This window comes from Hydra viridissima, unplaced genomic scaffold, assembly GCF_058129835.1.
Source record: "Hydra viridissima isolate aposymbiotic clone 2 unplaced genomic scaffold, HvirCarnegie_v1 scaffold_16, whole genome shotgun sequence".
Classification (NCBI taxonomy): Eukaryota; Metazoa; Cnidaria; class Hydrozoa; order Anthoathecata; family Hydridae; genus Hydra; species Hydra viridissima.
In genome coordinates this window covers 1669081-1807609 of record NW_028324315.1, presented here as the reverse complement: position 1 = coordinate 1807609, position 138529 = coordinate 1669081, and the positions used below count along the sequence as shown (strand labels likewise).

The window sequence follows — 138529 nt, the reverse complement described above, 5'->3', positions numbered from 1 at the left end:
CGTTAAATGGTGTAGGATGTTTTCGTGCTTCACTAAATATTTTTATCCAGTCTTCTGGAACACTAGCACTAGACTTTGTATTTACTGGACCCATGTCCCTGTCACACTCCATATAAGAATGTCCGCGCTCAGGGAATGTTACTGTCACTGAGGTAAACCTTTTTCTATGGTGCACCATATAATCTAAAAACCGAATCAGGGTAAAGTTCTTATTCTGTCCTGAGCAGGAATCGCAGAATAGTTCAAGGTGAGAAACCTCTTCGCTGACCTTGGTTGTGATGTGGTCATACAGGAAAGAAGCCACCTCATCTGAACCTTTCCTAGCGACAGTCTCATCATAGCAGTAAAGAAAAACATCATCAGTTGATAGTTGGTGAATGTTAAATGATTGGTATGTGAGCTTTCTGTTGTAGTAAAAGTCATTGGTGGATTTGTTGGGTAGGTTGACATTTTTTTGGTAGTCAAACGTAAAGGCCTCAAGATGAGGCAAATGAATCTGGGTCAACATCATCTGTACTCTTCAGGAATACTTTATAGTGATAGCTGTGACTGTTTGCACTTTTAGGCTCTTCCTTTCGAGGTCTTTTTCGGCTAATCTCCGCGACTGTGATCAGTGAAGCAAGATAGGAATCCTGTAAAAAGAAGCAATATAAGATTATTAACGCAACCGGTCACACATCTTTGGAAACACAAGCATTTTTATAAAATTTAAAAATATATAAGCCTACCTACTTTGTTAGAATTAATAAATTTCACTGCTTTGTGCTAGGACCTACTCAGAAAGTTGAACATAATAGAATGATCGATTTTATCAAGAATTGTCTATAGATAGTTGAACATAATGGAATTATCGATTTTATAAAGAAGTTTTTTTTAATTAGATAGACGTCTAGGCTTGTTGGTATGCTGCGTTCAAATAGAACAATGAACTGTGATATTGGGTCCACCCCACTAAAAAACTAAGTTAAAAATGCCTATTAAACATACAATACCAGCCTTGGGTATCATAACACAGTAATACAACCAGATGTCTACCATGGTTATGATTCAGATGTACAGGTCTAGCTATTCTAGACCTAACTAAATTTGAATGAAAATGAGAATGAGAAACTCTTTGTCTTATTTAATCAACATGTTCATGGTGGAATAACAGGTGCATTAAAATTATGAATCTAGGTCTAGACCTAAATCTAGAGCTAGTATTATAAATAAAAAAATAGTCTAGAACTATATTTAAAGAGTTTAATTTAAAACTTAAAAGAAGAACTCACCTGAGCATCCTTTGTTGGTAATGCATTGAATGACTCGAGGAGCAAGGCTCTATTCTCTTCTTTGACTGTTTGAAAGCATTTAAGTCTTATACATTTACAGTCAGGGCCAGTTACATGACAACCTCTGTTTCTTTGCTATGTCTTTCTTACTGCCATTTTTCTTTCTCTTTTTTGGCTTGTCTGTAACAATAGGTGTAGCATCGTAGTCAGCCATTTTGTTTTAGTATAGATTCTTTGTGTACTGGTTACTCAAATGAGCTTGTGTACTGGAACTCAAATGAGCTTAATAAAAACACCCTATTTTGATCCTTATGAATTTAAAATCAAAAAAGATTTAAATTTACTTTCTATATTACACTTAAACATAAGAAGCATGCGGCAAAATTTTGAAAAGTTTAAAGAATTTCTATCTATTATAAATTACACGTTCGACGTCATATCTCTGTCAGAGACTTGGCATGATTCAGAATGTCCTCTAGAGTTGAATTCTAATTATAGTTTGGCAAATTACAAACTAATTAGCCAACCACGAGGAACAATAAAAAAGGCGGAGGCATAGGTGTTTACGTGCTCAAAAAGTATTAATTTAAAATAAAAAAGCCATTAAGTGTAGCAAATAATAATTATGAAATAATTAAATATATGAAGATCACAATGGAAATCAAAACAGCAGAGTCACATATAACGTTATTATATGGACCCTGCCTTTTCTTTCCTTGTCACTGGTGGACACTGCTATTTTTTCCATTGTATACCATATTTTCTTACTCCATTTTACCATAGACTATGTCGGTTTTTTCATTTGAAACTTGGCTTAAAAGAAGTATTTTTCAATGCTTTATTACCCAAGGGCCATAACTGAAAAATTATAAAAATGTGACTCTGCCGTTTTTTCCATTGTGGTCTTCAAATGCTAACATAAAAAATTTTAAAATAGTGTAAATAAATATGCAAATCTATATATAATAAAAAAAGTTAAATCTTAAAATCCACCAGTTTGATATGGGTTTTGGTCTTTTTTAAGAGATTTGTCATATCGACTCTTCTGTGCTTTTTGCTCGTTCTGTGTTTTTACATATGGCTAAGTATAATCGCTTTTGATTAATTTTTCTACATCCTTCTGACAAATACTTCCAGGTCTTCAATTCATTTTTTCTAAAACTAAAACACTAGCTTGTCTACCAATTAGCTTGTCTACCAATTAAAATGGGCAACTGCATCAAAAGTGCCCAATTGAAGATGTATAAGCGAGACATAATGGCCTTTTGGTATACGCTCCCATATTGTCATGTTAAAAGACTCATTGTTATTTTGGGTAAGGCCACGCAGACATTTTTTAAAAAGAATGTCACTACTTAATTCATAAATTGTCTTCAGTTTCCAAACAATAGATGTTGGTAAGCCAGGACCAGGTCTGTATGTTGAGGTATGTTTGCTTTGTCACGATTATACCAACACCAACTATCTGAACCTTCTGGACTGTGAGGAAAATGTAAATTTTCATTTTTTGATGAGCAAGATAAACTTAAATTTTGATGAACATAATAAAGTGTAGCTCTTATAGCAGATTTCAAGACGCTAGACCTCTTCTCTTGTTTTCATTTTCAGAGAGAAAAAACTTAGATGACATACATTCTGGACGTCTAAGGGTAGAAACTACAGAATTTAGTGACATACATTCTGGACATCTAAATATTTCTAAATCTATAAAACGGTATCCAGTAATTGTTTTACTAGATAACTTTGGTCTTGATGAAAAGATTTTATTTTTCTAGCACATGTTTCATCAGAATTAATAATATTATAACCAACTGGTTTCTTCATATTTACATTTACATCTTCAACACTTGTAGTAACATTTATGTTCATATCCACAACATTCGATTCCATATTTACATCCGTATCAACATTATTTACAACTGAGTTCTCTTTTACATTAAATATTTTTTTCCTTTTATTATTTTTAGTTCTTTGTTTAGAAGATTTATGATATATTAATGAGCTTTCCAGTAACTGTTTTTATACTAAATTTGTTTTGAACAATCAAAAATACAATTTATTTGATAAGATATTTTTCATATAAAAAATAGGATTTTGAACTATTTTTTAGTAAAGGTAAAAAATAGTGCCGTTGTTATGGCGGTTGTTAAGTAAACTTAAAATACTTGGGTTCAGTAAAATCAATTTTAACGAAGATCTATAGCGAATTTTCAAAAATGGTTTTCAGATTGTGAATCTAAGATAAATTTTGCACAAAACGAGAAAATAATATTTTTTTTCAAAAATTTCTAAGGGGTTTTCCAACTTAAAGAAAAAAAAGACCGAGATTACTAAAGGTCGGGAAAAAACATAAAAATTTTTGTAAAAGATCAAATGAAGCTTTCAAAACTCAGATCTCGGAGGAATACTAGCAATCATTTGTCAGAATATTGACATCTACTGTAAACGGTAATGATAGGATGAATTTAGATCTCTGCCAGTTAGAATGTCTCCTTCTTATTTATTCTTACATTTATTCTTCTCTTTCACATTCATTCTTACACATCACAACTTCGTTGTGTATTTTCCTTCTCTCAAATCAAAGATAAAAAATCTGCTAAAGTTTTTTAAGAGATCTTATACCAATAATTAATCGCGAAGCTTGAAACTTGTTTTAAACTTGAAACTTGTTTTAAACTTGAAACTTGTTTAAAAGTCTTCTGAGATAGTTCTATGATAAGAAAAGTTCGTCCATTCTTTAAAATATTTAACATCTAAGTTATCTGAAATAGGGCCCAAGTGGGATATATCTGCATCTATAGAAAACAAAAGAGTTTTAGTTAAACAACTTTGCTCGATATTTAACGCTGTAAAATTGTTAAGCTTGAATGTTTCGTTAAGTTTTGAGCAAAGAGAAACAATTTTAAAAGTCTTGCTTAAATTTGTTTTCATAGATATTTAATGATAAGGCATATAAAAAAACCTAGAGTTCGAACAAAGGACCAGCTAATTTCAAAGATTAAAAATGAATGGGAGAACATACCTGTTCAACATATCCAATACTTGTGTGAAAGTTTTTGCTGTAGAAGCTTGAACAGCTTAGCAAATAATCATACAGGTTATTAACATACTCAAGGCTTTGTTTTATCATTTTATTTTTTCGGGAGCAGTCAAATTCCGAAAGAGCTTTTACTTTAACACACGAGTAGAAACTTTTACACAACCCTGCATAACTGGTGGTAGGGGGCATTACGAATGTAAACATATAATTGGGAGCCGTCATAATTATAAGTAATTGGGGTCATTTTATTTTTTTGCGACTTGCAAAATTGAAACTGCACGGCTGTGGTCGAAAAACAACTTTAGAAACTTGACATCCTTGCCCAAATTACCTCTGGGTCTTTGGTTTCTACATTCGTTCTCAGCATTTTGATTATGTTAGTTCTCAGCACTTTAACTATGATTGTATTTCTATAAACGTTTTCTGCTTTAAAATGGTTAAAGATGAATGGTTTGTCATTGGATCAACTTTCTAAATGAATTCCAAAATTCGCTTTTTTCATATCTTTTCTGTTTTGCGGGTATTTTAAAATAATTTTGATGAAAATCAAAGGCCTGCACAAAACTTCAGCTATCATATGTTATTTTTCATCATTTTAAAAAATGCATGACAACCCTTAGTAAAAAAATATTTTAACTTACTTTAACTCAATTCATAATAAATCATTCAGGCAGTCATTGTATTTAGAAAATCATCCATAAGTAAAAAACCTTGATGGAAGGTGTCCATCCTGATAATTCAGTGTCTCTAGAAAATATTGAGTATTTTGCCCAATTATGGATGTTTGATTAAAAATTTTAACAATACAAGTTTAAAGCTATAAATTTGCATCTTTCAACAAGGAAAATAAAATGTTCGTACTTTGCTACATAATTCAGACTCAGAACGTCATTATGACGTGTTGTGACAAAAAAAATCATTTTTTTCAAGTTTATATCCATTCAATTCGGGATTAAAAAAAAAAATTCAATTAATTAAACCTTGAAAGTAGAAGAAAGCCAATTGTTCAGTTAGAGTAGAAGGAAATTGATTGGCTCAGCTCTTCATTGTTTGCAATTCACAGGTATTCAAACAAGTATTGAAATAAATTCTACACTTTCAGTTAGGAATATTTAACTTTGACACAATCTACAAGAAAATCTAACAAAACTAGTGTTTTTTGAATTTTTGGAACTGAGTGGAGTTCTAGTAAATTTCATATATTTGATCAAACTGTACATCCATTAGTTATTTTGTTACCTAAAAATGATAAAAGCCAATATTTATCTATATGGATTTCTTTTAACTTACTTTTAAAAAACTTTAAGCAAACTTTGTAAATTTTCCCTGTCTAATTAAGGTTTATGACCGTCATCTGAATGTTAGGCTTGAAGTGATCTTCTTTTTTGGAGCAGAATTGTTAACGTTTTTAATATGATGGCTTCTTTGCAATAGAATAAATCGGAAGGCTGAAAGCAGCCTTGAAAAGGCTTGAGACAATAATCGCTTTTATTAAATGAAACATTTTCGGACTTGACGTATGAAAACAGGTTTGTAGTTATTAAATTTGGTTTGAGAATCTTAATATCAATGATTAAGTGTTACGATTACGTGAACTAATTTTTTTTATTCTTTTCCTTGCCATGGACCTATAAGAGATGGACGTGCAACCTATTGTTTTACATCAAAGAGGCCGCAGAAATCAGCGAGCCATGCGAGTTTCCGACAAACTCTAAATTTTCACCCGTCAACAAAAAAATCTATTAAAATGGCTGCCCACAGTTTTAAAACAGAAACTCTGATCACGTGGTATTAGTTTAAACTTTCATAGCATTTTTTTAATAAGACTGTTCAGGATAAAGTAGCTACTTCACGCGTTGACAAATTACTAAACAACTTACACAAAGGTAAAGGAAATTAGTTGTCGGCACGAACAGATTTTTATCATTTTTCCAAGATAAACATTTGTAAATTTGTGAACTTTTTTCGTGTAAACAAAGTTCCGTCAATAATAAAATAGAGCTGTAAGGATAATTTTAAAATGAATAAAAAAAGTATAGTGAAATATAAAAAAGCTTAAATAAAATTTTTTGTCAAGATCTGGTTTCATTCAACTCCTTGGTACTTCATTCACCAGGCTTAATTTTGTGTATTTTTTGAGTATTTTTTCCGATATGTTGCCATTTTTTGCCTCGACTACTCTATAAACTCCATAATATATATTCCACTATGCATTATTTATTTATAGGTGTATTTTCTAATGGGCTTTTTTATAATTCATTTGATATAGCAAAACCTTTTAAAATATGTTCAAACTTATAATTATCTTGCAAAATGCGGCCGGATATTTCATGTTTTCGTTTTTCATATTTCATATATTATTTCATTTGTCATAAAGTGCACATAATAACCCATTGTGAAATAAAAATTAGTTTATATATAGCTAGTAAATCATGTTATGTTAAAATTAAATACTTAGTTATTCTTGCGGTTTGCCATAAATTGGCTTTGCTAAATTGTTTAAAACTGTGACAAATTATTTTTTTCTATGTTGTATTTACATTAATTTTATGTATAAGTTTTTTATCCTTAAATGTATATATTTCTGTTGTTAAACATAAAAATGGAAAATTCTATAATGTTCATAAACAAGAAGTCTACAGCAATATAATAGATGGAGTAGCTCCCTGGACATGAAACCATTGTGCTTTAGGTAGCTACAAAACTATTTGATATTTTGTATTATTTATTATATCTCTAGTTATACATAAGTAGTTAAGCAAACGATCTCAATTTCTATATTATTATCAGCGTTATTTCTTAAAATGTTAAGAATGTCTAGCTATATAAAATTAAGCTTAAAACCTGATTCTATTGCTGTTATCTTGAATAACTTTAAGGAAGTTGATGTGACTGGTAAGGCGAGACCAAACTTTTTCGACAAACCCGACAGACTTCAATATAATTTAATTTCTATTGTTTGAAACAAAAGATTTGTAACAATGCGCAATGAGCACGGTTCGCAAATAAAACAATAGGTTGCACGTCCATCTCTTATAGGTCCATGTCCTTGCTTACGGGTTGTTTGCAGGTTCTTCCAAGAGTTTATTAGCTACGTGAATATTTACAGCGATGTTGAAAAAAATGACTGAAAACAGACTTTTCAGTTTTAAACTGTAATTTATAAAGAAAGAAAGTGGTTAAATATTATTCATAAAAGGTTAGTGGTAAAATATAATTTCATAAAAGGTTTGTAGCAACAACTTTCAATGAATCCACAAATTTACATGAACTGAAACTAAAGTAAATAACTTTACTGTTATATTAAAAGTGCAAAAGAATTGTTGTATCATCTCCATATGCATCGCGTAAAGCAATAAAAAATTACAGTGATGTGTTTTTTTTTTACATTACTTTTTTTTTTCTGAAAAACGGAAATATACTTTTTAAATGGGCCGTGGAAAAGGCCGTGGAAAGGATCACGCTGAGGAAAAATTTTTATTGGTCAGAAACGTTTATTGATCAGAGCTGTAAATAAGGCAAAAACTATAAAAAAAAAATTCAAGATATTGTCCTACCACGGTTGCCAATGCATTGAATTTTGAACCGAAACTTGAAACAAGAGGAAGAAAGACAATTACGACTTCATAAGATCGAAATGTTTGACGTTTAGCAGAACAGAAAATATGTATAAAAATATATATATGTAAGACAAAATGATAATTGAAAGTGAACTACAATACAATCACTTGTGTGATAAAAAACTGATTTTATCATCACACCAAGCACTACAAATCAAGTCACAAATTTATTTAAACAGTTTACGAGTACCACAAAAGCAAGTAAGAGATATATTGCTCTAGAGTTCCACCTTGCATTATTTATGTTAGTAATATTTTAAACGTAGTAAACAGAAGTATAGCATTTTTTTTTGATAATGTTGGTTGGGATTTCCCAATCGACATAAAACCATCACATCACTTAAGGTTGTTAACTTTTATTTTCTTTTTATTATTATTTCTTAAATTTGCAGAGTTTTTACTGACTTCTTGCACAAAATTATGTAATACAATTGGAGATATTCTCTTTCCAACAAAACTAAATCCAACACATGATGTTGACATCCTATATATTATAGTATAAGAAAGCCTTTTTCTTTAGATTTTTGTCGGATCGTTATTAATTGATTTGTGTCTCAGTTTAATTACGGAATCCGTTCATTGAAAAAAGTTAATTCCTGATATATTACACAAAAATGACTAATAATATGTGATATATTTTCAAATACATTGATTTAACTGATTTTAAATTTACACTTTGTCTTAAAATCCCTTTTTGTACAAAAATATGCACAAACTTTAAAATGCTGCATAAATATAATTCTCTGAAAATATTGAAGGAAAAGTTGGTCATAGAGCAAATTAACTTAACGTAGTACTAAACTCATGCCAAAGTAACAAACCACCAATTTAAAAACTAATTTAAAAACTGGTACTTTAAGATTTTGGTCCATTTGTACAAAACTTTTGAATTTTTTTATTTAAATCCATTTAGATCCTCGACATTTAACATCTCAGCAGGAGTTTGTGCCGTTACATCCCTTAATTTAGATTTGACGAAGTGCTAAAGTGTTTATTCTCCAATTTAGCAACTGAAACAATTAAATGTACTAAATGTCCCCACCAAAGGCTAAACTAGAATCTGGAGAAATTGTGAAGAGGTGGCTGTGTGCAACTTAAGGTACCAGAATCCTCTTGTGTTGCGAATGCCACAAGGAGCGCATTCTTCAGAAATATTCATGCCACTTTTCACCAACTTGTTTTTTCTACCAATACAAAAGATATTTATTTCCCGGTCAACTTTTTTCATGCACAAAAAACACACTGATTTTTTGCAGTCCTCATGGGATTTTCCTTTGGGACCGTTTTCTACGTATAAAACGACTATTTTACACGTTTAATTACATAATTCGATCTTTTTATTTAAGTCACATGGCTTCACTTCATTGATGGCTCTTGCTACATGAATATAGAAAAGCTGTTACCAATTTAAAAACGTAAAATGACAAATGATATTTTTGATGGCTCGTGGTATTTAAACAAATGAAATTAGATGAAGTTTAAAAATAAATCAAAGCTAAATCAAACTTCTACGCGCTCAAAACGTTTTTGCTCAAAACTTTTCTAACTGATAGAACAAAAAAAAAAAAAAAAAAAAAAAAAATCACACCAGCCTCGTTTTGAAGATCAAAGATTTTGCTTGGTATTTTTTAAGTGATTTAGGGGAAAAGTGCCTTTGATGGCATAGGGCCTATAATGGCATACTGGTCATATTTCCAAAAATATTAGTTTTGGTGCATAAGTGATTAGACCAACATGTGTATATTAGTAATTCATTACTTCTAATAAAAATTCGTCCCTCTATCATAGATAATGCTTTTGTAATCAACAAACATAGATTTTTGCATGTGGTGTTGTAGTTTTAATGCCCTCATATATTTAGGATTACGATTTTATTATACATCATACAGAAGTAAAACGTTCATGCATTTCATCTGCAGGCTTTGTACATTTATTAGAATACTTATTTTAATGCTATGTGTAGAATAAGGTTGACACAGCTTGTTTTAATAAATATGGTGACTCTTTCCTATGATGGCATTCCGAGGAGTTGCCTATATAGGAAAGTCTGCAAAATGAATTGAAAAAAATGCCTGAAATAAATTTTTATGCTCATAAAAAAGGTGATCAGGCTTAGAACAAAGATAAAATACAAGAGTTTGAGAAACCAACACATTTGGAAATGAGATCTCCCCCATCAGAAGCTTCCATATGCATTGGATCTTCTGTTTCAACGAAAGGATAAGATCTAGTATACAAAAGTTGTGTCCGGTGCCTTTAGCAACCCCTAAAATTGAATTGAAAAGGGCATGAAAACGTGGAAAAACTGAACCTCTGAATACCACACCGGATATTCAAGAATTAAAAGATAAGGCAAAAGAAAAAGATAACAAAGGAAAGGAAAAATTAGTTAGAAAAACAAAAAGAAAGACGGCTATTAAAGAAAAATACTGCAATGAGAAGATTAAAGGAAGTAATAATAAAATGAATTTCGAATCTGATACAGCATTTTTGTAGTGTTATGAACTTTATTCACTGTCTTGCTCTAAAGAACCATGGGTTTGTTGTCAAAAATGCAGATCTTGGTGTCATTGTTTATGTGCAGGCATATAGAAAAGTAGAAAAAAATTTATATGTGAACTATGCTTATAGACCAAATAATTATTATTAATTTTGTTTTTTTGATAAGTTATGTTTCCATTAATAAAAAACAAAAAAAAATTCTTGTTTGTCTATTTTCTTTAAAGTGTGCCATCATAGGAGCAGTTTTTTAATGGTATAAACTTTTAAAAAAACAAAGTAGTAAAAATTCTGAGGTTGATTATTATTCTGTATGCTAGAGGGAATACACCCATGTCAAAAATTATTTTTTAAGTTTTCAGGTAATGACTCAGAGAAACGTTAAAGTTAAGTATACCATCATAGGCACCTTTCCCCTACTTTGAATTGTTTTTTTTATTTCTTCTCGTTTATTATGCTACCATGCTGCGTGATTTAGTTGTATCCTTACAGGATTGACGGTATAGTTTTTGTTTTAAATTCATTTATTATATAGGTTCAAGAAAAACTAAACAAATTATGATTCAGACCATCAAGAAGCCGTTCTAAACATGTTAATACTGCAGGGAAAAAAAATGGAGATCTTCTCAGCTAACTCAAAACCTTCAAGAAACGTTCGTAGATTGTTAGAAACGGTCGAGCACGTTCTAAGAAAGTTTTAATAACGTTTCCAACGCTCTTTGAACGTACTTGAACGTTTTGTGTTAGCTGGGTTAAAGCACACTGTAAACCAGGGGCCAATTCTATAAACAATTCGAAGTTTTTTTCGAGACAAAAAATCTTTCGTAAAAACGCAATTTTTCACGTACGAAAAAAAGTTCGTAATCTCGAAGAATTTATCGCTGTTTGTATTTTTTTCGGCCATTGCTATAAAGCATAAAACGTATACGTCACTAAAATTCACGAACTTTTTTTATCCGTAATATATAGTAGTAATATAATAGTAATTTTTATTGTAATTTTTATTTAGTAGGCCTACTTAATAAATTTTATTAGCCATTAAGTATGCTGTGCTGTCTATTCTATTTTTATGAATATTTTTACATTCTAGTATTTGGTGTTTAAAAAAACTGTGTAAAATTAAAGGAGGAACATGGATTTAATTTTTTCGGATGAAGACTTAGATTTCGAAGTTGAAGAAAATGAGCTTCGCCAACGATTGCCTCGAGAGGTTGGTGTTTAAAACATTACTTAAAATTACTATATATATACTTTTTTTAATGATTTTTTATCGAACAAAATCAGAAATCAAACTAAATAGGCGCAGAAATTATATTTTTGTTTTATTTTTCAATATCATTTTAGTTTAATGGTCGCTTTTTTAACGAAGATGTTTCTGACAACGTTTTTCGAGAGCAGTATCGAGTCCCAAGAGCTGTATTAGATTTTTTAGAAACTAGGCTTAAAGATGATTTGCAACATTATACTAAGCGAAATAAAAGCATTTCAGTACTTTTCCAAATAATGGCATTTCTTATTAAGTTGCCATTTCTGATTAAGTTGCCATTATTATTACCCTTGTTATATATCATTAGCACTGTTAGTAGTTTTCTTTACATTAGTTTATAACTATTTGTATATAAACTTGAATGTAAAATCTTTATTTAGAAATATGATTGATTGATTACATACTTATACTATAACATTTGTAAATATATATATATATATATATATATATATATATATATATATATATATATATATATATATATATATATATATATATATATATATATATAAAATATAATGTAGCAATACATATTTTTATTTAAATAGTTTGCTAATTAAAACATACTAAGCTTCCCAAGAAGAATCTCTTTGTTTTCTCTGATCTTTATTGCTAGTAACATTTTAAGTTCTTTAAACAGCATTTTATTTTTTTGTGTATTTGTGTATTATATGGGATATTTATCAACTATTTATACTTTTCTTTAGTCAAACACTATGAAAAATTTGTTTAACCAGAATTACTATCGAAAACCTTCATAAATAAGTATGGAATTTTAAATTCATGCATGCATTGTTAACGAAGCACAACAAGGAACTGAATAATCGATTAAATGCATATTTTAAGTAATTAGTTTATTATGAAGTTACCAAAATCCTTTTAAGCTTTATCTATAAAATATCTGCATAAAAACACAAACAAAGAATGTTCAATGATTTTGAAGCGCTAACGTTGTTCCAACAATGGCCGCCAAAAATCACGAAGAAAATATCTAAAATTGAGATCAAAAATCTATCTGAAGTTTTTTTTCGAAAAAACGCATTTTTTATCTGAAAAGGCGATTCCCTTGTTCGTTTATAGCATTGGATTTAAAAGCGAAGTTTTTATCTTAAAAACGGAATTTTTTGAATGTTTATAGCAATGGACTTTTTTTTTTCTTCGCTTTTTACGGTAAAAACTTCGTGTTTTACGGAAAAAACTTCGTTTTTTATGTTTATAGCATTGGCCCCAGGGGCCAATGCTATAAACAATTCGAAGTTTTTTTCGAGAAAAAAAATCTTTCGTAAAAACGCAATTTTTCACGTACGAAAAAAAGTTCGTAATCTCGAAGAATTTATCGCTATTTGTATTTTTTTCGGCCATTGCTATAAAGCATAAAACGTATACGTCACTAAAATTCACTGACTTTTTTTTATCCGTAATACGACATTGATAGCAATTTTTATTTTAATTTTTATTTAGTAGGCCTACTTAATAAACTTTATTAGTTATTAAGTAGGCTGTGCTGTCTATTCTATTTTTATAAATATTTTTACAATCTAGTATTTGGTGTTTGAAAAAACTGTGTAAAGTTAAAATAGGAACATGGATTTAATTTTTTCGGATGAAGACTTAGATTTCGAAGTTGCAGAAAATGAGCTTAAAGATTATTTGCAACATTATACTAAGCGAAATAAAAGCATTTCAGTACGTTTCCAGATAATGGTATTTCTTCATTTTATTGGCACAAATGTTTTTTTTCATGTTCTCAGAGACTGTCATGGAATCTCTACCAACACAATTTATCGTATTATACACAGTGTAGGAGAAGCTATTTTCAATGTTAGTGTATTAAGTTAATAAAACTATTGAAAGTATATATATATATATATATATATATATATATATATATATATATATATATATATATATATATATATATATATATATATATATATTACATATATATATATATATTACATATATATAAAATTGATATATACTATACATTACATCATTTTATCATTGTTAATTTTATATATTGTAATATATCTCTGCTGTTGCTACTGTTTTTGAATATAATGATTAAATTGCCATTATTATTACCCTTGTTATATATCATTAGCACTATTAGTAGTTTACTTCACATTAGTTTATAACTATTTGTGTGTAAACTTGAATGTAAAATCTTTATTTAGAAAAATACGATTGATTGATTACATACTTATATTATGTTAATATATACTATATATTACATACTTATACTATAACATTTGTAAATATATATATATATATATATATATACATACATGTAATTATACATACTTTTATTTAAATAGTTTGCTAATTAAAACATACTAAGCTTCCCAAGAAGAACCTCTTTGTTTTCTCTGATCTTTATTGCTAGTAACATTTTAGGTTCTTTAGACAGCATTTTATTTTGTTGTTTATTTGTGTATTTGTGTATTATGGCATATTTTATTTTGTTGTGTATTTGTGTATTATATGGCATATTGGTCGACTATTTATACTTTTCTTTAGTCAAACACTATGAAAAATTTGTTTAACCAAAATAACTATCGAAAACCTACATAAATAAGCATGGAATGTTAAATTCATGCATGCATTGTTAACGAAACACAACAAGGAACTGAATAATCGATTAAATGCAGATTTTAAGTAATTGCTTTATTATGGAGTTACCAAAATCCTTTTCAGTTTCGTCTATAAAATATCAACATAAAAACACAAACAAAGAATGTTCAATGATTTTGAAGCGCTAACGTTGTTCCAGCAATGGCCGCCAAAAATCACGAAGAAAATATCTAAAATTGAGATCAAAAATCTATCTGAAGTTTTTTTTCGAAAAAACGCATTTTTTATCTGAAAAGGCGATTCCCTGGTTCGTTTATAGCATTGGATTTAAAAGCGAAGTTTTTATCTTAAAAACGGAATTTTTTGAATGTTTATAGCAATGGACTTTTTTTTTCTTCGCTTTTTACGGTAAAAACTTCGTGTTTTACGGAAAAAACTTCGTTTTTTATGTTTATAGCATTGGCCCCAGTACGTAGTTTATAGCCGAAACCAGTACGAAGTCTATAGAAAAATTAGAAATGGAAAAAATTAGAAAATTGGAAAATTAAAAATTAAAAATTAGAAAACAAAAAATTAGAAATCTTCAATAAAGGTAGATACAGAAAACTGTTTTTTTATTTTGTATTAAGATCTGTATTTTACCCTCCGTTATTATTATATCAATTCACGCCGTTGCATTATTAAATGTTCTACATAACATTGAATAATATTTCAAATGTAATTTTCGAAAACTTTTATTTTATCTTGTTTAAAGAGCAAGTTCTTTGTTAAATGACTTTTTTTTTCTACAAAAAAAAAAAAAATCGATTTATTTTCATTTTAAAAATATTACAAAAATTGATTAAAAACTCTGGTTTAATTTTTCCTTTTTTTTTAACAACCTCGTATTCGTATTTAGCCTCAATTTACTAATATTTTCTAATGAGGTAAATTAGATGGCTAATCTTTTTAGACGTCATATAACTTAAGTTTAAGCTCAAAAAAAATCTTTTTTAGAAAAATTCTTTCATTTAGAAATTCTTTTTTTAAAATACCTAAACTTTTTCTTGAACGAATAAAATTTTTGAAAACTTTTCATTGCAAAAATTTGATTTCAAAAGCTCAAGATCCTATAAAAATCAGTTGATTTACTTCAACGCAAAGCCGTTATCCTAACATTTTTTCAATGCGCAAATGCTTGGTAGATGTAAAGATTTTTGCTTATGTAATTTATCAGTAGTAATCAATAATAGCTGAACTAATACCTCAACGATCTTCTTATTCATAGCATATTTATTAATGATCAAAATGACACGCTAAATGAGCTTGATGATATTAAAAGTAGCTAAATATTTTAATGAGATTTCTTTTTTTGATAGACTCATTATAACCAAACAAAAACTTATCTTTTAGTTGAAAAAATTCCCTAAAATGCATTTAAAGCGGTTGTAAATATGTTAACTCATGATTGGAAAGTATTTACTCGAGGTCTTTTGATTAATGAGTTCGTAATTGCTAATTTGAAAAAAAAAAAAAAAAAATTACAACAACCAGAGAACGAACAACTCAAGCTGAACCGATGCACAGTGACTCAGAACGATCAAAAAACGGTAAAAATTAAATAAAATTTGACATAAATCGTAAATCAATAATGTTATATATCAAAATAAAAATTTTTGGGTCAAAGATTTCAAATTTATTAATAAATCTTTTTTTTATGCGTAGCTTCGACGTGTATAACGCGCGCTTATGCGCATATACGCGCGTTTAAGGTGACTATACGCGTACAAAAATTTTTTTTTCATGTTTTAGAGTCTTCAAGACAAACACATTATCTTGATATATTACTCTACTTGATATTTTTATAAAAATAGTTTTTAAAGGAGGTTGATACATAGAGAAAAAAAAAACTGTATTTATTACATTCATTTTATTATTAACATTACAATTAATTTAATAACTTCATCTCGTTACGGTTTTCCTCAATAGCTCTTATGTTTTCTAAAAGATATGCTTGATACTTTTGGATCTGATCTTATTAGAAGGTAATGCATCTGATTCATCATTGTGTTTAACCTTGATATTTTTGCCGTGTGCTGGTGTCTAGAATTTCTTATCTGTTTATTTAAACTCTCCAGTGTATCTTCCGAATATACCCCGATTGGCAAAGGTAATTTATGTGATATGGAAGAACTATGAAGCAGCAGCTTATGTACAGTGGGAGGCATAACATACCAGTCGTACAAACTCACTATATGTTTAGCTGTTTCAGTGCAGTATAAATCTAATTCATTGATATTAATAGGATATCCACAAGATATGGTTATGAGAATATTATGCAATCTTTCAATTATATCACAATCAACTTTAGTAATTTCAGAAAAAACTTTACTATTTTTAAATACTCTTTTGGCAGTATTGCCGTCATTGGTATTTCCAAACCCAGTTTTAGGCATGTCAACATATAAGCTTAACCGTTCTCTGAAGAGTACCTGAATCTCTTTTTTTTTTAAGTCTACAGATAATTTTTCCTCAATTGTTTTTGGTTTATACTTTTTAACTTCAATTTTATAACTCAAATGAAGAATAAATTCCAAGCATTTTATCCAGCAATGCAAAGCTGAAATTCCAAACCCCAAGGCTTACTCATTCTCAGTTTTTGCTTTTAATAAATCAATATTGTTCATTTCCTTGGGTTTAGCATTGCAAACATTGCAGGATTGAGTGGATTTTGTCTCTGTAAGTGCATTAACTACTTTATTATCAAACATTGTAAGATCAACTCTATAGCTGATATTAAAGGTCACCTTTCTTCCTGCAATATCAAAAACTTTGCAAAACGTCTTTAAGGTATTTATTTGACTTTTTAGATCTGATTCTTCTTCTCTGGATAAAATCGGACTCTCTTTTTTATATTGTAGATGAAGAGGTCTACAAAAGTGACAACTTGAAGGATTTGCATTTTTCCAAATTTCGCCATCTTTTACTATGATCAATAAAGGCACAAAAGCTGTACTAAAAAGATTTTCTTCACTCTCAAGTTCTATACTTGCGATGCTTTTGTTTATAAATACTTTGGCTTGATGCTCCATCGAAACCAATCTTTCCATATAAAACTCCAAATATTTCGTTACCTTGACCACAATTAGGCATATCAATCATTTCAGTTATTCTACTCACAGTGTGATCTAACATGCTTTTAAGAGTATACTTTGCAGAAATTTCAAAAAAAATGTATATTCTCAGGATAACATTTCAATTTTTTCACCAAAATATAGTGCAAGGTAGGATAAATATGTACATTGTGTACAAGAGCTGAGTTTCTGATCATTTGATATTGTTTATCGCTGAGATCAGTGTTCATTTTTAATGCAAGAGCTTCCTCTACACTCATAATGATGGGAAAGGTTTTATCCAAAGTTTTATCAACTTTTTCTATCTTTAAAAGATTAGACATTGTTTTTTAAAAAAGAAGCTTTTTTTTTTCTCCAGCAGCATTTGCACTTTTTGCAGAAGCTAAAAATAGAGCCTCATGATGTTCAGTGGCAAGTTCTTTTATTTTTTTTTCTTTTGCTTTGCTCTCCAAGAACATTCCATTGCTTATGGGGCCTTCCAGAACCAAAATGACTATTTTTATTGTTCATAAGGTTTCTTTGAAGCCAACGATTTTCTTTTTGTATAAATGTATCATAATCTCGTCCACATTGTGTTAGTTTTCTCTTCTCCTTTGAAATAGATATAACTAAAGCAACCTTTACTTTATTTAAGTTTTCTTTGCGAATTTATTCAGTATTTTTTATTTCATTTAGTAACTCCTCCCATAATCTTAATTTATCCACTCCTAATTCACGTATATTTGGGATAAGATCTAATCTTTTCATTGTTATTGTTTTTAAGAACCATCAATATAATAAAACTAATAAATCAGAAACATTTTAAATTACATTATATATTTTTTTACTTTACACTGTTTAAAATTTTATTTTGTAATGGCTTTAACAATTGTCACATTGTTACATCCTGTAATAACACTATATTACTAAGTTAACTTTATATTACAGGAGCTACTAAAGCTGCTCAGTTGAGCTTTTTCAAACATGTTGTACTTATCAAATAATAAATACTTTCAAAAATGGCGGAAAACAAGGTTTTTAAGTGTTTATCAACATTTTTATTTCTTTAATAACTTCCAATACCGCAGGAGACCGCAGTAATCCCTTTATAATTTAAAAGTAGAAATGTTAATTAACTAGAAAAAATGTATATATTTTTGGAACTCGGTGGAACATTTTTTTAGCTGATATATAAACAGAAAAAATACAATTACTTGCGACCTTTTTTTTAGAAAAGTTTTAAATTTAAACAAAAAAATCAGACTTTTTTTTTCTTTTGAGTAAATTTGAAATATATAGAGCCAAAAGATTATCTTTAAAATAAATATACACTTTTATTTAAATTAAAAATACTCTATTTTAGTTAAATAAAAATCTCACATTTTTCAGATTTCTTTGAAAATAATATCAATTTTTTTTACTTCTTTTAACTATAAAATACAAAATAAAAGTTTTATGAAACAATTATTTATACTTTTGAAATAAAAAATTATTGCAATTTAATATTATTTAAAAAAGGGCACTTAATTTATAGAAAAGTTGTATTTTTTGCAAGCGAAATGATTTGGTTATTATGTGCCGACTAAGTGGATTTTTTTTGAGCTCTAAAAATTTTATTCAAATAAATTATTTAATTAAATTAGTATTTTTATCATTTTCTTTTTTTTGATATTAGGTCTATGTGATATTTGAATGTTCAATATTTACTTTGAAGTTTCTGAAATTGAAATTAAAACTATTCAATGGGAATATTTGTCATTTCCGCGGACAACTGGGTCTGTTAACTGTTCTCTTATATTAGAGAAATATTATTAAGATGTGACAAATATAAAATTATAGTTATATAATAAAATGTAAACAGTGCTCAAAGTGGGAAAAAAAAGGTAGCGGGATGGTTTTTAATACTTTCTAATCACCATCCCACCTATCCTAAAATTATAGATTTCGTATTTTGTTTAGATTAAATAAAGGAATAATAAATCCCTAGAGCATCCCTATAGTAAAAAAACTATATTAAAAAAACAACTTGAGATGCGTTATATTCTTAAGAGAGTGTCACCGTAAAATATTGAGTTGAGTTTCACATCAAACGTCATTAAGCAATAAAAAAACAATGGTATATTTAAACATTTTATTTTTAAACAAGTCTTTTTTTTTTTTTTTTTGTATTTACCAATTTTTAAATAATTGAAAAAAAATTCGGTCAGAATATCTCCCAAAATGTTTCACTTTCATTTATAGACTTTATTACCGGCGCTTCACAATTCCTAAAATTAGCATTGCGATGTCCTTTACCAAAAAACTTAATGACATAATCCTTTGGATCGAAATGCGTAATTGGTGGACCTACTAATGAAATGAACATTAAACTTGACACAGTTTTTATTAATAAAGAGTTTCGCAAGGAAGATGAGATTATATTCATAGTAGAAAAAGAACGCTCACATTCAGCTGTTAAAGCAATCAAGGTATTTATAGCAGTTCTCAGAGGCTGAAGATCATTAGGGGTTTTATTACAGTCACCAGTGGAAATATATTCACGAAACCCTTGGACTGCCGTAATCTCACAAATATTTAAAGTTTTTGCTAATTGTCTTATATCGTTATCTCCAAAGCATGGATCTTGGTCTGCAAACCATTGTGGCTTATCAAAAATTTGTAAATTTTTTTATTAAATTATCGTATTTTTCTTTGTTTGGATCATTTTCTTTGTCTTGTAAAGATTTATGCGCAGCTCTAGTTGTAAACATTCTAGAATCAAGATTTTCACTTAGTTTACTAAAGAATTCATTTTGATTATTTTTAGAAACTTTTCCGATCTGTAGTTTGACGCCTTTAAATTCAAACTTTTCTGCTGCAAGCTGCGTTTGTGAATAATATTCACCTGAATTATTTCTCATTGATTGAAATACATGGTATTTTAAGGTGATAAGCCGATGTGCATCAGGTAAAGAAGTTTGCCTATCTTGTAATTTTTTAGAAAGCTGTTCTAGTTCTATTAAAGCATCTAGCATTAGTCCCATGTTGAGTATGAAATTGATATCACATAATTTATTTTTAAGACCTGCATATTGGGCTCTATCTCCTCCATTACGCCTTAAATCCAATGAAGATTCATGAAAGTGTTGATACAATGCTGCATAATTATTCCAAACAGCCATCACAGATCGAGCGCTAGACGACACCCATCTAGTGCCTAGAATTCGTCCAATGGAATTTAGTTTTACACTTAAAGCCATAGCAACAGTTTCCAGTTCTTTTTTGTTTTTAGGAGATGCACTGTAATGGAATATAATTTTATCAAAAAAGCTTTTCATGTGACAAATTGGTAAGATATCGCGCACAACATCATTTATTGCTAACTCTAATCTGTGATTGCTACAATGCCATAAAATCAAATGAGGAAACTGATTCAAAAATAACTGGGCCACGCCTGCCTTTTTGCCAAGCATATTAGAAGCACCATCACATGCAAAAGACACTCAATTACGTAATAAAAAATTGTTGTCAAAACCAAAATCGTGTAAAGCACATATAAAAGAGTTTGCAATAGACGAGGCTTCTGTATTTGTTAATTCGATAAGATCAAAATAAATACTATTGACAATATTTATTTCTAGAATGTTCACTCTCAAGCAGATTGACAGAGCAGACTTTTTGCTCATTGTGGTAGATTCGTCTACCATAAACCCTACTTTACTATCGTTATGAAGAATATATTTTACAAGCTTAGTGCGCATTTCATTTGCAATGTGATAAACAATATCATGAGTGATCATGCGTGATCAGATTGTAAAATACGTTGCATGTCTAAACCATTTTCTACCTGTAATAATATTAGTTCTTTCAAATCAGAAAATGGGCGATTCCTTTTTGCAATGTGATAAACAGTGCGAAATATGCGATAGGTAGTTTCGTGCTGATTGTTCTGTATTTTTGAACTAAACATCTCTATGGTGTTTTTTTTGGACTGAGAAATAATTTTACAAGCCTTTTCGTGTGCAACTGATAGTTTATGGCTTGAAAGCTTTTTCCTCATTGATTGTTGTTTTTTTTCTTTTGTTTCGCCATATTCCTTAACGTTGCCAAGCGTCCACTCGCTAGCCAATTTTATTCCTTGAGATTTTTCGGCACCTATGATTTCATTCTATTTAAAAGTTACTTTAAGCGTGATGCACTTTATGGAAAAGGGTTTTTGTATGGGTCAAACCAAAAACCTCAGACAAAAAAAATCAGTCTATTTTGTTAAAAATGGTCAAAGAAAAAGTTTAGAAAAATAAGAAAATAAAATCAAAAATTAGAAAAATTGTATCGCGAAAACATCAAATTTGCGAAGGTGAGAAAAGCAATCGCAATTCGTGATTACAATACGTTAAATTCTAGGCCTGGATACATATAAAATCTAGTTATCATTTCATTTAAAAATCTAATGTAACATTGTTTATAAATGGCAAATTACTTTGGGTTTACAGCTTTTTAAATATAAACTTTTGTTTTACGCTTAAATTAAGTTCAATAAAAATATGAAACAATAAAATCGAGACTAAAATAATTAATACACATTAAGACTTGTATCTTTTCAAATTTTAATGTTCAATGCAAAACAAAATCCAATTCCGCAGCACAACGTCATAACTAAATGAAACAACAAACATGATCTCCAAAACTCGCTATCCGCCTTTTTAAACACCTCAAATGTCTTAGATTTTGTAACAAACGGCACATTATTCCCCTCAGTAATATTTTCTTTTGGAAACTGGGTCACGGGAATACTTTTGTTCAAAAATTGACACAGTCTTTCCCAGCCTTCGCCGACTTTGTATACCAGCAATTGGTCTTTTGGAACAAGTTGTTTGACTGTCGTTTCATGAAGTCGAATGCTATTAATCCACTTCTTTTTATCAAGAGTGTTAGACATGTTTTGCGGGAAAATTTTGTTAAAAGCTAGTTTTTCCAAGTAACGATCGAAGGTATTTTTTACTTGTTGATATTTCAATTAAACTACACGTCTTTTCAAATGATTTGAACCAAACCTCGTGATTTTCTCTCGTTGTTAATATTACTTTTGAATCAGGAAAAGCTTTAAATATTTTTTGCCAAATAACATAGGTAGGGAATGCAATGACAGCATCTACTGCTTCATACATTTCTTTCAACAAATCTTCATGCTCTTTGTCATTTAAAAGTGTAATATGGTTTTCTAAGTTGATATTATAATGAATTTCAAAGTCGTGAACGACAAAACCTAATTCAGTTAGTGCTTTAGCCATTGACTTAGTTCCAGTTTTAGAGTGTCCAACACATATAATTTTCATAATAATTATTGTTTTACAAATTTCCTTGAATTAAAAAAAAGTGATAGTTGTGATTTAAATATATAATAAGTGCAAATAAACAAAAACTGATGAATAAATTACATACCCAGCTTATGAATACAACCGCATACAAACAAATTTTAACATGCATATACAAACTTTTTTTGTAAGTGCTTGTAGAAAAAAAACAAAAAAACAGAAAGAGTCGTGCATTTGCGATTAAAATTATGTAAAATTTATCCAACAGCTTTCCGAGTTTAATAAAAATAATTATTGACGTAAAATGTAACTGATATAAATTAAAACTGATGCTTATGTTAGAAATATCTTTTAGTTAAGTATTGCGTGGGCAATTAGTGACAGAGTCAAAAGTTTGTGATTGAAATTGAGATTTCTTTTTGAATAAAGCAATAGCGCACTAATCAAATAAATTTAGAAGAAAAAAAAGACATAAAAAATGGTGACATTTAAGTATTATAAAATACAAAATTTCATACTGTAACAAAATAAATGTTAAGCTATAATTATTTTGGTCAGATTAATGACAAAAAATTCTTGATTTTATTAACAACCATATAATGATCAAAGTTCTTGTCATAAGTCTGAGCAACGTTTAACAACAATCTTACAAGGTTAAAAGAGACTTTTTTTTTAAGAGTTCATAATTGTCTCTGACGCTCAGCAACAAATGGACTTTAATTTTATACTATTGCATTGTACTAGGTATGCTGGATTTTTTTAAATTTCTTGTGGTTTGTAAAATTTCATCATTTCATTCATTCCATAGAAAGAGTTAATCCTTGAAGAAAAAGGGTAGATAATTCATCGAGTACATTACCGTTCATAAATAAAGTAAAATCTATACTGTTGCAATAACAATTAGCTAAAAAATTGAGTTTTATCTGAATTAAAAAAAATTGTCAAAATCATCTGAGAAGACTGATATTATTTTTATGCTGCATAGCTTTATTAAAACATAACAATAGCTTGTATAGGAAAACAAAAAACACAAAACGAAGTAAAACATATTTTGAACATAAAGTTTCATGTTTGTCAACAATTTGATTAACTTTTTTTTTATCATCTTCACTTCCAATAAGGCTGCGAGCAACCAATATTAGAGTTGGAAGTTACTGAAAGACAAAAGTTTATAAAGCAAGACAACATGTAACAGACGACGTAAAAAAGTTTTAAATTGTATCAATCAGGAAAACAAGACAAAAGGAGCGAATTTCAAATAGCTGATGGTCGAGAAAAAAACTAGACAAACGGATTTGAAGTTTTTAGATATAAAGAATAGTAAATTGAATAAGAAAGTGGAGAGCACGATAAAGAGATGTAACCTTAGCAGATGCTAATTTTGTAATGAATTTGATATATGGGTACTAAGATGGATTGGAAGTTAGAATTAATCTTTGAAGACGAAGGGTAGATAACTTATCGAGTACATTACCGTTCATAAATCTAGGAAGATCTAGATCCCAGCTAGCACACTTACGTTGGGCCAACGTATGTAAAACCATCGCGAACGTCGGTTTTTTTTTCCAATGCAAAACCAACGTTGACCCAATGTCATATGTTTAATGATGAAATTAATATCGACGGAACTAAAAACAACTGGAAAATTTACATTGGTCCAATGTATGTTTTTACACCGCAAAAAGTTAATTGCTTTTATGATGTAAATCCAACGTTGATCCAATGTATTTAAATTGACTTTGATTCAACCAACGTTGAATAAATTTATGTTTTTACATCGCAAAAAATTTATTGTTTTTACGATCTAAACCCAACGTTGATCCAATCATGGACCTATAAGAGATGGACGTGCAACCTATTGTTTTATTTGCGAACCATGCTCATTGCGCATTGTTACAAATCTTTTGTTTCAAACAATAGAAATTAAATTATATTGAAGTCTGTCGGGTTTGTCGAAAAAGTTTGGTCTCGCCTTACCAGTCACATCAACTTCCTTAAAGTTATTCAAGATAACAGCAATAGAATCAGGTTTTAAGCTTAATTTTATATAGCTAGACATTCTTAACATTTTAAGAAATAACGCTGATAATAATATAGAAATTGAGATCGTTTGCTTAACTACTTATGTATAACTAGAGATATAATAAATAATACAAAATATCAAATAGTTTTGTAGCTACCTAAAGCACAATGGTTTCATGTCCAGGGAGCTACTCCATCTATTATATTGCTGTAGACTTCTTGTTTATGAACATTATAGAATTTTCCATTTTTATGTTTAACAACAGAAATATATACATTTAAGGATAAAAAACTTATACATAAAATTAATGTAAATACAACATAGAAAAAAATAATTTGTCACAGTTTTAAACAATTTAGCAAAGCCAATTTATGGCAAACCGCAAGAATAACTAAGTATTTAATTTTAACATAACATGATTTACTAGCTATATATAAACTAATTTTTATTTCACAATGGGTTATTATGTGCACTTTATGACAAATGAAATAATATATGAAATATGAAAAACGAAAACATGAAATATCCGGCCGCATTTTGCAAGATAATTATAAGTTTGAACATATTTTAAAAGGTTTTGCTATATCAAATGAATTATAAAAAAGCCCATTAGAAAATACACCTATAAATAAATAATGCATAGTGGAATATATATTATGGAGTTTATAGAGTAGTCGAGGCAAAAAATGGCAACATATCGGAAAAAATACTCAAAAAATACACAAAATTAAGCCTGGTGAATGAAGTACCAAGGAGTTGAATGAAACCAGATCTTGACAAAAAATTTTATTTAAGCTTTTTTATATTTCACTATACTTTTTTTATTCATTTTAAAATTATCCTTACAGCTCTATTTTATTATTGACGGAACTTTGTTTACACGAAAAAAGTTCACAAATTTACAAATGTTTATCTTGGAAAAATGATAAAAATCTGTTCGTGCCGACAACTAATTTCCTTTACCTTTGTGTAAGTTGTTTAGTAATTTGTCAACGCGTGAAGTAGCTACTTTATCCTGAACAGTCTTATTAAAAAAATGCTATGAAAGTTTAAACTAATACCACGTGATCAGAGTTTCTGTTTTAAAACTGTGGGCAGCCATTTTAATAGATTTTTTTGTTGACGGGTGAAAATTTAGAGTTTGTCGGAAACTCGCATGGCTCGCTGATTTCTGCGGCCTCTTTGATGTAAAACAATAGGTTGCACGTCCATCTCTTATAGGTCCATGATCCAATGTAATCCCAGCTAACATAATACGTTCGAGCACGTTCGACGAACGTTAGAAACGTTCGGGCACGTTCTAAGAACGTTCCGTAAAAGTTCTTTGTGCTTATTCACCAAACTTTTTTTTAACTTCAGTCTGACGTCAGTTTGGCATAAGTTAAAACTAGGGGTGTCCCGGATAGCTTGTTTTAAATATCCGGCCGGATACCGGATAACCGGATATCTTAAAATTATCCGGCCGGATAATTTTTATTTACAAAACCTATAACAGGTACTTTTTTAAGCCAATTATTCCAAAATATCACCACGGTAAAGATTCTACAATGACAAGTTTTGTTTGGAAGCTTTTTAAAATAAATGATCCTTCTGAATCGATAGCAATTTGCATTCCATGTGGAAAGCAGATAAGCAGGGGATCTAATAATTCTGGTCAAAAATCGTTTTCTACAACTCCACTGCACAATCACGCCAAAAAGTTTCATTTAAAACTATATGAAGAGGAAAGAGAAAATAATATTGAACCTTCAGCATCTTCAATTCCACAAGAACGTTCAAAAGGTAGCATGCTAATTTTAAAGAAAATGTGTGAAATGAAAAAACAAATGTCTATTGAAGATAGTATTTCATCAAAAAAGATATGGGATATTAATAATGAAAAGTCAAAGCAAATACATAAAAAAATAGCCATGATGGTTGCTTTAGATAACCAACCATTCAGTATTACTGAAGATGATGGATTTATTGGTTTAATGGCTCATTTACAGCCTAGGTATTTAATCCCAAGCAGACATTTTTTTTCAGAGAATGCTCTTCCTCAATTGTATGATGATATAAAGAAGAAAGTTTTTAATGAAATTACAAAAGCACAGTCCATAAGTTTCACTTCTGATATTTGGACTTGTTCCTCATCTAATGAAACATTTATTTCTTTATCAGGACACTGGATAAAAAATACTTTTGAACGCAAACATGCTGTACTCTATGCTTCACATTTTCCAGAATCTCACACAGGAATAAATATAGCTGGGAAATTCATCAATATCTTAGAAAGCTGGGAAATTAATTCAAAAAGAAGACATCTTTTAGTTAAAGATGGTGCTGCAAACATGTCTCTAGGAAGTAAACTTGCTCAAATAACATCAGTTCATTGCACAATTCATTTATTACAGCTTGTGATTAAGGATGCAGTTTTATCCCAAAGATTAGTAATAGATTTGTTAGCTAAAGCACGTAGGATAGCAGGCTATTTTAATCATTCATCAAAGGCATGTACAGAATTTAAGTTATTACAACAACAACAAAATGAAACACCTCTACTTTTAGTGCATAATGTCCCCACTCGTTGGAATAGTGCATACTTAATGTTAGAACGACTTCAGAAACTTAAAAGAGCAGTTCAAATATATTTAGCTGATCATAATGAGCTGCCAACATTCACATCAAATGATTGGAAATTCATTGAAGGTCTATTGCATATTTTGAAACCTTTTTATGAACTTACTAAGTTTATGAGTTCTGATATTTGTAGTTTGTCAACAGTTGTTCCAAATATATGTACTTTACAAAGATTTTTATTAAAAGTTGATCAAAAAGATGATACAGTTCAAATAACGAAACATCTTTTAGCATCTTTAAATAAGAGATTCTTTTCTCAAGATAATCTAGATATTACAAATGATGAGAGATATGTTTTATCCACCATTATTGATCCTCGCTACAAGCTCAAATTTCTTCCTATTGATAAAAGAGAGCAAGCAAGATCAACGCTATTAGAGGCTGTAGTGAAAAATCAACGAAATAAAAATGAACTTTCACCAGAAGTTATTAATATTGCTACTTGTTCCAATAATTTTACACCAAGAGCCAAAAAAAAGAAAGTTGATTTGACAGAGAATGACTTTGATTCTTGCTTTTTAGAACTTGCGGAATATGAAGGAAATGGAGGTAAGAACTTTTTTCTGTTTGTAAGAAATTTTACAACAAACTTGTCGTTTAATAGTACTTAAAAACTAAATAAGAATATCAACTTTTATTACTATTATCAAAAACTAAATAAGAATATCAATTTTTCTTATTATTATTATCAAAATTCATTTAATCATTATTTTATTATAACATATTACTTTATATTATCGACAACAGATGTTAGTGTTATATTTATTTAATACTTCTAAAAGTTTTGTAAGTTGTTTATGAAAATTGCTTTGCCAATTTTATCTTATTTCATAAAATATAATTACAAAATTCCTATTTTGTAATTTCATTTGTAATTATTTTTCAGAAAATGATGGTCATATAAACTCAGATCAAGTCTCTCTTGTACAAGCTGCTCAAGAAGTTGATGTTTTCTTTAATCAATCTATTATAGATAAAAACAATGATGCTTTAAATTATTAGAAATATGAAGAAAAGTTTCCGCTGCAAAAAGATTTAGCCCTTAAATTATTAGCACCACCAGCATCTTCTGTATTTTCAGAGAGATTGTTTTCTGAATATGGAAATATTTATGAGAAAAAGCGATCAAGGCTGTTACCTCAACGCGGAGAAATGTTGTTGTTTATACATCATAATGCAAATAAATTTACAAATGAGTGATAAAATCTGTAGTTCTTGTGTACAGTTAGTTCTTAATTCAATTTGAATGATATTTTATTGAATCATTTTTAAAATTTAATTTAGATTAATTATTAGATTATTCAAAAAGATGAACACATTAAAGTTTGTGTTCAAGGTTCTGTCATTCTGTCAATTACCAAAGGATTTGATCATGGTTAAATTGTGTATCTTTAAGACTGCAGCAATAGCTTATATAATTTTTTTTCTTATTATTGATAAACATGAAGTATCCGGTATAACCAACCGGATAATTTTATTATCCGGCCGGATACCGGATAATATACAAATCCGGCCCGGATATCCGGCCGGATAACCTATCCGGGACACCCCTAGTTAAAACTGTAAAAGTCGTAATCACCAAATTTGCGCAGTTGCGTTTCAAAAAAACTTTCGTAAGCTTTTGCGTAAGTTCAGCACTATCGGTATTCACCAAACTGAAATGGTTTCACCAAACTTTTTAGAAACTTGCTCTGCTCAATTTTCGCAAGTAAAGTTAAGTTTGTAATGAGCTGCCTTAACTTTGGTGTAACTTTAAAATTACTAAATAATAAGAATGGCATTACATTATTATAATGCATATGTATATGATATATATATATATATATATATATATATATATATATATATATATATCATATATCATCTTTACAAAATGTTATGTTATGTGGGGATTTGTATTATACAAGTCCCTGTACAGCAATATAACATCTTATAAAGATATAATATTTTTATCAATAAATATACTTTCTTCTTCAGAAATTTTTTTTAAAAAGGTACATTAAGGGAATTATGATCATAATACTTAATAAGACCTTTTTTTTAAAAAGGTCTTATTAAGTATTATGATCATAATTCATATCTGTAGTGTAATTAATTCAATAGACTATTAATAATTCTAAGCCAACATAGAGGGCTTTATTCTTCATATAATAATATGTAACTAAAATATACAAACAGGTTAGTTTTAGTATACACATAATTAAACTCAACAAGAATAGTAATAATAATAATAAGAATCAGCACATTCTACCGTACTAAGTAAACAAAATAAGTAAATAAGTTCAAATAGTTCAAATATAGTCATCTAAATATTTAGGAGGATGCCGGGATCTTCCTGAACAACGAGGGATTGATTCTTCAATAGAAATTCCTTTAGGATTTGTCGGGGAGGAAGTAGAAAAGTTTTGAGATCTTTTCGGATGGAGAGGCTCAGATGAAAGGATTGTATCAGATTCATTGGAACTATCTTTGTAGTTTTGAGATCTTTTGGAATGGAGAGGCTTAGGTAAAGGGATTGTATCAGATTCATTGGAGTTATCTTTGTAGTTATTATTTCCATCATTATCACTGATTTCCTCAGCCATTGGTGCGAGATGTCTTGTAGCAACAGTGGTCTCACGCCCATCAGGCATTCTTACATGAGAATATTCACTATTAGCCTCTAAAAGCTCAATCTTTTCAACAAGATGTTCATATTTGCAGTGTCGAGCATGCCCTTTAAGCAATCAGGACCCGAGTTAGTTAACCATGTGGGAACAGAGTGCCCATTAGAAGAACGTCGACTGAATCCGAATAATCGTTCGTGAGGTGTAGCATTAGTAGAAGTGCAAAGTAATGAACGCATTGAATGAAGGACATCAGGTAAAACATGTTCCCAGTTCATGGTAGGTAAACTCTTTGATTTAAGAGCAAGTGAAATTCCTTTCCAAATTATGCCATTGTATCTTTCACACTGACCATTGCCCTGAGGATTATAAGGAGTAGTTCTACTTAGGTTGACACCTCGAGAGTTAAGAAAATTGCGGAGCTCTGTAAGCAATGAAGCAAGTGCCTCGATCTGAATGTATATAAGCTGGTATACCAAATAAAGTGAAAAATTGAGTTAAACATTTAATTACAGTTGAAGTAGAGATATCATGACAAGGAAATACAAAGGGAAATCTTGAATACTCACCAACAACTTTTAAAAATATTTATTGCTAGATGAAGACGGAATAGGTCCTTTAAAATCCATACTTAGTCGCTCAAAAGGTTGAGTAGCTTTTATTAAAGTGTGGTTAGAATTGCTTACATAGTATTTAGGTTTTATTTCAGCACAAATTTGACAAGAAGAAATGGTTTTTTTTACATCATCAATTGAAAAAGGCAGATTTTTAGATTTTATAAAATGATACATTCTGGTGATTCCAGAGTGGCAAACAGATTCATGTAGTTCTTTAAGAGAGGGTCGGTGAATAGTCATAGAGCAACAAGATCTAGAGAGGGCTTCAGTAACAAAATTGTTACGTCCAGGGCGATAAACTACATCATAGCTGTATGAAGAAAGTTCTATCCTCCATCTCAAAATCTTGTCATTCTTAATCTTTCCACTATTGTTATTGTCAAACATGAAAGAGACAGAGCGCTGGTCGGTGACTAAAGTAAAATGCCGACCAACAAGGTAGTGTTTCCATTTTCGAAGTGATTCAACAATAGCTTCCTCCTAACAGAAGAATGTTTTCTTTCAGTAGGTGAAAGTTTGCGAGAAAAGAATGCAACTGGTCTTCCAGCCTGATTAAGGGAAGCAGTTATGGCAAAATTGGAGGCATCTGTTTCCACCTCAAATGGTATACTTTCATCAATTGCTTGTAGAGCTGATTGAGAGATTAATTCTTTCATTTCATTGAAACATTTAATAGCTTCAGTTGACAGTGGAAAAGTAAACGCTAGAGATAAAGGATGAATCTTGTCAGAAAAATGTTTGATATATTGAGAGTAGTATGAGAACATACCAAGGACTCGACGGAGAGAAGCACTATCAGTGGGAGCAGGCATATCAATTAATGGCTTTAAGCGATCTGGATCAGGAGAAAAAGAGCCATTTTTTATAATAAAACCTAGGAAGGTTATACTCGAAGTAGACAATATAGACTTTTCTTCATTGAAGGTAAAAATTGCTTTCTTAGAAGCTTCAAGAAATTTTTCTAAATTGGAATCATGTTTATTTTTAGATGTATCACATACAAGCAAGTCATCTAGATATACAAAGGTGTCTTCTAATTTGTTTTCTTGAATAAACTTATCCATGATTCTTTGAAATTGTGCAACAGCATTAGTGAGGCCAAAAGGAATTCTCTTAAATTGGAAAAGATGTCCATTGGACTTAAAGGCAGTATAATACTTGTCACTTTCTAGGAGAGGTATTTGGTGATAAGCACTTTTTAACTCGAATGTGCTAAATAATGTATATTTTGCAACAGAGTTAACTAATTCATTGATGTTAGGTAAAGGATAAGCATCAAGTAGTGTAAAGCGATTTATTGTTTGTGAGTAATCAATGACCATGCGTTTTTTATGTCTCTCATTCCGGTAACAATACTTGTGATCGCCAAGGAGAATTACTGGGTTCAATTATATCTAGTTCCAAAAGTTTTTTAGTTTCTTGCTCAACGAATGCTTTGTCCTCAGAATTATATCGTCTAGAAGGTGAAGCAATCGGTTTACATTCTGGAGATAGAAAAGGGAAAAGAGTGCTAGCTTTCATTGTAATACTATTCAGAGAACAGATTTTTAAAGAATCTTTTTTCCACCATAATTGATATTAAGACTTTTGTGTAACTGCAGGAAATCTCTACCAAGTATGATTTGTTCACAAGAGTTGAGTATAACCAAAAGTTAATATTAGAGTACTTCATACCAAATAAAGTGAAGTTAGTTGAAACTTTACCTATAACTTGACAAGATTAAGAAGGATCAGCCATGGAAACTCTTTTATTAGAAGGGAGTATATTAAGTTTTAAAAGGTCACATAATGATTTGCTAATTAATGTGTCAGAGCTTCCAGTGTCAAGAAGAGCTTTTACCTTGACCCTAGCAATAAAGATATGAACAATAGAGTTGAGTGAGTTGATAGAAGAAGAAGTAATAGAGGCTAAATTTGGTGCATGGAAGTTAGCAGCAGCAGACGTGACAAAGTTCTTTGATGATTTGCATACTTTCTTGAAATGTCCTTTCTTACCACAATTGTTACATTCTGCGTCTCTGGCAGGACATGATTGTCGAGGGTGACGTTTACTTCCACAGAAATAACAAAGTCCACTAGGCTTAGTAGAAACTGAAGCAATCTCAGTAATACATTCAGAATGTTTATTAATTTTAGCAACATTACTACACTCTGTATATGAATACATTTCGTTATTTCTTTGGGCATTTTCCAATGATCGAGCTTGATTAAAGGCCTCAGTAAGTTTAAGAGTAGAGTTTTCTAGTAGTCGTTGGCGAATATGATGAGAGCTTAGACCACTTATAAATAAATCACGAATGTATTCTTCACAATGTTCTGAAGCAGAAACCTGTTTAAAGTTGCAATCTTTACTGAGTGTACGTAAGGCCTGCAAAAACTCATCAATAGATTCTCCAGATAATTGTTTACGTCAAGCTAACTGATGTCTGGAAAATAATTCATTTTTAGGTTTTACAAATAAGTTTTCCAAGATTTCTATAGCGTCATCAAAAGATTCAATATCAGCAATATAGTCAAACACAGTAGGAGATAAATAATTAATGAGGACATCTAGTTTATCTTTTGTTTGTATAGTTTTCATGAAGTTTGTAAAAGTTCTAAACCAGTGTAACCATTCTTTGGAAGCTGATGCAGAATTGGGATTGCTGTCAAATCGTTCGGGTCTTAGATATTTATCCATTAAAATATGAAGAATAAATTGTAGTGTAATTAATTTAATAGACTATTAATAATTCTAAGCCAACATAGAGGGCTTTATTCTTCATATAATAATATGTAACTAAAATATACAAACAGGTTAGTTTTAGTATACACATAATTAAACTCAACAAGAATAATAATAATAATAATAATAAGAATCAGCACAATATCGTTGTTTTAACAGCTTTACAAAAGTTTAGTCAAAATGGATATTCCAGTTATTCTAGCTGTACATGGTCAAGATCAAAGTTAGTGTTGCTTTAAGCAATTACTCTTATGTGGAATGACTTCAAAACCTTTATTTACCAAAAAATAATATAAGAGATATTGTCAACACTTTACACGATGATTTGTCACCAATCATATTGAGAAGCAACCCATTTTTTTCAGAAGCAAAAGTACTGATAGCACTAAGGCTTTTATCAACTGCGAGTTCTCAAGCAGTAATTGGTAAGAATTATTAGTTAATGCCAAAAAGATTAGCTACAATCTTATGATTCTTTATTGTTAAATATGCTTGTTATTAATGGATTGTTACAAATGCAACTTAAAGGTGGTGCTTTATACAGGGTTTTTATTCAACCTGGAATACCTAGCAAACCCAGAGGTAGTAAAAATCCCAGGGAAAACCTGGAAAACTTGATTTACGTTAGAAAAAAAAGAAATAAAATAAAATTTCTTTTTTCTCTATATGGAAATATGAAACTTTATTATTGTGTAGCAAAAATCAAACAAACCCTAATATTTTTAACTTAGCATAATAGATTGTCAAAAGATTAAGTTTTATACTGCACCCTCCTACTCTTCCTAAATTGTGATTTTATATTTTTGCAGACTTTTGGTAAGGTTACTGTATTTTTCAAGTTATTTAGAGTTTAACCTTGTCAAAGTTCACTTTTCTCTCAGATAACTAACTTGCTTTGTTTAATTAAAATATAGTAGTCAATATGTATATTTCGTTCACATGTTGTTTCATGTAATTTTAGGTGACACCTCTCATGGAAGCCAGTCAAGCTACAGTTACATACTTTGCCAGTTTTACAAATATTTTATTCAGCATTATCATCACCTTGTCAGATGGTATGATAGTCCAGATGAGATGGATGAAACAAAGAGAAAGTACTTTCAATCATTTTGAATTAAAGGTTTCCTTGGAGTAATAGATGGTACAATAATATAAATCAAAGGATTTACTATGGTTGATGAGCCAGCATATTTTTGCAGGTAAACTCATCATTTTAATTTAACACCTGATCATTTTGATTATATTACTTTAGGTCATTAGTCAAAAAGTGTAAAGATGCACTGCTTGGCCTACTTACAGAGGCATAGTTAACATGAGAAACTTAAAAAGCTTTTGTTTCACAGATTTATTATGTCTATGTATGTTTGCATATAATGCATGAAAGGTTCAAAAAAAATATTTCTGCTCTATTATTCTTTGTAAAAAAAAACTACTTATATTTCCTTTTTTTTTTAGGTGTTAATGCTTTTTTATGCTGTATTTTATTTCACATTATTATGTTATTATAAAGCGCTTCATGTTGTTAATAATATGTAAAAAAAAAATATTTAATTTATGAAGAGACATTTCTTCAATTTCACAAAGTGCAACATGTTTATTACAAAAGTTGAAGTTTTTTTTAATATCTTAAATACCACATCATAGTTCTTTAAAGTTTGAAAACATCAAGTTATTTAACGTAAGTGCTAAACTTAAAACAATATTTAATATAAGGTCATAGAGTTTAAGGTGAACAGTTGTTCTAACATGATGTCATTGTTTCCCAAAAAGGTTTTAGCTGCTTTCAGGATTTTCAAACATGTTAACATTTTGAAGATTTTTAACTTCTTTTTTTTAAAAAAGGATATCCTGTTTTGAACTGTCTGGTTGTCATTGATGCTGATGGAAAGTTCAGAGATGTTGTTGCAAAGTATCCTGGGTTGTGCCATGATGCCTTTATTTTTTCTAATCTGCATTTAAATAGACATTAGAATATGATCCAAATGCAGGTTTCTCAAACCAACCAAATGCGACTTGATATTTTAGAAGAGTACAAATAAAAAACTAAATTTTTGCAAATATATAGAAGTGATTGGAGTCTGAGAACAAGAATACATCATAAAGTCATCAGGGCAATGAGTTAATAAGATAGTATTAACATCAAGAATGACATTATGTTATTCTTTGTTTGTAAATGAATAACTATGTAATGATTATGTTATATATATATATATATATATATATATATATATATATATATATATATATATATATATATATATATATATATATATATATATATATATATATATATATATATATATCACATGCAGGTTCTCCCTAAATCAGTCTATGTATGTACTGAAGCCATCACCTATCCTTAAACCGGTGTGACGTAGTTGCGCTAACCAAAATATGCAATATCATTTATATATATTTATAAATATATTTGTATATATAAAATATATAATTATATAAATATATAAATAAATTAAAGATTTTTAATCTTTTCAGAAAACATATCTTGGAACTGCTGGCGGAAAGGATTGTGGCTCTACTACAAGAAATATTTTAAAGAAGATATTTAATAACAAAGTAGCAATGAAATTAAAATTTGCAGGACGGGGGGATAAGATGGGGATTAAGAGCTTGCAAATAACAGAAGCTATAAAAGGTATATAACTATGTTTTTTTATGTTTAGAGATATCAGTATATACTTTTTTCTACTTAATTATTTCATACTTTTAAGTATATAAGGCGTACTTTTAAAGATAATTATTAACTTCATTAAAGTATTAGCTTTTTTAGTCTAACTTTGTTATTGCTTTTACTTTTACTATTTGGTATTGTCTTTACTTTAAGCTGCTTTCCATCTTAACAAAGCAGTAAAATCAACCGATGCGGATATTGAAGAGGTGATAAAACAATGGTTAAGATATACATGCGATCGTGATAGCGGAAGGAGGGCGGGAAACAGGAAAAAACTAAAGAAAAAAATCCATAATGAACAAGAAAGCGATGAATTTTATGAGAGTAGTGATATATCTTAAACGGTGTTCTTCCTGTATACGTATTGCCTTTAAGCTAAATGGTTTATCTGTAGAATCTATTTAGATTGCGGCGCCAAGTATTGGCACCAAAAAGCGCCAAGTATTTGGCATTTCTATATAGAGACACAACGTCGAATCAAAATAAAATACGACGTTGATTCAACATAAAATACAAATTTGAATCAACATAAATGCAACGTTGAATCAACATAAATACAACGTTGAATAAACATAAAATACAACTTGAATAAACATACAAAACAACGTTGGATCAACATAAAATACAACGTTGAATCAACATAAAGTACAACGTTGAACAAACATAAAATACAACGTGGAATAAACATAAAATACAACGTTGAACAAACATAAAATAAAACGTTGAATCAACATAAAATACAACGGTGAATCAACATAAATACAACGTTTAATAAATATAAATACAACGTTGAAGCAACATAAAATATAACGTTGGATCAGCATAAAATACAACGTTGAATAGGCATTATATACAGCACTGCGCCAACGTAAAATTCTACACTGTACCGACTTAAAATAAATGTTTTTCCAACGTTGGATTTTTGTTGTTGGCGACGTCACATTTGTAACCATAATGATATAAAAACAACGTTGGCAACCGACGTTGGGCCAACGCTCCGCGCGACATTGTTCTAATGTTTTAACAACGTATAAGTGCTAGCTGGGATTGTTGCGATAACAACCAGCTGAAAAAAAATTGAGTTTTACCTGAGTTAAAGTTCACCAGGCATGTAGAGCCCAATTCAATTGCAGAAGTAATATCTTTTACAAACTCAAGTGTTCCCTCCGAGCAATCAGAGAGTGTTGGCTTCTTATAAAGGCAAGAATAAATTGTAGTGTCATCAGTAAACAATGCTACTTTAGATTTTCTGGGAGATTGTTATATGTAAATTAAAAAAAGTATAGAACCATTGAGAAACCCCTGATGCTTAAGGAAGTAAAGAAGTGTGCTTTCCATTGAGGACAACTTTTACATTACGATTGGTAAAAAATGATTCAATAACCTTAAAGATTACCTGATAAATCGTAAGAAGAGAGCTTATGGAAAAGATCATCATGCCAAACTATATCAAAGGCTTTAGAAATGTCAAGAGCAATAACCCAAGCCTCTCCACACTTACCTAATGCAGAATAAATCATATCAGTTATTACCGTAAACCAATCAGTAGTAGAACAAGAAGATCAAAATCCATATTGATTATCAGAAAGAAAGTTATTTGATTCAAGATGAGAGATTAAGTGTTTGTTAATTTAACACTCAAACATCTTTTTTATGATAGTAAGAAGACTAATGGGACGGTAGTTAGATGAGTCAGATCATTCTCCAGAATATTCAAAAATAGAGATAACAGAAGTGGTTTTCCAGCAAGCTGGAAAGCAAGATCTGAGAAGAACTTGTTAAATAGTTTTGAAAGTATAAACGGCAACTCCGGAGAACACTTCTGCAAGACTATAACAGGTATGTTGTCCGGACCCTAAGCTGTAGAAGAGTCTAAGCAGGAAATCACTTTAGATACAGAAGTAGGAGTAATACGAATGTCAAGCAATTGATCAACCAGTTTGTCGGCTACGTCAGGTATGATGCGCTCAGTGGAATTAATAGATGAGATTAATGAAAAGTTCTTAGCAACAATTCAGCTTTGCATTTAAGTGAGGTAACAAAATCTGAACCATGCTAGAGAGGTGGAATAACAGATTTCCCATTATTATAGACACTGTTAAAGATTCTCTATAAGTAATTGGAACCAAATTTTTGAGATTAAATATGAGATGAGTAATTTTATCGAGACACCATCTCTTGACTTAATCAAGAGCCCCAAGGTAGGGTATTTTTAAGTTGAAGTTTGTTTCTCCTAGACTTTGCTTAAAAAAGCAAACCCTACCCAGCAAACATGCTTTCAGCGGACCGTGATGCGTAAAGCCGCCGCTGCTGGCCCACTGTGATACCTAATGCGGATTGCCGCTGCTGTCTAACCGATGATAGACCGTTATCTCTATTTTGTGTTGGCTAACCGCCGTTGGCTTAAAAACCGCAAAACGCTTCGTTGTGGATATGTTTTTAAATCAGCATGCCAGCTTCGGTAAACACATGGCGATACATTATAGTTTTGCCAACACAAATCCAGAGTTGGTTTTCGGATAGCGGTAAGCTGTCATTATAACACCAAAAGCAGGCATTTCAATTGAAATGCCTGCTTTTAATGAGACTTAGATTGATCGATGTTTATATTGTGACTGTTTTATAAAATATTCACTGATTATAACTTAATAGTTTTAAAATATACGCTTAAAATTGTTATTACATTTATTTTTTATCAATAGTTTATTTAATATTTATAACTCTGATAAAATTATATACTAAGTAAAACAGTAAGCATTAAATAAATAAGATGTAAAAAAAAAATCAAATTAGTTTTTAGTCTTAAAATATAAATTATAATTTTATAATGATTCTGTATCTATACTATATATTATAAAATATTGCTATAATTATTGCTTATAAATATTAAAAGTTATATGATTTTAACATTGTTATAATCTTATAGCTATACTTATAGCTATACTTTATAATATTAAGTTTAGATACTGCTATAAAGTATAGATATAGATTCAATATATATTTATAAGACTCAAAATTAAAAAGACTAACTTATATATACATATATATATATATATATATATATATATATATATATATATATATATATATATAAATACAGTCAGTCACAAACGTTTTCGCACACCTTACAAAATAGAGAAAACACTTAATAAAAACCATTTTAAATGCAAAAAAATAATTTTATTTCAAAGTAAAAAGAATATATCGTACAAGAAATAGAAAATAATTAACTAAATAAAAATATTTATTTGTAAAACTGAAAAAGTTTAATTTTTGAATTTATAATATGTCACAAAAGTTTTCCTACATTAAAAAAAGCAAGAAAATTAAAAATTAAAAAATCTTTAGTATTTTGTTGAGCATTCATTGGCATTACACAAGTTTTAATCTTCTGTTCATCGATGACACTAATTTTTCGGTATAAGAAAACAGAATTTTATTCCATTCTTCTAGAAATATATTTTTTAGCATATTAGCATTTGTTATTCTATGTTTTTTGACTTTTCTGTTTAAATAATCCCACACATTCTCTATTTGGTTAAAGTCTGGTGATTGGGGAGAAGAATGCAGTTGTTTTGAATAATTGTAGAACAACCATGATTTTACAACATGAGCAGTGTGTTTTTGAGCTCAATCCTGTTGAAATATCCAATTACTTTTAAACTTTAATTTAGCAGCATCTGACTTCAAATTATTTTTTATAATGTCCAAATGTACCCAGCGATTTATATGTATTTTTTAATATAAACCAGCTTTAGCAAATAAAACAATTTGTATAAATTTATATAAGTTTCAATAATGAGCTTTTGGACAAAATGGCCAAGAAAAAACTGATGTCTACATCAAGTTTTCCAATGCCATTAAATAAAGAGGTATTTTTTAGTTCAGAAAATGAATAACATTTTAAAATAATATAAACATCTTCATTTACAAATTTGCTATCTTTATTTACAAATTTGTTATCTTAATTTACAAATTTGTTATCTCTATTTTGCAATATGTAATATATTTATAAATATTTAATTTTTTAAACTCACTGGAGTAAAGTATTTGTGCAATAAATATTACTGCTTTCGTGTTTTTCATATTCATTCCCTTTTACTGTAACCTCTTGTATATGAGATTGTTAATGAGAATTTAAATTGATCGTGGTATTAAATGTTACCAGTGAATAAAGTAAGATAGATTTTATTATTTTAATGTTATTTGCTTCAATGTTGTTTTTGAAGGAAATCGAAAATATAAGTTCTGGAGTCAGTCTACTATTTGAAAAATTATATACTTATTTACTAAACCATTTTATTTCATTCAACTATTTGGCTTTCTTTATATTTTTTCAAGGTATTTTCATAGTATATTATATCGTGCTATGTTTTTGCTTGTATGGTGAACACTATGTTCAATGTGCAAACAATATTTTAGTTCATCAAGTTATATTTTCATTGATGTGTTCTGTCTCAGATTCTTTCTTTTTCAGATCTGCGCTTGTGTCTTAGGCCTATGGTTTGCAAAAGGTTCACCATTACCCTTAAGATGCTGTGGGTTTCACAGTTTGATTTCCAACCTGGCATATAAGTATATCATTTTTAAATACTATTTATTTGTTAACTTCAAATTAAAATTAATGTGACAGATCCGACAAGCGCGCGAGATGGAGCGACAAAAAGCTATTCTGATTTTTCTTTGCAAAAATCCAACTCTTTAGGACTTGTTCCGGGATCAGGATTCACCAGTTTGGGGATAAAGCAACAAACAATTGCTGCGAATTTACCAGATGCGGTTACTGTTTTCACTTACTCGGATGGACCTGGAGTTCTAAGAAGATTATGGTTAGCTCTTAATGGAACCGGGACAAACGTCACTGGACAAGTCTTTCTTCGGATATTTACAGATGGAGAAATTAACGTTGGAAATTACTCAACGGTCACAGACGTGGACGGTGTGGACAGTGTTGCCCTTGCTTGTGACATACTCTTTACACCTCTCGGAGGAGGACCGGGTTACGCCAATTCTTTGCAAGGATGCAACGTTGCCAACATGAATTCCATGAGAGGATATTTTACGCTCGACATGCCTTTCAGATCAAACATTGGCATCCAATTGTATAACAAAAATGTTACTTACTGGATTCAACCTTTCATTTCTACATTCACCACACTCCCTCCTTCCTTGTCGTTTTACAAACTTTACTGCAGTACGTTCAGATACTTCAGCACCACTTACGGAAACGAATATGTTTTGCTGAACACCATAGGAAAAGGAAATGGCGTTTTTCTAAAATACATCAGAGCACACATCATCGGCGCTTCTGGAAACTGGTGGGAGTCTAGAGTCAGAATGTACGACGGTAATTTACCCCCAGGAAATGGAACCGTTCTCAGTCCATGGACGTCATACAACACAAACGATTACAACTATTTCCCAAGTTACGACAGCGGTAGCAAATGCATCTTTTCCTCGTCTGGATTGGAAGATTTTTACTTGTCCTCGTGGAACGGACAAAGTGTGACCTCGTTCAACAACAAATCGTCAGGGTTGTTATATCAATCTAACTGAACCATTGGTTCAACCACAACCATTTCCTTTTACAGAAATTTCGGAGAGTCTGACTCCATGCCAAGCGTCGCAGCGGGCAGAAGACTCGTCGTCACTCTTAACTCGGGAGACGCACAAACAGGTCAACCCGAAAGCTATTACCTTCTCCTCGGCCATGCGTTTTATTACGCATAATTCTTATGCTCGGCGCATAATTCTTTTCACTTGTGCTTTCGCAGAAGTAACAAGTGGTTTAGCTGAAGCATAAAAAATGTGACGAAAAACGTTATAAGTAAATTTCAACACAAATGAAAAATGCCGTCTCTCATTTGCGAAAATTTTTGCATTGAAGAGTTTGATCCGGATATTCAACGAAATGTCATTCACGTCTTCCTGAAAAAATAAGGTAAAATTTTGCAACGACTATGGACTAGAGAAAGGCTGTTATATAGATCGTTTCTTGAAAAGAAAAAAGTTTTTATGGATATTTATAACAAAAGCGACAAAGACGTGACGATTAAAAAAGGAGAAAGTTTATGCCTCGTAAATTTCTTTTAACCATGAAAAAGAAATTTTTATTTTTTCTTAATAAAATGGAGTATAATAGTTATAAAGAAATATGCCCAACTCTTCCAACGGCTCATGCAGATGATGGACACGTTTATCGTCTTGAAAAAATAAGCAAAATCCAAAAAGAGATGAACAACGAAAGGAAAAAAAGAGTTCATCTTAGTAAAAAGTACCACAGCGCTTTCAGAATCATATCCAATGAGGACATAGCGCTTTCAGAATCATATCCAATGCATTGCTTTAGGAACTACGGGAATTGGACTTTTAACCACCATTATTGCCAGTCCGATAGCGATTGCGTGTGAAAGTGTGGCTATTGGAATGGGTTTTTTATCCATTGTCGGACGTCAAGTGAACAAAATGATGGCGTTGAAAGTGGAAAAGCATGAAAAGATAAAAGTTTTAGCAGAGTCCAAATTGAACACCATCAGCAACCTCATTTCAAAAGCGCTCATGGATGGAAAAATAATCGATCCAGAGTTTCAATTGATTTTGGAGGAGCTTCAAAAATTTAAAACCATGGCAGAGGAGATGAGAACAAAAACTAAAAATGAAATAGACGAATTGGCTAAAGAGTCACTGATTCAAAAAGGTAGAGAAGACGCCATTCAAGCGTTTAACAATTTATTCAAAAAAAATTGATCCAAAAATAATTTCTAGCGTATTTTAAAAACCATGTCTTTTTTTAAAATACGAGACCCGAATAAAAGGGATGAAATTGTGAAAGAAATTAATGATAGAAGAAAGAGAATTTATCAAAAAAGCATCAATGACACTATTTCAGATGCTGATTTTCAGACTGATTTGAGCAAACTGTACAAGCCGCTCATTGAAAGCAACGAAAAGCTGATAAAAAGAATGGAGAGCAAAGTGACAGAACCTGTTAAAATAATTGATGAATCAGCAGAAGAGTCTATGAATTTGGGTAATATTTCGTCTAAATACTTGAGCATGTACAGCAAGGAGTCTTCCGATCGAAGAAAAAAAAGATATTTCGAAGCGAATAAAGTTGGAGTTAAAATACATATTTGAAAATTGGAAATGACAGAGGGTGGAAATGATATCACTGTTGGCGGAGAAAGTTATAAGGGGACAGAAGGTCTTTGGGATCTTGTGATGAAATCTGATCCTCCAAAAGAATATAGTCAAGTCACTGAGGAAGATTTTCAAAAATTACGGAAAGATACTTATAGACACTGGAGCTATACAGCATGGACCTACAGGGAGCAGAAAATTTAAACAGATCATTGCGCCCATTTTTGAAAAATTTAAGAGCGAAACTAGAGGTAAAAAAGGTTCAGGAGTCACCATTCTTCCCAGCAATCCAAATGCGCTCGTGCAAAAGCTTGAATTGAGCGTGGCTGCTTGTCATGCTGGAAATACAGGGTCGAGAAATGAAGCTGTGAGCATTTGTGACAAGCTGTTGAGATAAAAAGTAATTAACAAAGATCAGTATAAATCAATGATGAAGACCATCGATGGATAAAAAAATTTTTTTGCTTATCAAAAAATGATCATTTACAGAAACAGATATGTTAAGAAACACGCTGTTGGAGGAAGTGGAATAATTGACACGTTAAGAAATTTTTTAAAAAGAGCTGCTGCGTCGAGCGCTTCAAAAGCAGCATCTACGTGCAAATTAAAGCCATCTTTAATGCAAACGTTCCTGCAGACACCCAAGCCTATGCCATCGTCATTTCTGACAAATTGCTCAGAATCAAATCAGACGGAAACAGAATGAACGTTGTGTACTAGGTGCGGAGCACCCACATGAACTCTTCGAATTTATTGAAATATATTTTTAGGTCCTTAATAAAAAGGGTAAAGTATACGAAAAAGGATTTGAAAAATTTGCTTATAACGTCGAAAAGCAAAATGGGGTTGATGATGATTGCGGTTGAAAACAATCTGATCGACAAAAATGCGATGATGGAGGATGTTAAACCGATAGACTCTAAATATGAAAGGCTTCGTTTGATCCGAAACAATCCCGTAGCTGTAAAAATGACACATGCTGAAACGGGCAAAGTGATCGAAAATGGGTATCTTTACAAAGCGATGAGAGAGACGGGACATGGCAGCAACTATTTGGAGAATCGAAACGGTAAAGTGGCTGAAAATGGATTTAAGATAGAAATTCTTAAATAAAAATGTCGGTTTATCCGTTTTTTCTGGAGTGCACCAAGAGAGAGTCTGATGTAAAGAAGAAAAGGCAGCTCGAGGTTCTTGCGTTTGGAAATTCTGTTTGCGTGACTGAAAACGGGAAATTTAAATTCCTGAAATTTACAGCGATAAGGAAAGAGACAAGCTTTACGCACTTTTGTGGGTAGGCAAAGAGGATGAATATTCGCGAATGGAAAAAGAAATCAAAGAGTACAACAGAGAATGGAGCAATTTGAAAAAGGGAGAAAAGCTGAGAGCGATCGACAGACACGTTCTTCGTTTGGACTGTGATTTTGAGGAGAAGAAAAGAATTTCTGGAAAACTGAAAATGGACATGTTGTTCAATGCGCTCGACATTGCTGAAATTACAAAAATTGCTGAAAATAAAAAAAATTGAATTTGAGTTAAGTAAAAAGTTTCATACCTTAAAAAAGATGGATATGAATGAGTTTAATTTGTTGGAATAAGTTATAGAAAAAATTGAATATTGTGAACGTTTGAAAGAAAGATTAATAGAGTTGGAGGAAGAAAGATTAATAGAGTTGGAGGAAGAAGAAAGAGAGTTGGAAGAAGAAGATATAGATGAAATTAATTTTTGTGAATATTTGAAAAGAGAATTAAGAAAATTGGAAGAAAGAAGAGAGTTGGAAGAAGAAAGAAGAGAGTTGGAAGATGAAATTAATTTTTGTGAATATTTGAAAAGAGAATTAAGATAATCGGAAGAAGAAAGACAGTTGGAAGAGGAAAGAATGGAGTTAGAGGATGAAAGAAGAGAGTTGGAAGAGGAAATAATACAGTTTGAAGAGGAAAGAAGACAATTGGAATTAGCAATAAGAGAGTTGGAAGAATACGATTCGTCAGAAGAAGAATACGATTCGTCAGAAGAAGAAGACAAGTTTAGAGAGGAAAGAAGACAATTGAAAGTAGCTAGAAGAGAGTTGGAGGATGAAAGAAAAAAGTTGGAAGAAACGAAAAAATTAAAGAATAAATTAATTATTGAAATTTTTAAATCGAAAAAAAACTTTCCGTATTAAATAATTTTTTAATTCTTTTTTCAAAGAATTGAAAATTTGCTGAAATAAAAAATTGAATTTGAGTTAAATAAAATATTTCGGTATTTAAAAAGATGGAAAACGACACGAATGTAATTGACGAAACCATTGTATTTGATGAATTGGGTGATAAGTGCATAATTGAATATTCAAAAAAGTCACCTGTTGTTAAAGAGAGCTGTTCCACCTCCAAATAATTCGAAGAGTTTGCTTGAATTCTTTCGCAACGTTGAAAAACTTCCAAAAGAATATCAAGACGCTCTTTGTAAAATGCTCATAAATATGTCAAAAAAAGAAATTTGCACTATTCGAGACGCGATTAGCAGTCATTTAAGTTTTATTAATGCTGAACTTAAAAAATGCTCAAAACTGGATAAAAGATACTCTAAACTGCAGAATAAAAGAGGAAAAATTCATCATGAAGTCGTCACAATTATATCTTTTCTTGATATTTTATTTCATATAAAAAGGAACTATGAGAATGAAATATCAAAAGCACAGTTGGAGGAAATGGCATGCACCTGTAGAATTAATTTTTAATTCTTTCCGAAGAATTGAAAAAATTGAATTTGAGAAAAATAAAATATTTCAACATTAAAAAGATGATTTATAAGAAAAATGTTTTAAAAAAGTTAATGAAAGAAAATGGTGTTTCAAAAACGTTAGAAAATAAAATAACTTTGATGATGCTCGCGATTGAAAACAATCTGATTGATAAAAGCAGATTAATGGAAAATACGAAAGAAATAAAACCTGTGGGGAGACCGAGAATACACGAAAAAAAAGAAAAAAAGCCCGTCGATCCTAAATGGAAAAAACTTAAAAGCATCAGAACTAGTCCTTTCACTTTAAAAATAACCAATGTTGAAACAGGCGAAGTGACTGAATATAAATCCGCTCATAAATTAAGAAAAGCGACTGGACACTATTGGAAATACTTTGACAATAAACATGGATATAAAATAGAAGTGATTAAACCATGAAATTTAAATTTGCTGAAAATTTAAATTATTTTTTAAAAAATTGAAAATGAGTTAAAAAAAATTTTGTTTTATATAAAAAATGAGTGATAGTGTATCGAAAAAAGTTAAATCGCTAACAAAATTGCAAAGTGAAGCCAAAGACCGGGCGATAAAAGGTTATAAAAAAATGACTAGGGATGAGCTTGTTGAAGCCATAAAAAACACGAGACCTATTATTGGTATACGTCGAAGACCAATGGCTGATGTAAGACCGATTGTTCAAAGACCGGTTCCTGCTCCTCGTCCTGTTTCTAATGACTTGATTTCATTCGGACCAGCTCGCTTGCAAAATCATGTGAATAGAGCTGAACCATCGCGTCATATTATTGATGAGCGTTTTCAAGATTCATCGAGCGTCATTAGACCTAAACCGGTTCCTGCAAAAAGACCTGGTTTATTTACAAGAATTGCAACGGCTGTCTCCAACAGTTTTAACCAAATGCTTACTGCCATTGATCCATACGTTCCAGAGGCGGTGAAGAAAACAGTGGGCGATGTAAGAAATGGAGTTGAAAAAAGAATAAAGTCTCTCAAATCGATTGTATTCGGTAAACCAGTTCCAGCACCACGTCAAATTGTCCAAAAACCGGTTCCTGCTCCTCCACCAGTCAGACTGCAAATAAAGTTTAAATTGACCAATCACGCGCTGAGGCATATCACCGAACAATTTTCATATACTCCTGAAATAAACTATCAAGACGTTTCTGCCTTTTTAGACCTGGTAAAAGAGTCGGCGATAAAAGTCATGAAAATAAATACAAAAACGAACCTTGTTTTGACATGTGAAATTAAGCGTGTGAGCATTTCAACCGGACAAGAAACTACTCGAATTGTTCCTTTTCCTTCCAACTATGAAGTTATACTAGAGTCTACAAATAAAATAGAGTTTTATAACACAGCGAAAGAAGAAGTCCTGGAAAAATGGTTAATTACAGCAAAGAGGGATCAAATTGGAAAGAAGCTAAAATTTTGAAAATAGACATTAACATGATTGATTACACCCCCCTCATCGGTCCGTCATACATCGAGATTCCACCTGAACTGAAAAACAAAAAGGCAATTATCAACATGGAAAACGAAGACAATTAATGCTTTAAATGGTCTGTCACCAGAGCGCTGAATCTAGAGAATAATCATAATGAAAGAATTAGCGAAAACTTGATTCTAAAATCAGAAGAGCTGGAATAGGGAGGAATGGAATTTCCTGTCAAGCTCGATTAAATCGACAAGTTTGAAAATAACAATGAAGAAATTAGCATCAGTGTCTTTGGGTATGAAGACAAAAAACCTTACCCTTTACGAGTATCCAAATATTGCGATAGACCTAAAAGAATCGATTTGCTACTCATTTCAAACGAAGCCACTAATCATTATTGCGTGTAAGCCACTAATCATTAAAAGTTTCAGTCGATTTGCCGGTTCTTCAGTATCAAAAGGCGAAGGAAAACAATATTTTTGCAGAAATTGTATTGTCTTATGATCAGGAAAAAAAGCTTAAAAATCATCAAGTTGACTGTTATAAGCACAGCTCAGTCCGAATCGAACTTCCTAAAGAAGGAACAACCGTTCAGTTTCAAAACTATAAAAGGTCAATGAGGGCTCCGTTTGTGGTATATGCAGACTTTGAAAGTTTCATCAAACCTGTTAACACTTGCAATCCAAGCTCAAATCAATCTTACACCAAACAGTATCAAAAGCACGTTCCAAGCTCGTTCTGCTATTTCATCAAATGCTTTGACGAAACCGTTTATAAAGGAAAGCCTGTTACATACGCAGCTAAAAGCGATGATGATGACGTTGCGCAAAAATTTGTAAACATAGTCGAAAATGACCTTACCGAGATTTTCAGCAAGATTGGTTTTAAAAAAAAGATGGTTTTTAAGATTGAAGATAATAAGAATTTTGAAGCTGCAACAAAAAGTCACATTTGCGGTAAAGATCTCAAAGACGATAAAGTGCGTGATCACTGTCATTTTACTGGAAAGTATAGAGGAGATGCTCACAAAAAATGCAACTTGGATTATCAAATTCCAAAACTCATACCCATCATTTTCCACAATTTCTCTGGTTACGACAGTCAGTTGTTTATCAAGAAATTAACCGGTGGAAAATTGAAATGCATTCCCAACAACGAAGAAAAATACATGAGCTTCTCAAAAGAAATCAAAGTAAGAGAATTTATTGGTAAAGATAGTAAACCACGTGAAGTATGGAGAGAATTGCGGTTTATTGACAGCTTCAGATTCATGGGAGGTTCATTAAAAGATTTGGCAGACAACTTTGTTAAAGATTTGTGTGTTGAATGTAAATCATTAGATGCAGAGACATGCAAGGAAAACTTCCAAGATAAAAAGGGGAAGGATATAAATGTAAAAAAAATGGTAAAGATTGTGCTTATAGAAGATCTAAAAAAGGAGATAAAATGTGTAGAAACCTTAATTTAATATATAGTGGAGAAAAACGAGATTTGTTGCTAAGAAAAGGTGTTTACCGCTACGATTGGGTCAACACGATTGAAAAAAAGTTTTCAGAAACTAAATTACCTCCAATAAAGGAGTTTCATTCCAAACTCAACGACGCTGGAATAAGTCCTGAAGACTATGTTCATGGTCAAAACGTTTGGAACGAATTTGGATGTATAACATTTAAAGACTATCACGAGCTGTACAACGTCTCTGATGTGCTTATTCTAGCAGATGTATTTGAAAATTTCTGAGACGTATGCTGTCAATATCATGATCTTGACCCTCCTTGGTATTACACATCCCCTGGATTAGCTTGGGATGCGATGTTAAAAATGACTGGAGTGAAATTAGAGCTTCTAATCAATCCTGACATGCTTCTCATGGTTCAAAAAGGAATACGAGGTGGAATTAGCATGATTTCAAATCGATATGGAGCTTCAAACAACAAATACATGGGCGACTCATATGATCCTAACAAAAAGTCAACCTTCATCCAGTACTTAGACGCTAACAATCTTTACAGATGGGCCATGTGCAAAAATTTTCCCACAAAAGGTTTTAGATGGATGACCGAAGACGAACTTTTAAATTGGAAATCCATGCCGTGCGTTCTTGAAGTCGTTTTGGATTACCCTGATCACCTTCACGACGAGCACAACGATTATCCTCTAGCTCCTGAAAGAATGGTCCTTGGAAAAGTAGAAAAGCTCGTTCCAAATTTAAACAACGAAAAGAAATACATCGTCTATCACGAAAACATGAAACTGTATGAACGAATGGGATTGGTCATTACAAAAATACGCAGAGGTATCACATTTAAAGAAAAACTTTTTATGAAAATTTACATCGATCTCAACACCAATTTAAGAGCAAAAGCTAAAAACGAATTTGAAAAGGAAATCTTCAAATTCATGAGCAATTCAGTTTTTGGAAAAACCATGGAAAATATTGAAAATCATGTAGACGTCAGACTCGTCACCACAAAAAAAGAAGCTTTAAAATTATCTAAAAGACCCAATTTCGAAAGTCGCTCCATTTTCGATGAAAACTTGATCGCCGTTCACATGAAGAAAACAAAGTTGGTTTACAACAAACCCATTTATTTAGGAATGTGCATCCTGGGCATAAGCAAAATTTTAATGTTTGAACACCATTACGACTACATCAAACCAAAATACAATGATCGCGCAAAACTTCTCATGACAGATACTGACTCGCTCATTTACGAAATCGAAACAGAAGATTTTTATCAGTGGTTCCAAACCTTTTCTTACCCGTTCCCCAAATTATATATCATAATATCTCGATGGACCCCTTTGCTTTTAAAAATTATTACAAGGCGAACATTTTAATATTGTAATTTTTATTCATCAGGACAATATTCTATTCAAGGTATTTTTTAATTGAATAGACTATCTATGACCCAAAAATATTTTATCTTAGTTAATATATGATACAAAAACTGGTCAATGTGAATTCTGGCACTGCTTACCAGCAATTAATATCTGAAAATTCGGTTTAGTTTTTGATAGAGCACATCTAATAACTGCATCAATTTTAAGTCTATTTCTTTTTTTGGTTTTTATAGATAACATGGCAGAAAACCCTGCTTCGCACAAATATGATGTTGAAAAAAGAATAAGGACTTTAACTGCAATTGTTGAACACGATGGATATGAATTCCTCATTTTCAACCAGAAGTTATTTAATGGTGTTATTTTGAAGTGATCCTTAGCAGTGGTATCATTATTTCACTCTATAAATTCTTCTTGTGCTTCCTCATTCACATTTTTCACATCACAGGAAAATGGTGATATAATTACTTCACTGCTCAAAAGGTTCACATCTGGAAAATAGTTACCAAAATCATTAATCAAATTATATAGCTGACAAAGTATTTCCATCTTTATAACTTCGGGAAGCATGTTATTTCCAATAATATTTTATAACACATTCAATTTTGTATTTTAATAATCAATAATGCATAATTGAACATTTGCATCTTTTCCTTATCTTGCGATTTTAAAAAATGAAGTCTTTTAAAATTTAAGAGACAGAAAAAATACAAACGTTCCTTGTACCACTTATTGGTTTATATAACAAAGAAAGTTTCTTCTGTTAAATACCCTTCTGTGATGTGATAATTGATTTGTGTATTGTAATTGTTGAAACACTAAAGTAGCTCTTGGTTTAAATTTTTAGTACGCTTTGAGCTAATTTATTTAACCTTAGAAAAATAGTGTAGCTTTTTGATATTCAAGAGTTTTATATTGTTGTTTTTAAGAACTAAAGCCTAAGTGACATCTTATTGACAACCAAGGTTTCTTTTTTTTGTTGATAATAAATTCTTTCTTATTTAGACTTCCAGTCATTACATCAGTAGTATTTTAATGAGATCTGGAGTGCAACAACTGGTAAAATTAATTTTTAGTTACAGTTAAACAAGATGGATGAAAGAATGGAAAAGTTGCTAACTAATCTTGTATCTGATTGGAAAAAGTTTGCTTATGCCACAGGTTTTGGACAACTTGTTGTAGACTATATTGATTTGTATGAAAAAAGTGATGAATTAAAATTAAACTCATTTCTTAAAAAGCTCATTAAAAGGAATCCAACAAATTATATGACTTTAATTGAAAAATCTCTGGCAGATATTGGCAAGTTGGATATTCTAAATGAAATAAAGCTGCTGCATAAGCAATTTATTTTTCAGATACATATATATATATATATATATAAAAAGCTGTGAATACAAGTCGGTCGATATATTGGTTGATATGTAAATACCTGCATGCGTTTTTACACATTTTTTATAAAGTATAATAAAATGTAAAATAGTTATTTTACATTTTACACTCACCAGTAAATAATTCAAAAAACTTAAATTACATTTTTATTTTAGTTTTATTTTTTATTGCAGTTAGTAAAACTTTAATTACTTTTTTGTTAGTTAGCAAGTTACCTTGTAACACCAGCACTGAATTAATAATACTCCTTTTTACCAGACACAATAATGAGTACTTATTGAATTGATTGAGCATACTCTTTTTAATTTTGTAACTGATACGATTGGCTTCATTACTGATCATGATTCCACTAATAAACTGTGTTTAACTTTGTAGCAATAATTTAAAATAAAAAAAAGAAAACTTTAAAAGCTTTAAACATAACCATATTGGTTATGTAAATGTTGAAAATTAGCTACAGGTATTGAGTTAACTCATTAACTACCGCATACTCAAAAATGTCTTCTTTGTGCATAAATCAGCCACAAGTTTAGACATACAGTGTAAGGTGAGTTGTTCATGACTAAGTGATAGGAATAATCAAGATAGAAGTGTTCTAAGATAAATTTGCATACAAATTTTAAATAGGGAGGAGAATGAGGTTATGGCTATTCAAAACACGAGTTTGGTTGATGCTCAAGGCTTGATTGATTCAAGCTCAACATGATTCAAGATCAACATGATTCAAGCTCAACATGATTCAAGCTCAACATGATTCAAGCGCAACATGATTCAAGCTCAAGGCTTCTCTCTAGTGTGGATTTTGAAATACTCTTTTTTCTTTTTATATTTTGTATTATAATATATTGTGAACTAAAGTATGATATAACTCTGTTTTCTTTGTTTTAAATACATTTTGTGCTAACTTCAGTTTTCTGATTTTACAACATCCTTTATTTCCTGAGTTTATATTATTAAAGTCTAATAAATCAAAAGGAAACCTATGTAATTTGATGGTTTAATAACAAATTTTTTGAAATATTACCCAGAACCACTTTTAGGACTTCATATTTACTTATTTAATGCATCATATTATCAATTTTCTAAAAATTAGCTAGCCTGTAAAATAAAGAAACTAAAAAATTTATCTATTCACTTCCAAATTTGTATACTAACCCTTAAAAAAATGACTTTTAAATTTTGTGAACAGTTATTTAAGTGTCCAGACGACTATGGTTAAATTTTAGTATTAAAAAACTCTATGTCAATGTTTTACAATTTAAGTCCAGAGTTGTCTAAATAAAAAAAACAGAAAGGTCTTCTCAATTTCATTTAAAAAGTATTTAACTTCAATGTATTAAATATAAATGTAATTGCTGCTGAAGTTTTAGAACATATAAATGACTTTATCTAATGAATTACAAAAGATAAAAAAGCAAAGGAAACAATTTTTTATTGTTGTAATTTATGGCTATTAACTTTTAAAATATTTTTATTGTAAAGCATTTGTTATAATTGGATTTTTATTGTTATAAAGACTTCTTGCAACAATTGCTTTTTCTGATTTTCAAAAAGCATCAAGCTTAGATTTACTCACCTCAGCTGATTAACTAATATTTTGATTACTTTTACTGCACAGATATGAAGATGCAGTGTAGCCACTAACAGGGACCAAAATACCTAAAATTAAAACTGTTATGGATTCTGAAAACTTATTAGTTTGCAATAGGTCCTCAAAAATAATATTTGTAATCATACGATTATTTTTACATCAATTTAATAAAGTTCATAAAAATTTTTCAAATGACGTTTATGCAGGGAAAAATCTTATTTTTAGCTGTTTCATCTTGCAGATATCTTTTTTTCTTAAATAAGTATTTGCTACACGTGCTTGTTTTTTTTTGTCAGTTTTTATCTGTTTTTTTTTTTTGAATTGCACTGCTTTGCTTAGTCTCTTTTAAACTTTTTCTGTAATTTCAAAATAAAGATCCTTCAAGCTTTTTACCCTTTATGAGCTCCTTCCAGTCTGCAAAAAATTTTTTATTGAATTGTCTGCTGTTAAACAGATGTTGCTTGTATTTCTTAAAGCTGGTCCTTATTCTCAATTATACAATTGTGTATTTTTAAAGGAATAATATTGGCAAATGGTAAAAAGAGATAAAACGTGCACAAAGGATTTGAAGATGAAAATGCTAGAAGTTAATGATTTCTTATCAAAGGATGCTTATGCATAAATATGCTTATACAGTATTGTGAAAAAGATAGTAGCTCATAAATTTTTTTTAGAAAAATGTTTGTGTAAACAATTATAAATAATATTGAGTTTCTTTAGAACAAAACTATGTTCTTGTTTAAAATAAAGCTATTTTTTTAAATTTTAGTTTATGATGTTTAAAACAATTTTTTTTATTGGTAATCACTGGTAATTAAATTAATTTAATAATTAATTGAATATTGATAATCACTTGATGAAACTCATTTTTCGCATACATATCTTTTTTGTTTATATGTTTGGCACATGTTTCAAGTCGAAAAATTGAATACATTAGTGATTGCATAATTTATTTATTTTCTTTCAATTTATTATTGTTAACCTCTTTTGGTAAATATAAGTTTGAAGAAGATTTTTTAGTTACAATTGAATTCTCTTTGTGACTTAAACATTCTTTTGTCAGAAAAATTTTCGTTTTCAGTTCAAACGTTTTCTATTTTGATAAAAATACTTTTAAATTCTGATAAAATGCCAATTAATTACAGAAATTGTATGATAATGTTACATAAAGAAGGTTATAATGAAGTGAAAATAGCTAGGAGAAGGTATTGTTTATGGATGAGTGAAAATACTTACTATTTGAGAAGAATAGGTGTTGGTATGTGAGGCAAAGAAAGAAAGAATAACTAATGGAACCTTGTCTAACATTGAAAGTGAAACATAGTGGAGAAATATTCAAGTTTGATAATGCATATCCATTAAAAGGAGTAGGAGATATTGTTAGAACACAGGAAAAGCTACAAGAAAAAAAATGCAAAAATATTTCACAAATTCACCTATAACACTTATATTTGTCACTGCCTTCGGAACAACCACTGATTGGAGATAATTTTATCCAACAACAGGATAATGACCCAAAACACACATGTAAATTAGTAAAAAAAGATTTTTCAAATCTGGAAGCCAAAGAAGTGTTTCAAACCATGCCTTGACCCCCTCAGAGCCCAGATTCGAACATATTTGAATATGTTCGGTACTAATTAGGCAGAAAGAAAGTGAAAAGATTGCCAAGGAACTTGATTGAGCTTTGGAACATTCTGCAAGAAGAATCATATCTTATCCCCAACACATTTATTGAAAATCTTTATAATAGTATAAGAAAAAGGCTCAGCTTAATGTTACTACAAAGAAAGGAGGTCACACTAAATATCAGTTAAATCATTATCTACAATTAGAAACTCAAATATTTTTAATCAAGTTTATCTTATTTCTTATGCAATTTTAAAAAAATTATCATTTTGTAATTGTATTTTAGTTTATAAATATATATATATATATATATATATATATATATATATATATATATATATATATATATATTATGTTAGTTCATATGTTTATGTTCAAGACTCAAAATAAAAGTTCTTAATCAAAGCTTAAGAATAAAATAATCAACTTTACAGTGTAGATGAAAAATGTGTAGATAAAAGCAACAGACTCAAAACCGGTAAAATAGAAAACTTCAGTTTTTAGTAAAATGTTTCTTATTTAAAATTGCTTAAGTACTTGATCAGTTATAGTGATTGTGCTATAAAGTTAGTTAAGTAGTTACTTTTTTGTTTTCCTTTTCTTACAAAAATAAGTTTATATAAAAAATCATAAGCTTAAGTCACATTAACATAGAAATTATAAACACTTTAGAATCAACATGGAAAGAACACCAAGAAGCTTATGAAAGTCTGTTTTCATTTGTTTTCTATAAAATCTCTAAGGAAGATCTAAACACCTTGGCTTTTGTTTTGTAACATTTTTATTGTAAGAAGTTTTTTCTAAAACACTTGTATTTAGCAATTTTCTTTAGATTTTCTATTACAACGTCTTTCAATTGAATATTGTAAGCGCAAGACTTTTTTTTTTTTATCAGTTAAATGATATTATTTTATATTGTTGCATTAAGTATAGAAAAACTCTACCACCTTTTTTTGGTTAAAGTTTCTTGGATGCAAGCCTCAGTTTTAAAAACATTGATGTATAAGCTGCATTTCTCTTATTGGTTTTATTTAAAAAATTGATTAAAGAAGTTTTGTTCCATTATTCAAGTTATGTTTAAAAGGACCTTATATATTTGTTCCTCCACCCTTTGATAGCATAACCTGAGGCCAAGTCAGGCTCAAGTTTGTTGATTACATATATAGTGTGTGGCCATTACATTTGGTCCATTGGTTATTTTTTGTACATATCGTGTAAGGATATCTTCTCAAGCAAAAAGAAAAATAATGGTGTAATTTCTAAAGTATTATTTGTTAAAAAAAATTTAAACATATTGAGTATTTTTTGGTTATTATAGCAACATACTTAAAACAAACATTTTGTAAAACCACCTTTATTTGCTATAACAGCGCTGATCAGTCGTAGCATGGATGAAATTGATTTTCTTATAATTTCTGTGCAAGATCTTTTTCAGAAGATCTTGCTTGTTAATTATAATTTCTTTTCCGATTTCTCGAATCCGATCGAATTCTAATCTTCTCTAATGTTATCAATGCGGTCGCGATCTGGTCAGTTGTCTGTCCTTAAAAATACATGCATTTTTTAAAGTTTCAAATGAACTGTAACACTTTTTGCTTCTAAGCAAGTTGCACCATTTTGCTTCATTAATAACTCTTGATATTTTTTGTCCAAACTGCCATTTGGGGTAGTAACTGATACCCAAGGACTTTTTGTATTGGTCCTGTCTCATCATCCCAACCATTTTGTATTGGTCCTGTCTCATCATCCCAACCATTTTGTAGAAATGTCGTGCTCCTGACCCACAAATAATGAAGAAGATTCTTTGTTGAAGGGTTTGTTATCTTGGCTAGGCGTTAATTCATTAATCCCTCTTCTTCAGTCTTTTGAAAATGAGCTGATCTGATACAACAACACTAGTTTTATGGATAAGAATAGCCCATTTTGTGTCTGTTTTCTGTTTGATGTTCCGGATCATATGCTAAATTCTTGGAGTTGTTTTACATTTAGATGGTGTTTTCTTAGGACTCCAATATCAATCTTTTTCACTCGCATCACGGTTTGTTCAGAAACTATTACGATTTGTGCCAAGTTCATTCTCCTGCAAAGTACTTGATTGTCACTTTTGCATTATTTTCAACATGTCTTGATTTAACGAGAGCTTTTTGATGTTGAAGATTCTTGGCTTTTCTTTTTCAAATTTCCCAGTACAGATTTTTTTCTCTATACCATTTTTCCTTTCTCGTATCTACAATGATGTTATATATTGTGAGGGCGGCATTTTATAAACTATTTATTTAAGTTTATTACTTGTTTGTATTTTGATGATGAGGTAACGGATTAGGAAGACGGAGGTTCGGGCTCTAGTTTTATGTGGAAGGGTTAATAGAAGGTTGGGATCGAGGTCGAGGGTCTGGGGATTAATTGGTTAAGAACGGGTAAGGTTAAATCTTTAAAGGGTTAAGGTTGTGTTTACCATCCTCAGTATATTCTATTATACAATATATCTCAATAAGCGTTCCATTAGTGTGTAATGGTTAGCACTCTTTTATTTATAACGTTTATAAAATATAAATAATACTCTCTTACTCTTCTTGCCGTGTTTAACACTGTTTTTATCAAATACTCCTCTTTTTGGTTTTCTCTTTCTATACGATATCTCTTCTTTATTTGAAACATCTGTTTATTCTTCTTTAATCGATGATTTATATTTCTTTACTTCTTCTGATTATCAAAATTTTCTTCTTTTTCTTTCTTTTATTCGATTAAAATACTTTTTGTTTATCCCAAGACTTTTCAATCACAAAAGTTCTTTAAAATTCTTCTCAAAAAAACATTATTAAAAACTCTCATTTACTTCTTTAAAACTCCGTTTTCCTCCTCGCGTAAAATTCCTTTTTTTTGAGCTTTTATTGTTTTTGGTTGTTTTCCGTTGCAATATCTATTTTTCATTCATTTATATGGCAGGTTGATGAGCCTTCGTGTTTACGTCTTTTCCCAATTGTTTTTAACTTCTCTTCTTTCCATTTTATCACTTGCTTACATGAAAGGTTGGTGAGTCATTGTGTATAAGTCTTCTCCCGGTCGTTTATTTTAACTTTTCTTCTTTTTGCTTTATCATTTATTTACATGGCATGTTAAATTAGTCTCCGTATGAACGCTTTTTCTCAGTTTTTGATTTTTAACTTTACATACGCAGCACAACAATAAAAATTAAAAACTCGGACAAATAAAAAAAAAACGGTGAGTTAAAACAGAAATAATAATGTTTTAAAGTGTTTTATAAAAATTAACTATTTTTTATGATCACTGCTCTTTCATGGTAACATTCGTGCTATTCAAGGCACTTCTTAGATCTTTTTAGGTATTTTTTTGATACTTCAGTAGAGGTAATAGTTTTTTTTGTACATTTTTTTTTTTAACTTGGTTCTTTTCCTCTCTGACTTTTTGTTCCTCGAGTAATCGTCGTTTGACTTTCTCATTTGTAAGGAATTCTCCACTTTTTGCTTGTAGTTTCTTCCTTTTTTGTTTTTGTTGTTCTACTATTGCTGCTGTTTAGTGCAGATACATTAGGACATATGATTGACCTTGGTGTTTTTATTCTTAGAGATTTAGGGCTACAACGTTCAGGTGATTGATTGAGAAAGTCAATACCTGTTATTTTTCTTTCCATCTTTTCTTTAGTTAATGGTGAGATATCTGTACCACGAAATCCTGCCATAGCATTTGCTACAGAGAGTCTCTGACACAGTTGTTTCAATTACCCTGTAAAAGCTGTCTTATCAATATTTTTGTGTTGTGTTTCTCTTCCAAAATGTTTTAAAATTTTTCTCCACTCTTTCTTTAATGGTCTAAAGACTGCCACATCTAACGGTTGTAATGCGTGTGAGCAATTTGACGGAACAATTAAGACAAATAATTTGGATATCGTTGCCCATGGCCGCTTTTATAGTACCATATGTTAAATGACTGCCATGACTATCGTAAAAGCAAGAGTATTGGTTTTTGAACTTGGTAAAAAAAATGGTATAAAGTGCTCGACGAACCTAAACGAAGAATGTATTTACTTCTATTGAATCATTTGTACCGTCTTCATGAACAACAGAGGCTATTCAGTATAAATGCATTAATAAAAAAAGGGAAAGAAAAAAATAAAAATTATAAAATTCAAGTAAAATACCAGTTTTAAAAATAGAAAGTCTTACATTCATCCACTTTCTGTTGCCCCAAAAGCACATCCTGGTGGTCCATTTTCCATCCATTAGGAAAACAGATAACCTTCTCCCTTAAAAACAACAAATGTTGGAAGATATCTTCCATCTGCAGACACACAGAGCAGCACAGAGTATAAAGCTTAACCAGAAGAATCAGCCAGTTCATTAGCATTTTTGCTTTTTGGATGTACAAATAGTCTCTTCGTTAAGTGATTTGTTGAGAGCCCAAACTTGTGAAGGTTGTATATACTACTTGGTACAATGTTATTATAATGAATTACATCAGATAAAATGGTAAAAAATTTATCTACAACCTCTCGTGTTAAACTTTTAGCTCTTGAAAATGTTAGTATTTCAGGTTTGCGTAATCGAAGTTTATCAACATGACACTTCTTAAAAGAAATTATCCAATCTTTCGCAGGAATTCCACTTTTAAAAAGAGTTTTCATCCTTATCGTTGCGCAAAATAGTTAGGTTTGATGAAACTAATAGGCTTATAATGTTACTAACAACAACTTCGATAATATAGTTACATATCATAATATTACACATACATAGACCCACTTTTCCCCACCTGATTATATTTCAAATTTTAAACAAACCATGTGCGTTAGGGTCTTAAAGGTATAATATCTATAAAATAAAGTAACTGAACTTTCAAAATAACCATTTTTCATACGCTTATGCCTTATTTGAATATATTTTCTCTGAAGTTTAAAACCGGAGAAAAAAAAGATTTTGTTTATGTATTTAGCATCTTAGATAAAAAAGTGCCGTTTCTAACAGCATAGCTAGGTTACATTTTAAAATTAATAAGCCTAATATGTTATTACAACTTTAAACCTAAAAAATTACAACTTTAAACCTAAAACCGTTATCAATATAACATATAAATATGAATTAGACCCAGATTACTCAGTAGAACCACATTACCCCACCCTACCCTGCTTAGATAAATATGTATAAACACGAATTGTAGCATACTTCTCAAATAAATTTTTGTTTAAGGTTTGTGAAAAATTTTTATAGCGTTTTAATAAATTAAAAAAAATTACAGATATAATATGAAAAAACTGTGTTACTTTGTTTGCTGTATTCATTATTGATTACAGTTCTTGGAGGAAAAAAATTTACAAAAACCTTTTTTCGTAAAAGTTTAACAATTTATAATTCATTTCAATTCGCCACAATATTCGATTTTTGCGGCAATCAAACATCAATTTGATTGCCGCAAAAATCGAATATTGTTGCGAATTTTTATGTGAACAACTATTATGTTACAGTGGATAATATTTATGTTACAGTAGACATTTTTTTTTTATCTCATTTTATTCAAAAAAGAACGAAATGATGTAAAAAATACTTTCAAAGGAGTTTTTTTAATAAAAAAAGTTCAAATAAATTTTTATAAGTATGAAGTGTTACAGTGTAAAAGTTTTATCAGAAATAATTAATATTAAGATATAAAGGAATAGTTTTAATCAAAAACAAAAGTAGAATTTAGTTGAACAACTTTCTTATTGAAAAAAGAAATATAGACGAACATCAAAGTTGAAATAAGTCTGAAATACCTATCTTTATTTTACTAAAAGAAATAACCTTTATAAATAAAAGATCAGCATTTCAGACTTTCTAGTGATACTCTTACTATAGTTTATGAAATGTTTGAAACTTTAAATGTGATTGACGTAATATATAAAACTTTAAATGTGACAGACTTTATAGTAGAAGCTTCTTGAAGTTAGGTTTTAAATATACTTAAAGTTTCTTATAATACTGGGTTTCAGTAATTATTAGTTTGATGCTATTGTTCAATCAAATATATTCAATGATGTATTTTTTCAACAGTCCATTTCATAAGCCTTATAATGATGTATACATCATACATCATTTGAAAAGCTTATGAAACAGCCTATTTAGAAAATTGATAAAAAAGTTTCCGAAAAAGTTGGTACTTGAATTTTTATGCCTTTAATGTAAAATCATTAAAAAAATACTAAATTGCAACCAAATTTTTTATTCAAAATAATTTTAATTTATACCTTTTCAATATTTTAATATTTTTTAGTTCATGTGCTAATTACCCTGAGAAATGTGGCTGCTAACATCTGCAATCTTGAGTGCTAAATATTTTTGAAAAGTTAATGAACTTTCAATCGAAAGAATTTGTTTTCAAACAAAAATAAAGATCTTTTTTTTGATTTATCATGTAAACAAAAACAAATTTACTTTGAGGGAAAAGTAAGGTGAACTAGCTTTTGTGTTGTTCTTCAAACAAAAAAAGGAAAAGATTTTTTTACATTTCAATTTCAAGTTTTTATGGTTTTAAAGTTCTTACTGTACTTAATAGAATAATATTAAAAATTGCATTTATCTTTATCGTCACAATGATCAATTGATAAACCACAACAATTCTATTAAGTTGTTAAAAGAATTTTTTTTTTTACTTCGCAAGTATATTTTAGTGAAATAAGAAAATTTAAAAAATCAGTTTATAAAAATTTGTACAATTTTTTAAAAGAAATCAATTTTGGCTTCATTCAGTACTTGAAAAAAATGATTTAGTATTGTATCACCAGCAAATCAATAGAGTTCAATAAATAAAAGTGGAAAAGGTGGTCAAGCAACAAACGAATTTTCTTGAGCTCAAGCAGCAAAAGACAACTGATTGCAAATGTGCTATATAATCAAAAAACAGAATTTTTTGCACAAAGAACAGCACTTAACAAACGCAATTTTAGTCATGGTAAATATCTTACTATCATTATAAAAAGGCAACACGAATCATTTTTGCTTTATAACTAACCACGTTGCAAGAGAAAATTAGGTCTGAAGATGCTTTTGCATAATTTTTCGAAAAGAAAATCTCAAAAATTGATTAAAAAAATGTTCCTGATCAGAGTTTCCTTCTTATCAAGGAATCGCCAAAATAAATCATGAGCACTCACTTTTGAAAATATCTATTGAAACAAGGCCAAATATAAACTGCAGGACCTAATGGACAACACAAACAAACGGTTTGTGAAATTACCGGAAAAGAAAATTTTAAGATATTTAAAGGATAACAAAAGCGATTTAAATGCTGTAATATTAACTTGAATTTGGAAAACCAGGCCACTCAAAAAACCATCAAATTTTTTTGCTTGAAATTGTAAAATGGATTTTAGAATTTAAAAAAAGTTTTAAAAAAACATTCAATATTCAAAGTTTGGCATTTATTTTTACCTTACGAAGGATTGTTTTGTTTCGTTTTATTATGTTTTTGGTAAGAGATTTAAAACTTTAAGGTGGTAGTACACCATTAAAAAAAATCTTGTATTTCAACTTTTTTTTCGATTTTTAATAGTGCATAACATATATTATATGATTAAAATAAAAGTAAAAATTTTAAAATTTAAAAAAATTAGTTATGCGCATAATTATTGATAGACAAAAGCCTAAAAATGAATAACTGGCGACAGGGTTTTTTCAGCAACCGTAAATAAATTTGAACTGAAATTTTGGCTTGTGATCCTTTACTTATGCAATTACAACATACACTAAAAGTTTTGGATTTTGACCGAAAAAAGTCAAAATATATGCATTTTAGTCATATTTGGAAGTTTTGGTGTTATTTGAGAACACAAAATCACTCACAAAAGTAGAACACAATTAGCTGTAAACATAATTCTAGTAGAGGTTGCAAATACATGTGTTACAAACAAGTATGCCAAATTTCAGATCAAATCGGTTATCGGTTCGAAAAATATCTCCGTCGCCAGGCTATAAAACATGATTTTGAGAAAAACTCAATTTAAAAATAAAACCAAAAAAAAACTGTTCAAAACTCCCCACTTCCATAAACTGCACCTTCTAATGTTTTGTTTTGATCACAAAAGCCTTTTTGTATAGCTCTTAGTTTCTTGCGTCTTAATTTCACTATACTTGTGCATTGTTTTTCTGCTTTAGAAATGCGCTTTGAGTCATTTATAAGACAAAAGCTATGTAGATTGCAACCTACTGTTATTTTAAGCTGATCAAATAACATCTCTAAAAATTGTAGTCCATTATTAAAGTATAGGACAGCTGATGCTACTCCAACACATAAAGCAGTTCTTTCAACAAATATATCTTTGGGACACCGCTTCCAAATCAATTGGTTTAAGGATTCATTAGGATTTTGTGTTTTATCGTGCAAACACTTTTCTAAAAGAATATCACTTCCAAGATCTATAAATATTGGTTTTATAAAATCTCGAACAGCAGCAGGAATACAAATATTTTCTTTGTATGTTTTTTTTCCAGTTACTTTATCAGCCTGGAATTTGCACCAAGAATCCTTGGTGCGTAAACAAAATTGATGGCGTGTTTCATTGTCATAACTTTCAGAACAGTGAAAAAGAACAGCTGCTACACTTTTTTTCATTGCATATAAATTACCAATGTTCTGTCTGATTGCTTTGCCATAGTAATTTTGCAATGTGTTAATAACATTTTCTGTCAAACGACCTGCTCCTCCTAGTTTTTTACCATCACTTAAAATTTCTTTGGTGTTTATTTTTAAGTTTCTTAAACGCGTGCCAACTCGTTTTTGAATATGACCAATGCACTCTGCTTTTTAAATTTCTACATTATGTCCATAAGGTTTAGCAGCAACAACACTGGTATAAGAACTACTATCTCCGTCACCAAGATATGTGGTATACCTTAAATTGTTTTTCTTTTCAGAACGATGAAAAAGTTTTAAAACACCACTTGATTCCATAGCTGATGATGATCCAGTATGACTAATTTTACACTTTTGGTAATGTGATGACTGAAACTTTTCATATTCAACTGGATAAGTGTATTTTTTTAACTTCCATATTGAACATAATTTACATGTTTTTGCTTCAATTTGAAAGTCAATACATTTACCACTTTCAACTGAAATTGCAGAAACAACTCCATTATTTGAGGTAAAACCACGCTTTTGCCATGAACCATCAAAGCTACACATAATGTCTCTTGATGTTTCACCTGCAGGGATTAATTCATCAGCAGCATTTTTCATGTTCTGGTCAACTAAATTTTGATAAACATCTAACAGGTTATGTAAAGTTTTATTGTAGCTTTTTTTGTTCATAGGTGGCTTCATATTCATTATTCCACAAAATTTTTCTAATGATGATAACCCTTTACCCATTTCACGAAAAGCCACAATGACACGTGTGTTAATATCAAATGGTTTTTGTCCACTACATTTGCTTTTACTAGGCTCTTGTTGCTCAATTAAATTTTTTTTACAAAATGTAGCAGACGAAAAAAACTCAGTTTTCCAATTGCAACTGTTACAACATATTTTTAAACCAATACTTAACCCATACTTTTTGGAGGAATCAAACATTAAATAAACATTATCTTCACACAAATTCGGGCATTTCAGTAGCGATATAACGTTTTCTAATAGACTAAAGTTCATAACAAAGTTAAAATCTGTACTTTGAAAATCTTGAAAATCTCTATCAGCAATATTTAATTTTTTTGAAGAAGCAGAATGTGTAACAGATTCAACAAAAGATAAAGTTTTCGTTTCTGAAGAAGAAATCTTTGTATATCTGTTTCCACGAAATTTTGCTTTTTTATTATTGTATATTCTGTTTGATAATTGTTTTCTCTTTGATCCACCCATATTGTTTTTATTTTAAAAAGATAAGATATACTATAGCATAAATAATAAAGTTTGAATGCAGCTTGAAACAAGAAGCGAATTACGTCAATAAAGCCATTATACTAAACTAATTAGCAAGAAGTCGTTGCAGTCTACAACTTTGCAGTTAAAAGAGTTGACAAGGTAAGTATTTTATGGCTTTTTTATGGTTTAACTTGTTTCTGAAGCGCATAACAACGGAATAAACAAAGCGTTGCTAGGGAAAAAAAAAAGCAAAACATTTTATACCGATACATTATAAACAAGATTTAACATGTGAAGCTTTTTTTATTTAGTTAAATCAACTAAAAATTCGAAATCTACGATGATTATATTGGTTAAATAATAAAAGTAAAAAAAATTTTTTTTTTCACTTTTATTGGTGTACTACCACCTTAAACTGATTCTATGCGAATCTGAAAAGTTTCTTTTTTAAAGTTTTTTTTTATTGGGTTTCACATAATGGACAAACAAAAAGTATGTCGCTGTTTCTTTGTTATTAATAAGATAGTTGTAAATATAATTCTGCTAATTATACTTTTACCATTACTTTTCTCAGACGAACTTTGGTCTCAATCCTTTTTCTGTTTCCATTCTTTAAAAAAAAAAACACTTTATTCCAAGATGTTATTGCTGCTAATAACGAAAAAAATTGATTTTGTTATAAAAACTTTACTTTGCATTATTATATTTAACTTACTAAATAGAGGAGAAATGTTAGAGGACAAAGATAAGTTTAACTATGATTGGATGGTGTTTTCTCATATCGAATGAAATAATGTTTTCTCATATCCAATGAAATAAGTGGGGCAATCTTGAGCTAAGTTAGGCCGACACTCTTAGTCATGGTTCAGAAAATATTTTAGGGCCAGATAATTTACTCTTGCTGATGCTAACAGCAGTAACAGTACTCTGAGGCAATTTGGTGCCGTGGCACATAGCAATAATATATATTTATCCTCCCATTACATAACTGCTGCATAAAAAGAAAAATTGTCTAAGAGACCCCATTTTTGTATCAAAAATATCCTCAGAAATGGTTTCACGAAATTAAATCAACCATATAGTTTCAAGGTTATTATAAGGTGATACTGTATAAAACTAAGTTTCAAGAGTTACTCATGATATATATTTTTGAATGTCATAAGAGAATTGAACATTCCACATATAAGCAAAATTCAAAAGACTTGATTCTAATACATCAAATAAACCGCTTTTTAAGATATATATTGCTCATTTGTGGCTTACAGAAGGCAATATAATTTCTGAGCAAATCCGCATTCTTCGCTAACCCAATTTTGTAAGTCAGTGAAGATTGTATTTAAAAAAGAATTTCAAACGATAAATAATGAAGTGTAGAAATGCTACACCAATCCACGTTTGCTCAAAAAACTATGTGATCAATTCAAATTTTAGTTAACCATGATAACTAGAAAATTTTAAATTCACTTGTTGTTTCATCGTCTCTGTCCTGTAGCATTTGTGGTAATACACCAAAAGCTATGCGTGATTAAAGAAAAACTAAAAACGTTTGAAACCGTGTACGAAAACGGATTATTTATTTTGCATACTTGAATACGATGCTTTGAGCCACAAGCAAAAGTTAATATAATACTATAATGAAAGATATCAAATTGACTTACTAGTTGACATTCTGAAGCAATGAAATGGAACGAAAACCAATTAAAATATTCCATAACAATTTTTTCATGACAAAAATCTTTACTTTATCAGTAGTTGGATTTAATGAGGATTTAATTAAAAGTTTCATTGTTTTTTTGCAAACACTGACCAGTAGTTACGTAATTAATACTAAAGGTTTAAAAGATATGCATTAAATACAGCAAAATTTCTATAGAGCTGTAATCTTTTAAATTAAATAGTTATGGTAGTGAAAGTTGTCTGAGAATTCATGAGAGATGAGAAATAAAGACTTCAGAAATATTTGCGGGCACAAAATTGGTAAATTGAATCGCAAAAGAGCCACTGAGAAAGATAAACGTCTTACTTTTGCCCTTAGGTCCCCTCGTTTCATCAATTTAAATAGCACCATTACATCGTCAAAACCAAGAATAGCAGTTACTTTTCATTTTCGCAAACGGTTGATAATAAGAAAAAAATTTAGGAAATAGGAATTTCATTTCCCTTCTTTTTGTTTCATTAATTTCACTAATGCTTTAAATGAACAAAATGTAAGCTTTGGCCAATATAGTAGCCAGTTATTTTTGTATATATTTTGTATATATTTTTAGGAGTTTAATATTTGTCTACATTTTCATTTCTGAACATGTTGGAAGTACCACGCCTACTTCACCGAAATCCATTTTTAATAGCAAATTAACCTTGATCAATTCATTAAACAGTGCACAATTTCAGATCTCAATATCCTTTCAAATGATTTATGACTCTTTTCATGCTACATGAAGCGATTATTCTACTGTGCCCTAGTTACATCGAACTCTAAGATAAGTATTGCTCAAGGCTAACTTTTGTTCTGAGCAACTGCTAATTTTTCGTTCAGTTAGCCGAAGTCTCGTTTTCTTTTGACAAAGTACGTTTTTAAAAACTTAGTTATACGAAGATTTTAATTTGAAAATTATGGAAAGACTGTTTACTGAATACAGTCTATGTTTATTTTAAACAGTCCACTTTAAACAAAGGTATAATTAGATAGTATTTGTAACTGGAGAACGCAGTTACTTGTATTATAAATAAATAGATTCTAAGCAAGCAAATTACATCCATTATCCATTATATTTTTATGAAAGCCTGTAGTTAAGCTGCGTAAAATAATAAAACGTTTAGCGCTCTCGTTCGTTGAAACTTAAAAGCTCTTAAAGTACCTACAAAAACTAAAGTAGATAAATTTTAAAGCAGTCATTTGCTTGCTTTTTTCTTTAAAAAAAAAAGCTTTTTTGTTTATTACTTTTATTTTTTTTTATTATTAGTTTTTATTGTTAGTATTTAATGAATTTAACATTTGTAATGCTATTACTTATTTATATAAAAACATTTTACTTTATATGTTTTTACTATATTTTTTTGCGTTATGTTTTAAGATGTTGATATTTTTAGATTGTTTTGATTAATTACATATAAAAATTGTGGAATTTAGGAAACCACAATTATTGTCCTCGCTAACATTTTTTAAAAATTGTGTTGCCGGGAAAATTGCCCTTTATTTTGTCAAGTAGATGTAAGAGGAATTAATTACTTAACAAAGACAAATTAGTGTAGAAAAAACTAATTTGAATATATATATATATATATATATATATATATATATATATATATATATATATATATATATATATATATATATATATATACATATAATTGACTATAAAACTAGAAAACCGATCAAATTACACAGATATTTAGCTTTACAAATAAGTGAACTATGGTGTTGTGAAGTTTAAAATCTAATTTACTCAAAACAATAAAAATGTAGCTTGATCGTTTTTCCAGTGAGGTCTTCATATATATATATATATATATATATATATATATATATATATATATATAAGGTAAGTATGGGTATTAAGGTCCGGCGGATAATAAGGCCCACTAATCCAAAGTTAGGGGAAAAAAAAATTGTAAAACTTTTTTTCGACATTAAAATATTAAAGTTATCTGGTTTTATCACTGGCAGCAAAAAAAAATCAGCATTTCTTTACCGCGCATTCGACAAAGGTGGGCCTTAATACCCATACTTACCTTTTATATATATATATATATATATATATATATATATATATATATATATATATATATATATATGTATTTATGTATATACATTTACATATATTTATATATCATAATTTAAATATTTATGATAAATAACATAAATTAAAAAATAACTTTTACTTTTCTTTCTTATTAAGATTTTCTTTTAAGTCAAGTTTTCTTTTACGCTACTTTCAGATTGTTTTCATTTTCACCATCGTAGAGTATATTCTAATAAAAAAGCTAGTTTATTTTACGCTACTTAACTCCAGGATTACTGGAGTAGTGTTTTTAATTTACTGTCGTAAAAACCTTTCTGAGGAGTAAAAGTTATAAGATTGAAAATTTACTTCTCTGTAAAATTTTAACTTTGTAATTTATACCGTTACCATCTTACTGACATTTTTAATTTACAGTTAGTGACGTTTATTTTGCATCTTTAAGCAAATTACCTAGTAGAGATACTGAATCAAAATTAAAGAAAGCAATCTTTAAGGTATTAAATGAACATGTGAAAATTTGGTGTCAGTTTTAAATGGAGTCCGTTTTGCTCTAAGTATTAATGTGCATGTCTCAATGGGGTATGCACAACTTTTCCTATAAGTTTCTATAACCGACAACCTTTCCTTTCAATCAATGTACAGTATGCAAATTAAATCAATGGTGATAAATCCAATCCTGTATGAGATAAAGAGGTTTTTTAAAAAGCTTCAGAAATGGAAAGAGGAATTGAGGAAAAAGCAAAGACCAATGTTGTTTGTTCACAAAAGACCAAAAATTAACTGGCTTTAAACGACTACAGAAAGCATACTTAAACAGTTTGTTGGAAAAGAAAGTAAGTTAAAAACGTGTGAATTATCTTTGCAATGAGGTAATCAAGGTAAGTTTCAACGCCACCTCAAACTAACGAAACATCACTCATAAGATATTTGCAAGAAAATTGCTGAAAAACAAGGGCTCAAAAATATTTATAATGCCAGATCTTAATGGTAGTAAAGAAAATGATGCACCATTGAAAATGCAATATGCAAAGATGATAGAAATGGTTTTTTTTATGAGCAACTCGTTTTTGCTGAGAGATTTTGCTTTTCATCATGTATGTGTTTTAGAATTTTAAAAAAAAATTTAAAAAAATATTCAAGATTCAAAGGTATATCACCAAAAGTGGTAAGACCACAAACTCTATATGGGCTTCAGATGTAGAGATCCTTGTTACTGCAAATTTTATTAGAATTGACATTTGCAGTATAATTTGAATCTATGAAAAGTTATTACTACTGTAAACAAATTGTCCATCTGCTTTAATTTAAAAAACTTTGAGGGAAAAATTTTTTAAAACGTAGAAGATAGATAATATCTTTTTATTAGAAATCTGAGGATGTTTAGAACAAATTCATTTGATTTTGAAAAAGTAGTGAAGCTTTTTAATTTTAAATTGTTTCATATTGTTCTTTTCATATTAGTTAAAAGTATGGTGACAAATAATTTTCATCCGAGATTATTTGATATATTTTTTTTTTCATAATTTATTTGAATGTTTTCTTATTTAGACTATAGATTGATATATCATTAGTAATTCACAAGATCTGGTAAGCCATAATTGGTGAAATTAATTTTCAGTTACTCATAGTTGTGACAACATGAATGATAGAGTGGAAAAGTTGCTAGCAAATCTTGCATCTGATTGGAAAAAATTTGCTTTTGCCACAGGTTTTGGACATCTTGTTGTAGACTATATTGATTTGGTTGATAAAAGTGATGAATTAAAATTAAATTCATTTCTTAAAAAGCTCATTAAAAGGAATCCAACAAATTATATGACTTTAATTGAAAAATCTCTGGCAGATATTGGCAAGTTAGATATTTTAAATGAAATAAAGCTTCTGCGTAAGTAGTTTATTTAAAAAAATATATATATACATTAGGATGGGTAAAACGCCCCTTAATTTTGAAAATCAAAAGGCACTGTTTTCCATATCCAGTGCACTCTATGATCAATAAAAAGCAAAATTTAACTTCTTTGCTCAAATATTAGATCCCGCTAAACGGGCTCAAAAGTTAAATTTTTGCTCCAAAAAGTCATATTATTAGTAGTTAAACGCCCCTAATTTTTTTTTTTTTGGTTTAAGTGAATAGGAGCATTTTTGTGATCAATTAAAACAACAATTCAGCAAAATAGAGAATATTTGGACAGCTTTAACTGTTTGTAAGTTTTTTATCTTAAAATATCACCTGATACTTAATAGCTAGCTATCGGCAGCAGAAGAAATATACAATTAGGGATAGTTTTCTTTTATGTTACGCATAGTTAACACATCTTTGGCTTTAGAAAGCTTTTTATAAGTACATTAATAAATGAAAATTACAATTTTTTAAAATTTTTATTTTAAAATCATATTTCAAAAAATTTTTTTTTTTTATCAATTAACTTAACATAAGCTCATGACTTGACATAAATTTATGAAATTAGATAATTTTTTACAATTTAACAATTACATAAACACGGTAATAATTACATGATACATGTTAAATATTTTTTGACAACTCGTATTTAGTTTTGACTGAAAATTTTTGTCTATGATTTGAAATTGAAAGCATCAAATATTGCTTCAATTCCTCATCTTGGCACATGTGTGTAAAGACTTGGATAAGTTTTACTCCACTCTCAGCACAATCATTTACGACAGTTAACTTTTCTATGAGTATTTTTAGGACCCGATATCCTGAAAAATAATTCCAATCTATAAAATAAAACATATATAGGCATTTTTAAATACTTTAAAATGCTAAAAAAATTATTAAATTAAATCAATTAAAAAAAAAGTTAACTTAGAGCTAACTTGCATCCATTCTGTTTCTATTGCAGATAGACTTAGCTGTTGATTTAGAATCCAACTTTGAGGTCCAACCAGGTCCCATAACTCAGGAAATTTCGTTATGTCAATAATTGGAAAAGGTGGTTTTCCCAATATTATTCTTGTAGGTTTAGGGTAAAAAATAATATTTTGGCTATTTTTTTCCGTGTGACATTTTCTAGCGTTTCATCGCTAGACAATGTCAATATTTAGTTTTGTAAGAAACTATAAATAAAATTATTTAATGCTTTTTGATTTTCAAAAAAAAGGGGCGCTTGACCCATCCTAATATACATGGACACATTTATATATATATATATATATATATATATTAGGGTGTGACAGTTGCCCCAACTTTGTCGTATGATGCTGTTCATAGTTTTGGTATTTTATTTAGTCATAAAAATAAGATATATAATGTTTTTTTTAAGATTAATCCACAATTAAATGAGCACTGTTAAATTTAAAATACAGAATTTAGCCTAAAAATCACTATTTTCACTACGCTCTTAAGTTAAATACTATGGTGGAGCTTAGAAAATAAAAACAGTTTTTTTATATTAAATACAGCTATACAAAGTACAAGATGATATGAAAAAGTTTTTTTACATGGTGTAATAAGGTATAATTGTCTAAAGGAAATTACTTGTTTTTCTGAACTAGAAACCTTGATTTCTTATTTTGTGCACAAAATCGCTTTCGCTGATTAGGAACCCGTTGTCTATCAGATTCTATTACTTGGAGAACATCTTGAAAGTGCTTCTCATCCCTAGTTACACCTAGAAAGTCATGGCACACCTTTAAACCACACTCTGCTGCCTCATTTACTTTCTTAAGTTTGTCGACAATCAGCTTCATGTTTTGATAGTCTTCCCTATTAATCCAATCATGTGCTGGAGCATAGAGGAATTTATAGGGTATGCCAAAAATGCTAAAAAATCTGAATGAATTCGGCCCAATTAGGTCAATTAAAGAAGTACCATATTCTATTGTAGGAGGAAGATAAGGCTTGCCATATCCCCCAAAGTTAAGTCCAACTCTCTTTGTGACAGAAGTCTTTTCATAGAAAAGAATGGATTTCCTCATTTCCTTTTTAGTTTCTACTGCTACTATAGAAGTGAACAGAGCCAATGAAATCAACTCCTCAGCTAAGTATCAAGTGTGCTGACTGAATGTCATAAAAGCATTTTGAACTAGAGTTGAGTCATGCTCAGCAAATTTTACCAGGTTTTCCGCTAAAATTAAGGGTGGAATGCAAGAACCGAACTTCAAATTTGAAGTCGAACTTCAAACCTTAAGTGCGACTTGAGCGAATGCACAAAGCGAACTTCAACTCAAGTCAGACTTGAAAACCGCTTAAAATAGACCTTTTTCAAGTCTGACTTCAAACCAGACTTGAGAGAGCAAAAATTCCTTCCGAATGCAAGAACCCGACTTGAAATCTCAAGTCTGACTTGAACGGAATGCAAGAAGAGAACTTGAACTGAAGTCAGACTTGAAAAACGAGAATCTTTGAATTTTCAAGTCATTTTTTCAAGTCTGCTCCAGACCAATCTTAAAACCAAACTTGAAAAAAAAACAGACCGCCATTATCATTTTGCTGATGCGTAACAAAACTTTACTATTACTATATAACTTATTACAACCTTTGCAAGTATGAAAATGAGTTTTTAACAAGCAAAAGTAGTTACTTGGGCATATTGACCTAATTAATTTAGAAGGTTACATTTTGAAAGTATATTTTTAAATGAATTCATTACAGAAAACTGAATATTAACATTGCGAAAACGTGTGTCTTTTAAAACATCCTGTAACTCGTATGTAATGATTCAACATGTCATATTTTGATGCCATTAGAAATGTTTATTAGCTTTTTGAAATGTCGAACATCCTAGCATTATAAAAGGCTGTTGATTAAGGCACATTTTTGTGATACAGTATAAAAGTAAATTCCATTTAGTAATAAATAGTTGCAGTTATACAAAGAGGTGATACGTGTAAAAGGAGTAAAAGAGAGTTCATGAGAAGTAGTTACAATTACATGAAGTATTAAGAAAAACTTTTTTTTAAATGTTCAAAAATGAATCAGTATGAGCTGAATTTTAGAAGAAGAAGAAGAAAAAATATGCCAAGTCACATACCAAGGTTTATTATTGACAGAGCTAATCCTTTAGAAGTTTACCACGGTATAGAATTTAAAAGGTGCTACAGATTTTTCAAAAAAACCTTTTTAATATTAGCTAATGACATTATTAACAACAATGTTAACAATCGAGGGTGCCCTCTTTCAACTGTACAACAACTGGCTATTGCATTTCCGTTTTATGCTACTGGTTCATTCCAAGTGAGTAGATATTCAAGAAACGGTATCAGAAAATGGCACCTTCTTATTGTAGATTTTACATTACGTTTTTAAATAACAACATTTTATACCAACAAATGATTATAACAATAAATAAACTCTTTTAGAGAATAATAGGAGATTTGGAAGAGCTGAAACTCAACTGTTTGTCCAGTGGTTTAGAACATTTCAATTCGAATGGCTAACAAAAGATATCAGTACATAAAGTTTCCAACAGAAGCTGATTCTTTGATAATTCAGCAAAAGTGATTATAAGTTTTCATGGATATCTGATTTTGCTATTTCATACAAACTTCAAACTTTTCTTAAATAAAGAAAATATTTATATTTATCAACCATTATTTAGATTTTAACAAATTCAAGGATTCCCAGGATGTGTAGAAGCAATTAATGAACACATATTCCTATAATAATTCCTTGTGGAGAAAGCGCAGAAATTTATCGAAACAAAAAGGGATTTTTTTTTGAATTGCCAGGTCATTGCAGGTGCTTCAAATGAAATTTTATCTGCTTGTGTTCAATGGCCTGGAATTGTTCAGGATTCATTTGTTTTTGCTAACTCAGCTATTAAACAAGTTTTAGAAACTCGCCAACATGTTCATGTTTCAGGTGATTCTGGCTATCCTTATAAACAATATTTAATGACACCTTTTTCTAACCCAAAAATGAAAATGAAATCAGATACAATTACAACTTGAGAAGTACACACATGTTGAATGTTGTTGTTGAATATTGTTTTGGTATATCAAAAAAAAACAATACCCTTGTCTTAACATTCCCTTAGGAACAAAACTGCAAAATTCCATAGCTATAATAATATCCTGTTTTGTGCTTCACAACATTGCCCTTCTACAAAATGATTATTGTGGAGGCAATGAAATACAAAATAGCAATGAAGAATGTGGTGCTAAAGCATTCACTAAAGACATTTTTGCAGAAACAAAGCAAAAGTCAAATTTCAGACTTATTTTTTTAAAAAAAAATTGTGTATGATAATGGATAAAGGGTCTAATAACAAAAACATTATTTTCAAATATTTATACTACATATTATTTCAAAAGAATTACATTTTATATTTCAAAATAGTATTATATATGAAAAAAACAATTTCACTAAAAAATAAAGTGATAAATTAAAACATTCCAAAAACAATTTGGATCTGATATTCTTTGAAAATAATAATCCTCACATAGAATAATTCTGTTGTGTTGCTTTTTTAAAACTTTGTGAAAATTTTAACTGTGAAAATTTTCACAAAGTTTTGTTTGTATTGTTGCATTTTCTGGAGAGAGTTTTTTTTTATATCATCTATTTCTATTTGTTTTTGCATTAGTTCTTTATCAAGATCATGAATTTCATTATATTGCTTTTTTGTATTTTTTTTTTATTGAGAGATTTTTGTTTAACGTTAAACTTTGTTCTTTTTCATGTGTTAATGAGCAAGATGCTATCAATGGTTTTTAAAAGTTTTCTTTTCTGTTTCTATAAGTGGCCCAATAATTTCAGAAGACCTGTCTCCATATTTGATCTCTATTGACTTACATATGTAAATGGTATACTTACATATGTAAATGGTATATATATGTGTAGGTATATATATATATATATATATATATATATATATATATATATATATATATATATATATATATATATATATATATATATACATATATACAGCGGTGGCCAAAAATTAAAGACCACTCTTTTTTTTTCAAAATTTATTTTTAACCTTAGTATAATTTTATTTTGGAAAAAGGTATCAAAAAAAGAAAAACATTTTTAGAAAGAATTTTTATTGTATTTTATATTTATTATAAACAAATTAATAATTTTTTTACAAAATAATGTTAAAAAACTAAAAAACTGACTAGTAAAAAATATAAATGGGAAAAAAAATTGGACAAAATTTTAAGACCAGTTTCAAAAATATTTCAAAAAGCAATAAAAAAATAATTTAGAAACGTGTTATTCCTCCATTTGTTTTCAAGCACTCTTGTACTCGTTCTGGCATTGAATTCATTAAACTTTTGATTGCTTCATCAGGCACATTTTTCAAATGATGAGAGATAGAAGATTTCAAATCTTCCAAATTGTAAAGTTGTTCTTTACCAAGCTTTTGATCAAGCCACGACCATAAATTCTCTATTGGATTCAAGTCTGGACTATTGGCAGGCCATGGAAGCACTTGAATTTTATTAGAATTAAACCAATCGCTAACAACATGCGCTTTATGACACGACGCATTATCTTGCTGGTAAATAAATCCATCTTGCAACTGCCATAAATCAATGCTAGGAATAAGCGATTTTTCCAAAATTTCGATGTACCTTTCTTTGTTGAGTCTACCATCGAATAAATGAAAAACGCCAACTCCACAGGCACTCATACAGGCTCAAATGCCTATTGAACCACTGCCTTGTTTTGTTCGTTTCAAAATGCATGATTCATCGAACCGTTCGCTTGGAAGTCTACGCAACATTACGCAACCTTTTCTGTTGTCTACCTCAACGTTCATTTCATCACTAAAGACCACACGGCTCCACTGATCTGTTGACCAATTTTTATGTAGTTTGCACCACTCTTTCTTTGCAAATATTTGTTTTTTATTTAAGCGTGGTTTTTTTGCAGCAGCACGCCATAAATAACTTAAATTGTGGAGGACCCTTCGCACAGTTCTAGGGCTTGCTTTCAGACCATTTTACAGTGTCCATTTCGTAGACAAGTCTGTAGATGATGCTTGTCTTTTTTCTTTCATTAATCTCACTAACGAGCGAACATCACGGTCATTTGAAATTTTATTGCGTGCAGTCCTATGACGATCATTAATTGACCGGGTCTCTTTGTATCGTTGAATTATGTTAATAATGCAAGAGTGAGACCTTCCGAGCTTTTCTGCTATTTGTCTGATGCTATAGCCTTCTTCTTTTAATACAAGAGCCGCGTATCTGTCTTTTTCTTCGATCTTTGCAGGCATTTTTGCAATATTTTTATATCCTTATTGCAATTCAAAAAATAAATGTTTATTTGATATCAAAACTCAGGTTTCGACATTTTATTTTATAGCCAACGTAATAAGCAATTAAGATAGTTAAAAAAAAAAAAGGATTATTATCTTTAATAAGTGCAAATTAAAGATTTGAAAGTGGTCGTTAAATTTTGTCCAACTTATTTAAAGAAGATTTATAAGTACTCATCAGTTTTTTAATAAGTTAAACGCTATTTAATTAGAATTAGATTAAAAAAATTATACCACTTTAATCCGTATGTTTTAATTAACAAGATATTAAAAAAAAAAATTAATACGTCAATTAGAATCTTCTTAATTTTGATTTAAAGATTAAGAAACCAACTAAAAAATGAGTGGTCTTTAATTTTTGGCCACCGCTGTATATATACACACACACACACACACACATAGTATTATGTAGTATTAGTATTGAGAAAACTAATTTTGTTTAAAGTAATTTTCTCGGTATTTTAAAAAAAAAACCATTATTTTCATTAAAGTATTAGTAAAAAGATAAATAAAAATACATTGTAGTATAGTATCATCCCCAAAAAGCGTCAAAATAAGATTCTGCATTTTCTAGAACATTTGCATGTATTTTAATTCAAATGGAATCTGTTAAAATGGAGAAATCAAGAGAAATTGTCTTGATCACTTAAGTGGTACATATGACCAACCGTTGTTTACCAACAACTTAGGATTTGGAACTGAAAGTGCCAAGATGAATTTATTTTTCTGATGAAAAATACATAGCAAGAACTTTTTTTTTTTACTGTTATTAACTTTTTATTTAATCGTATATTATACAAATATCATTACACGGAATTTGTTTCAGTAAAAGGTTTTTCCCGTAAAAAAAATCCATTACCGCTATTGGTTGCGAAGTGCATTTTCCGATAAACGCCCTAAATTCAACGCCTCGACTATTTTTCAAGTTCGACTTTCTCAAGCACGAACTTGAAAATTTCAAGTCTCGTTTACGCATTCGCTCAAATCAATTTTTCAAGTCTGACTTGACAAAGTCGAACTTGAGATTTCAAGTCGAACTTGACTCAAGTTCGGTTCTTGCATTCCACCCTAAGTCATTAACTGGTGCACTAGCTGGTACAGGAGAAACAAGCCACCACTGCACATACACTAAAACTGCGGACACAAAAAATCGTTCCAATTTTCTTTTTTGGTTGCTAGTAACAATTTCAGCTTTTTGAAAATGTTCTTTGATCTTTCCAGACAGAAGCACAATCTTTAAAGTATAAAGGAGTTTACTCATCCACCTTGCTTTGTGAAGGGCACCAGGATAGCGCATCTTGGAGTTTTTTGGTACTGATCCCTTAGTTATTATAAAAATAAAAAGCTGAACCAACTCTTTGTAGTCACCTCGTGTGAAAGATTGTATTAAAGATTCATAAAAAAAATTAGCCATCTCTTGCTGGCGTTCTTCTTTTATAAACATCATATTAGGGTAATGATACTTCGCTTGTTCATCTGATAATGGTTGAGGGAAATGTTTTTTGAACCAAGAAAAGTGTAAAAGATAGTAAATAAATGTTAGCTTGTAAGTTAAAAATATAAAGAGTTAGTTCACTCATCCCAACTTTTTAAAGAAGATTTTTACTATTATATGTGTCTCTTCATTGATTGAAGGTAACACTAATGGTATATTCAATTAGGCTTACTTTTGAAAGATATTTGGATTTCCCAGCAATGACTCAAAAGTAATTTACCCACATGCCTTCGACAAGGAAACCAGAATAGGGCACGATCTAATTCCTTCTGTAAAGACACACATGCAGCAGTTCTCTTTCCTGAAAATGCATGTCTACAGTGTAGATGTAAAAACCTTTATTCATATATTCGACGATGGCATCCAATTTTCTTTGATCTTAAAACTTATTTCAGGTACAATGGCGGTTCTATACTGGTGGGCTGTCCTTGCATTTAGACATAGCTTGTAAAGGTCACTCCCACATGCTGCTACAAGGGAATACACAATTGCACTAAGTTTGGTTGATGAGATATTGTTACTGCATGAAACAAGATCAGGGTTTTTCAATATATCATGAGGAACAAAGATATCTATGCCACATTTAACTAATCTTCTGTGTTTCCTACTTTGTGCTATGGTGGCAGCTTCTTCAATATTTTCATCCTCACAAGAACTAGTGTCTGGTTCAAGATTTATCATTTCAAAAGTACGTTTACACGGGTTTATTTCTTCTCGCTCCAGATGATGTTTTGCCTTTCTATTCGCTTTTTGGTCTTTTCTGTGACTAATTTATCCAACTTAGAGTATGTAGCTGCTCTGTCATTCAACATGCTTTTCATAAATTCAATATCAACATTAATGGCATCTTGTTCAACTTTAGTTATCCTCTTTTTCTTAGCAGCTATGTCCTTTAGTACTGTGTTCTTATAAAATGTTATTGTCAAATTCAATTCTGATTTAACTTTTATTATTCTAGGTTCATCCTCTCGTCTTCTATTATCTTTCAATTTCATCAAATTAATGAATTCCTTTTTCATAGTAATCTTTGATTACTCTATCAATATTGTTTCTGCCTTCTAGAGTTGGGATATTGGCTTTCTGATTGTGTAAGAGCACATTTTCTATAGTTGCTAATAACGCTTGATCCCAGTGCAAATCTTTCAGGTTTGATAAAAGGCATAACAGTACTTGTCTCTGTGTTGGCAGTTTAGAACCTTTAACTTTCTTTGATAATATTTATCTGAAAAAATATCGATATATATATTTTTCTGAAAGGAGTTCAAGTTACAGGTTGGGGGTCTGGGTATCCCCCCTGGCCCCAGCCAGACACAAAGGTACTGGGCCCAACTATAAAAAAAATGAACAAGTAAAACACAAAAAACGTCATAAATAATAGTAATAAATAATGTTTATATGCTTCTATTTTATAAAAACAATGCAATAAGTATTGTAGTTATTTCTATAATTAAATTATTTATCACATTTTACTGAACAACATTATTAGAAATATCCTCTACGCCTATCTCCAAAAAACCAAAATTAAACCCTTAAGTAATTAAGGGTTTTAATTTTTTGCTACCATAAGGGCCTTATTTATGTCTTGCCTCCAGGCCCCTTACTGCCAGTTGGACCCTGCCCAATATATTGGGTAAAAACGATAAAAAACAAAAACTTTGCAAGGTTGGAGCTACTACAAAAATTACACAATCTTCTTGAAATTTCGCATAAATGCTAGTGAGACCAATATGCAATACTAAAATTATGAACAGCCCTCTAGGATAAAAATTTAATATTTTAGGGGCAACTGTCACACCCAAATATATATATATATATATATATATATATATATATATATATATATATATATATATATATATATATATATATATATATATATATATATCTGTTATTTAAATGGAGAAAAACAACATTTTAATAGTACTTAAAGTTTCGTGCCTTACGGCAATCATCAGCTATTAATTACAAATTAAAAACGTAAAAAACCGTTTAAAAACGAATCAAATTTACCGTAGAACGAATTCTGACGTAATGAGCAAAAAGAACTAATTCACATACTTCAGCACCATTTTTAAACAATCAATGTTTATTAAGCAACATCGTTTATAAAGCTATCGTGAGTTCCGGAAATCTTGAACTCAAAGAAAAAGTTTATTTTGGCATTAGCGAGACACCAGTTAAGCTAAGATATGCTAACCATGTAAAATCTTTTAATACGGTCAGGTATAAGAATGATACAGAACTTTCAAAGGAAATTTGGAAATTAAAAGAAAAAGCCATCCTACCTATAATAAAGTGGAGAATTGTAAAGCGATGCAAACCTTCCAACCCTGAAACCAAGACCTGTAACCTTTGCCTTCACGAGAAGTTTGAAATTTTATCGCATAAAGAAAACAACCTACTCAACAAAAGAAGCGAAATATTATCTAAATGTCGACATGCTAACAAGTTCCTTTTATCCTCTTTTGATACTGAAGACTAAATGATTGCGTCTTTTTGCTCATTACGTCAGAATTCGTTCTACCGTAAATTTGATTCGTTTTTAAACGGTTTTTTACGTTTTTAATTTGTAATTAATAGCTGATGATTGCCGTAAGGCACGAAACTTTAAGTACTATTAAAATGCTGTTTTTCTCCATTTAAATAACAGATATATATATATTGCTCTATTATTATAATATTGAGCACTCTTTTACGCACAAAAGCTTTGTATTATTTTGATATAATACATAACCAATCAATATATATATATATATATATATATATAAGGCCAATTCCGTATATTTTTTTTGATAAAATTTTTTCTATACCTCAAAAAGAATTTCTTGTTACTCTTAATCAACCTTTAATTAAAATTTTATAAAATAAACTAAACATAATTGTATTAACATAACACTGACTCAGAAAAAATTAAAACATGAGTTTCAGTGAGGCAACGTAGAAAAAAATGTTTTTTTGTCAGCATACTTTTAAATTGAGTTTTCGCTAATATTTCAATTCTTTCCAGACTGATTAGATTTTTTTTGTTATTTATTCATTTGGCAATAAGGCAGTGATAAAAAAAGCCACAAACAGAAAAGTTTATATTTATTTTTATTTTTTATTACCGACTTTACAAAATCGAAACACCAACTGCGACGAGAACGTAAAAGTCACGATTATATAAGTCGTCGTCGTAGCCGTTTTTAGTAAAATATTGTTACGAAATTTACTATGAAAACATAACGGTATGAAAGATCACGGTATGAAAACGTGTGAAAACTATGAAAAATGTTTACGTTTTTAAAATTACTTCACGTTTTTAACACAACACCAAAACTTTAATTTTCACGTCCGGCCTAGAACTTTAAAACGCAAGTAGGGATTTACCCTGAGCACACGCATGCGAATAATCAACATTTTGTGCATAGACGTTGCAGTTGCAGTTAGCGTTTTGATTTCGTAAAGTAGGTATCATCAGTTCAGTGACGCAAAATTCAGTGACGAAATAAAAACATGGATTTAAACTCATTTTAAAAAGTTTTGTTACTTTTTGATAAACTTTAATTATACTCAGGTGAAATAGCATCGGAACAACATTATCATTCTGAACATAAAAATAATGTGATTTTAACATATTTTTTTTGAATAACTTATATATGAACTAAATCCAAGTTCATTTTTTTGTTGTCTTGTGTCGTTTTCTGACATATGAATTAAAGATATTTGCAAATCTTGTAACGCTAACGCAAAATCTGCTACTGACCTGCTCTTGCATTGACTAGATTTAACTCTCAGGACTGCGATTAACAGTAGCTCCTACTCCGTCAACCACTCTTTTCCCGTGCATCGCTGCAAAGAAATGCCAGAAGAATTTTTTATGAAAATCTTTTTCAAACATAGACATTGCAGCCATAATGATTTTGTTTTTGAACTAGGAAGCCGCATTATCGCTGAACATGTGTACTTCTTTGACTTTATCAGGAATAAAGTGAAGGATTTTTTCAATGTACAGTATAAAACTTTGTATGATTAGTTGAGTCAGAAACTATGGCAAATGTTTTTAACTCAATGTTCCAAATTGCAAGGGTCATCATAGAAACTTGATTTTTACCAAAATGAGCCGCTTGCGGTTCATTTTGATAGAAACACCTAGCGTTTTCAGCCCAGCCAACTTGCATAACTGCAATTTCAGAACTAATACTCATCAAAATCAAAATCCTCCAGTTTTGTAAAAATTGTTGATTGGTGTTTCTTTAAAAATGCGTGTTTAATGAACTCACGCATAGCTGATATGTGTTGGATGAGTTCTGTTAGAATAGACTTTTTTGAAATTTTTTCCATGTTTGTATATGTTTTAGTTTTAGGCTTTCTTTTTCAACGCATTTGTCGTTGGCGCAATCGTATGTGTACGGTTCACAAACAAAGTTACATATCATTTCAGATCCAACTTTGATTGAAGACGCTTGAATTGATATTGTTAATGCATCTAAGGCAATCGCATATTTTCATGCAAACTAAACACAAACATTACGCGGAATTTTTGTACCTGATTACGCATTGCGTATACAAAGGTCGCAAAATTTGCTGTGTTAAATTTTTATATGCTGATGCTTTTCCTTGAATAACTTGAAAACTTCATTTGGCGTAAAATATAAATGACGCATCTGAATGTTGTTTGCTTTTCCGTTAGATAATTGAAATCGAGTGACATCTTTTTTGTTTGTTGATTTTTGGAAAACTTCATCTTCATTTTAAAAGTTTACAACTGCTAAAACATCGCTTTCAGAAAGACCATACAGCTTTGAACATGCTGGAGGTAGACCCGAATTCTCTTTTTAAGCAGAGCTGTTAGAAAGAATAGAAAGAATTTCAGATTTGAAGTGGTAGTGCTTTTAAAACTTTTTTCAATGCTTTTCCTCTATGTTGAATTTTTTTTAAAAGGTGAGCTTAGTCTTTGAGATTGATTTAAAAGTTTTATTTTTAGAGCGCGACTTTTTAAAACTCTTAACTTTGCTTTAGCAGCGTAAGCTGCATTTTTATTCAGATCTGCTTTTAAATTTTCTCGATATCTCTTAGATCTTACTCTGGACATTTCTTTCTTTTTATCAGCATTCTGAGAAACATAATTAAAAAGGTATTCTACAAAACGTTTTATTTTACTTCTATTTTTGATTCCATTTCCTAAAAATTTACAACTTTGAAGGAAAAAGTTAACATAAATCCGATAGTTTATCAATAATAATAGCACAGTTTCACTGGGATAATTAAACTTTAATAGCTTTTAGTTCAGTGATGCAACCTAATTTTTGCAGATGTGTATGTGGCAAAAAAAACTTGAATTACTTCTAAACAGCAAAAGTTTTTTTACTCAAGACAATGAGTATCAAAGACTAATCTCAAAGATTCTTTCTGAATAAAAATATTAATGTCTGACAAAAATGCCAAATATGTTAAATGACGTTGGGGATAATCAAGTGAAAATAGCCAGATGTCTGAATTGTTCTCAATCCGCAGTTCAAAAACATTAAAAAATAACATTGGGAACAGGCTAAAGAGAAATTGCATAAGTGTAGCAATCAAAACATTTATTACACAAAGGCATTTAATAAAGTGGATTTAAATTTGCAAAAGACCTAAGCTAATAGCGAAAAAAACAACGGGAGAAGGTATTATTTTTGATAGAGTCAAAGTTTTTACTATTTGAGATGAATAGATGTCGGTATGAGAAGCAAACACAGAGAGAAGAACAAATGGAGCCTTGTTTAACTTTGACAGTGAAACAAATTGAAAAAATGTTCAACTTGGGGATGCATTTCAATTATAGGACTACGAAATACTGTCATGATACAGGAAAATCGTACAAGGGAAAAATTCAAAAAGTAATTTACAAAACAATATAAGTTATTTTGATATTTCTCACTGCGCCTTTGGTACAATAACTCATTGGAGATAAATTATCCTACAAAAGAAAAATGATCCAAAACACAGATATATATTAGTTATACAAAATGCATGTATATAAGTGATATATATATGTATGTATGTATGTATGTATGTATGTATGTATGTATGTATGTATGTATGTATGTATGTATGTATGTATGTATGTATGTATGTATGTATGTATGTATGTATGTATGTATGTATGTATGTATGTATGTATGTATGTATGTATGTATGTATGTATGTATGTATGTATGTATGTATGTATGTATGTATGTATGTATGTATGTATGTATGTATGTATGTATGTATGTATGTATGTATGTATGTATGTATGTATGTATGTATGTATGTATGTATGTATGTATGTATGTATGTATGTATGTATGTATGTATGTATGTATGTATGTATGTATGTATGTGTGTATGTATGTATGTATGCATGTATGTATATATGTATGTATGTACACTATTTCAATAATTAACATAATTCCAATTTATTTGCAATTAAGTTTCTAGTATTCTATTCTAAATAACTCCTAAATTAGAATTCTAAAAAGTTTTAGAGGTTTCATAAAGTCTAATCTAGAAAATTGGGGATTGTTTCCAGAATAGAACTTTCTTGAATAGGAAAACTGCAATATTGGAGGCCCAGAGGCCTGGATAAGTCTGGAAATGTGACCCTGTCCCACTAAATTTGGGTTGCCTGATAATATTTGACTTCATAAGTAGGTCAATAAATTTTACTGTTACGGAGATACAGCCGTTTCCGGGTGAAAAACAAGTACTTTTGCCCGGATTCCGAGTGATGTTTGGACTTCTGACCAGCCATTGTTACTCCCAAGGTCAGTATCTTCCTACTGCCAAAATTTTATTTGAATTGCTATAATGGTTTCGTAAGAGTTCGTGGATACAAAAACAAACAAACAGATTTTGCGTTTTGTATGTATAGATGAATTTTTTACTGAATGAAAAAAATTACTTTGATCCTATTATTTTCTTCATTTTAAAAAATTATAAAAAGTTGGAAAATTAAAGAATATTCAAAAGTTACTTTTTTGCACTTCTGTTTAAATATGCCACTTGATGTGACATCTATATACCGAGGTGCGAGAAAGAAATGCACTTATTAATCACAAACTTTTGTCAGAGATAAACTTGCATGAATTAAAAACGATAGGTAGGGCTTCTTAAATATTTTTTAAAACTGTTTATTTAAGAGATATATTTATAATAAAGGCAAAAAAAGATTTCATTTTAAAAACAACAAAAATGCATATAATTAATCTCGCTAATAAATGAAATTACAAATGAAAAATAAGTTTAAACGGACTGTGTTTTCAAAGATAAAAAGTAAATTAGTTATAAAAATATCGTCTATTTGCTTTTAAACATGATCTCACTCTATTAGGCATTGACTCGACAAGCTTCATGCAAAGTTCCATCTGTACTGAGCTCGAGGCTTCCACTAAAACCGCTTTTGAATGCTCCACAGAGGTTATTTTACCTTTGATCGATACATGTTTGAAGCTAAGGGCAGTCTTTCAAGGTTGAAGTATAAGTAAACTTATTAACTTGATTTGTGTAAATGTTGCATTGACCTGTTGCTATGAAGGAGGAACAACCGCATAAGTTCCTAATTTAAGTTTGAGCAAAGTTTTTCTGATTGTCACTCTGATTACCTTTAAATGTAATGTGTTAATTTCATAAGCTAGAGTTCTACTGCCTAATGTAGGATCTTGTCTAGCCATTATATAGCGATGTTATTCATCTCTATTTGTGAACGTTTTAGGTCTACCAGACTTTGGTGAATCTCTGACCTCATCTGTCTTATTTAATTTTTTAATTCTATTCCTTTCACAAAAGTCACTAACTCCTAATGTTTTTCTATATCTCCTTTTCTCTAAGCGTCATTTTTAATGAGTACGTAAAACTCAGCATATTTCCTGTTTCAATTATCACTCCTTGATTATTTTTTTTTTGTTACAGCTTAACATGATTAAAATACATTTCAGAAGTATGTTTTGTAAAATCCTTTATAGCTATTACTTTATTCAACTTATCACTACCGAATGTTAAAAATTAATTTGTGCGATTAAACATTCTTGCACAACTGTAATCAGTTTTCCAATTAACAAATCCTGTACTTTCCAAGCAAACAGAGTACTATAAAATGTATCCTTTTTTTTCTTCTTGAAATATTTAGTTTTACATTTTTTTAATTGCTGTGTTTCTGTTAATGCGCTTTTTTGTTTGTTTGGTATAAAATATCACCTTGACATTTTAGAAGCGAGTGATATGCTCAAAGCATACTATACAAGATCTTATGGTGAAGAACACATGTTTGAGCAGGTGAACACTGACCATCTGATGAATAATATTGAATTAACGTATGTTAATGCAGATGATCTGTTAGCTTATGCAGGTTGTAAAACGTTTGCTGAATGGGATTACTTTGTTAAAAAGCTTAGTGATGTTGGTAATACGATAGAAGCATTTGCAGAAATCTCTCTAGCACAATCACAACTTCTTTTACTATCTGGTATTGCTGGTATTGGAAAAACATGCTTTCTTCAAAAGTGTGTTTTTTGTTGGGCGAAAGGTTTACTTTGGAAAAACGTTGATTTTGTTTTCTATTTCGAGTTTAAAAAGTTGAACGAAATTTGTCACGTTTTGAATGCACAAGAGGTTATTAACAAATTTTACAAAAATATTCTAAAGGGACTAGACATAATGGGTTCTCAAAAGACTGTAATGTTTGTTATAGATGGTTTGGATCAATTTGTTTACTTGGAAGAACTTTACAAGTGCATATCTGGAGATTTCAGTAGCCTTTCCTTAATATCTACATTAATGAATGTATTCGGTGCAAGACAAATTAAATGTGTTCTTGCAGGAAGAATTGAATCTTTAATGAAATATCAGGTTTTATTCAAAAAGCATGCAGATATATTACACATTCAGATCATGGGCTTCAGCAACCTTGGTATAAAAAGTTATTTTGAAAGTAATTTGCTATGTAAGACTTTAAGAAATAATTTAGCAGAATTAATGACAATTTCCCCTACTGCTAAGGCCTTGTTGTCTGTTCCTATAAACACAGAGGCTGTCAGCTCAACACTCTCTTTATGTTTTGATGGTTCATTAAAAACCATGACCGAACTACAAACATTAATCTTTTTACACTTAGTTCAGCAAATCAATAAAAAAAATGAGCCATTATATAGAGTAATGCAGAAAAACAAGCAGCACATTTTGAATGTGTGTAATGTTGCTTTCAGTATGGTAAATGAAGGAAGGGTGAATGTTTCCGAAGCTGAACTAGCCACAGTTCTTGATAATGGCTTTGAACCATTAGGTCTAATTATAAAGTCTAACCTAACTAATGAATATCAGTTTGATCATCTATTTTTAATGACTTTCTGTGCTTCTGTTCATTTGTATTTTTTCAAAAGACCTCAAGAAGTATTTCAACATGAAATCTTGTACAGTTGTTTACCAGTGTTTTGTGGACTACTTTTTGGTAATGGAAGAAATGTTGTAAGTTTAATCACCCAGTTACAAGAACCTATTCACAGAGAAAAATCTTGGCTCATTGAACATTTAGGTAAGCAAATTTTCTTTTACAAGTAACTTTAAGTTTTTCAGAAAAAAATTCAAATACTAGTATTGAAACTACTAAAAGTTTCTAGTAGAAAGAAATATGTTATTTCTTTTTATTTGAGTTTTATCTAATTTTCTTTGCAATAAATTAAAAAATTAATTCTAACTTAGATCTTGAGTAATTAGTATAAACTAATCTGAATTTATAGAACCATCTTATTTGAAGTTGTGTTATCAGTTTCGTTTTTAAAGAATGGTATTATTTTATCCCAAAAATAGAATAAATAAAGAGAGTAAATTTTAACAATTATGTTGTTTCCTGTTAGTCAATGCAAATGGTTTGTTGGGTGCCAACATTAAAGTTTTTTTTCCTGATTTAAAGTTGTGTTTTTTCTTCATTTTTCACCACTGCATACACATACCCCTCAAAACATACTTTACCTGACGGAAGAATGGTAAACCCTCCCAGCAACCATATTAAGCTCGTTCCAAGCATGAAATCTGCTCCAAAAGGTTGGAAACATGCCACTAGAACTTAATCCTGCTTATAGACATTGCAAACCTCAAGGGAAACAGCTTATTCAACTTGCCTTGGAACTTCACCTCCGCTTTACCAAAAACACATCCACTTGTTCATCATTGCTCAACTTACTCTTTGTAAACAACTCATATGCTGCATAAGCATCCAAAGAAAAGCTTGCTACAAGACGTATTCTATCTGCTTTCCATCTTTCTAGTCTTCCACTTCCAAACTATCATAGACTGCATAAGCATCACATGGCAACTAGACAGGAAAGAGCACTGTGAACTTGATATTTTGCATCTCTGCAAGAACCTTGGATTGATACAACCAAATTGTTACATCGGATGTACTATTTGCTTTTTTGATGATTTCCAAAATCTCAAAGATGATTTCAAAGACTCCCCGCCTGGTAAGCTTGTCAGCAAACACTAAATTGCAATTGTAAATCTTATCTATATAATCATTCCTCCTCTCACACCGTAGGTGTTCTCTACCCATTTTTTGCTTCCATTCGGTATGAAAAAAGCATGTTTTTCTAAAAACTTAATTTGCACTTTTCTTTGAAGTACCTGGTTAGGACTAAAGTGGAGTGGTAAGTTTTTTTTAAAGACCACTTCTCTTTTAATGTATGTGTCATATTTTCATTTTTTACTTTTATCAAGATTAATCTGATAATAGTTTTTATTGCTGAATTACATTTAATATTATCAATAACTTTGAAATAAAAACTTTTTTGTAATAAATTTTCAACAATAAAATATAAAATTTAAATAACAATACAATATCAAATAAAAGCTCTTAAATTTGACAATATACCTAACAAATTATTTCATCATTGCTTACTTTGTTGAAATAACTTTGCTAATTAATCTAAGTTGTTGCTCACTCGTTTTAAACTCCTTTATCCCCTTTTTGTTTCCATTCTTTTAATGAAAATACTTTTCCTAAAAATCCTAACCATTGCTTTTTTTTAGGAGCTGGACATTTGGTGGGAGAACAGATCAATGGTTAGCTGTTTTTTAATGACTGCTTCATTTTAAATAATTACCTGATGCTGTTTTTTTAACTTTTATCAATGAAAGACTAATCTTGTAAAACCTTTCATTACTTAAATACTTTTACTATAATGAACAACTTTCTAACCAAAAAAAAAGTGCTAAAATACCAAGCCAATATCAAATATGAAGCAAATATCAAAATTGAAAAAAATTGTAACTAAGATTTTCATGTTGCCAAACTCATTAACATAGTTCTTCTAAGTTGTTATTCCTCTCGCTACATTTATTTAGACTTTTCTCTATCCGTCTTCTGTTTTCGTTCACTATAGAGAAAAGATTTTTTAAACTGAAATTTTGAATTGTTTGGGGTTTTACTTTAAGTTTTTTGCGAAAAGTAAAAAATGTTCTTCAAAAAAGAAAAATCGGTTTATATTCTTTCTATTTAAATATTTGTTTAATTTTACATTTTTAATGTTTTGTTAAGAGGTTTAAAACTTTAAATCGATTATTTAAATTGTTATTGTTACCTACTTTATTTTATTGATATAACTTTACTATTTGATTTAAATTATTGTTTCTCTCACTCTTTTCATTCAAACATTTCAATATTCACTTTCTATTTCCATTCTTTATGAATAAAATAATTTTCTGTCAATTCATAAATTTGCTTTTTTTTTTAGAAATTAAACAAGTGTTGGATGGATTACGGGATAGTATGTTCTTTTTTAATAAATACTCCTTTAATGATTACTTGATGTAATACTTATTATTGAATTTTGGTAAATGTCAAATAACGAGCAGTTAAAGTTCACAATATGCTTAACATACATATTAATGTCATGCATGTTATAATAATTCTACTTTATAAGCTGTTATTCCTCTCACTATGTTTGTTTAGGTATTCTTCCGTTCACTTTTAGCTTTTATTCTGCATATGTATGAGGAAAATTTTTTTTCTGAAATCTTAAGTTCTTCTAGGATTTTTCCAACAAAAAATATAATATGAAAAAACATACCCGATTTGAAATGATATGCGTTTTTTAAAATTTTCCACAAAAATTATCAAAAATTACCAAGGAGTTTTTGTACAAGTTTAGTATGTATTTGTTCCTTTTTCATGATTATTTCCTTGTATAAGTTTATTTTTCTTGTTAAAATCTTTAAAACTTGAAATTGATAAAAGGTAAACCTAAAAAATCAATTCCTTTTTTCTCTTATTTGCATTGATTAATAATCAAATTTATAAAGCATGTGGTTGCTTTTTTGTTGTTAAAATGATAGTTGTAAATATATATTTCTGCTAATTTTATGTTACATTCACACCATGTAAGTTCTTTATCCAGTTTCTGTGTCCATTCTGCAATGCAAGCTAATTTTTTTTACAAACTGAATTAAACTTTTTTTTTTAGAAGGTTTTGGTTTTAGTTTTACGTCAAGGGTGATTAGTAAGTTCTTTTTTAACGTCTACTTCTTTTTTAATGTATATTCGATATTTTGATTTTAACTTTTGGTCAAGATTAATCTGATAAAAGTTTCTATTATTTATATACATTTATTACAGTCAAAAACAGTGAAATGAAAAGAAATAAAACATTAAAGCAATTAGGTAATGTCAAATGTCAAATAAAAAACTGTTGATGTTGATAATACCTATTAGTAATGGTTTCCTCGTTGCCAATATTGATAGAATAATTCTGTTAATTTATCTCTTTATAAATCCTCTCTTTTCATTTGATTGGACAGTTTTTATCCACTTTTTATAAATATTTCTTTTTTAGAGAAAAGATTTTTTTCAAAATCTTACATGGCTTGGGTTTTTAATATCTATAAAAAGTGAAAAAAGTTTTTCACGAATCAAAAAATTCAAAATATTTATTCCTTTTTCATTATAAGCTTCTGAAATAATTTTTGCTTTTTTGTGAAAAGATTTAAAATCTGACACTGCTCTTTTATAGAGGTTTTAAGTTGAAGTTATTTTTACTTCAGATTTTTTTTAACCACTCTTTCGAGCAGATTGACATGAAATAGAAACCATTGAAAACGAATTAAAAACCGCATCTTTTTTCTTTTTTTGACCATTTTTCTAAATATTTAAAACCTTCAAAAAATGAGGGGGTCCTAAACTTTATATGGCTGTTTCTTTTGAGCGTCAAAATATATTGATAAAATTTGAAGCCTAATTAAAATTTTTGATGGGATTCAAGGTAATATTTTGTTTCTTTTCAAAAATTACTTTCCTTCAACCAGGGGGATGCAGAGTGCGTTTTTCAAGGGTATTTCTACTCTTGCTTGCAAATCACTTGGTTTGTGCCTGAAATTGAAGTTAATTTTAACTAATGGCATAAAAACAATAATTAGACAAATAATTCTCAATAAATTACGTCAATTGTCTGAAAATTTGTTTAAGTTAAACAATTTTTAGAGTATTGATTAATAAAATTTAAAAAATCTAAAACAGAAAATACTGAATAAAAACGTTTTTGTACAAAATGAGTCTGCAAAAGCAAGATCTCATTCAGAAAATAGGAGATGGATATGTTTCTGTTGTACCTATAAAGACAAAAGGAGAAGTAAGATTCATTAATTCATCTGGTCAAAGACTTTGTAGACCCTAGATTCAATCTGAGCCTAAGTTTTCATCCGTCAGGAATATGCGGAAGCTGCAAGACAAATTTATATTTAAAACAGAAAGGTAAAGCTATCAGTAAAGCTGTGGAGACTTCCTGGATAAATGGTCGTGATCAAGATAAAATGTCAGCTCAAGATCGGTAAAAACTTTTTTGAAAAAGATTTTGTTTATTGTACTAACGTATCTATGCTTGTAACTGAAGTTTGTTCCTTCAGAAAAATGCATATTTTTAATTCTGTTGTACGCGTTGGTATTGATGGAGGGCAGGGATCTCTAAAGATTGTCATGAACGTGTTTGACCCATCAGTATTACATTTTCAATCAAGAAACCAGAAGAACACCTGGGTCAATAAAGTGATTATCTTAGGCATAGTTCTAAACGTAGAAGAGAATCATCACAATCTGAAAACACTTTTCCAACTCCTTCAACTCAATCAATTGAAGTTTACCTTGACTTCTGACCTCAAATTGATTAACATCATCATTAGATTATCAGCCAGTATCTTATTACATTTATATTTTATACTTTCAGTAAGCAATAACTATAAGTTATTTTCTATAATTAAGGGTCGTGGTCGAAAATACTCGTGTTGCTATTGTGATGGGCCAATTGATGAAAAAGAAGTTCAAAGGACTTTCGGATATATAGCAGATGAATTCAAAAAATACCAATTTGAAAACAAACCTTGTATACAGATGCAATATTATAAAAATGTTACTAACCCATGTCTGTTGGATGAGAAATTGACTGAAGAAATTATCAACATAATTCCACCACCTGAATATCATATTTATGAACTCCTATTAGTAAAATTATTGATCTCCTCTTCACTGATAAAGATATGAAGGATTTTCTTGAAAAGAAAACGGTTATCAGGCATGGGTATAATGATGGTAGTTTTGATGGACCTAACTGTGCCAAAGTTTTAAGATAATTGGACGAAATGACATTTTATTCTCCAATTGAATATCTGGAATGTATTAAAACCCTGAAGAGGTTTAAAGAATGTATTTCATTGCTTTTTAAATTTTTATTAACACTTCTAAGAACGTTTTTAATTCAATTAGTACAGATAGGGGACTATTGACCTATTAGTCCAAATAAAATTAGGAGACACGAATATGTTTATAATATTATTTTCAGTAAGTTAACATTTGGTTAAATTTTGCTTGATTTAGTAGTTGAATGCTGTTTTGGGATGAAACTCGATATATCCTACACAGGGCCGTACCAAGGGCGGGGCCGGCCGGGCCGCGGCCTGATGCGCTAAAATTAAGAGGGCCCAAATTTTAATGAATTAAAAAAATAAGTTTATGAAACAAATTTTCACGGCATCGCTGCTGTTGATAAGAAAATTAATTAAAATTCCGCCTCTTGACACAAACTCCAAAAAATTAGGTGAATCCCTCGCAACTTTAAGTTTATCGGAAAAGATTGCTTTGTTTAAAGGGAGCGTAAAAACATGCAAAAGTGGTATTTTTAAATAAGGTATTGATTTAATTACTACCCAGTCGGCAAATTTAGTTGTAAATGCGCATTAGAAACTCGTTTAATTACGCATCGTTGTGGTATGTATGTTAGCCATTTTATCGTGTCGAACACGCATTAGAAATACGCATTAGATGCGTATTAAGACAGGTATACAATACGACGCCTACCGAGTATCAAACTCGCATTTGAAACTCTTGTAAACACGTGTAAAACACGATAATCAGAGAATATTCAATACGATATTTTCCTGGTATTACATGCGCATTTAAAACTTTCCAGAATACGCCTTATTTACGAATATATGTTAGCCGTTTTATCGTGTCGAACGCGCATTAAAAATAGACATCAGATGCGTATTAAGACAGGTATACAATACGACGCCTACTGAATATCAAACTCTTGCAAACACGTATAAAACACGATAACCAGAGAATATCCAATACAATTTTATTAACTGATATGAATTCATAACATAATGATAATGACTAACAGTAAACAACCCGTAATACGGGTTATGAGTTATTAAATCATTAATGACAATAAAAACACATTAATAACTTGATATATTATCTAAAAAACTAAATACAAATTTATCTATAAATATTTTAACTTTGATTCCCTAACAGCAACGTCATTGCTTATAGTTAACCACATAAAGACCGCATTAACATCAGTTGAGCTCTTTTTAAAATCTGTCACAACACAGCTACCAGAAAAGGGAAGTCAAGTAAAGCCTGCAAATACCTAAAAAATGAAATGAAAAAAAATTACAATTTTTAATTACAAAAGTATTATTTGCATTTTATTTTTAGTAGAATTAGGATAATAATAATAATAATAATAATAATAATAATAATAATAATAATAATAATAATAATAATAATAATAATAATAATAATAATAATAATAATAATAATAATAATAATAATAATAATAATAATAATAATAATAATAATAATAATAATAATAATAATAATAATAATAATAATAATAATAATAATAATAATAATAATAATAATAATAATAATAATAATAATAATAATAATAATAATAATAATAATAATAATAATAATAATAATAATAATAATAATAATAATAATAATAAGATTATAAAAAGGCTAGACAGCACAATGTAGTAACACTAGCAAATAACACCACAACTTAATAAGATATTTTATTAACTTAAATACTTTGACTAAAAAGATTTTATTTATTACAATATTTGAACAATCAAGGGACAATTATAGTTAAACAATTTGAGCAACTATATCATAAAATAGCAAGCAACTCGTAAAATATTTCTTATAAATGGTCATTATCATTTGTAGTATTAAGAAATATGTAAGAGCTCAGTAATTACATAAGTTTTATTAAATCTCCCTCTCATCTTAGAGAGAGAGGGAGAGAAAGAAAGTGTTACCAAAGCAGCATGTTAACAAAAGTAAAAAAACACAGAATAAATAGTAGTAACTGGTTTTTTTATGTTATTAGTAAACAAAATTATTTTTACCTTGATTAAAAGCTAATTTCCAGCATTTCTTAATTAAGCTCCAGCTTCTCTTTAACTGTTGACTAATGATTAATAGAGAGAATATCACATCATACTAAATTTACAAAATTAAAACCATGTTTCAACAGTAAGCTAACTAATCAAGAGAATACAAAGGGAAGACAAACTAGAAAAAAAGAGAAAAAATGAAAAAAAGAACATCATTATGATAGAAATTGTAAAAAAATTTAAATTATTTAAATTTAAAAGTGTTAATTGTTACTATAAATAGTTGAACTCATACTTTGCTTTGTTCTAAAGTGTCTAAAGTAAAATCAAATTAACACCAAGCAGCATTTCTTACATATCAACAATGATTAATTTCATCCTGCCTAGATCTATTTTTTTCATTTGACAACTTTTTTCAAGTTGCCTATTAGCATTTACATTAATAACTTCGTTGAGCCTAATACTATCTATTTTAATTTCACTATTATCATTAAACATATTACCAGTAATCTTACTATTGTTACAACTAAATAAATGAACGTAAAGGAATCTTACAAATTGTGATCTTTTCTAATCAAAGACTTTATTTAAACTTAAGATTTATTGAAGTCCATATCTTTTTATATGTTTATACACATTAGTCATTTATCAAAAATATTAAACAATATTTATTTACATCAATTATTTTTAATTCAACAAAGAATCTAGACTGCAATGCACAATGGAAAAATATCATCTTTTTTTTTCAGCTACTTTCTAAAGGAATTTTTTTATTTTTTCTATTCTGTTTTTTCTGTTTTTCTATTCTGTTACTTTTTCTAAGAAAGAATATTTATATAGATATAGAGAAATATAAAATATACTGAAATATAGGCAGATTTATGTTTATAAACTTTCATGTCAACACATTACAGTCAGTTTTCCATAATAAATACATAAAGTATATACTTAATATGAAGTAAATCCAATATAAAATAAAACAAAATCGCTAACTTACTCAAATTAGTATCAGTTACACTGTGTGAAGTAACTAAAAAGCACTTCAGTTCTTTTCAATTGCTCTAAAAAATAACTTTCAGCTCTTTCCAATTGCACTAAAAAATAAAACAAAACTTGCTTAGCTGAGTTGCCTAGTTTATAAGAATCTGAAAACAGATGAGTAAAAAACCAAGAACAAACAAACATTTATTTATTAGAACTACTATATTTTAAGCAAATTAAATTAAACAAAGAATAACGCCAATTCTCCTTAAAGGCTAAAAAAAAAATTTTCAGCTCAAATTTGCTTGCAGACCTTGCTTGTAAAACCATGTGAATAAGAAACACATTTAGAAAAGCCTAGAAACTACTTAAAAATGACATATGCAACATTGAAGTTTGAGCGTTGACTGGACTAATTATTAACAGATGTTTTTAAAAAATTCATATAAATTTACATATATTTGCTCTTTTATATCGTATAAACCCATCATATGATAAATCTGAAACGAAAAAATGTAATGGATAAGTGGATAAGTAAATACAAAGAAAAACATCATATATGAATCATAAATCAATATATCTGATAGAGATAAGATGTCATGATAAGAGAGTGGTAGTTGTTAAATATTGTTATTTCATGTTAGCTTTTAGAAAACAATTCATGTTGGTATGTCATGGTTCTAAAAATTCAAATTGAGATATAAACAAAATGTATATACGGCAAAATGATTTTTCTTGAGTGCCTTCTAGTAAATGATTAAAAGCAGTGAGTTTCAATAATAAAACCACTTATAATTTTTAACAATAGACACCAACATAAAGGTAAGCCAAATGTAACAACATTAGTAACATAAATAGCAACTTTACGCAAAATCTTGCTCAACATGTTTGCCAAGTCACACACTTTGAAAACATGTAAACAACATAATATAAACATATATGCTAACTATAAAACACAATATATTTATTTAACTTTACATAACACCTCATATAATATTTATATACACAACAGATACATTTTATACTATTTTAAAAACACATTTATAAAACAATTATATAACACATATTATCACATACATATATTTATCAAAAACTTTTTAACTTTGAACATAATATAAACATAGATGCAAACTATCAACATATATAACTTGAACTGCGCGAACAAAAAATTTAAAAACAACATGAAAAAATCTAAAAAGATTCATATATATATTCATATATAAAGACATATTTTGTAATAAAATATCAAATTATAATCATATTTAATTTAAATCAAACACTTATCGAATAAAGAACAAAAAACAGATATAAGAACTGCAATCCTTATAATAAAATTTAATGTTTAGCAACAATAAAATGTCAGTGTTGGCTCAAAATTTTAATTTATTTTCTAAATTTTCTAAAACAGAACAAAAAATTCTGTATATAATCTATATCTGATAAAAATAAGTAAATATTGCACTGATAATCAGTAAAAACTGTACTGGAGATATGTGATACTACTTTAGCAGAATGATATCTCTTCATATAACTTTTAATAACGCTGATTATGATATAGAAATTGAAATCATTTACTTAGCTACTTTAGTATATGTATAACTAGAGAGATAATAAATAATACAAAATATCAACTAGTTTTGTAGCTACCTAGAGTAAAATGGTTTCATGTACAGGGAACTACTCCAACTATTATATTGCTGTAAACTTCCAGTTTATTAATATTATTGAATTTTCTATTTGGGCTTGCTCCATCAGATATTATAGCTCTTACTTTAAGTCCAATGGATTCCAATATACTATATATATATATATATATATATATATATATATATATATATATATATATATATATATATATATATATATATATATATATATATATATATATATATATATATATACATATACATATATATATATACATGTTTAACAACAGAAATATATACAGTTAAGGATAAATAACTTATACATAAAGTAATATAAATGCAATAAAGAAAAAAAATAATTTGTCACAGTTTTAAAGAACTTAGCAAAGCCAATTTATGGCAAAACCCAAGTATAACTAAGTATTTTATATTAACAAAATATGATTTACCAGCTTTACATAAACCAAATTTTATTTGAAAAAAACAAATGGGTTATTATGTGCTTTTTATGACAAATGAAATAATATATGAAATATGAAAAACAAATCTTTCGGGCACGATATCGTACCCGATTATGATCAAATATAATATGATACGCATTTTTGATAAATAAGTAGTATTGAACTCGAATTCGAAACTTAAAACTAAATGCGTATTTTTCTGGCATCAACGGCGGTATGTTATACGTGATCAATACTCCGAGTATTTACAATACTAGATATGCCGACTGGGTACATTACTGCTTACATCATCAACTCCATTACCTTTATTTGGTTTAAGTAAGTACACGGTATCAACCGATTCTGTTTCTGTTAGCATATTATTAGCCATTGTATTATTATTAGAATTTAGGTATGATTTGAAGCACGTTTTACTTTTAATAAATTTGGTGATCAATAAATCATTTTTTAGTTTAATTATCTCCTTTATTATTATTATTATTTTTTTTTGGGGGGGGGGGGGGGAAGGGCGCAATTTTCTTTTCTTGTCCGAAGCGCAAAATTGGCTCGGTACGGCCCTGACCCTACAAAGAAAAAATAGACGAGTTTGTGGAGTCCATGCTTCACTTAAAAGTATATGTCCATGATGTATTCGCAATGAAGATTTTACTTAGATGGAAGTTTCAAATAATTAAGTTACATCTCAAGGAGTATCTCCATATGAAGAAAACCCCGCTCGGTATTACATCAGAACAAACATCTGAAGCAGTGCATAAAAACTTAAACAAGACACTGAAATGGTTCGTTGTGTCTGAGAAAAACGTCCATCACGGTGAAAAGCTAAGAGCTATGGTTGTTGAATAAAGTTCAACGAGATTGTAAGAAAAATTTCTTTTTTATTTTTGTAACATATTATAATTTTTAAAATATTGTTTATGGTATTTCATTTGTCTGATTTTGTTATCGAAGATTTATTCATGTTTTGTGTGTGCCAGTAGAGATGAAAAATTTGCATTCCTAATAAATTTTTGACAAGAAGATAATTGCAACTATTATTTTGCTAATATTCATTAAATTGGTAATTTTTTTACTAAAAATCACGGCAATCGGATCACAGGGGCAGGAATACCATTGAAAAATGACCCCTGCATCCCCCTGATTGAAAAAATTTGTTTTTTGGAAAAAAAATACTCTTCATCTTGAATTCAAATATAAATTGTAATTAGGTTTCAAATTTTATCAAAATATATTTTGACGCTCAAAAGATATAGCCATATAATGTTTAGGATCCCCTCATTTTTTAAAGGTTTTAAATATCTAGAAAAATGGTCAAAAAAAGAAAAAAGATGCGGTTTTTAATTAGTTTTCAACGGTTTCTATTTCATGTCAACCTGCTCAAAAAGATGGCTAGAAAAAATCTGAAGCAAAAATAACTTCAACTTAAAACCTCTAAAAATGAGCAGTGCTGAAATTGATGAAAGATAAGTCTAAGAAGATATTTCGTTTTTCTTAGTTGCATTTGTTACATCAAACAATTTCAAAGAAAATAATGTTGTTTTGTTTGCTGTTAGTATAATAGTTGTAAATATATACATAAAATATAAATATATATATAAATAAAATGTAAACATATGTAAATATATATAAAGATATAACTGTTTCTGTTTCCATTATCTAAAAAGAAAATAAATTTTCATAAAATCTTTGTTTTTACTTTCTCTAGAGTCAGAAGAGATTAGCGAAATGCTAGCGAGTAAGCTCTTTTTAATAACTACTTCATTTTTACTACTTATTGCTTTAGAACGTTTCTTTCCTTTATTTCATTTATTATAATCAACAACACTTTAGGAAATGATATTCAATTAATACATCTTGGCATTGTCAGAAAATAAACTGTAAATGTTGGCAATTATCTTAGTTTCCCTTTTCATCATAAACAATCTTATTGATATAATTTTGTGAAATAATCTAGTTTGTTCTTCCATCTCTTCTTTCATTGGTTTACGAATTTCCCTATTCAGCTTTTATTTTCGTTTTGTAGAAAGGAAATGCTTTTTTCTGAAGTCTTTTATTACTTGAGTTTTTTTGTTAACTTTTCACAAAAAGTTGAAAAGTTCACAAATCAAAAAATAGTGCATAAATAATCTTTTTTCATTATTGTTTCGTTATATATTATTTAAAATGTTTTGAGAAGAAAATGACAACTTTTAATTAGGAAGAAAATTTGAAAAAACATTTTCTTATTTGCATTTATAATAATTACTAACTTCAAAGAATGTATTGCTGTTTCGCTTGTTGTAAATATGATAGTTGTGAATATATTTCTTCCGATTATTTGTAAACCATTACTCTTTTCGCACCATATGTGGTCTCTATCTACTTTCTGTTTCCATATATATATAAAGTAAATACCTTTTTTTAAAGCATTTGTTTTTACTTTCTTTAGAGGTACATGAAGTTCAACAAATGCAGAATGGTTGGGTTTTTTTTTATGATTACTTCTCTTTTAATTATGACTTCTTATTGCTTTTTGAACTTTTCTCAATTAAAAATTAATCTGTAAGTACTAAGGGTGTACCAGAATGGGTTTTTTCAAATCCGGCCGGAAACGGATTTGCCGGAATGACAAATTTAATTCTCGTTCTGGCCGGAAAACTATCTTTACATTATTTTTACATCCAAGATTAAAGTGGAAGCATGCTCATCTTAGCATCATAATATATATTTAAACTATTTTATAAATTTTATTCTTATCTTATTTAAATAATATTGTTTTTGTATTGTGTGTTGTAAATTTTTAACTGCATCATCTTTTTTAACTGCATTATTATTTATATTTAAAACTAATCCAAAGTTAATCAAAGAATAACGAATTTTTTTGCGATGGACAATCAACCTTTTTCTGTAGTTGAAGAGCAGGGGTTCATGGAATTGATTGCTCACTTGCAACCACAATACCTAATTCCAAGTAGAAATTTTTTTAAGGAAACAATGCATCTAGCATCATACGAAAAATTAAAACCGTAGTATTTAATGACATTTCTGCAGTCGATCATATTTCAGTTATAACAGATATTTGGACAAATACCCAAAGTAATGATGGATTTAAATCATTGCCTGCACATTGGATCACAGATAATTTTATTAGAATGGATTGTGTTTTACATTGTAAACATTTTCTATGGTCCCACACTGGAATAAATATTTCAAATTTATTTGATGCGATGAGAGTTGATTGGGATATTTCCAAAACGAATATACATAAAGTCCATAAAGACAGTGATTATAACATGCAACTTGGAATTGAATTGGCAAAGTCCTCAGAAATCTCATGTTTTGTTCATCAATTGTAGTTGGTTATCAAAGACGCTCTTTTTGATCAGGTTGTAGTATACAACATGATAAATAAACGTAGAAGCATCTGCACTTATTTTAACCATTCAGGTTTGGCTAACACCAAATTAAAAGAAATATAGAAAGAATTAGATTCTAAAATTTCAAAACTTTTATTTCCAGTTCAAGATGTTCCAATTAGATGGAATAGTTCATATTTAATGTTGGATTGAATTACGACTCTCAAAAGATCTTCACAAATTTACACAACAGACCACCCTCATTTAATAAATTTCATATTTAGTTCAAATAAATGGGAGTTGAAAATGTATTGGGACTTTTACAACCATTTTTTATGATTAATGATACAGTCAGTAAATCAAAATCAATGTTGTCATTAGTAATTAGCAATATTCGTGCACTACATAATATTCTTGCAAGCCTTGCAGATGATTCTAGAGTCCAATCAATAAAGAACATGCTAAGAAAGTCCATTGAAAAAAGATTTATGAGTAATGTTTCTTTGAAAGGTTTCTTTAATGTACTAATGAGTAAAGTACATATTTTGTCCACACGTATTGGTCCAAGGTATAAACTGTCTGATCCGAAGGTGATCAAGATTAATACCGATTGCGTAATTTACTATATTTTTAAGATCAACACCGCATTTGTAACTTTTTAATCAACATATAAAAAATAATGTTTTTACCCTATTTATACAATTTTAATCGGTTAAAAATAGATAACTTGGTTTTTTAATGATCTTCATAAATGTGCTATATATGGCACATTTATGGTAATTTGTCACCACAACCACGCATAATTATAGGATCGGCATGTCCAAGTTACAAAAATAATTTTAACGTAAATTTCTTCTGATCACTGTCACTTTTCCCGGATGAGCAAAAAAATTTGGCTAAAATTTGGCTTTTGTCTGAGATAAAGGATTAAATAAATTCACAAAAAGAGATTAATATGGATAAAATGTCAGTAATAGATATCTCTTGCTGACATTTGGCTAAAATTTGGCTTTTTCAGCCCCTGCTTCATTTGTCTATTCAGAGAGACTATTCTCAGAGGCAGGTAACATTTTTGAGAAAAAAAGAGCTGGTTTGTTGCGAAAAACTGGAGAGCAGCTCTTATTATTGCACCACAATATTACTAACTTTCCAGAAATCCTTACTTGATTATTTTTAATCCTTAATTCAAAATTGCAAACAAGTCTTCAATTTATTCATTTATAACTAGTATTTTTTACCCAGGCTTAACTAATGGTATTTATTTCCCTGTCGGACGAATATTTTTTGATTTAATTTACACTGTCTGTATCACATGTATTAAAAAATAAAGCTGAAAAATAAATTCCGGCATTTCGACTTTAATTATTGTGATTCCGGCCGGAACTAGAATGAACTGAATATCACAAAATCCAGCCAAATCTTAAAGAGAAATTCTATAAAGCTTTTTAGCTAATTTGTAGAATTTTTCTTTAAGATTTGAGGCTTCTAGATCCCTCCATACACCAAACGTTCTCTCTTCTCCAGTCTTATCTAAAGTCAGAGGTTCTCAAGGAACATCCGGCATTGTGATAATAGCTTAATCAACATCTGCTTCTTGACCATTAAGACCAGATTCATTAGCTAGGCTTGTGGGGAATTATCAGACTTTCCCTGAGATACTAAATAGTCACTTTTTCTGTTTGAACTTGATAATATTTTTTACATCTGACTGCAAATCAATACATTTTACAAAATACTCTCTCTTTTTATACATTTTTACAATAGCGTCATTTACTCACATTTAATGCAATAACAATTACATACATTAACACCTGCATACATTAGCACCTATAAACATTAACACCTACACACATTAGCTCCTACAAACATTAACACCTTCGAACACGCTAATTACATCTTGAAGACTTTATTCACAACAGTCTATCTAGATCCCATTACCCCCAATCAGTTTCTTCGAGTATTAGAGGGATTTCCTCACCAAAACCTTTAGCCATTCCACTTGAAATCATTGCATAATTACAAAGTCTTTATTAGAGAGTCGAATCATTCTCCAAATATTGTATTTCCCAGCAGCTGTGATGGCTTCTCTTTCCAGCAAGTATAGCACACATCTAGACACAAAAGGGATGTGCTGACGTGGTACGCTATCCGCGGTCAAAGGTTAGTAACTATGACAACTTTACTCATCAGCTCTATAGCTAAGCCTTTGTGTCAAACTTCGATGATAGAATCCCGAGCCAAAGCAGGGAAACAGTTGTGGTGCCAGGCACCGCGCGCTTGATCTATGATGTGACACCCACAAGGATTACTAACTTTACAGCTCGTTTTGTATGCAATCTTGGTCGAGACTTGTAGACAAGATGAGTGTCCGGATGCAGGGCCAAGAACCTCAAAGCATTCAGTCCTATGGGAACTACTGGGCTATGTGTGACCTATTTATAATGCCTTCTCAGCAAACCTCTCAAGATAGATTGATGCAGGGATGTGATGATCACGCAGATCCTGGCAATCTAATCCTGCTCAGGTTTGGTTAAACCTTAGCTGTCACCATCAGGGCAAATGTTAGTGCAGCTCACACCTCTGGTAAGAATCCTTTAAAGTATTTTGCACCTCTCGACTTTGAGATGATCACAGATATAGGTTCTTTCCACCTTTCAAGCACTGGGAACCGTCTGGAGTTTCAGATTGTGTTCGCAATTGATCTCAGGTCATCATCTCGAGTGACACAGGAGCGGGTGTAAACTACAGTCTCAATAACATTGCTCTCCAGTTTTAGACTGTCTCTTCCACCTCGCTGTCCGCAATATTATTCTCAGCTCTCACGAACGCTTTGCTCTGGTTTTCCAAAAAATTATTTATCATAGGAGGATCCAGTAAGTCGGAACACAAACCAGCTGGCTGTTTGATGTTAATAATGTTCAAAGAAAATTTGAAAAAACGCTTCCATTTTCTTATTTGCAATTATTGCAAAAATAAAATTTCAAAGATTATAATGCTGTTTTTTTTGTTGTTAATATAATAGTTGTAAATATATTTCTGTTGACTATATGTAAATTGTAAATCCTTTCACTAAATATAGGTTTTCTATTCTGTTTCTGTTTCTATTATTAATAAAGAAAATATGTTTTCATAAGATCTTTATTTTTACTTTTTTAGCGCTAGAAAAGCTTAAACAACTCAAAACGAGTAAGTTCATTTTGATAACTACTTTTTACTTATCAATTATTTTTTTAAATTTTTTGACTTTATAATGTTTGTTTGATTCAATTTATTAGTTATTATTATTAGCATTCAAATGTATTTTATATCAAGCTTTTGTTTAAATAATAAAGATATTAGTAGAAAGCAGTAGGTAGAGATCATTATTCATAAAAAATATTCAGGTTGTGGCTGTAAAGAGCTGGAAAGATCTTTTGACATGTCTTGAAATTTTGCAGCAGCAGCGTTCCCGTTTTTGCTTTTGTAAATAAATGTTTAATTTGGTAAAACATATAACTAAAAGTCATTTATTTTAGTTAAGAACATTCAAGCAAAATATATGCTATTAAATCATCTTGGCCTCGTCAAAAAAAAAGCTGTTAAAATAGGCAATAATCCCTTATTTCCCATTTAATCATAACCAATATTATTGACATAATTCTGCGAAATAATCCGCATTGCTTACTTTTTCTATACTTAACTTTGATTTTTTTTTTCTGTATTGACAAAATGACTTTTTCTGAAATCCATTATTGTTTGTATTTTTTTATTTAAGTTGTTACAAATAGTACAAAAAGTTCTTGAATTAAAATATGGTGCAAAGTTAATCTTTTTTCATGATTATTTTGTTGATTTAGGTGTTAAATGGTTTGTTTCGTTAAATTATTTACATCTTCAATCCTGCTTCATTATAGCTTAGTTATAGATTTTTGTTTGTTTGTGAATTGATTTAAAGCCTCAAATGAAAAAAGAAAATTAGAAAAAGCGTTTTCTTTTTCTTGACTGCATTTATTGTAAAAAACATTTTCAAAGAACATATTGCAGTTTTGTTTGTTTTTAAGTGTAATAGCTGTAAATTTAATTCTGCTAACTATATGTAAATTGTTAATCTTTTTACACCATATATATTTTGTATCCTGTTTCTATTTCCATTATCTATAAAGAAAATATATTTTCATAAAAACTTTATTTTTACTTTCTCTAGAGTTAGAAGAGATTGAAAAAATGCTAGCAAGTAAGTTCTTTTTAACAACTGTTTCAATTTTATTCATTACTACTTATTGCTTTAGAACATTCCATTCCTTAATTTCATTTACTATAACCAACAACATTTTAGCAAATGATATTCAATTAATACATCTTGGCATTGTCAAAAAATAAACTGTCAATGTTGGTAATTATCTTAGTTTCTCTTTTCAGCATAAACAATCTTATTGATATGATTCTGTGAAATAATCTAGTTTGTTCTTTGATCTCTTCTTTCATTGGTTTACGAATTTCTCTATTCAGCTTTTATTTTCGTTTTGTAGAGAGAAAATGCTCTTTTCTGAAACCTTTTACTACTTGAATTTTTTTGTTAACATTTCACAAAAAGTTGAAAAGTTCACGAATCAAAAAATAGTGCATAAATAATCTTTTTTCATTATTGTTTCATTATATATTACTTAAAATGTTTTGAGAAGAAAATGACAACTTTTAATGAGGAAAGAAAATTTGAAAAAACATTTTCTTATTTGCATTTAATAATTAATTAATAATTAATAATTACTAACTTCAAAGAATGTATTACTGTTTTTTTTGTTTTAAATATGATAGCTGAAAATATATTTCTTCCAATTATTTGTAAATCATTACTCTTTTCGCACCATATGTGGTCACTATATACTTTCTGTTTCTACATATATAAAGTAAATAGTTTTTTACAATTTACTTGTTTGTATGTTTTTTAGATAAAATTGCAATTGTACGAAAGAAGAATTGTAAGTGTATTTTTTAATGACTACTTCTTTTGTAATCAATACTTCTAACTGCTTTTTGAGCTTTTCTCAATAAATGTCTAATCTCCTAAAACATTCTACTGCTCAAAGTCATTTATTATAGCTTACAAACTTCCAGCAAAACTAATGCTATTAAATCATCTTGACAATGTCAGATAGTTAATTGTTGAAGTTGGCAGGATTCTTAATTTCCCTTTTTATTATATTCAATTCTATTGATATAGTTCTGCAAAATAATCTAGTTTGTTCGTTCTCTCACTTTGTTTCAGCTTTGCTCTATATAGCTTTATTTCTTCAAATCATTTTAAAACCATTACTCTTTTCGCACAATATGTGGTTTCTATCCACTCTCTGTTTCCACATATATAAATTACCTTTTTATAAATTACTTGTTTTTATGTTTTTTAGATGAATTTTCAACATTAGAACGGAAACTTGGTTAGTTCATTTATAGTAAATACTTCTTTTTTAATCATATTTTCCTATTTCTTTTTGAAATTTTGTCAATAAAAATTTAAATTGGTAAAACATTCGCTTACTTAAAGCCATTTAGTATAGTTAATAACTTTCTAGCAATATATATGCTATTAAATCAACTTGGCAATTTAAAATAATATGCTTATAAAGTTGGCAATATTCTTTCTTTCCCTTTTCATTATAGCTATTTTTATTATTGATATACTTCTGCAAAATAATTTATATTGTTAGTCTTCTCATTTCGTTTGTGTACGATTTTCTCAATTCAGTTTTTATTTTCGTTCTGTAAAGGGAAAATGATTTTTACTGAAATCCTTCATTGTTTGAATTTTTTCCTTAACTTTTTACAAAATTCACCAAAAGCTCACGATTTAAAAAATGGTGCATTGCTTATCTAATTTCATTATTAGTTCGTTAAATGTTTGGGTTTATTTGTGAAGAGAATTAAAACTTTTAATAAGGAAAAAAATTTGAAAAAGTGTTGCCATTTTCTTATTTGCATTTATAATAATTACTAATTTCAAAGAATATATTGGTGCTTTGTTTGTTGTAAATATGATAGCTGTAAATATATTTCTTCCAATTATTTGTAAATCATTACTCTTTTTGCACCATATGTGGTATCCATCCACTTTCTGTTGCTATATGTATAAGGTAAATACCTTTTTTTTTTAAGCATTTTTAAAATTTTTTTAGATGAACGTGAAATTATACAAACGCAGAATGGTTGGTTCTTTTTTAAATGACTTGTTTTCCTTTAATTATGACTTTCTATTGCTTTTTGAACTTTTGTCAATAAAAATTTAAATTGGTTAAACATTCAATTACTTAAAGTCATTTAGTATTGTTAATAACTTTCCAGCAATATATATGCTATTAAATCAACTTGGCAATTTAAAATAATATGCTTTTAAAGTTGGCAATATTCTTTCTTTCCCTGTTCATCATAGCTGTTTTCTCATTGATATACTTCGGCGAAATAATCGAGATTGTTTCTCCTCTCATATCGTTTGTTTACGATTTTCTCCAATCAGTTTTTAGTTTCGTTCTGTTGAGGGAAAGTTATTTTTTCTGAAATCTTTCATTATTTGGATTTTTTTTTTAAAATTTTTACAAAAAGAAATAAAAGCTCTTTATTAATGAAAAGTTCTTACATCTTCAATCCTACTTCATTTTCAACTTTTTTATATAAATTTGTTTGTTTGTGAGGTAATTTAAAGCTTTAGATGAAAAAAGAGAATTTGAAAAAAGGTTTCCATTTTCTTATTTGCATTTATTGCAAAAATAAAATTTCAAAGATTATACTGCTGTTTTTTTTGTTATTAGTATAATAATTGTAAATATATTTCTGCTGACTATATGTAAATTGTTAATCCTTTCACTCCATATAGGTTTTTTATTCTGTTTCTAATTCTATTATTAATAAAGAAAATATGTTCATAAGATCTTTATTTTTACTTTTTTAGCGCTTGAAAAGCTTAAACAATTCAAAACAAGTAAGTTATTTTTAATTACTTGTTTTTATTTTTTGACTTTATATTGTTTGTTTCATTCAATTTATTACTTTTTATTATTAGCATTTAAATGTATTTTTATTTCAAGTTTTTATTCAAAAAATAAAGATATTGGCAGAAGACAGATGATAGAGATCATTTTTCGTAAAAAATATTCAGGTTTTGGCTGTAAAGAGCTGAAAAGATCTTTTGACATGTCTTGAAATTTTGCAGCAGCAGCGTCCCCGTTTTTTGCTTTTGTAAAAAAATGTTTAAACTGGTAAAACATTCTATTACTTAAAGTCATTTATTTTAGTTAACAACATTCCAGCAAAATATATGCTACTAAATCATCTTGGCATTTCTAAAAAACAGGCCTTTAAAATAGGCAATAATTCTTAATTTCCCATTTCATCATAACCAATCTTATTGAAATAGTTCGGTGAAACATGTAGTTTGTTCTTTTTCTCAATGTAGTTTGTTCGTCTTTATAAATTATTTCATTTTTTTTTTTTTTTTTTGTTGATTGTCTTATTTTAAAATTAATTTTTTTTATAGAAAAAATGTAAAACTGGTGATAATTCCGCTTTTATATTTTCGTTTTTGTAATGAGCATTTCAAAGAATTGCTACTGCTTTCCTTGTTTTTAAAATGATAGCTATAGCGATGTTTTCTGCTTGTTACATTTAAGTTTTAGTTTCTTTCTATCCATTTGTTTAGACATTTCTCTTTATATTTTTGTACTGAGAAAATGTATTTTTCTTAGTTCTGAAATTCTATTTTTGTTCTTTTTTTCAAAGAAGTGTGTAAGAAGTTAGAGGAACTTTTTGGTTTTGGTAAGTTCATTTTATTATTACATTTCATATGACTTAAGTGCATTTCTTAAGTGAGCTTTATATAAAGAACAACTTAAAGACCTACACGAAGTTGCTTTTTTAGGAGATTATTATAAATTTTGGCTGTACTTTGTATTAAAAATTTCGTTATTCCTGATGTTTTTATGAAAGTTTGCAATAGTTGTTCATTAGTCTAAGTTTTAATATAGTTCATGAAACATAAGCTTTTCTTGCATAATTTTTAAAGCCTATGATAACATACTTGACGCTTCATTAATTCATAACCAGAAAACTGGCTAATTTTTTAAATGGCTGTATTCCCTCTGATGGTAAAAAAAACACGATCTATTGAATTATTAGCTATTTGAATTTTGTAAGTTATTAGCATTATTATAGGCAAGGTCTGAGGGTAATCAGGAATAATATGATATGATTAGCATCGGCGTTACCGTACCGGCGAAAAAAATGCGTTAATTTGCGTAAAAATGCTAAGCATCTGCGTATCGAAACTTTTCTTATTACGTTACGATAAGATATCGGAATATGCCTATCGTAAGTTTTTTTATATTACGATAATATCGTTCCCAAAAAATTTGCACGATAAAGTTTCGATATTTATCGATTCATTACGATATTACTTTTTTTACATGCATGCACGTAAAAAAACTAATATCGTAATGAATCGATAAATATCGAATTTTCTTTTGTAGAAAAAATGTTAAACTGGTGATATTTCCGCTTTTACATTTTCATTTTTGTAATGAGCATTTCAAAGAATTGCTACTTCTTTGCTTGTTATTAACATGATAGCTACAGCGATGTTTTCTGCCTGTTACATTTAAGTTCTTGTTTCTTTCAATCCATTTGTTTTGATAATTCTCTATATATTTTTGTACTGAGGAAATGTTTTTTTCTTAATTCTGAAATTGTATACTTGTCCTTTTTTTTTAAAGAAATGTGTAAGAAGCATTTATTTCCCCGGTACGCTAACACCGACTCTATTCAGGGCCGTACCAAGCCAATTTTGCGCTTCGGGCAAGAAAAGAAAATTGCGCCCTCCCCCCCCCCAAAAAAAAAAAAAAAAAAATGAGAAAATCAAACGAAAAAAATTATTTATTGATCACCAAATTTATCACATCAAGTTATAAGTAAAATTTGTCATTAAGGTTGCACAAACTTTAGTTCAATGTCACTTTTCTGGCTTTTCTTGAGGCAAATTCACTATTGACATCATCAAAATCAATATTGTTTGCCATTTCATTTTCAATTGAAATTATAGCCAAACTAGACAAACGTTCTTGGCCCATTTTTGACCTCATATAGTTTTGATGAGCTTAAGCCGTGTTGGGATAAGCATCGGTTAAAGAATATTTATGAATAAGCTGCAAAATGTCGATCGAGCTAGATTTTTCAAAGTTGTCCATTATTGCGGCAGCTTGATGTTTAAAGCTTGCCATTTCTGACTGGAAATCGGAAGAATCTAAATCTGCCTTGTAAATTTGAGATAAATTTGCAGCTTTTTTCTTAAGTTCATCCAGAGTGAATGCCCACTGAGAAAGTCAAAATCAGAGGATACAGCAAACATAGCCTCAAACAGGAACTCAATTTGTGTAATAATGCTGTCAAACATAAGGTTGCACTGAGATCCGAATTCTGTTTCTGCTGTGAGAAGGTGAGAGTCATCTTCAGCATCATAAAGTGCCATCCGCTTCACTTTGCGCTTCCTCTTGATTGGAAATACACTATCAATTCCGCTCTGGTTAGATTTTCTGTGGCATGGGGCATCTTTGATAATGTTGTCCACCCCAACATCTCAAAGATTCTGAATGAAAGCCTTCAATCCTTTCATTTTTTTTGCAGCCATGTCAATTGAAAAGGTTTTTGACTGAAGCAGTTTGTTTTCTCGGTCAGTTAGAGAAAGAATTTGACACCAGAAATCCAACAAACACAAAAAACTGAAATCAATTTGAATGAGAAGTTCTTTTGCACTGCTAACTGTGATAGCATTTGTCATGGGATTGTGGATAATGAATTTCAAAACTTGACAAACGTCTTTGATTTGTCTGTTCAATGGTGTGATTTCTTTTTTTTTGGCAGACCATCTTGTGTCACTGTTTCCCTTTAATGAGATGGTCAACGTTTTCATCAGTTTTTCCCATCTTGACGTGGAGCTTGAAAAAAAGTTAAAGATGGTTTGAACCTTTCCAAGAAACGTAATCATGAGTGGGGAAACCTCAGCAGCATGAACACCAACAAGACTTAAAGCGAGAGCTGCACATGGAACAAATCTTAAAGTTTTCTTCCGAGGCCACTGGAATTTCTGAGATTTTTGAATGAAGTTGATCCTCGTCCATTTCACCTGGGCCTGAAAGCTGGGCATTTCCATCTTCCCTTGTTGGTTCTGAATCAGTTGTGAAAAATTCTTCTTGACTTTATGGCTCTTCCTGTATTTATTCTTATCTCCCTATTTATAGAAAACTTTCGAATATATATAGCCATAATGTGATCAAATTATAATTAATAACTTCAAAAACATAAAAGTTAAAACTGCAATATTTATTACAGACATATCTGATCATTTTCCGGTTTTTATAACAGCGCAAAAATCGTTAAATCAGCTTCCTAAAAAAGTAAAAACTGAAAAACGAGTAATTAAAGACGCTTCTCTTGCGACATTTATTAGCCTTTTATCAACAACAAACTGGGAACCTGTTTTGAAAACAAAAAATACAAATGAATCTTATGATAAATTTTATCATATATTTGAATGTCACTACAATAAAGCATTCCCAATAACAACTAAATTTATTAAAACAAAAACTCAACAAAATCCCTGGATAACACCCGGAATCATAAAATCTTTGAAAAAAAATCAACAATTGTATGAGAAGTTCATTAAAAAAAGAACTTTTAAAAATGAAACAAACTATAAAAACTATAATCGTCTTTTTGTGACAATTGTAGAACGCTCAAAAAAGTTTCATTATAGTAGCCAATTACTAAAATACAAAAATAATATACAAAAAACTTGGAACATAATAAAAAAGATTGTAGGTAAAAAAGATATGAATATTAGTCGTTTACCAAAAAAACTAATTATAATTAACCGTGAAATTACTAACGACGCAATAATTGCTAATTCGTTTAACCATGCATTTGTTAGCACAGGTCCAAGTTTAGAATCAGAAATAAAAAAAAGTAAAACGTGCTTCAAATCATGCCTAAACTCTAATAATAATACAATGGCTAATAATATGCTAACAGAAACAAAATGACTTGATGCCGTGTAATTACTTAAACCAAATAAAGGTAATGGAGTTGATGATGTAAGCAGTAATGTAGTAATTAAAGCAATGCCTTATTTAAAAATTCCACTTTTGCATATTTTTACGCTCTCTCGCGCCTCAGGTCGCGGCCCGGCCGGCCCTGCCCTTGGTACGGCCCTGACTCTAATCACATCATATTATTCCTGATTACTCTCAGAGCTTGCCTAATTTAATGCTAATAACTAACAAAGTTCAAAACGGCTAATAATTCAAAGGATTGTTGCTTTTCTACCATCAGAGAGAATACAGCCATTTAGAAAATAAGCGAGTTTTCTAGTTATGAATAAATGAATTAAGTATGCCATCATAGGCTTTAAAAATTATACTAGAAAAGCTTTAGATTCATGAGCTATTTTAAAATTTAGACTAAGGAACAATTAGTACAAACTTTTAAAAAAACATCAGAAAACTTTAATACAAAGTGCAGCAAAAATACTTGCTACATTTATAATAATCTCCTACAATAGCAACTTCATGTAAGTCCTTAAGTTGTTCTTTATATAAAGTTCATGTAAAAATGCGTTAGCTTTCCTAAAAATGCATAAATCTGAGTAACATACGTAACAGTGTGTAAATACAGCAATAAATTTGCGTAAAAATGCGTAATACGAAAATTTACCTCATTCATCACTTTTTAGTGCTTTTATCACCGTTTACCGCTTTTATCACCGAAAAATCAATTAAGAAGTTTTTAAAATGTTATTTTTATTTCTATTACTAAACTTTTCGTTTACAGCATTAAACAAAGTTATTGATAAAAATTTAATCCTTAGCAATTTAATCATTCGTCTCTACAAAAGATTTGCAAGTTCAAATGCCCTGAACTATTTTTCTCATTCTCTCTCCCCTTCCTATTTGAATTCATCATGTCACTTGCTACTTCGCTAGTATTACTTCTTTAACTTGGTTGGAGTGTCATTTGAATCAACAAAGAGAGACTTTGAGTTTAGTATTCGCATTGAGTCCCTTCATTACCGTCTTATTGAAGTAGAGTCCCTAGACTCTTAGGAGTGTCTAGCCATTGTTGTTGTTGCTCTTTAGGTTTAGAACCAGTTTAAGTTTCTTTTATTAAACTTGGAGAAGCCTCTTTAGGTGCACCCCTTTTTTTAGTTTTTGACTTTGTGTTTGAGTCTTCGATTTTCCTTTTTTTGATTCTTTTCTGGTTGTGGTGTGACTTGAGGTAATTTAGATGGTTCATCTTCACAAGTTTTCTCTCTATCTTTGAGGTTAAAAGGAACCATTGCGTAATTCTGACTTAAAAAAGCTAACATGCTTAGTTTTCTATGTTTACATTATGTTTAAAATCTGTAAATGTCTTAACTCCTTCTGAAAGCAACCTTTCTGATGAAGCAGAAGTCACAGATATAGCCAATAAACTTCTAGCCACACCAGCTGGCAAAGGTAATGCATTTTCATTTTGCTTCTACCATTCCAAAGCATCCACATCCATTTCAGGTAAAGCTATTTAGTGAAATTTGTCACATTTAAGCATCAAGGGTGGCTTTAATTTTGATTGGCTTGACTTGAAGTCTCAAGGCTCTGCGCTGAAACTTGTCTCTTATCTTTTAAAAACCTAATATCAACTGGATTCATAGCTTCACGGGGTAAAATGTTTCAAGCAAAGAATGATCATCATCAAATGACTCAGAACTGTTTGTGGTGACTTCCTTAATGGCAGCTTTCCTCCCTTCCTAACTGTTTGCTGTGTTTCTGAGTGTATATCCTATACAAAATGGGTTTAGAAGTGAACCACCATTATAGTGTTAGATTCCAATGCCTTTTTTGGGTAGAGTTTTCTCAAATTCCTTCATGAAGTAGAGTAGCCAAAATTCAACTTGAGGGTCAAGCTCTTCAATGTCATTTTTGGTTCTTTTGGAAACTAAGTGGAGATTTGAAGTCTCTTTGAACTTTGTGCGTAACTTATTGACTTAAGCATCATAAAGTTGGAATTTAATATTGTTATCACTGGCTGAATGATCTTGACTGCTTCTATATTTATTCCCACATATATTTTTTGATATCTTGCCAGTCCGGTGAACTTCTGTGGGTCCTTTGAGCAATTCAATTACATTTCTTAATTCTTGCATTGAGTCATTCTAACTTTTCTACAGCCTTTGTTAAGTAAGTATTGAGCAGATGATCGGCACAGGTTAGATGATCACTGTTCTTTTGTTTACCGTGTTTGCCTTCTTCATGTTGGCTGCAGCATCTGTAACACCCATTTTGTAAAGGTATTCCCAATGAAGAATAGGAATACGAGAAATCGTGTGGTCTAATCCTTGAGCAACCAAAACCACTGTATGTCTTTCAATCAAGTTTTGGCAATTCAAAGACAGCTTTTGAGTTCAAAGTCTTTGATGACATAATAAAATGTAAAAAAGACGAAGTGATTAGCATTTCCTCCAGTCCATCCATCTGTTCTGAAAGCTGCCATTTTGCAATTCGGGATGTCTTTCTCAAAGTGCTTTTTTACATAATGCCTTAGATTGCGATAAATCAATGGCAGAATATATTTGGATAAGATGATTGGAGTTTTTCGTGTGGCTCCAGGACAAAGATAATTTATCAGGATTTTCAAGCCAGCATTTCAATAACGTGAAATGGGAAATTAGAGAGGACTAGCGCTTCAGTTTGGATGGTGTCAATTTCCAACTGTTGTTCCCTTTCTTTGTGATGGTCACGTTATGGTTTCAGTAATGTTGTCAATTTAAAGTTGGCGACTTGATGATGGACCTTGGTGATAACTATCTAGCCTTTTAACTTTATTAATAGTCTCTAAATATCCTTTTAAGATGCTGACTTACCAGCCTCTGCTTGAGCATCCCTCTTTTCTTGAAGTTTCTTCTCTTTACTTTCATTATCAGTCTTTTGCATCTAGCAAAAAGAAAGCGCCAAGTAGAATATGAAAGAAAATAGTAAAGTTATAAATCTTCAAAGGATGCTGTTTACAATGTTTCAATAGTAGATAGTTCATAAGTAGTAAATATATTAAATACACGAAACATTAATGAGTCTTGAGTAATTTTAAGTATATTTATTTCTTAAAAAGCAAATTGCATTTTACTCAGAAAATCCGGTTTTCACGCAAAAATATTGAAATTTAAAATAAACTAAATCAAAAAGTAAAAGATACAACCAAAGGTACAAGTGTAAAATTTATTGAAAAAGTCATTCAATACAATATAAATTTTGAAAGTTCATTTACTTAAAATAAATAAAGCAAATATTGTAAAAAATGATAAGTTTTTTTATATAAATTTTACTCAAGTTGATAACAAATGAAACATAAAAAATGCATGTGTGACCACAAAAAAAATCCACTGATGCTATCTTGAGACATATTGATCATTATCTATTAGAGATATCGTTTCTTGAAGATGGTTTGGTTTGGTAGTGGATTTGGTATACTAATCAGATTGCTAAAGTAAGAACTTTGAGACTCGTAGAATTTCTTAACTCTAGTTAAGGTTATATAGGCAGAGAATTTTAAGTTTAATGAAGTGTTTAAAAATTGTGACAAAAAAATGCTATTTTTTACGCTAACCAACAATTACCGCTTTTACTAACTTTTATTACAAAACGCCGGAATTACCGAAATTTACCGTTTTTAAGGTGGTAGTACACCAATAAAAGTGAAAAAAAATTTTTTTTTTTACTTTTATAATTTAACCAATATAATCATCGTAGATTTCGAATTTTTATTTGATTTAATTAAATAAAAAAAGCTTCACATGTTAAAACTTATTTATAATATATCGGTATAAAATATATATTTTTTCCCCCCTAGCAACGCTTTGTTTATTCCGTTGTTATGCGCTTCAGAAACAAGTTAAACCATAAAAAAAGCCATGAAATACTTACCTTGTCAACTCTTTTAAGTGCAAAGTTGTAGACTGCAACGACTTCTTGCTAATTAGTTTTGTATGATGGCTTTATTGACGTAATTCGCTTGTTGTTTCAAGCTGCATTCAAACTTTATTACTTATGCTATGGTATATCTTTTATCTTTTTAAAATAAAAATAGTATGGGTGAATCAAAAAGAAAACAATTATCAAACAGAATATGCAATAATAAAAAAGCAAAATTTCGTGGAAACAGATATACAAAGATTTCTTCTTCAGAAACGAAAACTTTATCTTTTGTTAAATCTGCTACACATTCTGCTTCTTCAAAAAAATTAAATATTGCTGATAGAGATTTTCAAGATTTTCAAAGTACAGATTTTAACTTTGTTATGAACTTTAGTCTGTTGAAAAACGTTATATCGCTACTGAAATGCCCGAATTTACGTGAAGATAATATTTATTTAATGTTTGATTCCTCCAAAAAGTATGGGTTAAGTATTGGTTTAAAAATATGTTGTAACAGTTGCAATTGGAAAATTGAGTTTTTTTTCATCTGCTACATTTTGTAAAAAAAATTTAATCGAACAATAAGAGCCTAGTAAAAGCAAATGTAGTGGACAAAAATCATTTGATATAAAGGTGGTAGTATGGTCAAAATTCTAAAATCGTTTATTTCAACCAAAAAATATTGATTTTTTCAGATAATATTAAAAAACTGCATAACACATTTAAAAAAAAAAAAAAAAAATCAAAATTTCACATTTGGACCCATTTTTTGGGTCCCAAGACCTAAAAAAGTCAAAAAGCGCTGCGATAAATATTGAGACAATGGTAGATGCTACAAAACTCAAACTTTTACTGTTTACTTATAATATATCAAAGAACTCATGGAAGCAAAATTATAAAGTTAGCTTAAAGAACCAAGGAGATACAGCATATACATCTAATGGGTCAAAATTTACCCCAAAGCAGCCCCCTTTTGGAGCCCATAACTCTGCAAAAAAGTAATGTTAAAAAAATATACTGCTTCAGTGAGTTCATCATATATGTTATTATAACTGTACAAAATTTTAAAGCATCATAACAAGTAGTTCTCAAGTTATTTATCGCACCGTGCTAAAAAATCCCATTCTGAGAAATCAGCAATTTAATACAATTAACATTAAAAAAACAAATTAAAATATCAAATAAACTCTCATTTTATTTTTAAAGATTTTTAATCAATCCCCAATGTATTAGCAGTAGCAAACTAAGTTTTTCATGAGTTTTATTTAATTTTTTAAGTTCCTTATAGAAGTTGATATCCTTGTTAAGAAAAATAGAAAAATTTTGAATTAAAAAAAAGTATTTTTAAAAGCAAAACTTTGATTACCAAATTCAACTTTTTAAATTAAATAACTATATCAACTGGGAGATTGAAATAAAATAAAACTCTAAAAACTTTAAGAACCATAAGCTATTCCTTCTCTTTCTTCATCTTGATCACTATAACTTTTTCAAAAACTTTTTTCTATAACTATAACTTTTTCGTTTTGTCCTAATTTGTTTCCGACATTGCTTTACTTCATCAGTAGATTTTTATGCTATATTTATAATTTTTTGACCTCTTTGATTGCAAAGTGTACTACAGTTTTTACCAGGATTAATACCAAGCTCTAAATAAACATTTAGCATACCAGCTAATTCTTCATTGAAATTTCTTGTATCGACTACAATAACAGTTACTAAACTATTTAAAGAGTTATGTCCTCGTTTATGCCATTTATCACAAGAAACAGTAATATCTGAAATTCCAATATCATCTCTTTTTTTAAACTCAGGAGCTGCATTGATCATCGATTGTGTTGCAATATATTTGTATGACAGCTATATTTTATTTTAAACATCATTAAATATGGCTTTTGAAGTGGAGGTGGTAAGTTTAAAAAACCATATAGCTTTTCTAATGCACTGTCCTTTTCCAATTTCAGGCATTGCAATTACTGAATGTAGATTTATATCAAAAAATTTTTCATAAATTTTACTTGAAACTTTTTTACTGGTATAGAACTTTGTACTCAATAAACACTCAATGCAACTCAACAGCAACAAAGAACTTAAACCATTTTTATTTTTATGATCTATATTCATGTTGATAGACTTGCTCTCATAGTCAAGTCATGTTCCAACTAAGGTAAGAATTTGTACAATATTATCAAGATCAACTAAAACATAGCTAGACTCATTATTACATTGAGGCTGTGGACTAGCTTCATTATTGGCAATTACATTGCTGGTTGGTGTTGTAAAGTTAGGTTAAATGTTTAAAGCATTTCTCTCAATTTATGGCAATACTTTACTCACAAAAGTATCTTCATTTTGGGAAAAAATTAGTAAACTTGATTTTCTAGAAGTGCTTTTTCTTTTTTTTTAAACACTCTGGAGGCACCAATTTTTCTTCTCCTCAAAACATCAGTTTTCACATTGAACAATTAGAAATAATATATCTATTTTAATCTAAATTAAATAATTTAAAAAACAATAATAAATGATTACACTCTATATTCAACATCAATAACTGAAACAGATACCATTTGCTTTTAAGTCACTTTACAAACATGACAAAAATAAAGTGATATCAGCATATATAAATGCTGGTTTTGTAATTTTTAAGGCAAAAAAGAAGCCAAATATTACTTAGTATTTTCTAAAAACTTACAATAGAAAATACTTGCTTAAGGCAGTTCAATAAGAATCAATAGATGATGTTTACCTTGTTGCTATGCCGTTGCTACTGAGCAATACTTCATAGTACTTTTTTTAAAATGAAAAATAGAAGGGTTTATATAAATTATATTGGAAAATAAATAATTCTATCATTTTCAGCATGAATGAAAGTTCCAAGAAAAGTTATTTTCAAAAAATGAAAAATTTTGATATTTTTGACCATACTACCACCTTAACACACGCGTCATTGTGGCTTTTCGTGAAATGGGTATAGGGTTATCATCATCAGAAAAATTTTGTTGAATAATGAATATGAAGCCAACTATGAACAAAAAAAGCTACAATAAAACTTTATATTAACTGTTAGATGTTTATTAGAGTTTAGTTGACCAGAACATGAAAAATGCTGCTAATGGATTAATCCCGCAGGTGAAACATCAAGAGACATTATGTGTAGCTTTATTGGTTCATGGCAAAAGCGTGGTTTTGCTTCAAATAATGGAGTTGTTTCTGCAATTTTAGTTTAAAGTGGTAAATGTATTGACTTTCAAATAGAAACAAAAACATGTAAATTATGTTAATTCATAAGCTTAAAATAACAGTAGGTTGCAATCTACATAACTTTTGTCTTATAAATGACTCAAAGCGCATTTCTAAAGCAGAAAAACAATGTACAAGTATAGTGAAATAAGGATGCAAGAAACTAAGAGCTATACAAAAAGGTTTTTGTGATCAAAGCGAAACATTAGAAGGTGCAGTTTATGGAAGTGGGGAGTTTTGAACAATTTTTTTTTGTTTTTATTTTTAAGTTGAGTTTTTCTCAAAATTATCTTTTATAGCCTGACGACAGAGATATTTTTGGAACCGATAACCGATTTGATCTGAAATTTGGCATACTTGTTTGTAACACATGTATTTGCAACCTCTACTAGAATTATGTTTACAGCTAATTGTGTTCTGCTTTTGTGAGTGATTTTGTGTTCTCAAATATCACCAAAACTTCCAAATATGACTAAAATGAATATATTTTGACTTTTTTTGCTCAAAATCCAAAACTTTTAGTGCATGTTCTAATTGCATAAGTAAAGGATCACAAGCCAAAGTTTCAGTTCAAATTTATTTACGGTTGCTGAAAAAACCTTGTCACCAGTTATTCATTTTTAGGCTTTTGTCTATCAATAATTATGCGCATAATTATTTTTTTTAAATTTTAAAGTTTTTACTTTTATTTTAATCATATTATATATGTTATGCACTATTAAAGATTGAAAAAAAAGTTGAAATACAAGATTTTTTTTTAATGGTATACTACCACCTTAAGCAGTTTTACCGTTTTCACAAACTTTCACCGTTTTAAGGCATTTCTACGCAATTTTAACGTCTTTCTTTTGTAAAAAAGCGTAAATTACGTAATACGCCTTTTTACATTGCGGTGATTTTTATGGCAACAACCATGGCGTTATTTGTAACAGGCCAATTAACCGTGCGGATGATGTCAAAAACTGGAGACGAATATTTTGCATAACCAAGTTTTATTACTTGCGAAGCGTTGAAGGTCTTGCCAAATTATTTAATCAAAATTGTAATTGTTCAAAATAAAGGCTGTCACAAATTGCAACGGAAGTTTGATAAAAGCTCCACAGAAAAAACACTTCGCCTTCCTCGAACAACAGAAGGAAGAAAAAAGTGGTTTGCTTTAATACCAAGAAACAATATACCAGATAGGAAAGACACCATTTTTTGAGAAAGATACTGACCTTTTCAATGCATTTCAATAAAAGAATATGGCAAAGAAAGACCTCGTGATCCTCCGTCTGTGTTTAGTGTGTAAAACCAAGTTTAATTCCTTAGCCATCTTCTTGTCCCAGAACTACTTCAAGAACTCATTCAGAAAATAGAGATTTTCAAGTTGATTAGTTGATTGCTTTCAATTGGATGAGTTGATTTGCGTTCAAAAGATTTTATAAAATCGTTTAATGATCTGAAAACGAACATAGGAAACGAGAACTTTAATTTAATACTAAAACAGCAAACCAAGTATTGATTCAATCATTATATTTCTTTCATAAAACAGGTGTGCCATTGTTTGTTCTGAAATTTAAAAATAACTTTCATTATGAATCATTTCATTATGGAGCTAATTATATAATAAAACGCTCTCACAAAAAAAAATTACCATATTGAATAGATGGTCCCATATTGTAGAAGCTGTTCGAATTTTAAATACTTTTGTAAAAAAAATATTATTCAATAGCATCTTTTTCAACGGGTGATAAACTTGCTACCGATTAAAAGTGTTCTGTTGAAACAATGGTAAGAGCATTTGAATCCTTTTCAATGTGACATGCCAAATATAATTGTCTCAAAGAAGACTTTGAACACCGTAGTATTTTGACATTAACAAGACGAACATCAAAAGTGAAATCTCTTGATGAGGATATTTATCTACAAAAGGTTTTTTTCAAACTTAGCAGACAAAAGACATAAAAATTATATTATTTTATTAGATGAGGTTTATGTTAACACTATGTTGCAGTAACATGAGGGAGCAGTTTTTGGAAAAGCAGTTAGCTATCCGAGTGTTCCTGCTAATACTTTATTTAATTTTATGGTAGAAACTTGATTTGGTGGACTTAAATTTTTATGTAAAATGCTTCCTGTGAGTGAAGTTGATCCAAATTTTCTTTTTGAAAAAACTAGCTTTCTTTTCTTTGGCATTAAAACAATAGGTGGTCATGTTGTATCTATAGTGTGATGGCAACAAGGTAAATCAGGCATTTTTCAAAAAATTCGAGATGTGTACCTTGGCGGACAAAAGATAATTTATATCTTTTATATGATTACGGGCACCTTTTAAAAAATATCCGCAGTAATTGGATAACTAAAAAAAACTCAAGTTTTTTATTGATAAGTGAGTTTTTTGTTAACAAGGAAAAAAAATTACCGAGTGGTCTCACATAGCAGCATTACATATATCAAATCAAATGATTAAAATGTCTAAACTTACTGACATTGCTGTGTTTCTCAAACCAATTGTAAGGCAAAAAGTTTCAACTTGTGTGACAGTATTTTGTGAAGAACAGTGTGTAACTTAAATTAATTTTCTTTCAATGATAAATGAATTTTGGAGATATATAAATGTTTATAACCCTTATGCAGATATACATATGCTTGATCTAAGTTGATCGGCTAATTTAGATCAACCATATGTACATCTTGCATAAGGGTTATGAACATTCTCTTCTGGTGATTTTAGATTCAGAGATTTTACTGGGAAAAAAAATCGTGGGGGATTAACAGTGCCTAGTGATTTGATATGTCAGTGGATAATATATTGCTGTATAATGTTTCGTGTAGTAACTGTAATACACGCATTTCTTCTTTGTGCAATCTAATGATGCTTATTTCTGAATCATACCAACTAAATATCAACAGAAACCATGAGGTTATACTTTCAAATACATTCCTTAAAAACTATTGTAATTTGAATTCTCCAAGATGTGAAAAAGTACCAAAACAAAAGCTTTTGAAACTCAGTATCTAATAACACAGGCAAAACAAAGAAAATTTTTTTTTTCTGATGCCTGATTAGATTTAAAATATGTCATAAAATGTATTATATACTATTGTGTGTGTATATATATATATATATATATATATATATATATATATATATATATATATATATACAGTAGGGCTGCGGAAATTAACGATTAATTAATCGATTAATCGCTAATTTATTTAATCGATTAAAATTTCTTTAATCAGTAATATTTCGATTAATTTTTGCCGGTTTTCCGTTACTTATTTTTTTTTTTTTTTTTTTTGCCGTACATATATATATTTACAAGTTTCGTAATTTATAATAGTAATATTTACAAGTTTCCTTAGTCAAAATATATAAACGAGATTATAATTATAATTAAAATAGTACAGACAGGACTTCAAGAAGATCGTACTGATCTTATCACGAAGCCCTTACATGTGAATAATATATATTATGTTCAATATAGGTAATATATTATATATTAAGTACAACTAGTTGTATTAAAACTACTCGAATATTAAAGTTAACTTTAATATTCTTCAATTAGAATAAACTCAAGATTACCTGTTTCTCTTATATTATATTTATTAACGTTATTTATAAAGAAATTATTTGTGAAGTGGTATGGTACTTGGCCTAATTTAAATTTTATCATGAACAATATATTTTGATATCTATTAATTTGATAAATGTTAAGCATAAAAATTTATAAAAAAAATATATCGTTTTCATATAAATCATTCGCAAAGAAGTTATTTTCAGTTTTAAAAGTTTTAAAAACGTCTAAACGCAACTTTTCAAAATCAATTGTTTCAAAGTCATTAGCCATGACGAAAAAGAGTATTAAATTTAGAATTTTTCAATAGAATTCGATAAATATAAAATTAATTTTGAAAGCGCGTATCTTGAAAATCTCGACTAAAAATTTTGTCATATTTTAAAATACTTACTGACCTGGGAACATTATCTTACATTTCTATATCCGTTTCTAAAGTAAACAAAGTTTGTTTTGCAAATATGGCTGCGGCAACTAATGAAAGCAACGTTTCTGTCAAACATTTAACTGGAAAGTTAAGCAAGCATTTTGTTTTCAAGTTGAATGCTGATGGTAAAGTAGACGAAGGTGACAAAATATACTGCGTTCACTGCAATAAACAGTTTGCTTTCCGTGGCTCAAACACATCGCTGACTTATCACCTTCAGCACAAGCATCCTCTGAAATATCAACAGGTTGTCGACAGTGAACGTAAGATGACTCCTCAGATAAAATCAATCACCAATTTATTTACGTGTCAGTCAAACAAGCCTGTCAGTGAAAAGGTCTCAGCCGACCTGAAGGTGGCAATAGCTCATTGGAATGCCAGTTCTGGACGTCCAACAGCAATTGAAGAAGATGCTGGCGGTGCTTCGTATTGCCCTTCAAAACCAGACTTATACTTTGCCCAGTCGCCCTACAATCGACACTGTCATTGGAGAGATGTACAATGAGAAGTTGAATGAGCACAAGAAAGCTCTAGAATGCATTCATAGTATTGCTCTAACTACTGACTTTTGGACCTCCACCAACAATGAATCGTACTGTGGGATAACAGGTCATTGGATTGATTCTGAGTGGAAACTGACGTCTGTCGCTTTAGCTTGCATAAATGTTGAAGAAAGGCACACTGCTGATAATGTTGCCAGTTTCTATGAAGAGTTTGCCGCAACGTGGAACATTGCTGAAAAAATTAGCTGTATCGTAACGGACAGTGCACGAAATATGGTTGCTGCTATAGGACGGACGGATTACAGCCATATACCGTGTATTGCTCACTGTCTTCAACTGAGCATACTAGCAGGTTTGAAAGCAGCTGATTCATCTCCTATTCTGGCTAAATGTCGACAGCTAGTTGGACATTTTAGGCGGAGTTCAAGGAATACATCAGAGCTAAAGGCTAGCCAAGCCAGTACCTCTAACAGGTCTGACGATGTGAAGTTTCACAAATTGCAGCAGGATGTAGCTACGCGGTGGAACAGTACCTACCTAATGTTAGCCAGATTGCTGGAAGTGAAAGATGCCATTAAGCAGTATCATATTGACCATCCCGAGAATTACACTGGAGATAAACTAAGGGAGTTGGACTGGGAGAAAATGTCAAAATTTGTCTCGGTATTGGGTCCACTTGCAGATGCTACTGAGTATATTGGTAGTGAACAGTATGCTACATGTTCGGCTGTACTTCCGTTTGAAGCATTTTTGTGCAGACTTCTGCGGGTTAATGATGACGATCTAGGGTATATAGCACGTTTCAAATCTGCAACACTAAATGACTTCTCAGGTCGCATTGAAAACATTGATGCATTGCCAACGTTGCAAATGGCTGTGGCATTAGACCCACGTTACAAGAAACTCGGCTGTCTCTCAAGAGAGAAACGTGAAGCAGTTTGGACAATACTTTCTAATGCATTTCGGGTGTACTGTAACCAAAGACAGAGAGCTGAACGTGAAACTACTACCAGCACTGGCGAGGCATCAGAACCTGTGCGTAAGAAACTGAAACTTACTCTGTTGGTCAGCGACTCGGAATCGCAATCCTCATCAGATGAATCACAAACAGTACATGGCTCACTGGCTGAGCTTACACGATATCAAGAAGAAGGTGTAATTCCAGAAACTGAGAATCCCCTCATGTGGTGGCAACTGAACAGGCACTGTTACCCTAACCTGAGCAGTTTTGTGCAGACAATTCTTTGTGTACCTGCCACTTCTGTTCCTTGTGAAAGACTGTTTAGTTCGTCAGGGTACATTGTCAACAAACTGCGATCTTCTTTACTTCCAGAAAACGTTAACGTCCTCGTTTGTTTACGTGACTGGCTAAAGTGATGCCTACTTGTACTTGTCAATTAAACTGAATACAGTATAGCAGGCATTAAGTGTCTTGTTTGTTAACGTTTGTGAATACTGCAATTAGTTAACGTTTACCGATAACAACTTCACCTCACCAGTGGTGAAAAGCAGGTTATTCTGTCGACTTCAGAATTAATCGAAATTAATCGATTAGTTGATTAAAATTTTAGACGATTAATTGAACAAAAAAATATTAATCAGTACCAGCCCTAATATACAGTGCTTCCAGAAAGTATTAGCGCACTCGTAATTTTTTTGTTATGGACAACTTCAAATCAATATAAATTTTGTAAAGTAATTTAAATTTTGAACTAATTTTTTTTTTAAATGAAAGGTAAAAGCAATGAAATTTAATTATATTGTCAAATATTGTCAACCTGCTTGTTTTTTTTCATGAGTTAATTAGAAGTTTAATGACTACTCGGAAAAATGTCTGAAATTAAGCGTGCAAAAGTATTAGCGCACTTATTTAAAATGCATTACCACACTCGTTTAATTCCTTTGAGAAAAACTTTTTTGGTTAATTTTTGTTAAAAACTCTCTGCTGATTAATAATAGTCAATAAAAAATATAAGAGGAATAAATTGAAGTGGTGGAAAATCATTTGAAATACAGTTAGTTAAAACTTTAAAATTGCAAGAACAAAAATATGGGTTTAAGGAGCATATCAATTGAAACAAAGTGGCAAGTTGTTGGCCTGAACAAAAGTGGTCTCAGCAATCGAGAAATCGGACGTCAACTTGATATCAGTGAATGCAGCGTTAGAACAACGCTCAAAAATTATAATGAGTTTGGAACAGTCAAAAACAAAAGTCGCTCTGGTCGTCCCAAAAAAATGTCAGAAAGGGACGAAAATAAAGCAGTTATGCTCGCTAGACGCAACCCAAACATGAGCATAGCCGAAATCGCCTCAGACCTGAATACAGCGTTGGGTGCACATCAAGTTAGCCGATCAACAATTAGCAAGCTTATGAAGAAAAAACACCTCAATTCATACCTTGCAACAAAGAAGCCACTATTAAGTATCAAAGACCGTCTCAAGCGAAGAAAATGGTGCAAAGAGAGAGCTGCATGGATTGTAGAGCAATGGAGAAAAGTAATTTTCTCGGACGAGTCAAATTTTGAAATTATTAATCGCAAGAAAAGGGTTGTCGTGAGGAGATACAAAAACGAAAAATATAATCCTCGTTTTATCATGTCAAAAGTTCAAGGAGGAGGAGGTTCAATTGGCATTTGGGGCTGCATTGCTGGATCTAGCAATGGACTGGCGCATCTTTACACTGATCGCCTTAATCAACATCGATATAGAGAGATATTAGAAGATTATTTAAAGCCATCAATGGACGTTTTCAAGGCTGACTCCACCTGGCAATTTCAACAAGATAACGCTCCTTGCCACACAGCACGCTCAATAAAGCAATACATGGAAGAAAAACGGTTGAATCTAATGCCTTGACCCGCTCGCTCACCTGATTTAAATCCTATTGAAAATCTTTGGAGTTGGATGGACTGCAAATTACAAAAAAGCAAGCCCACTAACTTGGTGCAGCTCAAAACGCAAATCCAAGAGTTGTGGAACACCGTGCCACAAGAACTAATCAGAAAACTTATAGATTCTTTGCCGCGTAGAGTCTTGGCATGCCTTAAAAACAAAGGTGGTCACATAAAATGTTAAACTTTCTTAGAATCTTTGAAAAACTGTCAGTGCGCTAATACTTTTGCACGCTTAACTTCAGACATTTTTCCGAGTAGTCATTAAACTTCTAATTAACTCATGAAAAAAAACAAGCAGGTTGACAATATTTGACATTATAATTAAATTTCATTGCTTTTACTTTTCATTTAAAAAAAAAATTAGTTCAAAATTTAAATTACTTTACAATTTATATTGATTTGAAGTTGTCCATAATAAAAAAATTACGAGTGCGCTAATACTTTCTGGAAGCACTGTATATATATGTATATATATATATATATATATATATATATATATTACTGCAGGTATTGTATTTTACTGCTTATTATTGATAAAAAAATATATATTTTATTTTACTGCAAATTAATCTTTAAACAAAAAAAAAAACAAGGTGTTTTGTTATCCTTTTCTCTTCAAAACAACTCGCCCCCAGTTTGTGACGTCATCGGCACAATTAATAGGCCTGTGTTAAAGTACGGCGTAATAGCACCACATATATACATGAAATAACGTCATTTTCACAAGCAAACCAATTCAGTCAAATTATCACTCATGTCTAATATTTACAAAGTTACGTCTAAATTAAAATCATTGCTTAATTATATTTAAAGTATTGTTATAAGACTATTAAATTCACAAAGATTTGTAGCTGATTACATAATATTGACAAAATAAACAGTTTTTTCTATGTCCTGTAAAATTTAGGTTTTTGGACTTCCGCGTTTTGCTTGCAACAACAACCGTAACTTTTTCATTTATCTCAGAATGAAAAACAAAAAAAAGCTAATATGGATTCTGTTAAATTTCAAAAGTTGTTATTCTTACAGGACCTTCTACATGTTTGTTACTATTTTTATGGCAGCAACCCATATATGCATGGAATAAGCTTTTCATTTAGCTTATGTGTATTGACAGCCAAAAAAAAATCTTTTCCACTCAGCAAAAGTTGTCGTTTGATAAAATAATAATAAAATCCTAGCTCATCGTTTACACTTTGCAGTCTGATGGTTTTTTGCGACCCGACTGTTCCGTTTTTTAAAAACAGATTTTAATTTCGAAGTTTTCGTAATGGAATTATTGAAAAAACAAAAACTGGCTCTCTTGAATTTATGGAATCTTGTTGAAGATTTATTTTTACACTTATACCGACAACTTATGAAAAATAATTACAGCAATTTTTTATTCAAAGGTTTCTTAATCTATGTTTTAAGTGTTACAAGATTAACATAACTTCTGATAATCCGCCTGATATAGCAGGGGAAGGTTTCGCTGAGGCGTTAAAAAATTTTTGTCACAAGAGGACAGATAAAATCCTCACTCGAGTTCTTAACTTCTTTTCTATCCCCTTCCATCATCATGTGGTTTGTTCACGACTTCTCACAAAGGTTTCTCCCCATCCGTCCCTACATCTAAAATTGTAATTAATGTAGCTGTAAGTACCTGGTATTTTAACATTCTCATTTGGAACAAAATTACAAATTTTTATAATTTTTGAGAAAGCGTAAAAATCATAGAAAGTTTTTACAACTCCTCGTGGTTCAAACGTTCTTAGAAATGCTGCACTTTTTGTTATTAACTTGGATACCTGTTCTTCGTACTTTTTTCAAAGCATCTAGAGATATAATAGTCTATCAACGAAGTTTGGATAAAGGTGTGTTCGTCAGTTGTCCAGTTCTTTTCTAGCAATTGAACGTTTGGAAGATATACTTGTTGTTAGAACTGAACACAGCATTATCTGTGATAAAATTGAAAACAGTCCTGTTCGATATTTTAATACAAACAAACTTTATTCATCGAACATAATAATTGCGCGCCCCTTTTTTTTTAGTTCGGTCTCAAGCTTGTAATCGGCAGATTTTCTTTTTTTTTTCTATTGGCTGAAGGGTAAAAGTTTTAAAGCAGCATTCGATAAGTTTAAAAATATTTTAATTCAACATATCCATTGGTTATTTAATAAACAAATATTTCAGAAACTATAAAATGATATTATATTTTTAACAAACATTCTGATCAATTTATTCTTTTGTGTATGGAATAGTCTATTCTATACAAAAAGTCTATTCTATAAAAACTAGATGTTTTAACTAATAAAACCGGTTAAGAAAATAAGTCCTGTTACAAATGAATAAATCAGGTAAATGATAACAATGGGATTTCTCTAATTCAGGTAATCAAAAGATATTGATGGAATGCTTCTTTGAAATACAAGATAACTGAGGACTTAAAAAGATCAATCGGTGAACATAGTTGTCTGTTTCGATTCACGATGGAAAAACTGCTAACGAATTTTCACATAAAAAGTATTTTCTTGAAAAATTTATCGTCGCCGGATTGAAATTGAATTTTTTAAGTGTTCTTAAAAAGAATTTGCTCGAAGATGAAAAAAAACATTCTTATTAAATGTTCGACCAACGTTGATTGGGTCAACTTACCTCATCCATTGGAGATCGGTGGGCAAAGTCCTAAGCATAAAACTAAATTGGTTGTTATAAATATTAATGAAACTGTTTTATCAAAGAACGATTTCAAAGGTTTCCTCCCGTGGATTCGTCTCGATGAAAATATACATCTTAGGTATCACGAAAACATAAAATTCTTCGACGATATTTGTGAATGGCTTCGTGTTTCGAACTTCTATATGTGTTGGATCGAGTACCGTGGAGGATCTTTTTATAATATCGAAGAATTTGAAGTGAGAAACATGAATATGTTTTTTACTGTTCAAATATGTTTAATATGTTAAATAAATATCTAAAACGTAAAAATTATGCATAAATTACCTACAATATGAATTATTTATGAGCTTTCAGGTAGTTCTTTTTTTTTTGCTTTTAGTTGTAGAAATTTTTCTCAAATGTGAAAATTTTTTCTTTTTTATCTTTTTAAATTCAAAAAGATATTTAAAACAGTTTTTTTTCTTTAAAACGAAACTGAAGTTCTAAATAAATTGATAAAAACTATAAAATATGAAAAAAATTTTTTGGGTGAATAAAGTGATGAGTTTTTAAATAAATTTTGTTGTCTTAGTTTTTTCGCTGCTCTTTATAAATTAAAAAAGGTGTTGCAGAAGCACTTAGAAGTTTAAAAAAAGAATGGAGTATTAGGGCGCACTATTTTTTTGAGTAAAAAGTAGTTTAAAAGTATGCTGCCTTCTCTTGGGTCTAAATCCTTTGTTTTTTTATTTTCTGAAAGCTTTTTACTCCAACGCTCCGCAGACTTTTGAGGATGCGTAAAGACATGGCTAAAGGTATTTGTATAAGTATTACATTAAACTTTAAAACCAAAAGTTTTTCTTTTGAATAATCCAAGTTGGTATTCGATATTGAGATTGCTCTCAGAACCAAAGTTGGTTGGCTATCCAACACACTTTTCTGCAATAAGATAGCTTGCATCATATTTAGGTGGCATTCCGTCATTTTGACAATATAATTTTAATAAATAGGGAATACCTATTCATAAAGATATAAAAAGAAATCAGACGTTGATTTTCTGAAAGTTTACTGCATTAAAATAAAAAAAAAAATAGTGAAATATTAATTGCAAAATAGTGACCGCAGTGATAGTGGGGAGAATTTTGTTAATGGGAACTGTTATAAACTATAACTAATTATCAATTAATAATTCACTCTAAAAATATTATAATCGTCGCATTATTAACTACCATTTAATTTTTTATAGTATTAATCTATGTTATTTGATAGATAGAACCTTTGGAATTAAGAGGTGTTATTATTTCAATTTACCTTTAAGTTAAAAAGTAAACTTAATCCTCATGGGGAAATATCTGCGTCCTGAGAGATTTGATGCAAATCCCAACGAGTTTCAACATTAGGTAAAGAATTGACACTCTGGTTTAAAACTCAAAAATTTCCTTTTAGCTTCAGAATCTACATCTGACAAAAAGCTAAGAATGCTGACAAACTTTGTATCAGCAACTGTTTTTGAATACTTATCCGATTCATTAACTTTTGAAAATGCGATCATTGTTCCCAAATCGTTGTACGTCAAACCAAAATACGAAATATTCACTCGGCATTAGTTAGCAACACGTAAGTAATTAGCTGGCGAAACACTAGACGAATTTATACATGCTCTTCGAACTCTAGAAAAAGATTGCAATTTCAAAGCAGTAACAGCTGATATTTATTGTGATGAGTCTATTAGCGATGCATTAATCACTCGCTTAAACTCAAGTATAATTAGTCAAAGGTTACTGGAAAACACAACGTCACTAACATTGGTATTCGACTATGCACATTTATTAGAACTTGTTCAAAAACACTCTGAACAGTAAAAATCTAGTGTTCTCCAAATCAATGCAATACATAATGCAAAAAAATTACACTAATTATCAGAAAACTTCAACGCCTTCCACAAAACTGTGCTACTTTTGTGGAAACAATCGCCACCCATGCAGTTCCAGTTCTGCTCAAGAAACTATATGTCACAAATGTTAGAAACGAGGACATTTTGCAAAAGTGTGTAAATCAAATAAATCATTAGCTGCTACCCAATCCGACTATGAAGTAGCAATCAATTAGGGCTGGCACAGCTAATTGCCATTCGTACGAAAATCGGAAGGTGGAAATAAATGGGTGGAATTTTTCTGCATTAATAGATACAGAAGGATTCGAGAAATTTATCAACAAATACACAGTAGATAAATAACAAATCCCGTATAAGAAAAGAGAGACAGTGGATCAATGCCATCATCATCTCTCAGTACAAAAATCCAAGGCCACTAAAGGGTAATTATGATTTTCCAAAACCAAAAGTATGCTGATATTACCTTGTCGATCTTACCTAATCTATGTGCTGATATTGTCCTTGATCAAGCTTAAATGAAACTGCATAGCGATATAACAATCCCTTTTGGAGGAATATTACCTCCTATGTCAGTTTGTAGCTAAGAGAAAATGCAAACATCACCTGCAACATTACTTGCAAATCTTTCCAAAGATTGTCGACAAATTGCAACTAAATACGGAAGTTTCAGTCTCGTTGATAAGCTGTACATTCAATGCGAAATTAAGAAATTACTAAAGAACGAAATGATAGAGCCAAATTACTCACCTTGTAGGGCACAAATTGTAATCGCTAAAAATGAGTAACACAAAACACGAATGTGTATTGATTATTCCCAAACTATAAACAAGTTCACTTACCTCAATGCCCATCCTCTACCCATAATAGAAGACCAGATTGACAAGTTGTACAAGTACCACTTATTCAGCACAAGGTACCACTTTTAATAGAAGACAAGCCATACAAAGCATTTGATGCTGTATGCAATTGTATATATTTAATCGCTTGCCATTCGGTCTAACAAGTACCGTTGCAGTTTTCAATCGGAAAATTGACAAGTTTGTAATTGAGAACCCTATAAAAAACTCCTAGGTTTATTTAGATAATATTATGGTAGCAGGTATAACTCAAGCTAAACACCACTCTAATTTAAAAAAATTATACGAATACAGTTTAATATTATAGTATAATATTTTTAAATATTTTATTGTATTTTTAAAATTATTACAATATTTCTAAAGAAGATATGTACATGCATATCATATACATGTTCATTTTATAGCAAAAATATATATATTTATTATGCACTTAACTGAAAAATTAACGCACCACTTATACATTTCGATTTATTTCAGTGGTCGTCAAAATCATTATGTTAGTTGGCAAACATATTAAGAATAGAACATATGAACACAACTTTTTCGATAATAATAATAATGTTGACGGAGGATGGTGAAAAAAAAAAACTAAAACCAATCATATGGTTTGTTAAAAAAAAAAAAGTGAAATGACTATTACTGTTATGCACCCTAATACAGCTTAAATTGAAACCTTTTTGACTTATCAATAATTAGTGTTACCACTTCTAAATGTCATTATAGCCTGAGAGAGTCGTGGCATACTTTCAATTAGAAATCTAATTGTCTCTTGAGGGATATCTTCCCACACGCGGGTAAGACTTTGTCGCAGCTCGTCTAAAATGTTAGGTGGTGGATGTTGGCTTTTAACGCGACATATCATTATGTCCCAAAGATGCTCTGTTGAGTTAACATCTGGACTGCTAGCGGGCCACTCTAAATCTTGAATATCAAAATTTTATAAGTGTTCAGCAACAATATGTGCCCTATGTGGTCTTGCATTATCCTGTATAAGAAAGAATCCATCTTCAATCTATTCCTTCAAAGAAAAGGCTCTAAAATTTCTGATTGGTATTGTTGAGAAGTCAGACGTCCTCCATCAATAATCAAAAGCTCTGTGCGAGCTGTTAAATGTATTCCGGTTTATACCATCAATGAGCCATTTTCATATAAAGCGGTTTCTCAAATATTACAAGTGAATTATCTTTCATTTGGTCTTCTGTACACGCTGGGGCGGCGATTAGAACTTAAAAGGCAAAGCTTGACTTATCTGTAATTAAGACCTGTCCCCAATCATGTATTTCCCAATTCATATGCCTCTTTGCGAAAGCGAGCATGTTTCTTCGGCGGTCTACAAACAATCTGGGACTAGTAAACTTAAAGCAAGAAATCTTTTTCTTTTGGTATCTTGACTAACTGCAGTTCCATGAACCTTAGCTAGTTGTATTTGGAGACTTCGTGCAGTAGTGAACTGTTTTCTCAGTGTTCAAAGCCATAAAAATTGGTCCTCCAAGGGATTGTTAGCTCGTGGTCTGCCTTGGCTTATATGTCTAGCGTAATCCACTGTCTCTACAAACCTTTGTAGAACCCTACCGACTGTTTTATGAGGAACTCCAAATCTTTCACCAAGATGGGGAATTGTTAATCCTTTATTGAACAAAGTAGCAATTACAACGCATTTATCAAGACTTAAATATAGTTTAGAACGATGCATTGCAAACAGAGATGTTGCTCAAATAACAGTTCTCTTTTCTACTGTTAAAACAGTTTAAAACAAATACATGCTTTTTTTTTAGAAGTGAGGTTTAGTTACAGCAAAACATGCTGCTAATGAAATCCTGCTATAATTTGGAAATAAAATAAGGGAAAAGGAATAAAACCTTGAAAAGGTGTCATAATAAATACTTTTATCATCTTTGTAATTGATAAATCAGATAAATACATAATATTTTTCAAAATATTTAGTCCGAACTTATGTGGTGCGTTAATTTTGCGGTTAAGTGCAGATATGATCAAGTCACTATTTTAGACTGGGTCTGCAAAATAATTTAACCTGAAGGCTTTATCCATCTATGCATAGATCCTTATTTAGCACATTATTTGTCATTTAACTTGGCACATGATAAAACATGGCAAAGTATGCTATTATGGCTGTTACAATTGAAACCCATGGTGTAGTAGTTAAAAATTGTAACCTTGGAAATCATGATAAAAACAGAACTCAAGGGAATACAGTGTGACCCCTTGGACTTAAAAATAGGACCAATGAGTTAATTGGGATCTATGTTGTAACCATAAGTTGGAATCAATGGAGTAACCATAAATGATTTTGAATTAGGAATCTATAGGTTAACCATAAAGGGCCTGAAGTATCATGAAGACCCATGAAGTAACAAAAAAAACTATGGGTTAACCCAATAAACCCATTGTATGCAATACGACACAGGAATAAAAAACCACGGTACCTATGGTTTCATCACGGGTCCCCATTAATCTATTGGGGTTTTCCATTATTCTATTGGGGAATTCCTTTGGAAAAATGTCGTAAGGGATAAGTTACTAAATTTGATTTTTTTGGTTATTGAAATCTCTTCTTTTTTCCTCCTACTGATTTTGTTCCTCTTTCTAAATTTTTTCCTCTTCCTGATTTTTTTTTCTTCTCAGTTTTTTTTTAAGTTAAAATTGCAAGACTTTTTTGCAATTTAAAATTTCTATGCAGATATTGCGTTAACTTTTTTTTGCAAACATTTTGCATTAAAATTCTAATTAAAACTAATATCTGATGTATTAAGAGTAAAGTAATGAAGTAATTTGATTTTGCTATTGTTAAGATATTTTAATGATTATTAATTTTTTTTTTTTTTAAATTTCCTTTTGAAATCAGCGGATATTTGTACTTTGCAAAATTTAAAAAACTTGCAAAGTACAAATATCCGCACAAAACAAGCTCTATTAATCTCTTTCAATAGCCTCCACAGTTAGCCTTAACTAAATTTAGGTTTTCTGAATTGTGTCCAAATTAATTTCAACGTTTCCTGAAAGAGTATATTTTACTGATCACTATGTATATAGTCCACCAAATCAGAAAACTCCTATTAAGTAATTATGGCAATTTAAAGATTTTTTCGCGCCTTTTTTCGCGCCTTTTATTTTTGCGTCTTTTTTTGCAAGTGTTGCGCGCCATTTTTTGGTCCACAAAGTTTTTATTCAAAACTTTATTGTAAAAGTTACAGACAATTTGTTGGAAATGAATAATATAGATGGTATTGTGTGCTATTACATAGTTTAAGAGTGGATAATCACATAATCGGAATGTTTTAACTGATCAAAATATTTACAAATGTAAAATTAAAAACTTCTTGAATTAAATCACTAAAAAATATCAACATTTAGATCAACATGTCCAAGAGAAACAAGATGTTTTCCATTATAAGAACTTAATTCCCTTACTAAATTATGTCCATAATTAGAATTATTTGCGGACACCTTGTACCGGTTCCACGAGGCAGTTTTAAAGAGGTAGTGAACACTTTCTCCGGACTGCTCCAAATAAACTCCAAGGCCCATTTTTTTTGTTTTACAGAATTCAGATTAATGATTAAACAGGATATGAAATTTTGGTGTTAAAGTAATGCCATGTTCCAACATCAAATTTTTATAGCAGGCTTTTAAATTTTCGATATTAGTTTGAAAGTGTTCATCAAGTCCGGATCCAAAGCAAGAATCAACGACTAAATTTAACAACCTTGAGCATTCTCCAAAAAACTTAAGTTTATTTGGCAGCTTATCATTAAAGACTTCCCACTTTTTAAGTATTTCTCAAGAAGAATTTCCATTAAATTTTCCACTATGCTGGCCAGTCTTAATAATTTGCAACTGTTCGTAAATCTTCTTCATATTCATTTCCGACCAAATCCGCTCCATGTTATCCATTACATGGTTGACAGTTCCCTCCATTATATGCAGCTCCGGTAAAACAAGTCTATCTACAAGAAATTCAGAGGGGTTTCCATGTACTAATACAGTGTTTATACAATTCTTAAAATGTTGTGCACTCTTAGGTTTTGAGCCAGATTCTTTGAATTTTGTATAGTTGTTTTGACAGCTCTCGAAAGTTCTGTATGGAGCATTTGTCCAAGCTTCTTTTCTATCCCACTCACATACATAACAGGGATGAATTGAACTGCTACTTGGAGATATACCTGTCAGAATTTGATTAAGTTTTATGTCGCATACCACAATGTGCTCAACCTTTTCAAGATTTAATTTTTCAAATAATATTTTAATGTTTAAATATCTTTCTGGGATTTCTGGAGCTACCAGAAGTAGAAATGAAGCATTTACTGACGAATCTTTAAACGTTTTTTTAGACCATCTTTATATAAAGACCTGCAAGCTGCTCCCGATTTTGTTTTCAGGTAATCTATTTCAACTTTGCCGTAATTTTCAAAAGTTTCATTGAGATTAACTATATTTAAACAAAATTTGATAAAACCACTTCCCCCATCAACAGCAATTTTTAGCAACTGATTCTTAGAATCAGCACATTTAAGATCCAGGAGTAGTTTAACAAAAAGAGTAACATCATTGCAGTACGCTACTGTAATGCTTTTATATTCCAAAGTTTTATCTTTGTTTTTAAATTCAAATAAAATATTTTCTTCGGTAAATAATGGGAGAAGATAACTGTCCAAATCAGAGACACAGTTTTTCAGTCCAGGTTCTACAGCGTTTCTTCGTTTTTCAACAACACTGTAATTATTAATTTTTTTATATAATAAGTTTTACTCCGGATATTGCATCATTTTATTATGCAGAATTAAATTTGTATGGTTACTTAAGGAAAGAGAATTCTGAATATAAAGAAGATTTTTGTGAGTAAAGTTGCTTGTTTTTGGAGTATTCTCAGATCCAATAGATAGTTTCAGTTTACTACCTCCTGTCTTCAATGAAATGGTGTTACCACTTTCACTACATAGCTTTTCTTTAATAACGTGAGAAGCCATTTGCTCCTTGACATCTAAATAAGTTACAAAACTATGCAGACTGAATGAAAAAAGTTTTGACTACTCTACATTGTTAAAAAGGTTATAGGTTCAAAAGCTTACAAAGGTTTTTTTAAATTAAAATTATATTTTTGATTTATTATTCTTAACATTTCTCTCACTCATCTCTCTATAAGTAATGCAAATTAATACGGTTTTTCTAATACCTTGATATCCGAATGCATCTGATGTTTTTTCTGAAAAAAAAATTACATTTACGAACTTGTTTTCTACAGAACATGGTATAGAACCTTTCACAGTCAAATAATCAAAGTTATAAAAACGTTTTTTACCTGAGCGTTGTTGCATTGCATTTATGATGCAATCCTCTTTTAACTTTAGTCAGACAATAACTACACGGCGGACTAATAGCTGACGTTTTAAAACTCTTTATACCAGATTTTCAAGGTCAATGCTTTTTAGAATTGACCTTGGATTCCTAAAAATGGAATCCAAGGTCAATTTAGCATTGACCTTGGATTCCATTTTTAGGAATCCAAGGTCAATGCTAAATAACATCACAACTTGGCCTCCATGAAACGAATGATGATCCGCAAATGGGAAATGGTTCGCGAACATTTTTCAAAATCAATTTTTAAAGCACTAAAAAATGATAGTCATAAAAAATCGATAAAAGAAAAGTTGAAGAAAATTTCATTAGGTATCCTATTTTTTGATCACTGCCTTAAGCCTAAGACGGAGGGATTGTCTGGTACTGATAGTCTCTTGAGATTACGTTCTAAGCATGGGTACTAAGTAACTTTAATCACTAGACTTTGAGTGGGCCGTTTTGCAAGTCTTATTCTCAACAATAGAATATTCATTTATAGGTTCAGATCAAGACTGGATGATGGCCACAAGATTTTGGGCCAGAATTTAGCCATATTGTCCTAAAAATATTGTTGACTTTTTCTTGACCCATGACAGAGTTCATTGTCCTGTGGAAAGAAGTTATTGTTTTCTGGGAATGTCTTCTTCAGCCATGGCACCACATAACGTTTTATTAAGATGATATACCCATCGGAACTAACTTTCTCTTTCCTTTGATATAGATTGGTAGACATTTTTTTTTCATTAAAATATTAGCTAATACTAATCATTAGAGTACTAGCATCATTACGGACTGCGGGTGCTTGGTGTGACACTCAGGTGGTGCTCTGTAACCCTTCTAGACTATGACTCTGTCATTTTGCCTACTGATCACACAATCAATACTAAAAAGTTTTCCATCTGCGAAAATTTGATTGTTGATGAAGGATGACTTTTCAGCTGATTCAGAAGTTTTTTTGATTGCTCTTTCAACTTTTAGTCTTTTTGTCAAAAGATATGCTATCTTTTGACGAAAAGATAGCATATCTTTAAACAAAAGTCGAGCAACGGTAACTTTTCAAAGTAAGTCGAGCGACACTAACTTTT

At 29.9% G+C, this 138529-nt stretch overlaps 5 protein-coding genes, 1 long non-coding RNA gene and 4 pseudogenes across 14 annotated transcripts in view; 2 read left to right on the top strand and 8 right to left on the bottom strand.

Annotated features, from left to right (window-relative positions):
- Positions 1–422, bottom strand: part of LOC149877282 (uncharacterized) — an 851-nt gene extending 429 nt beyond the window's left edge. The window contains exon 1 of the mRNA XM_090073984.1: positions 1–422. This exon is cut by the window's left edge and continues 429 nt beyond it. Within this exon, the coding sequence (XP_089930110.1) occupies positions 1–178 (178 nt within the window). The 5' untranslated portion in view covers positions 179–422.
- Positions 423–19566: 19144 nt separating this feature from the next.
- On the bottom strand, positions 19567–21402 carry LOC149877281 (E3 SUMO-protein ligase KIAA1586-like; annotated as a pseudogene).
- Positions 21403–21838: 436 nt separating this feature from the next.
- On the bottom strand, positions 21839–22797 carry LOC149877280 (uncharacterized; annotated as a pseudogene).
- A 3317-nt stretch (positions 22798–26114) lies between these two features.
- LOC149877279 (zinc finger BED domain-containing protein 4-like) lies at positions 26115–28504 on the top strand. The gene is made up of 2 exons (XM_090073991.1): positions 26115–27848; positions 28186–28504. Exons 1-2 carry the CDS (start codon positions 26228–26230, stop codon positions 28299–28301), a joined length of 1737 nt encoding a protein of 578 aa, XP_089930117.1. The 5' UTR covers positions 26115–26227; the 3' UTR covers positions 28302–28504.
- Positions 28505–32242: 3738 nt separating this feature from the next.
- LOC149877278 (uncharacterized) lies at positions 32243–33202 on the bottom strand. The gene is made up of 2 exons (XM_090073567.1): positions 32978–33202; positions 32243–32890 (listed from the first exon to the last, which is right to left on the bottom strand). Exons 1-2 carry the CDS (start codon positions 33200–33202, stop codon positions 32243–32245), a joined length of 873 nt encoding a protein of 290 aa, XP_089929693.1.
- Positions 33203–58650: 25448 nt separating this feature from the next.
- On the bottom strand, positions 58651–59367 carry LOC149877277 (uncharacterized; annotated as a pseudogene).
- Positions 59368–62554: 3187 nt separating this feature from the next.
- On the bottom strand, positions 62555–64579 carry LOC149877276 (uncharacterized). Its single transcript, XM_090074419.1, has one exon. The coding sequence runs from the start codon at positions 64551–64553 to the stop codon at positions 63501–63503; it is 1053 nt and encodes a 350-aa protein (XP_089930545.1). The 5' UTR covers positions 64554–64579; the 3' UTR covers positions 62555–63500.
- A 5261-nt stretch (positions 64580–69840) lies between these two features.
- On the top strand, positions 69841–129703 carry LOC149877274 (uncharacterized). Of its 4 annotated transcripts, none has more exons than XM_090074236.1 (16): positions 69841–70184; positions 86241–87560; positions 89054–89086; positions 89758–89790; positions 90487–90522; positions 99487–99516; positions 100210–100239; positions 104273–104302; positions 105300–105329; positions 106045–106074; positions 106501–106530; positions 107266–107295; positions 108036–108065; positions 108863–108898; positions 115584–115648; positions 129074–129703. In XM_090074236.1, the coding sequence occupies exons 1-15, from the start codon at positions 69938–69940 to the stop codon at positions 115616–115618; spliced, it is 1980 nt and encodes a 659-aa protein (XP_089930362.1). In that variant the 5' UTR covers positions 69841–69937; the 3' UTR covers positions 115619–115648; positions 129074–129703. The 4 variants fall into 4 exon arrangements, with proteins under 4 accessions (XP_089930362.1, XP_089930361.1, XP_089930360.1 ...); XM_090074235.1 differs by lacking the exon at positions 129074–129703 and adding an exon at positions 119155–119735; XM_090074234.1 differs by lacking the exon at positions 115584–115648.
- Positions 93753–98050, bottom strand: LOC149877275 (uncharacterized). Of its 6 annotated transcripts, none has more exons than XR_016448139.1 (4): positions 97773–98050; positions 95694–96177; positions 94709–94802; positions 93753–93942 (listed from the first exon to the last, which is right to left on the bottom strand). It is a non-coding gene; the product is annotated as an uncharacterized LOC149877275 (long non-coding RNA). The 6 variants fall into 6 exon arrangements; XR_016448136.1 differs by lacking the exon at positions 97773–98050 and having other exon boundaries at positions 95694–95790; positions 96133–97474; XR_016448137.1 differs by lacking the exon at positions 97773–98050 and having other exon boundaries at positions 94709–94770; positions 95694–95790; positions 96133–97474.
- A 6184-nt stretch (positions 129704–135887) lies between the features above and the next one.
- On the bottom strand, positions 135888–137089 carry LOC149877273 (uncharacterized; annotated as a pseudogene).
- Between the last annotated feature and the right edge of the window lie 1440 nt (positions 137090–138529).

Bases quoted from the DNA above. Each gene is read 5' to 3' on its own strand.
- LOC149877279 (XM_090073991.1), top strand. From the start codon at position 26,228: ATGACAAGTTTTGTTTGGAAGCTTTTTAAAATAAATGATCCTTCTGAA. The intron at 27,849-28,185 runs GTAAGAACTTTT...ATTATTTTTCAG, and splicing joins GGAATATGAAGGAAATGGAG to AAAATGATGGTCATATAAAC.
- LOC149877276 (XM_090074419.1), bottom strand. From the start codon at position 64,553: ATGGGTGGATCAAAGAGAAAACAATTATCAAACAGAATATACAATAAT.
- LOC149877274 (XM_090074234.1), top strand. From the start codon at position 69,938: ATGAATGATAGAGTGGAAAAGTTGCTAGCAAATCTTGCATCTGATTGG. The intron at 89,791-90,486 runs GTATGTTCTTTT...TTTTTTTTTTAG, and splicing joins GTTGGATGGATTACGGGATA to AAGGTTTTGGTTTTAGTTTT. The intron at 108,899-129,073 runs GTAAGTTCATTT...TCTCTAATTCAG, and splicing joins AGAGGAACTTTTTGGTTTTG to GTAATCAAAAGATATTGATG.
- LOC149877278 (XM_090073567.1), bottom strand. From the start codon at position 33,202: ATGGATAAATATCTAAGACCCGAACGATTTGACAGCAATCCCAATTCT. The intron at 32,891-32,977 runs GTAAAACCTAAA...GAGTTTTTGCAG, and splicing joins AAATCTTGGAAAACTTATTT to GCCTTACGTACACTCAGTAA.